Below are 123633 nucleotides of genomic sequence, written 5' to 3'. Positions count from 1 at the left end.
AATCAGTTTTAAAATATGCAACAAGAGACAAAACTATTTAGTATTTAATTTACAAAAAATATTCATTGTTTTAAGAGCCTATCTATAGACTTTTAAATTGAACCTTCGCGAATTTTACATCGATAATCATATAAGTTCCCCAGAAGTCACTGCTAACTGAATTAGGAATTGCTTGCAAAAAAAAAAAAAGACATTAAGTTTATTTGATATCTTGTTTGAATTACTTGTATTTTTGCCCTCTAAAACACTGAGCCTCTTCAACATCTGAGACGGTGTGGATGGGAGTTTACAGAATAGAGAATAAAGGGCAAAAAATAAAAAGAATAGAGAAAAATGGACCAAAAAAATAAAGAATAGAGAATAATGAGGTGCTAAAATATAAAGAATATAGAAAAATGGTCTACAAATTAAAGAATACAGAAAGGAAGAACCTCCCATCAAGACCCTCATTGGCACACTTGTACAAAAAATATTTTGCTGAGAATAAAGAGTACTGTTTTGACTGTTTATCGTTGGCGTATTTACACGTGTATGCAAATTTGTCCATCATTCCTTAAAGTCTAACAAGTTTCCCTAAAATTTTGCGTCATAACTAAAAAGAGACTGTTGCATTACTTCAGATGGTTATTCCGAAACAGGTCTAGGGTTATTCGGAGCAACTTCGCCTTTTAAAATACGTCTGTATACATACGTTTATATTGATAATTTCGCAAAAATAAAACAAAAGTTCGTAACAGCAATAATTTTTCTCGCAAACTTTTTTTTTTAAAACAAATACAAGTACATTTCATAACTTCTCGTTTATCGCAAATACAGTGCAATATATAACCATGCAATTACTGACTTCCATAACATTAATTATGATTATGTATTGGCTGCATTTCGCAGTTCGTAATTACGAATGCTATTATAAAGTAGGTTTTACTATATATTACGATTTTTAAGAGGGTAGGAATGCCCTTTATTGTCAGGCGTCAAACGTCCTGTTTTCGCTACCGTTAGTGTCAAATGAGCCTTAATTTTTTTATCGCCAATCGTCATATCTAATTTTGTAGCTATCATAAGCGTCAAATGAAGTAAAATATTTATCGTTAACGTTATTTAAACTAATATTTTACCGCCATCCGTCATGTGGGATACCCCATTACTACCCTCTTTAACATGATGCGATGCGTAAGAAGGTACAAAACAAATAATGAAAAATTGACGCTGAAGACTCAAGTGACCCTTTGTGAATTACACTTTGTAACACACAAAGGGGTAAAGATGTTGCTTATATCTGAATTTTAATGACAAGATTTCAAAACAAGGCTGTTTTTGCAGTTTGTGCTGTTTTGCACTAAATATATGAAGTTTGAAGCCATAATGCTAATATGTAAGACAGAATTCAAAAATATAAATACTGATGTCCAAATAGACTAATTATCATTTGATGTCTTATAATGAACATCTGAAGGATGTCATTTGGTAGATCAATAATACGTTTTTTGATTTTCGAATTCAAGGGGCCAAAAAAGTGGCCTTATCATATTTTCTCCTTTTTATTGCGATAAGATACTCGTTAATGTATTATTGTCATGGTACTACGTCGGACTCCGTAATCATGGCTCGGTTAAATATTGAGGAATATCTGTGTCCCAGATAAAGACAGACACAAGACAAATTGCCGTACTAATTTCACGATTTATCAACGAACATGACATGTTACTTGATATTTTTGCTTTAACGGAGCTTGTGTTGTCAACTTTTAAAATGTTTTAGTGGACTATAGCTTGTTTGTTTGTCTTGTTTTGCTTTTGTGATTGTGTTCTAAATTCCTTCGATTTATAAACTGATTGACGCTTTGGTATCTTACCATTGCGTGAATTTCAATTTTAAATGTGAAATTATTAATTCATCAAAAATGCACTTTCTGTTAATAGAAAACCTAAGGAAGATGTAGTTAGCAAAAGCTTACTACCAAACATTGTTGTTATAAAAATAAGAAGATGTGGTATGATTGCCAATGAGAAAAATTTCTACAAGAGACCAAATGACAAAGAAATGAACAAATATAGGTCACCGTACGGCCTTCAACAATGAGCAAAGCCCATACCGCATAGTCAGCTATAAAAGGCCCCGAAATGACATATGTAAAACATTTCAAACGAGAAAACTAACGGCCTAATTTATGTACAAAATAATGAACAAAAACAAATATGTTACATAGCAACAAACGAGAACTACTGAATTACAGGCTCCTGACTTGGGACAGGCACATACAGAATGTTGTTTGCTTAAAGCCAATGGAAAATATTTTATGTAATAGTACGAGACCAAATCAACAATAATATATAATATAGGTTCCGCAAAGTTCGTATTTGTTAAGGTAATTCAACAGGAGTACAAGAATAATCAATTTATCAAGAATTATCATAAAATAAACATTTTAGCTTATGGTTATAATTATACTTTATGTCTTTAATTGGTTAAGACCAGGGTAACATTCTGCTTTGTTATAATTCTTGTTAAAATTCCAGTTTTTGATTGGTTAATACGAGGATGACATTCTTCTCTAATCAGATGTCACCATTTCTAGCAGAACAATAAAAAATGTCACAATTTCTTGCAGAACAATCAAAAAGCAATAATCTAAAAGGCAATAATTTTCATTTTAAATCGATAATTTAACAGATAATAATAACAGAACATTCAGTATAATAGACTAATATCACATAACTTAAAGGGTGATAGAACAGAATGTAACAATAAAAAATATTTTCAACCTTGGCATGTCCTCGGTTTTCTCGGGGTTACATTCTCAGCTATTTGTAACTTAGTACTTCGGTACTGGCATGAAAATACGGATACTGTTTAATTAAAATTTGCTGTTTAAGATTTTTGAAATCATTTTAAATTCAAGGAATATGTCTCCCTCATGCAAAGCTCTGATTCTTTATCCGGATTTGGCTATACTTTAGATCCTTTTTAGTTTGATCCGCTCTTCAACATTTGTATTCGATTTTGAATATTCAAATATTTTGGCATTGAGCATCACTGAAGAGATATTAATTGTCGAAGTGCGCATCTGGTGCATTAAAATTGGTACCGTCTATGTTGTTATATATCATATTCGTGTAATAGAAACGAGTGCTGAACTCAGGGGCGGATCCAGTCATTTATAAAAGGGGGGTTCCTAACCCAGGATAAAAGGGGGGGGGGGGTTGTTCCCACTATATGTCCCCATTCAAATGCATTGATCATCAAAAAAGGGGGGTTCCAACCCCCGGAACCCCCCCCACCCCTTTGGATCCGCCACTAGAACTACTTCACTCTATAGTTTTGAGGCCTGCTGTCTATTTTCTATGGCAATGGTATTGTCTGGCTTTCTTTCGATTTTCTTTTCATTGTCCCTTGACCATTTTGTATCTTATAATAAAAAATAGAGGATAAGGCCTTTAAGCTAACTGCAGGCTACTTAGGCCAAAAATAAAATAAAAATTGTTTGACATTGCCTACCTACCCACCTAAAAGCTGCATACCCAAAACAATTTATCACACAAATCGTTTCAAATTATTTTTTAAAGTTTATTTTCGTGCTTTTACGTCGTTTTCTTGTCTAAAACATGTAACTTATGTTGTTGGCAAAACAAAAATATACAAAATTACAAATCATGGGTAGTCAACATCAAACAAAGATTTTGTTAAGGGTGGCCCTATGTTCAATTCGCAGTGGCTCTTTCAAAGTCGACTGCTTGATTGATTGTTTTTTGTTTAACGCCCAGTGGCAAATATTTCATTGATATTCAGAACGTGAACAAATTACACATTAAACCATATAGGTATGATATTCATATGTTATACGTGGGTCGATCGGCATGATGGGTTGTAAATTTGGATTGCCACTGAAATAAAAAAGGTCAGTACAGGGACAGAAATCAATACGCAATGAGATATTCGTAAATCAGAAATCCAAAGTCAGACACGAACATAGTCATGAGACTTTAATTCGGTGTCTGTTTATCGTTTATTGTTTGGACATATAGTTTTCCTTTTGAATCGTTTTACATTTATTATTTCGTGGCCTTTTATAGCTTGCTGTGCGGTACGGGTTTTGCCAATTGTTTTAAGCCGTATGGAGACCTATAGTTGCTTACTTTTACGATATTGGTCTCTGATGGAGAGTTGTCCTATTGGCAATCATAATATATCTTTTTATTTTTTATAAAACCATATAAGTAAAAAGATAAATAGGTAAACAAAACGTTAAATAAAAAAAGTATCCAGCAACACAACCCGCTTCTGAAAACAGATTTGAACAACGATTCTGCGGGAGGGTGGACAGTATTGGTCAACTAGTTGATCTATTATAAGTCAATGATTGCGAATATTGATACAGCCGATTTCATTGAGTGTGAAGGAATAGGTATTATCTTTGGTTAGCTTGCTTGCTAGCTGAAGCGTGCAGTCATTATTAGGTTAGGTAAACTACCCTCCTAATGAGTAGACTAGTCCCACAGATAACCAATTCTACCTGTCTGTCGGACTAGTCTACTGATAAAAGAGGGTAGTTTACCTAACCTAATAATGACTTCACGCTTCAGCTAGCAAGCAAGCTAACCAAAGATAATACCTTTAGCTACACACTCATTGAAATCGGCTGTAAGAGTTGACAGTAGTTTACAGATGTTTAAACTTGTAAAATCAGTTTAGATATAACAAACAAGAGACACGAAAAAAACCCTGAGACATTGCATGAAGTCCAAATGGATCACCCGCAGAGCAAATCCAGACTCCGACGAAATAGCATGGTGATAAACAGAACACAAAGGACTGTTCTGGGGTCTGAATATAAGTCTACGAAAACACGTTTCTTTTGAGTTGAGACACAGACCTATGGTGTCCGTCAACCAATTCGTGAATGTGACCGTAAAATCTCAATTCCAGCCGTTCCTCTTCATAACACTGTTGAAGTGTTTGTGTCAAAAACACTCACCTGTTTGTTAAATCAGTATGCGTAAGCGTAATTTATCAATTCAGATGTTTAAACGCCATACGATGGGCAGAGAGGTGTTTTTATCGAGAAACTTGAAGTTGTTGACAATAAGAAAACTGAAATCGTCACTTTTGTCATAGATCCTAGTTTGAAGTCGTCCATCTGTGTCAAATTCAAGCAAACTTTTACACTATCGAAGTGGTGATATTAAGTCGACCATTTGAAACGCTTTGGCTAGTAGCTTGCTTCTATCAGTTACTTATGAAGGAAAACACTACATCTGGATATTTTAACCAAAGGTACAAAAAAGACATATAAATACTCTGCCACGTCCGGTCTGTGTTTTTGTTAGATGTTTTACGGCTTTGTATCGATCTGGTGAGTTGAGCCATTTTCAACTGATTTTTATAGTTGTTCTTATGTTGTGCTGTAACACCACTGTCGCAGGTTAGGGGGCTGGTTGAGCGCTCACAAACATGTTTAACCCCCGCCACATTCTTTATATGCCTGTCCTAAGTCAGGAGCCCGTAGTTCAGTGGTTGTCGTTGGATCATGTCAGTCATATTTGTTTTTCGTAAATTGTTTTGTCATAAATTAAGCCGTTAGTTTTCTCAATTGATTTGTTTCATATTTTTCAGGTCGGGGCCTTTTATAGCCGACTATACGGTATGGAGTTTTCTCATTGTTGTAGGCCGTACGGTTACTTATAATTGCTTACATCCACTAAATTTGAACTTGGGTGTATAGTTGTCTCATTGGCAGTCATACCATATCTCTTTATTTTTATATATACATATCTGTGGTATCATTTATTAAAGTTCAGTGGGATATATGTGATCGACATATTCTAATCTGTTCATTTAAATAAAAATTATGTTCTTTACAGACGTAAAAACTAAATGGACCGGGCTGGCTTCTTTTTGTTTATCTTGTCAAGCCTTTACAAAGAGCACGTATCATACAAATAAAATAGAAGAAAAGCACAGTTAGTACCCATATGAAAACAGGCTTTTTTGTCTGAAAAAAAACAAACAAACACGCCCAACAATAACATTCGAAAAGGGATACTCGGCCAAATGCTGTATGTCAAATAATTTGTCATAACAGCAAAGAAAAGTGCAATAAAGATGTTTTAGATGAACAAATAAAATGGTCTGCTGGACACAGCTTGATACGACCGCAAAGGTCTAACCCTGAACTGTTGGTGCAAGTACGGATACTATATTCAAGCTCGATACAGCTCTGAATTTGGATTATGATTAAATATTTGACACATCACAGGTTTCTGACACAGAATGAATGTGGTCAAAGAACGGTAAAATTTGAGATAAACTTTTACCTTTTATGGTCCAATATCCAAAATTTAAATACACGGTTAGATTCAGCGTATACCAGTACACCAATAATTTAAATCGTTTATTTATTAAAGGACAACATTAGCTAAGTTTTTTAAAGGGTTCACTTCATAAAAAAAATATTTATGTAGCATTCTGAAAATTAATTTATACAGAAAAACAAACAAAACTTCCAGGAAGTTCTTCAAAAAATTTACAAAAAACATGAAAAAAACAATTTACAAAATATCAATCACCATTAATACAATGTCTTTAAAAAATCTAAAAACTTATCTTTAATTATTTTTAAAAATATCTAATAATGAACAGTAAATTTCAAACTATATTTATACATAATTTCTTCTCTAGAAGTAGAAATTGTGCAATACAGCTCTGATTTGGGATTAAATATTAAATACAGCTCTGAATTTGGATTGAATATTAAATATTTTACATAGCATAGGTTCCTGACACACAATGATTGTGGCCTAAGAACTTAAAAAATGAAATTGGACATTTATCTATTATGGTCCAATATCAAAAAATCTAAATACACGGTGAGAGTCAGCATATCAACGAACCCCATATATTGAATTTCTGTTGAAATCAAACAAAAGTTTAATTATGGACCATATTGAAACCTGGGCCCAAAATAAAAAATCGAAGTACAGCAAATCAAAGAACCCCTTGAATTCATTTTCTGTTGAAATCAAATCAATGAAAAGTTTAATTTTGGACTCTTTTGACCTTGATGTGGATCAATTTGAAAACAGGCCCCAAAATTAAAAATCTAAATAAATTGTTATATTCGACATATCAAAGAACCACATTAACTGAATTTTTGATGAAATCAAACAAAGTTCAATTTGGACCCTTTGTGGACCAATTTAAAAACGAGGTCCAAAATCTAAATTCTAAATACACGGTTAGATTCAGCATATTAAAGAACCCCAAGAATTCAAGACTTTGAATTAAACCCCATTGAAATTGGTCAAGAAATATGCAATTAACAAAGTATCAGAAAAGTATTATGTTGGCCCCTTTTCTCAAACGATCAGGGCCATAAACCTCCCCCTTCTTTTTTTGGTGTGGAACCTTGTGGTATATTTTCATAGAGATCCATACACTGATACACAAGTTATTGTCCTGAAACAAGAAAAATGCTTGTTTCTGTCCCCTTTTGACCACTTATTCCTAAACAGTAAGACATAACCCCCAAAAGCAATCCCAACCTTCTTTTTGTGGTATGGAATCTTGAAGTACACTTTCATAGAGATCCATATACTTATACTCAAGTTATTGCCTGGAAACCAAATGTCTTCGGACGACAACGACGCCGACAACGTCATAACATTATACATTTTTCGGTCGTATAAAAACATTCGAAAATCTGTGAAATTGCTAAATTAAATATTGTATGTGTATACATTCTACAGTCATAGAATGTTTATACGCCAATCTAAATATAGTCATTGCATTTACTTTAAAATCAAGGAACTACTATCGGAATGTCAAATGAACTTTTAAAAATAAACTTCTTGCATTCCGTATTTGCGATATCAGAAAATGCAAATCGGGTACCGCACATTATAGAATTTTGTTTGTTGCTTGTATCATCTCTTTAGATGAGATGAGAAGTGATGCATTACACTTAATGGCGTATGTCTGTAACTGTGTGTATAATGCCTGCATGATATATCATTCTCCTTTCTGAATATGAGGATCCGAAAATAATTATTGATAATCCTATGGAAACAACAAAATCAAATATTTCAGAAAATATAAAATTTGTCCTTGCTTTAAAAGAGAGGCTAAAGATACCAAAGGGACATTCAAACTCAAAAGTCGAAAACAAACGGACAAAGCCATGGAAAAAAAACGAAAAACGACCAAAAGACAACAACAGTACACAAAACACAACGTCGAAAACAGTAAAGACTGAGAAATGTTCGACTAGCCTTACTTTTTAGTCCTATTTCTGAACTCCATCAGACATAGTTGACCCTAGATGAATTTGTAATTTTTTTGTCCCATATATTTACAACGCAATATATTGTATTTGTATTAGTCCAACACGTGCAAGTATATACATTGTATGTAACTGTATAGTATTCTTACAAAACAATACTTTACGAGACATATTGTTAACAATTTACGCAATTTTACGATCACAGATAAGTGATTTACGACAATTTTATTACATAATCAATCAAATTTTAAGTATTTAAAACATTTACCAGTTTTTTGTTTTGGTCATTTTTTTTAAATTACTTTAATTAAGAATGATCTATTTGACATTGTATGTCATATCTAGAGAAAATCTACGTTTCTCTTTTAGATTTATCATACACGTGGAAAGAAAACCTTACTTCAAGGAAAAACCGAGATTCGTTTTTTAAAATTTATTTTCTTTTAATTGACTATGCGCAAGAATGCAAGTATTAAATTACTACAGTCATGCTTCATCATAATTTAATAGAACTTAAACAATACAAAAAAACTATGTTTTGACTACGAATGACTTCTAATTGGACATGCAAATGTCAATGACAAAATAAATCCAAAATAACCTTGCGATATGGGATTTTCTCATTGCTGAAGGCCGTACGGTGGCCTCTAAATGCTTATATACACGTCTTTGGAACTCTGGTGGAACTTGGCTCATTTGGCAATCACACCACATCTCCTTATTTTATATTTTCAGATTTATTAGATTTAAAAAAAAATATGAAATACAATGCGACTTGTCAAGGTCTAACTGTGGTATTTTTAATCTGATCTGACGTAACACATGTTGATGATATAACATAATTACAAATTTAAATGATATACATATTAAAAAAAATCAGAAATCTTTAAGTCAAAATGCAAAACGACAGTTAGTTTAAATCCTGCTAAATCTTGGGTAAGAAAGGTTTCCGCAAAACAAGAAATCATTCAGGTTTTATTCAGCACATTGTACACATTAATTTTCCCCCTAACAGACAGGTTGTATTTTAAATTGGTAAAGGTTCATTTTATAAAATAAATTTAACTATTGAAAAATGATAAATGATTTTTACCAACTCAAATCATAATTTTACACACGCTCTCACTTTACAGTGCAAAAAAAACAAACAATTTCAACAAATTTTACACTTGATGATCCTTGAAGCGACATTCCTTGATGCATGATATTAAAGTTGTCATTGGTACCGCGGTGAACAACATTCCTTGGTGCTTAATGATATTAAAGTTGTCATTGGTACCGCGATGCAGCATACGAAGAAATTAGACTGGGATTTTGGGCAAATCTCTGTTTAACGTCTACTGTCGATCATTGAGGCAGATTAACAGGCTACACCCGGATTATGCATACATGTACCTGATTTTTTCATGGAATAAGTTCCGTTATAAGATAAGTTCCAAGTTGAAGAAATATTACAACATGTATTCCTTTCGGAATAACCGAAGCAGATAAAATATTTGTTCCAACAGGAACATATATTATAGATATAGATATAGGAAGATGTGGTATGAGTGCCAATGAGACAACTCTCCATCCAAGTAACAATTTATAAAAGTAAACCATTATAGGTCAAGGTACGGCCTTCAACACGAAGCATTGGCTCACACCGAACAGCAAGCTATAAAGGGCCCCAAAAATTACTAGTGTAAAATCATTCAAACGGGAAAACCAACGGTCTAATCTATATAAAAACGAGAAACAAGAAACACGTATGAACTACATAAACAGACGACAACTACTGTACATCAGATTCCTGACTTAGGGCAGGTGCAAACATTTGCAGCGGGATTATATATATATATTACAGTTTCCAGAGATACTTTTGTAAGGTGGAACACAAATACGTTTTCTATATCACATCCGGTTTTTAAGGATCTTACAGTTCGTAAACGCAAAAGCTTTAGGTTTCAGTACAACATTTGTTATGGTCATTTAGTACAACCCAGAACGTATCCATATATAGATGTGTTCCTATTTATGCATGCAATATTTCCTGCTGTACGTTAGGTAAATATCAATCATACGTCATTTCATTATAAACAAACAGAAACACGAAGCCGAACGAGTTTCGTCTATTTGTACCCCTGTTTAGATGGACGAAGTATACTGGTTTAGCTCTATTCGTCTCATGAAAATGTCGTCACATTATTACTCTAAGAACTACAAACCAGAGCTTTATGAAATGTTGTACCAATCTTCGTGTGAGCATACTTTACCATGTGATGTGTTTACATTCTTCTCTCATGAACTGATTGTATAAGTTCGTTCGGGACCAGAATATAAAGAAAGCTGATACACAAAACGTTCAAAACTTTCAAAAACAGAGCAAGCAAACCCATTCAATTTCATAAAACTATTCAACTCACTGGAAACGGAAACACAGACTCTGTTTCCGAAATAACCGCATTATAGGAGACTGAAAGTGTAGAAAGCCAAATATTAATTATATTAAAGCAAAATTCCATATAAAAGCCAGGCCCGAACAAACAAAACCTTCTTAGGTCAATTTTGCCTTAGTTTTTTTATAAATACAAATACATAATTTATCTATTGCCAATCTATTGTCGAATTATCTATTATCTAAATCGTCCATGCACCTCATTACTGATAACGTGGAAAAGTGGTCTTGTTAACAAAAAGTAAAATCACAAAAATACTGAACTCCGAGGAAAATTCAAAAAGGAAAGTTCCTAATCAAATGGCAAAATCAAAAGCTCAAACACATCAAACGAATGGATAACAACTGTCATATTCCTGGCTTGGTACCGGCATTTTCTTATGTAGAAAATGGTGGATTGAACCTGGTTTTATAGCTAGCTAATAAAATGGGACCCTTTATAGCTTGCTGTTCGGTGTGAGCCAAGGCTCCGTGTTGAAGGCCGTACTTTGACCTATAATTGTTTACGTTTTACACATTGTGACTTGGATGGAGAGTTGTCTCATTGGCACTCATACCACAATTTCTTATTCATAAGTAGTTCAACTATTGTGTATTACTAGTTTGTCAACACTGATGTTGTGAGTTCGAAACCCGCACGTGGCAGGTGCGTTCGACTCCGATCTTAATTTACCAGGATTGTGATATAATTATAACAACTGATAATTGTTATATAATATGCCTGCACTTTTCGGTATCATTTTTCCTTGATTCCGTGATTATTCTATCCTTGAAAGTTTTGTGTTATGCACTTTTGCTTTAACGCTTTTTCTGTTTTCCGGTATTCGCTAAGCACGATTTACATATCTTGATTTTTTTTAAAATTTCGTTCAAATATTCAGCGTATGTTGAACTTCGTAATATAGCTTTAATGCAAATTAATCAAACTCGATTCTCCTTTTGTGCTTGGATATCGGATTAATACGATGAATGGGTTTTTGATAATTCTGCAGAAAGTGTTTATGTCTCAAGACGTGACAATTAATAATTATACTTTTATTGTGAAAATGTATAAAAAAGAAATAAATCTTTAAAATTTCAAAATTAGTCATTACATATTTTGCAGATTAGATTTCAAAGAAAAGTTTTCAACTTTAACAGAATATTAAGATATATCAAACAACAAAAGCGACAAAGGAGCATGTTACTCGAGACTAATAAAGCCGTGAATATACAAAAAGCGTTTTGTAAAAATATTTTTATTATTATTATTATGAATTTATAAGAAATTATAAATTAAGAATTTGATCAAAATTTCAATCAGTACCTAATGTTATATATTAAAGGATATTTAAAGAGGACAAATCCTTATGAAAAAATAAATCATCCACCGTAATCCATATCAAAGAAAGAATTTACATTGCACTGAAAAAGAAATTATATTACTCTTTCGATAGATATGCAAGTGAATACGTGTGTGAGTTATCGTATAATTCAAAATTGTGTCTGTTGTGGTTTCTTAATATAGTTGAATATATTTTTTTCTTTATTCATGCAGTCCGTATTGGACCCATTAGGCTAGCTCAGGTACAGGGTTCAACGCTAATCACTATCTTGATATTATATTAAGTGGTCCATAGCTAACCAATATTTCTACATGTTTCTTCGTTTTTAATCATTTATCATTTACCTTAAAAGTTGACATCATTATAGAAAAATGGTCACCTTCCCTTATCCCGTCCAGCAGTTTAACCTATCTAGAAATGTTTCATTCAAAGTCCTTATCAACATACCATTGCTAACAGTGACAGTTCAAATATCAACGAACATACCATCTGACTCTTATTTTACAGGATTAACTTAAAGGATTATGTTTTCGTCTTGAATGTGATTGAAATATTTGCAGCTGGACGAACGTTAATCAAACAAATATCAATTAATCAAATTTATTATAAACTGTATCTCTGACAATAGTTGATTATTTTAAATCTCTATCATACACATCAACGTAAACAGCAAGTTTAATGTGTTCGGAACGAGTTCATGTTCAGAATCATCTGATACACCGTGTATCATCGGTACAGCGGATATAGGTACTAACGAAGCGGGGCGCGATCGATTTTTACCTAAAAAAAAGCTATATACCGTACTTTCACTTAACTATGCTCCGTACAGAAGGATTTATGTGGTCAGCTATACATCGTACACAACGCTTCTTTTCGGAATAAAATATCGAAAAATAACAAATGTATGAAAGATTTCAATGCCAATTATTGAAACGGCTATACTTATTACGCACACACAGTGGCCTTCTATCAGAAAAAGAGTTGCAATGAATATAGAATCATATCGGATGAGACGAGCGCCAACTTCTTTGACAAGTATTTGCACATGTTTTGAGTAAGCGTTCTTGTTTTGGGAAAATAATGAGACTTCTCTAATCATCAACCTACGACCAATCATAATGAACAATTATATTTAGATTGAAGTACACATTGATATTATGTAAACAAAACAAAGATTGTCTTACCGTGTCAGGTCAAAATCGATCACGCCCGCTTGGTTAGTACCTATATCCGCTGTACCGATGATACACGGTGTGATATATCTCATCAAAGTATTACACAGAAGTAACACTGTGACGTCACTAGTGGACCTAGAACTTCCAACCGTTTTGCGCGATTTTACGCCAGTACTTAAAACCTTGCATCCTTTATGGGTGGATTTTACATGGATAAATAAAACCGTATAATATAAGCAAAATGAGGATGTTAAATTTGATGTATGCCCTTTTGTGCTTCTTCGTTACAGTTGTTTGTTTTTATAGTGATTAAGATGATAACACAATGTTGACTGCTGTACCCCTATTTTTGACATTTTTACCTATTGTGTCTGTTTGTTTTGTTCACGCATCGTTGTCAATATAATGGAATTTGATGCGACTGTCATACAAGTGAGAGGTTTAGCTAGCTATAAAACCAAGTTCAATCCACCATTTTCTACATAAGAAAATGCCTGTACCAAGTTAGGAATATGACAGTTGTTATCCATTCGTTTGATGTGTTTGAACTTTTGATTTTGCCATTTGATTGGGGACTTTCCTTTTTGAATTTTCCTCGGAGTTCAGTATTTTTGTGGTTTTACTTTTTGCACTACCTGAGTGAATATTTAATCTGGTGATGTTCGTGATGCTGAATTTTTAGTTTTATATGTTGTTTGGACTGTTATTCATCTTTCGATACTTTTTCCTTTTTTTTCTTTTTGGCATGAAGCTGAGCTTTGTATTCGACTTAACATATTTTATATTTTTCTAAAACTAAGATTGCACCTCCCGATGCGACATGTGTTAATCTATTACTAGTACTGTTTCGTTGTCAATTTATGCATGCTTTGTTTGTATAACTTTTGGTTTCGTTGTTTGATTGCTGCACTCAAAGACTTTTACTAAACATCTCAATTCAATCAAGTTTATTTCTGCGTTTGAACAAGTTTCTTCGCCTTTCTAGACATAATAGGAAAAAATAATTGCGATGAGTAATCATGCATGTACATTCTTAAATAACGAGCATCTAGAATATTTCATATTAGTCTAACACCATACATCAATCCTTATGGGTAAAAAGCATAAATTTATGATATTTTGAATAATTTGAACGTACTTTAAGGTTGATATGGCCGTATATAACATAAATGTGTGACTCATTCAGACATTTATCTTGGAATCTCTTTGTATACTTCAATAGTCTGACTTAATCACAACCAATTTGTATATAGTCTGTGCTTGTTTGAATTAATTTCAAATTCAGTTTGGACAATATATTGCAATGGCATGACATTTCGGTGCAAGAAGTAAAAGATTACAAATAATATTGGAGATATTGTTTTCTAAGTATAAGAATTGCTCATTTGCATCCCTTTTCCGAAGTTCATTTCAAAAACTGTATAGTTAACGTATGGTTGGAAGCAGTACTGGTTCGCTGCAATGCTAAATGACAATATTTTTTATGTCAATCTTATATAGCATACATTTCTGGCACATTTTACTGCTAAATCTAAATGATAAAAGAGAATAGTGGGCCCATAAAAAAGAATAGAGAATTATGCGATGTTAAAATATAATGAATAATGGGCAATATAAATAAAGAATACAAAAAATGGCATAAAAAAGTAAAGAATATTGAAATTAAGACCCCCTCTCCATCCAGACTTTCCTAAATACAATAAATGTTCAGCCAGAAAATCTTTTTTTTTTAAATAAAAGCACTTATCTTCAGTGCAAATAAATAGGGGTTAACAAACATTCCTTCCTTCACTTTTTTTTGTTTCGAACAGTTCTACACCAAAGAAAGACGATGATATATTTCGTAATCCGGAAATGGCAAGAGGGAAATCTACACTGATTTAAAAATAACTAAAAGTTTGGGAGGGGTAATCATGTAGTAAGTCGAATATAGCAAATGTTGCTTAGACCAAAACAAAGCTTAATGTTTAATATCACAACCGTTTAATAATAACTTTCTCCTCTACTAAAGATAATCAAAAATGTGTACGTCTGTTTGCAAAAATATCAAGCTTTTTCGTATTTTTGTTTATAATCAGAGCTGAAAGCAGTCAAATAAAAGCAGTCTATTTTTGAACAAACGCGCACATATTGATTCAAAGAAAACAATCATTTCTTGATAAGGGTGGTAAAGGGTTATTTTCGTGCAATGTGTTTTGCCATTTTTATTTCACGTGCAGCCGTGAAAAAGGTTCGTTATTCACCGTGTTTCGTGAAATCAGTAAAAAGATCAACGTGCAAGAAATTTTTAATTGTTCGTTCATCTTGAAATGGCAATTTTATTTCGCGTTCTTCCGTGCAGATACACCCCCCCCCCCCCTTTTGACGCCCCTCCTTGATATTTCCTATAATTGACTATTGGAAAGTTGAGGAAACGAAATAACAAAATCACTTATATAACTTACACCTACTCGCTACGCCGTCTACCATTTCCAAATTTGTCCACGCATTAAAAATAAAAAAATAAATAAAACTATAATCACTATACTATAATTTCACGTTCCGCTACATACACTGTCCATTCACATTATAATTCAAAGTTTGGTGACTATGTTGAACGCACCTATCCCATCATCTTGAAATAAATGATTCAACAGATACAGTTAAGTCTGCCTCATCACTGCCTGAATTACATCTAGAAATTGAGAATGAGGGTCGGTTGAGAATAAAACTGTACGACAAAAGAGATAATTTCAGCTTCCCATTGTGAATTTTACATTTCTTTGTAGCAACATTCCAGCAGCACCTGCATATAAAGTATACATCTTCAAGATGATACGATATTCAAGGGCTTGAATTCCTTGTCATAAAGGGTTGCTGCTCACAAGGAAGATTTTAAACCAAGAGTTCCAAGTGTCGAAGTTGATATCATTCCTTCAAAAATTTGACAGACGCCATCTCGAGTTGGTTGACCATTATGGAATATCTGTTTCACAGATGACGACGCATATGTTCCAATTATCGTAACCACAACCCCGTCATCTTTTCATAAAATGTGACTTACTGATTAAGACTAACCACTGAGTTAGTACTTACATGAGCAACGCGACGGGTAACACACGTGGAGCATGATCTGATCTGATCCTAAGCAACTGAGATCACCCCCAGTTTTTGATGGGGTTTCCAACTTATCATGAGTTCGATTTTCCCTTTGGTATCTTTCACCTGTCTTTTATCTGTTTTTTTTTCATATTCCAAGCCATTTGCTTCTGGACAAGACTTTGGAATCACATGGCGAATGAAGCATATCCTGTTGATGCAAATGGTTTTACATCATTTTAGAGATTACGTGATTCCAATCATTTTCTCTGCTAGGCAAATATGTTCCTGAACTTGTATTATTTAAAATGACATCGGTACACTCCCATGATACTTGACCTTCGACATTGTAACAAACATCAGTTGCGTAGCAGTAGTTGTTTTCACAAGTTTATTGTTCTTTTCCTCTCTTTTATTCAATTATTTTTATAAAATTCCAAAGACGACCACCTTTTGAATTTTCATTTTACTTTAAATTGATGTGATAGATAAACAGCGCTGAAAGAGAAAAAGATACCCAGAAATAAATCAAGACTTAAAATATTAAGAAAGACAAACAGTGAACAACCAAACGAAAGAAATTGAAACCATCCTAAAAACTTTACATGCACAAAAATAAAAGATTGAGCTACACAAATCCGAATACAAACAAGGTGCGAACCTGCAGGTAAGTAGTTCATGTTGACTAGTTGCTGACTATCATTCCCCGAGGTATCATCAGCTCACAAACCTTTCTTAAATTATTTGTTTATTAATTTAGAAATTATTAAGAAACTAAGGTTTCAACTCCCTCAGGCAAAGTTGACCATAGATAGATTTGGCTATCATTTTTATATCCATTCTAGTCATAATGCTCTTCAGTGGACTGATTTTGGTTCTAATACATCCTTGGCTTTCAAATATTCGGATTTGAGCGTTTCTTGTGAAGGTAAGTCCAGAAAAGCGCTTCGGACACATGAAATTATACAATTACTTGTTAGTTTTTATTTTTTTAGCACCTGTTTTTTTTCTTGATCGGTCGAAATGAAGTTTTATCAGAACCATGTTTTTGAACAGTACAACTCTGTGCGCGTTGATATAAAAAATGCATCTAATGTCAGAGGGGTTAACAAGTTGTCTTTTGCAAAGAGAAATTTCTGTTCTCTCCAAATTTGCCAGCTTCTTAGTAGTAATAGTCGAAATTTCTCGGTCATTGTACTAACCAGGAAATACTTATATCATATAATGTTGACTTTTTATCGTACGGATTATTGGTAAAATACTAGTGTTGAACGTTTAAGCAAAGGACAACATAGACAATTGATGCGAAGTTATTTAATAAAAAAATATTATACAACTAGAGCCTTTGTATGAGGTCAATACGAGGTTATATCGACCTTAGAGAAACATATGGACTGAGGACGAAGTCCGAGGTCGATATGCTTCTCTAGGTCGATATAACATCGTATTGACCTAAACCAAAGTCTACAATTGTTATATTATTAATCAACAACTATTGCATGAACAATGTGAAACTAGTAATTTCTAGAATGTATTTTCAGTAACATGCTGTATGCCCTGTGCAATATGCTGTTTTTGACCTACGAAAAGCTAAAAACAACAGTATTGACGTGCAAACTGAGTAAATACTAATGTACATGTGATCAAGTTTTAACGAATCACAAATCCTTAAAAATATTCGATTAATAATATAGAGGCATAACAGGCTTTAATCAACATCTGAAACCCATTGATATAAAAAAAAATATCTATATATACGTTTATTCTAAAAATAAGTGTTTTGGGTAATTAGAATAAAGTGACCTTGAAGTTTGAAAAATCTAAAAATGTGGTTGTAGCATAAGGTACAGATAAATTTTGACGACGATAAAATACCGACTGGCGAGTGAGATAATTTTTTGTACAAAACCTCAGATTAAAATGATATAGAAACCTTTACATACAGTTTATATCGTTCTGTATATGTATGCAATAGTCACCACCTGACGTAAAGCAACACATCAATCAATCAATCAATCAATCATGCAGTTTATACATTTCCTAACGGTGTTAATTTAATTTCGAAGAACTCTTTTGTAACAATCTTATCAAATAAAATACCACACTCATTTTTAAAAATGAACAATATGTACTTGAGGTTTGCTTATTCAAAGGAAAGTAGCGTCTGAAACATAGCGTTTAAATGTTTATTCTTTGGAAGTTTGTAGATTGGACACACTAAAAGAAAAATAAATATATTTGCACTTAGATGCATTTTAAAGTTTGTTTAATAGATAAATTTATCTTGTATTTTGTTGGTACTTCACATTGATCTATGTCACTGTTTCACGACATGAAGAGATGTTCGTTGTTCAGCAACATAAATTCGTAAGTCACTACGGAAAAACAGCCTAATTTGAAGTCAATTAAATACATACAATACGTCTTTGTACTATACTTTACGCACATTATGAAAGTACGTGCTAATCCTCGGTGTCTTTCTTGTTAATTAAATGGTATTTAATTATAAGAAAGTAGCTCCGTACAAAGTCCGAGTATTTCTTTATAATACCTAATTTGATAACAGTTTTGGGAATAAAATGAGGGCGGCTTTTTCAAATGCATGCATACCAGGAACGCGTTGTTGTCAATTCGGTCGCCTTTGAAAGTTTCGGGAGGGGTCGGAATTAAATTTAATTGATTAAATTATAATCATGATGGTTGTGATCGTATTACATTTGAAGGTAGTAACACAACTATTAACTCTGTTTGTTTACACCGATCAAAAGTTAAAATTACATACAGTAATAGGTAAGAATATCAAACATTCTAATATTTACTATCAAAATCTGGTCCTTTTATAGATGAATTGAACTAATGTGTTAAAAGGATTCGTTTTAGAATATTTGCTCTTATTAACTGAACTCATCTCCACCTATCTTTTCATAATAAATAACTTAACACTACAAATGGCATTTAAAAATTGTTTATAGAATTTATGATATTTCAAATATGAGTTCAAAATTATTTGCATGTAGATTTGCACCGTGACTAGAATTCAACTTTAAATAAGCGCCATAAACAGTGAAAGACTGGTACAATAGCATCAAAGGTACACATGTTACTGCAAAAGATGCGCATGTCTCTTCAGTGATGCTAGAAACCAAAATATTTGAAAATCCAAACCCTAATACAAAAGTTTCAGAGCTGATCAAAACTAAAATGACCAATAGTATAGCCAACCCAGGGCAACAAATCAGAGCTTTGCATGAGTGTGATAAATTCCTTAATTTTAATTGATTTCCAAAAGTTTAAAACTACTTTCAATGAAACAATATCCTTATTGTCATGCCTATACCGAGGTACAGGCTACTGAGGGGGTGGACAGGGGGGTACCCTTCTCCCACCTCCCGCCCCTATCTCCCACCTACCACTTTTAGAATCTTTTTTTTTCTCCCACCTACTATTTTTGTCTCCCACCTCCCGCCGCCCCCCCCCCCCCCCCCCCCCCCCCCCCGCCCACCTCCCTCAAAAGCTGTCCACCCCCTCGCTACTGGGTTGGTGATACTCCAGTTACAAGTACAAGACTGTGTCAATCTAAAAATTAATCACTGAATTTTATGTAAAAACAGTTTTTCGATACTGTTGTCAAGTCATTAAGGATTGCATATTTTGGTATTGATATTGATTCACTCATAGGGTCTTTGCATCGGAAATAAACACATTTATTCTAAAACCAGTTGTTGGCATGATACGGGTTAAGTTCTTCTCATATATTTTATGATGGTATGATACTAAACCCCTAACAGGAGGGATTGTACTTGATTTTCATATGATGAAGACATAATTTTTTAATCAGTTTAATTGAGGTCTGGAGCTGGCATGTCAGTAACTACTAGTAGTCCTTTGTTCATTTATGTATCATTGTCATTTTGCTTAGTTTCTTTTGTTACCTATTCTGACATCGGACTCGGACTTCTTTTAAACTGAGTTTTACTGTGCGTATTGCTATGTGTTTCTTTATTCAACATTGGCTAGAGGTATAGGGGGAGGATTGAGATCTCACAAAACATGTTTAACCCCGCCGCATTTTTGCGCCTGTCCCAAGTCAGGAGCCTCTGGCCTTTGTTAGTCTAGTATGTTTTTTAATTTTAGTTCATTTATATGTTTTGGAGTTTAGTGTTTCGTCCATTTTCACTGAACTAGCACACAATTTTATTTAGGGGCCAGCTGAGGACCACCTCCGGGTGCGGGATTTTCTCGCTGCATTGAAGACCCATTAGTGGCCTTCAGCTGTTTTTTGCTCTTTGGTCGGGTTGTTGTCTCTTTGACATATTCCCCATTTCCATTCTCAATTCTATTTCCTCTTATCATTGTTTTGTAGAAAGAAAAAAAGACGGCGACCATCTTAGTTGCATCTCGGGTTATCCTTGAATGCAAACTTGAAATTAAGGTACCATAAGATCCTTTTACTCATTATATTTGATCCCAGTGTGTGCTTCTGCTTCCGGGTCAAATGAGGTCGCCCATGAAGTGCTGATCTTGTTGCTCATTCTGTACTACAGATTACTGTGCAATGTTTCGCTGTGGTAAATCGTACGTTCCTATATTTAATTGGCAAAGGTCAACAAGTAAATTACTCAACTTTTGTTCTCTTATTTCCTTAGCCTTGGTCTACTCATTACACAAATATTACTACTACTGTATCAATTGTAGCCGTTTATGGACGTTTTTGTTTGTCACGCGACTGCGTTATACCGTATATATTGTTTTGGTGTCACGCACATGTAAACGTAATACTACCGGTATTCATCACGTCTTTTGTATAGTTTTATGTATAAGCTGACCAAAACATTGTAATGTGGTAAAACGAATATAATATAAACATGTTTTTTAAAGGCCAAAATTCAATAAATAATTTCAACCAAAAGATATATTTCCTATACGAATATTTTAACATAAACACTGCAAATAAATCTTTTTGTATTATTACAATGTTTGTCGAGCTGTTACGATATGGATATTATTGCGGCCGGTGGGGTGGTATATTTAAACCAATTTAAATGAGGTTATTTTGTTAAAAGTGTCAATAATTACAATGCGTTATCATAGTGTTTCAAAATCAATTTCATTGTTTCTGTTCAAGATTGTTTCCCGGGAATAAAACCTTATTTCTTTCATGGTTTGAAAAGAGTAAATCATTTATTATCATTTTTATTTATTTAATTTTTGAGAAATACAGAACATATCAGTTTGAAATAATTTTGTGAAGGGGAGCACTATTGCCTATTGATTGAGTGACTTGCTTAGTTTTAATTGCAGACTCAAAATGAACGGATGGTATGTAAGATTGGATTTTTATCGCTCTCGTTCGTCCTTTACTTTCAGTTGATTATATTTCTAATATCATAATAAACTGAGGTAACAATAAGAAAATATCCAAGTCATCGAGAACAGTTACGTGTGGTAAATCCCGATCATTTACTATATCACAAATACTATTGTTATTAAGTTTAAATGCAAACAATTTTAATTTAAATTGCAACATGTATAAATGTTCATCAATTAATTTACTTCATACATTGTACGACGGTCATGGCGGGAGGTCTCACGGGTTTAATATGCATGTTGACGCCTCGCTTTTGTTCTAGCAGATATCCCCTGCTGGAAAACCACGTTCTAGTAAGGTTTTGTGGCACTGCGGTCCTGATATATATAAATATTATGAGAAAATGATATATATATTGAGTCTAAATTAAAAAGTAATTGCTTGACAAAGTATAATCCAATCTGATTTTGTCATATACAATTCCTTATAATGCATTATTATAAGGTGAAAAAGATTAATTATAAATACCGTAAAGATTGTTATTTCGCCTAAAGTGGACCGTGCGAATATATTTGCATTTTTTAATTTCGTTTTCATTTGTACTTTTACACATTCAAGACCATAGTAGGGACTATTTCAACTAATTTGCTACAAATATACCTATAACCACCGGAGAGTATTCTTTTGAAATTTACTCATATGAAGATAAAGAAAAGACTGCTCGTAGCATTACACCTCTTGAGGGTACTTCCATGACACTTAAACAAAAGCCTTTTCCTAATATATATTTTGAAGTTTAAATATTTCTATATATTTATTACTTGAAAAATGCAAATAAACTTTTATCTTCAAGTGTAAAATTTAGTACCTTTTCAAATGATGATATTTTTGAGGACACATTGACATCATTACTCCCATAAAAGATAGATTTTAAAATACTTTTTACTTTGGAGGTTAATATTGAAACTCACACGATTTTTCATTGGCCATTCATTTAGAAAAGAACGCATATAGATATACCAGCATCGTTTGAAAAATTCTAAATCTGTCTACTACCAACTATTATATATATATATAAATATCAAATTTGCTGTTTAAAGGAAGGGTTTTAGTAGATAAATCTTTGACAATATGACAAGAATACTCCGAGTCAAAGTTTGGAAAAGCAAGAAAGAAAATTCCTATACAAGCAATGTAAAATAAGCCGCAAAAAACATGAACATACAAAAATAAGGAGATAGGGTATAGTTGCCGTCAAAACAATTATCCATATAGTATGATTTAGTATAAATATAAGGATATGCAATAGTATTGCTAATGAGACATCTTTCAATGAAAGTCAAAATGCCGTCTATATGTTATCGAACGGATTTCAAAAATTCCAAATACATTTGCAAAACGCTCTATCAGCTTTGCTTAGTTGGAATTGCAGCATTATATTTAGTATAATTACACGTAATACTGTATGTACTAAGCTGACTATTCACAGTTGACATGCGATTACCGAAATACTGACTGATGCGCGTGTAGGTTTTACCATAAAGATATATGACTTAGACTATCGGCAGAAATGCCGTCAAAATAAAAAGTATCATAACCAAAATTTATAGAACGCCATGACTGTCTTCTGATGTTGATTGTTAACTATGTTCGGTGCTTTATGCATTACGTTCAGTAGTATTTATATTTTGTTCAGTAGTTTTCATATTATGTTCAGTAGTTTTGACATTATGTTCAGTAGTTTTGACATTATGTTCGGTGCTTTGGTTATTATGTTCAGTAGTTTCATTATTATATGCAGTGGTATTTAAATTATGTTTGGTACTTCTGACGTTATATTCAGTGCATTTTGCATTATGTTCAGTACTTTCGACATTATGTTCAGTAGATTCAATATTATTTGCAGTACATTATGTATTACCTTCAGTGGTCCCGGTTTCTTTTTATTCGGTGGATTATTCATTATGTTCAGTAAAAGCATCAGTATTATACTCGGTTCAATGAACTATATGTTCAGTAGTTGTATCATGATGATGATGCAGTGAAAGTCGGGAAATCAATAACGGAAATTTTAAGAAAAAAACGAACGCGGATATTTTCGACGGACTTTTTCTTCATGGACACTTTAACGGGATCAGGAATGAAAATGGAAAAAATGGAAGCAGTATTAAATTGGTTTGGTTTACGTTGACACGTTGGCTATTTTAACAAGGAAAAAAATACTCCTGAATTAATTTGTAAGATGATTGATTGATTGTTTGTTGTTTTCTGAACGTACAGTGGCAAATATTTCACGTATATTTCAGACGGAGAGAAGAATTTTCAAACAAGAAATAAGAAGTTGCATGCGTTGTCGTTGATACACCATGACCTTAGAGAGACGACAAAAAGATAAACAGCAAAAAATAAAATATAAAAACTTATTCTATAGTTTTTGTATTCCTAGTAGGTAACCCTTTTTGTTGGTTGTTTGTAGCATATTAATCTCATGCAACGATTTTTAAGAGACCACGAAAAATCTCCTTGCAGATACTCCTATAGTATTCTGCATCCTACCCCGCTAATAGACGCTTAAATATCAGATATTTATTTGAAATAACCCAAGATAAATGAGGTTGTGGATGAGGTTTACAGAATATAGAAAATTGATTCATAAATATGACCATATCAATGATAATTCATGGTAACACGGATTAGCCTCGAACCTGTATCTGGATATTGTCAATCTATTCCTCTTCATTCTGGTTATCATTGGTGGATCTAGAGACTAAATCCAGAATTATGTTTTAAGCGCTCTGTTCAAGAACAGATATTAAGTTATTGGTTTGGGTAGTTTCTAGTCTCTTATTAAACAAAAGGGGTCATGTTTTATGCATTACTTTAAAATAATAAGAACCATAACTGTACAGAAATGGTGAAAATTTGCACATAATTAAAGTTTTGCACTTTGTATTTTGATATTCATTACCTGTCTAATAGACAGTCTATGGTAATCATATTTACACTTAGACCAGTTAGTTTTTGTGTATACAGCTTGGGTTTGGAAGATTAAAAATCTTAATAAATGATTTTAAAATGACAATCATACTGATACTCAATGTTCATTTTTTGTTGCACTTTGTACAATATTTCATTCTATACCCTTTGCATACCAGCATAAATTTCAATGTAGCTCTCTGAATGTATGAAATTTATGACTAGTTGTTTTCTGGTTTTTCTGCTATTGCAGAGCTTTTTGCTGTCATTTTTGTCTGAACTCTATCACGAACTGTTTTATCTTTGTTGTAATAATTTCTGACACAATGCAGGAGAAGAATGTAAGATTATCTTTGTCTGCAATAGTGGACGAAATAGTACGTCAAGATTTGTTAACTCGTGCAAGATCGTGATTTTCGAGGAAAATATCGACTGTACATAATTTGCATGGTAACATCAATTAACCAGTTCTGATTACGACCAGTTCAACATTTCATTCCGTATCAATAATAAATTCGGTATGCAGAAAAAGTTTAGTTATTCTGTTAATCATTTAATTCTGTAATTACTTTTTTTTTTTTTTACCTTTTTCCAAAGTTTTAAACATTTTTTTTAAAGCACCCCTTTATTCTCTATTCTTTATTTTTTGCCCACCTTCTCTTTTTTTTTGGGGTAGGGGCATTATTCTCTATTCTGTAAACCTCATCCACAACCTAATATATCTTGGGTTATTTCAAATAAATATCTGATATTTAAGCGCCTATTAGCGGGTTAGGATGCAGAATACAATAAGAATATCCAGAAGGAGATTTTTGGTGGTCTCTTAAAAGTCGGTAAGTCGGTGCATGAGATTAATATGCACAAACAACCAACAAAAAGGGTTACCTTCTAGGAATACAAAAGCTATAGAATATGTTTTTATATAACTTTTTTTTGCTGTTTGTCTTTTTGTCGTCTCTCTATAGTCATGGTGTATCAACGACAATGCATGCAACTTCTTATTTTTTGTTTAAAAATTCTTCTCTCCGTCATAAATATGCGTGAAATATTTGCCACTATACGTTCAGAAAACAACAATCAATCAATCATGACATCTTACAAATTAAAGTCAGGAGTAATTTTTTCATTGTGAAAATTGCCAACGTGGGAACGTAAAACAAACCAATTTAATCGTGTGACTGTTTCCATTTCTTCCATTTTCATTCCATCCCGTAAAAGTGTCCATGAAGAAAACGTCCGTCAAAAATGTCCGCGTTCGTTTTTTTTCCGACAATTTCCGTTATTGATTTCCCAATTTTTACTGCATCATCATCATGATACAACTACTGAACATATAGTTCATTGAACCGAGTATATAATACTGATGCTTTTACTGAACATAATGAATAATCCACCGAATAAAAAGAAACCGGGACCACTGAAGGTAATACATAATGTACTGTAAATAATATTGAATCTACTGAACATAATGTCGAAAGTACTGAACATAATGCAAAATGCACTGAATATAACGTCAGAAGTACCGAACATAATTTAAATACCACTGCATATAATAATGAAACTACTGAACATAATAACCAAAGCACCGAACATAATGTCAAAACTACTGAACAGAATATAAATACTACTGAACATAATGCATAAAGCACCGAACATATTAAACAATCAACATCAGAAGACAGTCATGGCGTTCCATAAAAATTGCAAGTTACCGACAATTCAGACCAGCTTTTTCAGAAGCCATTAAATACATAAAGTGTTTGATACTAGCATCAAAACCGCACAGATGCTACTTGTCAGAGCAGTCAATCCCGTCTGAGATCAACTTGAGACTCGTTAATTAAATTATCATTCTGAATGAAAGATTAACGAGGTTAACGTTAGCGTTAGAAAATTGTGTACTGTTAGTCGCAAAATTAACGGGTGCTGTTTGAAAGGGTTGTCATAATCTTTGTCGATGTTGAAGTCTATCACATTTCCGATAAGGATAACTATGACATCAGGTAAAATTGAATACAGGCCATTTACGTAATATTATTTACGCATCACAACTGATTTAAAACGTAACTCGGATGTCGAACAGCAGCCAACTGCAATACAAAGAGCTATATCTTACAAAAAGATCCCTATTACCACGTATAGTTACAAGGACTTTTAAACAGCAGGGTATAGAATTTGATTGCCTGATTGATGTTTGCTTTACGAAAATGAAATCTAGAACTAAACAGAATAATTTGTATTTGAAAATCACTTCAAAGGTACACTTTTTGGTAGCTATTTTACTTTTGGCTTGTAATTCCCAAAATTGTAAAAACATGACATAATATTATCAGAACCTTAAGCTACATAAATGATGCTTTGGAAAGTGCTCGATAGTCTATAAGATCCTATAACGCATAAGGTCAGTTTCATCAACGGATTTTACGATATACGACCTAATGTTGCTTGACAACAAGTGGCAAATGTTCCATGCATATTCTGAATAAGGACTTGGTGTTATACCACTGGGTAATACAGATATCTGATGGCAAAGAAATCACAAACGATCATCCAAGAGAAAACTACAAAACAGTTTTATCGAAACAATTAGAAAATGACAAAAAGCAAACAAAAAACACATGGTGCATTAGTATATCAACCTAGACAACATTTTTTTCTTTGGAACAAAACGAGACTTTAATTCGTTCTGTATATAAAACCTACTACTTCTTACGGGGACGACCATTTTGTTTTCTTGAAGGGGACAGGGAGTTTGTTTCGGAAGGAATATTCATTTTCAGCAGTTGCGCATGCTGGGTTCGATCTACACTTTTCCCTTGAACAAAGAGAGACTTAAATTCGTTTGTGTGCAAAACATAATACGGATACGACCATTTGTTTTTTTTTTCAGTGGTCGGGGATGGGGTATTTTTTTTTTTTTGGCTGACGGAATATTCATTTTCACCTGTTGCTAGGCCGTCTTATTTATTTCGCGCGGTAATTTATTTTCGAATTTGTACACAACTTTTTCCTGTATTTTGTGAGTCAGAATATTCATTTTCATACAATGTTGTGCATAATTATTAATTTTCAGTTCTTTCAAGTATATAAAGAATGGAAACTGGGAATGTGTCAAAGAGACAACGACCCGACAAAAGAACAGAAAACTACACAGTTCTTACCGTTTATTTCCACCATCACCATGTTTACCCCAGAAATTGTTTTTATTGTTCATCGTGAACTCACTTTAAATAATTTGTAACATTTGTTAATTTAGATACTGTGAACGCAATGCTTCTTTACCAGAAGAATTGTACTAATTATGAATGGTACAGTCGCTGATACATTATATTATCAGGGGGGGGGGGGGGATTTTTTTACTATGAATTTATCATGCTTCCATCGAATACTTCGCTCCCTACAAATCCGCTATAAGTTATAAGAAGTAAGTAGTAAGTGACTCAGATGTGAACACATATGCTATTCAATAACAGTGAATCAATTATGACGAACCCTATCTTCCAGAAACTACCTATTGTATAATTAATTTATTCTAACCTGTAAATGCCTGAAATATTCGCCACCGAAAATTAGGCAAACAATAGCCAGTCAATCTTTTCAGTGCTAATATAAGTGCTATTCACTAGTTACTTATAAAGCTTAAAATATGTCGTAATATAGGTTAATAGCCTAAACCTAAAAAAATGTAACCACTAGTGATAATAACCTATATAAAACGCAGTCTTTTCATGTGTTTTTCGTTATTTGTGTCGTTTGATTGGTTTGATATCTCTCTGAAATATTTCCCACATCTTTCATTGATGGTGCCTTTTTTTAACTGTTCATAAGTAACTAGCTGCTTATATATTAGTTTACGCTTCATGTTAAGATTTCACAAATCCTGTATAATCAGCATTATTTATTATTGATAGTTTTCAATGTGAAAAGTAAAATGGAACTTGGGCAATAATTAAAATACAATGTTAGGTTATGCTGACTTTATTTAATTATAATTTGTCTACAAAAAATAGTTGTTATCAAATGAAAGTTCAATGAACAGTTGCGGTTCGTTGACCTTTATAAGAATTAAGAGATTAGTATATGATTGCCAAAGACACAACTAATAACCAAGACCAAAAGACAAAGTTGTGAACAATGAAAGGTGACAAAAGTGACAAAACCCATACCGCATAGTAAGCTATAAATAAAAAGAAAGAAAGAAAAACAAATGTGTACAATATAGTGTTTGGATATGACAACGGTTCAGGAGCAGATGCGAATATAAACATGGGACGTAAGGACGGATGAGCGGAGTCCCCCGTATCTACATACCTCGAACTTCATAGAGCGGGTGTATAATAAGTCATATTCTCCAGACTAAAATCGATACACCTACATATAGGTGCACGTATTATTAACGACTTGGTGCTTCTATCATAAACTTTCCATATGTTCCATATGAATTCAAATTGAATACAATGTACGGTATTATAAACAAGACTTAATAAACTTGATAAAATCGGTTCACAAAATTGTGGTAATGTGCTAAGGCTTACGTTACAACTCGCTTTTTTCAATTTGATGATGATGGTGATGGATGGATGGTAGATTTCCAGTGGCAAATTAAATGCATTTAGGACTAGAAAATGTATATGTGATATGAATCTGAATCCTGCTTTGTACTAAACCGCCGCTGAGCCGTACACATTATTCTGATTCCGGAATGTCGAGAGCTAAGCAACAAAACACAATTTTCAAGTCTTTGGTTTGACCTGACCCGCCCGTTTGACGTTTTTGCCATTCTGTTCCGACACTTTTTGTTTTTGAACTCTCAAACTTTTAATTTGTTTTCTTGTTTTCCAATCTTTTGTTTTAAGCTTACCCAGGGAAAGTTATTCCAGAAGCTCGTGTTGAACTTGTACTGCTGTTGGTGGACTGGACTGTTGGTAGCGGGTGCCTTTACATTTCAATGATACATTGTGTCTCTAAATTTCCAGTTCGTAAAATTATATTGTTGTGCTAAATTGAGTGATTTTTTTTAAACTGCCTTGAGCATCACTGAGGAAGGTTTTTCCACCACACGCATTGTTCAACTTGGTCACTACCGCTTTTGTTAGGGATCAGTCTACGAGTTTGTCATTATCCAAGAATACTGAGCCAGTGAATGGCATTGGCAAGATTCAAATGATAAAGTTTATTCATAAATTTCCAGATTATAAAATCAAATTGTGCTAAACCGACCGTGCAAGACCGTCATGTGTAGTCAAGGTCGTTAAAAAACGCCCCTCGTCTCGTTATTGTGCTTAATTAGTTGAGTATGCAATGACTATTCAAGACTGGGACAACTGAACTTTAAATATAAAAGTTTGGTTCTGCAACGTTGGTCTTGCGGGGTGAAAGCCCGGAAAATTAAACCGCCACTAGAAAAAAGGTTTGTTTGACAGGGTAAAAATATTGCCTTGCAGCAGGATACCTACTTACCCATTAAATACTTGATGCAGGAGTTCTTAACGGGCAAAAAATAAACTAACAAAAATACTGAAGTCCAAGGAAAATTCAAAACAGAAAGTCCCTTATCAAATGGCAAAATCAAAAGCTCAAACTCATCAAACGAGGGGAAAACAACTGTCATATTCCTGACTTGGTATAGGCATTTCATTATGTAGAAAATGGTAGATTAAACCTGGTTTTATAGCTAGCTAAACCTCTCACTTGTATGAGTCGCATAAAATTCCATTATATTGACAACAACGTGTGAACAAAACAAACAGACATAATACTTTAGATAAAAGTAATTTTACTTAATCTAAAGTTTCCTCATGCTAAGTTTTGAAAGTTTTGGGTCGTTAAGCAATCTAATTAAAATACAAATCTCTGATTTTGTTATCCTCTTATACGAGCACGTGAGTTAATATAGATCTGTATTTTAATTAGATTGGTCGTTAAGGTTTTCGTGTTCTCCAGTATTTTACATTTTTGGCTTTCCCATAGTTATACGCCCGTCAATTTTTGACGGGACGTATTATGGTATACAAATGTCCGGTGTCCGTCCGTCTGTCCGTCCGTCTGTCTGTCCGACGTAAACATGTCGCACCGTAACTTGAGAATGACTTATCCAAATTTCATGAAGCTTAACATAGTTGTTTCTTATGATGGTCAAACGATCTGTATACTTTTTGGTGAAAATAAGATTTAAACTTTTTGAGTTACGGGACTTAGTAACTAAAACAGGTGTGTGTTTTTTTTTCACATGTCGCGCCGTATCTCAAAAACAATTTATGATTATTGCTTAAAACTTTACACACTTCTTAGTTATATTAATCTTAAGATCTGTATACTTTTTGGTGATGATTCAAAATTTTATTTTAGAGATATTGAGTATTTTGTTAAAAAAGGGGGAGGGGTTTTTCACATGTCGCGCCGTATCTCAAAAACAGTTTATGATTATTGCTTAAAACTTTACACACTTCTTAGTTATATTAACCTTAAGATCTGTATACTTTTTGGTGACGATTCAAAATTTTATTTTTGAGTTATTGAGTATTTTGTAAAAAAAAAGGGGGAGGGGTTTTTCACATGTCGCGCCGTATCTCAAAAACGATTTATGATTATTGCTTAAAATTTTACACACTTCTTAGTTATATTAATCTAAAGATCTGTATACTTTTTGTTTTGATTCAAAATTTTATTTTTGAGATATTGAGTTTTTTTTAAAGGGGGGTGTTCACATGTCGCGCCGTATCTCAAAAACGATTTGTGATTATTGCTTAAAATTTTACACACTTCTTAGTTATATTAATCTAAAGATCTGTATACTTTTTGGTTTTGATTCAAAATTTTATTTAAGAGATATTGAGTTTTTTGTAAAAAAAGGGGGTTTTCGCATGTCACGCCGTATGTCAAACTATTTATGTTTATTGCATAAAAATTCACACACAAGACGACAGGCGTATCATGCGCTCATGGCGCAGCTGTTTATTTTGTCTTGAGCTTACCTCATTAAACCCGTGATGTGTACGCGGAAATCGTAGGATACTGGTCACCAGTTTAACTGGTTAAATTGTAATACGCAAGTCCTGGCCTAGTCAGATGTTTTGTGGTAGCTTTATATTGATAACGAATATAAAAATAAATTGCTTCGCCGAGCGCAGCTGGATACGACCGCAGAGGTCCAACCCTGAACAGGTGGGGCAAAAATGGACACAATATTCGCGCTTGATACAGGTCTGAATTTGGATTGTAATTCAATATTTGACACATAATAGGTTTCTGACACAGAATAACTGTAGTCAAAGAACTTAGAATTGGTTATATGATTTGAATTTATATTAATTTTTTTTTTGCTTTTGTGCAATACACCATGCTGTTGCGAATTGACCCCCCCCCCCCCTTTTTGCCAAAAAAAAAAATAATATTTGAAGAAATTTTCTTCTTAATTTCTGAAATTTGAAATGAGAAAAAATTGTCCCCCCACAATTTCTTTTTTACCCCCCCCCCCCCTTTTAAAAAAAAATATGGTCATAATCTCAATTCACATTTCCAATGGAGTTTGCAACCATAATTACCCATTCAAATACATCATAAAAGTCTTAAAATAGAAAATGACATACATAATCATGGCTAAAATTAATATTCCTTAATCAGCATTTTTAAAAGTAACTTCTAAAAATAAATTGACAGCTAATCACCTCAAGACAATACAACATTTCTTTATACATAATTTAAAAGCAGTGTAAGGGAGGTAATCCAAACATACCATTGTACTTTTAAGTAATTGTCCATTAACCAGGAAACCCTTGTTTCCCCCTTTTTGCCCCTTATTTCTAAACGGTTTGAGCCATAACCCCCCAAAGCCAATCCTAACCTTCCCTTTGTGGTATGGAAACTTATGGTCTAATTTCAGAGAGATCCATACACCTTTCCACAAGTTATTGTCTGGAACCTAGAAAAATGCTTATTTGGGCCCCTTTTTAGCCCCTAATTCCTAAACTGTTAGGACCATAACCCCCAAAATCAATCCAAACCTTCCTTTTGGGGTTATAAAACTTGTGTTTAAATTTCATAGATTTCTATTTACATATACTAAAGTTATTGTCCGGAAACCAAATGTCTTCGGACGACGCAGACGACGACGACAACGTGATACCAATATACGACCGCAAAATTTTTTGCGGTCGTATAAAAAGAAACATGTGTGAAAATGGATTTGATTTTTGATTTTTTGGTGTTTAAACGCCACTTTTCAGCACCGCTTTTAGACTATTTCGTGGCGGCCAGTTTTTATTGGTAGAGGAAGCCGGAGTGCCCGGAGAAAACCACCGACCTTCGATAGGAAAACTGACAATCCTAGTCAATTAAGATTGGAGTCGAATGCATCCGCAACAGCGGGGTTCGAACTCACAACCTCAGTGTTGACTGGCTAGTGATTACAGTAGTAACTACTTAGACCACTCGGCCACCGAGACCCCTTGTGAAAATGGACAGGTATTATTTCAAAAATAATTTAAATATTTCAAACCAGATAATTTTTTGAATCTTGCAATAGTACCACAAAATGGTCTCCGTGCTTCGACAGAATATTTTTACTGATAGATATATGTTAATTGTTAAAATATTATTTATACTTTTCATATCAAATTCCACCAGGTTTCAACAACTTTACTGCGAATGAAACATATAGAAAATGATAGGCATTACATTATATAATAGTATGTCGCTCTGGCAAACATTTGTTTACATTATATAATAGTATGTCGCTCTGGCAAACATTTGTAGGTATAATATATTTAAAGCTAAAATCGCGAAGCAAGAAACTACTTAAGTATTAAAAGGAAAATAAACTAAGCTGTTGTCTGCTCTATGGTCGGGTTGTTGTCTCTTTGACACATTCCCCATTTCCATTCTCAATTTTATAACCATAGATACCAGGATTGAAGATTTTGTATTTACGCCAGACGCGCGTTTCGTCTACAAAAGACTCACCAGTGACGCTCGAATAAAAAAAATTTAAAAAGGCCAAATAAAGTACGAAGTTGAAGAGCATTGAGGACCAAAAATCTCTAAAAGTTTTGCCAAATACAGCTAAGGTAATCAAAGCGAGACAACTCTAATCGACCGATGATACAAGTGGTAACATGCAAAATTGGTACCGTTTTATGTTTAAAATGATCATTGAAATACATTGTAATAGATTAATTTTGAAAAAAAAACAGACAACTGAATAATTGGTCTTTTACTAAAATATCATAACCTTTATCGAAAAATATGAAATAATCAACAAAAATAAGTCATTGTAAAAAAGTTATAAATATATGTAGAAAATCATGATTCAGTTTGTTTACAAAAGTACAATATTATCGTATTGCACATACAATATATGGAAAAACCTAAATAACATTACTACTTAAATCGGTCAAATCTGAAATTACACTTAGGTTTCAGCGGTATGAATAAGGACAAAGTATTGCATGTTGTTTTGTATAAGATAAGATAAGATAAGATAAGAATTTTATTAATCTAATCAAGAACCCATAAAGGGCATCATTTACAACAATATTAAGCACTATATGATTATGTGTATGTATATGAAGTGAAATATAAAGCATGTGATGCGGTTGAATCCGGAGGCTTTCTTGTGTGAAAGAGAGGCGTAAGATATCAAACGGATATTCAAACTCCTAATTCGAAAACGAAACTGACAATTCCATGGTGAAAAAATGAAAAACGACGAAAAGACAAACAACAGTATACAAAACACAACATAGAAAACTAAAGACTGAGCAACACGAACCCCACCAAAAACCAACTGTAGTAATTACCTCTACTGGATCAACAGTATATACGCGTGTTCATTTAAAACATCGGACAGAAAGTCACAGGACAACAAATAACAAACCAAACTTAGAGAGATAAACCATAACAAGACAAAAAGTCACAATTCATATCATTATCAATCAGGTCAAGGTCTGATTAACCCTGCCAGACCCACATATACCATTATTCCATACACTAAAATTATTAAACTTATTCCTTAAAGAAAACAGACCCCTAAAGCTCGACATTGTTCAATGAACCGTAAAATGAGGTCAAGGTCATATAATACCTGCCAGCCAGAGATGTGGAACTTACAATTATTCCATACACCAAATATAGTTGGCTTATTGATTATAGTATCTGAGAAGGACCAAACGACGTAAACTTAACATTTACCAATGTGTAATGAAAACGAGGTCAAGGTCAGATGATACTTGCCAGACAGACATTTACACCTTACAATCATTCCAAACAAAAAAATATCGTTGGCCTATTGAATACAGTATCTGAGAAACCGACCAAAATACAAAAACTTAACATTAAACAAAATTAAAACCATGAATATGAGGTCACAGACAATTGTCATATGACATACGGAAACTTCGAAACTTCGTTACAAAATTAAGGCATCTATATACAAAGATCATACAAGATACGAAGGATACAGGTCTTCTATCGTCTGAAACATAAAGCTATAATAGTTTACGCAGCCACCAGATTGTCTCCCATCTCCGGAGTCAAGACAAACACTAGAAGGGTCTTATCCATGAAGTACTGATCTGCTTGATGATCATTTTTATTGATTACAGTGTCTTTCTATCATCTGTGTAATTTGCTCCAAAATGAAAAAGGGTAAAATCATCATTTAAGCGCAATAAATCCTTAAAGAAGTCACATAAAAATTTCGGCTATGTTGAACTATTTGTATGTCTTGTCTTGCTGATCTTTTTTGCTGTTGTCACTTTTTATTTATCCACCATCTTTTTTTTTGCAAAAATTTGTAACAAGAGTCAGTGCACACGCCGAAATGTCTCTCCTTCTTTTCTTACCATTGATTTTATGTTGATAGTCCTAAATATAAAGCTTTACTGCAACTGTCACATAAATTTAACATGATCCAAGAAAATGAGGTCAAGGTCAGAGAAACCAAACTGGAAATACATGTACACTTTACAATTATTCCATACACCAAATATGCTTTAAATATACTTGACCTATTGCACATCTAAGAAACAAACTTAACCAGGAAAACTTAACATGATCAATGAACCATGAAAATGAGGTCAAGGTCCGGTGAACCCTGCCAGACTGACATGTACACTTTACAATCATTACATGCTTTAAGTATAGTTGACCTATTGCATATAGTATCTAAGAAACAAACATAACCAGGAAAAATTAAGATTGACCAATGAGGTCATGGTCAGATGATAATTGCCAGACAGACATATACACTTGAGGAAGCTACTATTTGATTTTTAGGGGGGGGTTGCTGTGATGAAAAATTTTGTCCTGCATTTTTTTTTAGTTGTAATCTCTTGTCCTGTTTCTATTAGTTCCTGCCTTTTTTTTATTAGTTTATCCTGCCTTTTTTTTTGAGAAGTTGCTCATCCTGCCTTTTTTTTTGAGAAGTTGCTCATCCTGCCTTTTTTTTTTAACTCAAAACTACTGTCCTGCCTTTTTTTCTTCAAATTTCATCCTAGACCCCCATAAACATCAAATGGTAGCTCCCTTACAACCATTCCATACATCAAATATAGTTGACCTATTGCTTATAGTATTAGAAAAAAAGACCAAAAAACAAAAACTTAACTTTAACCACTGAACCATGAAAATGAGGTCAAGGTCAGATGACATCTACCGGTTGGACATGTACACCTTACAATCATTCCATACACCAAATATAGTAGACCTATTGCTTATAGTATCTGAGATTTGGACTTGACCACTGATCAATGAAATGAGGTTGAGGTCAAGTGAAAACTGTCTGACAGGCACAAGGACCTTGCAAGGTACGCACATACCAAATATAGTTATCATATTACTCATAATAAGAGAGAAATTAAGAATCCTAAAAATCTTAACTTTTTTTTCAAGTAGTCACTGAACCATGAAAATGAGGTCAAGGACAATGGACATATAACAGACGTAAACTTCATAACATAAGGTATCTATATACAAAGTATGAAGGATCCAGGTCTTCTACCTTCTGAAATTTTAAGCTTTTAAGATGTTTGTTAACGCTGCCGCCGGATCACTATCCCTATGATGAGCTTTCTGTGACAGAAGTCACAGGCTCGACAAAAATGATCATTACGGGGCAATACCTCAATTTTGCTTTTGACAGATTCTACCTATCTATAATAGTTTTTGAGTTAATAGATAAAATTGTCATTCAAGGGCTATAAGGGAGCTACCATTTGATTTTTATTGGGAGGGGCTAGGATGAAAAATTTGTCCTGCATTTTTTTGTTGTAATCTCTGTCCTGCCTTTTTATATTTCACTCTATTCGGTCCTGCCTTTTTTATTAGTTTATCCTGACTTTTTTTACATAAATTGTCATCCTGCCTTTTTTTTTGCCAAGTTACTCATCCTGCCTTTTTTCAAATTTCATCCTAGCCCCCCTCCAAAGTTTTATCTATTATTATAGTTTATGAGATAATAGGCAAAACCTCGAAAATTAGAATAGTCAAATATATATAAAAACAAGGATGTGTCCATAGTACATGGATGCCCCACTCGCACTATCATTTTCAGTGGACCGTGAAATTGGGGTCAAAACTCTTAATTTAACATTAAAATTAGAAAGATCACATCTTAGGGAACATGTGTACTAAGTTTCAAGTTGATTGGACTTCAACTTCATCAAAAACTACCTCGACCAAAAAGACGGACGAACGGACGCACAGACCGAAAAACATAATGCCCCTCTACTATTGTAGTTGGGGCATAAAAATAAATGGAGAATGTGCCCATGGGACACAGATGATGCCGGCCCCCTCTTGCATTTAATGTTATAAAGGGACAATTAACTAGAGCACTGTAAAAGTGACGCCATCCAAATTCGAACTTGATCTGTGTTTTATGGTAATTAGCATAGTGTATAAGTTTCATAACATTTGGTAGAAGCAAACTTGAGTTAGGGAATGGAAATTAATTTTTGAACGTACAGACGAATGGACGGACAAGGATAACACTTAATGCAACCTGGCGGGGGTATTAAAACAGGTGAGCATAAAAAAAGAAAAACAGACATGGAAAAAGTATATACAGTCAACACAAACAGTACACAGAAAACTAGCCAAAGCTGAAGATTGAGCAATCCAAACCAGACCAAATATTTAGGGTGAACTAATGGGATCTGAACAGAGAGCAGCTCCTGTTCCACTTGTTGCAACTGTTTTGTTAATGAATCTATAAACATAGCATCTGATCAAAGGCTACATCTTTTCCCAATTAGGTTGGAGAACAAACAAATAATGAAATATCACTCTTTTATTTTGTTTAAGAGATTTATACATTGTCATATGTTTTATATAGTATCATCATGAGAAAAAATATTTAGCAAAGAATTTGCCCTAGTATAGAACTTCAAATGCTACTAGTCCTTAATCAATATTAATTTCCCTAAATTAAAATCATACTTTAAAAAAATCATACAACTTTAATATAGGTTGCATCATTTGGAAATGTAAACAGTATCGGTAAGAACTACAAAATCAAAAGAAAACCAAATAAATGTATAATACAAATACTGTAAACCGACTGATTTTGGTTACTAGTACTTGAAAGATAACATGAATATAAATTGTAGCGAATTTGTTAAACTTTTATCTTCCCTTATATAAATACATCAAGAAAATTAATAAATCGTGAAAATGAATTGCAGCCAAGTCGGCTACGAATGGTTCAACGCAAAATAGAAATAAAAAAGTATCCCCGAAATAAGTTGGTCTACAGTAGTATAAGATAAAGTTGTATGTTAAAAAGTAGCAGTACTGCATTCATTTCTGAGGTTTCAGTATGGTAGATTTATTATTACTCGTTGGATACCAACTTCTATGGATTTCATTGGTAAAGGTTTTACCACAAATTTAAATGTTCACCTGAGTAACTGTTGGTTTATATACAGACTTTGGCAAAACCACAATATCAAATATTGATGATTGAAATAAAAATTTTCCTCAATTAACGCAAGTTGGCACCCACCAAATTAAATAAATCCACAGTATATACAAAGTATCAGTTCAATAATCTGATAAAAATGTCTGAGAGACTGAATTTTTATAAATTCTATGCGTCTTATTTGGTAAAAAATATAGTAGATCAACTTGAGTGTAAAATGTTCTTAAATACCTTCTTATTGCACAATCAGGTAAATATAAAAAAAAATTTAACTTTTTGGCTGTTTTACTTATATGTTCTAATAATAGTTAGTCATTATATGAGGGTCTGGATGGGGGTCCTTCATGTCTTTATTCTTTAATTCTTGTGGGCTTTATGTTTATCTATAAAAATAACACAGATGCTGTAAAATTCTCATGAAAATTATCTTACTATAAGATTTATCGGAACTTACATGATTTCTTTATTCTATACATAGTTCATTTCTGGAGGCAGTATTGTAAAACCTAATTCGTTAATTTTCCACAATTATTATATACTTTTGCCGCCCTTTATTCTCTTGATCTTTTTTTTTTTGCTCATTTTTCTATATTCGCTAATTTTTTTGGCCCTTATTCTCTTTTCTGTAAACCCCTTGCAGACTCTCTTATTTGTTTATGTTATATGGTATTTTTTTTGTGGTGAAATAGATTCAAAATTTTAAGTGACCATTGAGGACCAATGAAAAAGAAGATATATCCCAATTGATCCAATGGTTAAAAAGAGCAAAAGAATCTTTAACATGTTTAACCAAGAATGACTGGTAAGCTCTGATAAAAGCTCATATGGCCTTTGGAAAGGTGACCTAAAAACTAAATCTTGTGTTTTAAGTCAAATTCAGGAATTTTTGTCAGATATTCTGACTCCTTGGTTTTTTTCCTACGATACAGGGTAAAATATTTTGCCCCTTAACACCCATTTTTCTTTTCATAAAAGACTTCATTAGCTCATAAAAATTCATTTACCAAAATTTAAGAGATTATAGATTTCTTATCTTTCGCTTTGAGACCCAAATAATACCAATGCAAATATAAGGGTCAGCCTTTACCCACCATTCAAAATATCTTGAAAAGGAGCTCCATAACCTATCAACATCTTTAACTTATTTTGTTCCTTAAATAATGCTCTTCTCATTTACAGTGTCAATTTTAAATTCCTGATTTTTTTAATTATACCTAAGTACATCCTTAATGATACATAAGGGAGCTACCATTTGATTTTTATGGGAGGGGGGGGGGGCTAGGATGAAATTTGAAAAAAAAGGCAGGACATGAGTTTTGAGTAAAAAAAAATGTAAAAAAGTCAGGATAAACTAATAAAAAAAATGCAGGAATAGAGTAAAAAGTAAAAATGCAGGACAAAATTTTTCATCCTAGTTCCCCCCCCCCCAAAAAAAAAAAAATCAAACGGTAGCTCCCTAATATACGAATTATTCAGTAAAACCTTAGTGATTGTTTTTCATATGTGAAACAATGGCATTCTTCATATAGCATTTGTAGTCACAGATATCACAACTATAGGGTTTGTAATCCTCATGAATGAATTTGATATGCATTTGAAGCAAGTAATTAAAAGCATAAGTCCTCCAGCACTTCGGACATTTAAAATGTTTTTGAGAATGCTTCAGTTTATGGTGTCTTTCAAGATGTCTCACACTGCAAAAGACTTTGAGACATATCTTACACTCCCTTGAGTGATCGTTCTTACGATGAGAAGCAAACTCAGCCACCGATACAAAAACTTTCCCACAAAGAACACACTCATGTCGAGGTTTTTTGTCTTTATCACCTAAATGATAATTTTTAATATGGTAATTAAGAATACTCCATGAATAGAATGTCTCTCCACAGTATTCACACATATGTTCCTTTTCTTCCTGAGATTTTTTTTGTCTCAAATTGTTTTTTGTTTTTTCAACAACTTTTCTTATATAGTGTTTTGTTTTTTTAACATGTCTTCTTAACTTATCAATGGAACCAAACATCTTATGACAAATTTTACAGCGTTTTTTTTCATCAGGATGGTCTTTAGATACATGATTTATCATTTTTACAAAGCGACTGAACCCTTTATTGCAATATTTACACTTGTACATATTATTGTATTGTTCATCCTCAACTGTATGCTCTCCTTCTTTCTGTAAATGTACAGCATTACTGATTTCCTCTCCTTTCTTTGGTAGATGCACAGAACAAATCTTCTGTGCTTCTTTCTCCTCTGAAGGAGACTTTTTATATCTCAAATAGTGTTGTGTATTTCTAACATGTTTTCTTAACTGATCAGTGGATCGGAACATCTGTTGACAAATTTTACAGCGATTTTTTTCATCAGGATGTTCTTCAAATATATGATCTTTCATTTTTACATAGTGACTGAACCCCTTATCGCAGAATTTACACATGTACATATTACATGTATTGTAATATGCCAGAAAATCTTCATCGTAAATTGTAGGCTCTTTTTTCTTCTGTTTATGAACAGCATTAACATTATGCTTTCCTTTCTTCTGTTTATGAACAGTATCTACAGTATGCTTTCTTTTCTTCTGTAAAGGTAAAGCATCAACTGTATGCTCTCTTTCCTTTTGTAAAGATAAAGCATCAACTGTATGCTCTCTTTCCTTTTGTAAAGGTAAAGCATCAGCTGTTTGCTCTCCTTCCTTTTGTAAAGGTAAAGCATCAACTGTATGCTCTCTTTCCTTTTGTAAAGGTAAAGCATCAACTGTATGCTCTCTTTCCTTTTGTAAAGGTAAAGCATCAACTGTTTGCTCTCCTTCCTTCTGTAAAGGTAAAGCATCAACTGTATGCTCTCCTTCCTTCGGTAAAGGTAAAGCATCAACTGTATGCTTACCTTCCTTTTGTAAAGGTAAAGCATCGACTGTATGCTCACCTTCCTTCTGTACAGGTAAAGCAACAACTGTATGCTCTCCTTTCTTCTGGACTGCATTACTGATTTCCCCTCCTTTCTTCGGTAGATGTACAGAACAAATCTTCTGTAAATGTTTAGCATTAAATTTTTGCGTTCGTTTCTGCTTGATTCTAAAACTGTTCCTAGTACCTTTCGTTTCAACCTCAAAATTGGCCTTTTTCTCTAAAGTTTCTAACTGCTCTAAATGAAGTGCAATATCTATGTCTGTATAAAATACTATTATTCTAAGGATAGATTCGATTATGCGAAGATTTAATCCAGATATCTCCCAATTTTTTACATGCTGTACAAGGTCATCTTTTTCTTTATGTTGTTCGCTTCCCTGCAGAAGTTCAGTCTCAGTATTTTGATTTTCCCATGTATTCAATTTGCCGTGTCCTTGACTTTCTGTATTAATGGCAGCTGTGGGTGGTTCTTTGTGCCCTTGACTTTCTGTATTACTGACAGCTGTGGGTGGTTCATCATGTCCTTGACTTTTTGTATTAGTGGCAGCTCTCGGTGGTTCTTCGTGCCCTTGACTTTCTGCATTAATGACAGCTAAGGGTGGTTCTTTGTGGCCTTGACTTCCTGTATTACTGACAGCTGTGAGTTGTTCTTCATGGCCTTGACTTTCTACATTACTGACAGCTGTGGGTGGTTCTTCATGCCCTTGACTTCCTGCATTACTGACAGTTGTGGCTGGTTCTTCATGGCATTGACTTTCTGCATTACTGACAGCTGTGGGTAGTTCTTCATGACATTGACTTTCTGCATAACTGACAGCTGTGGGTTGTTCTTCGTGCCCTTGACTTTCTGCATTACTGACAGCTGTGGGTGGTTCTTCATGTCCTTGACTTTCTGCATTAATGGCAGCTATGGGTGGTATTTGTTGAAAAGATATATGATGCAAAACGTTTTTGTGCATGAAAAAATTGTGAGCTTTTAATTGCAAATGCGAACCTAAACCAATTTTGCAAATATTGCAATAACACAGAACAGTAGCTTGTGGCAAGCAGGAATGACTCTTAAAATCATCTAAGTTAATTTTTGCTTTACAATTAGGACAGCTAACTTCTTTGATTTTCTTGATATATTGTATTTCGTCTTTATATTTTGATGAGAACTCTTTTCTGAACTTTTTTACCATTCCCTCAACACTTTTTTCTTCTCCAAGACAATCTGTGCTATCATCATCCGTCATGGTGCCAGATGGAGTAGATTTAAAATGACATAGTTCTCTTTCTGACCAGTCCTTGATAACTGAGAAGAGAGATCTTGATAAAAAAGCCCTGGTTACTTTAGATGGACGTATATAAAGTATTGAAAATTTTTTACCACAAGCATGATGCTGAAGCTCATCAATCAAATTTTTACTTGAGAATTTTTTGTTGCATGCTTGACAAAACCAGTCATCAATGGTGTAAACATACATCAGTAACTCCAAGTCTGTACATTTTATATTACATAAAATCACCTTGATATTGGTGTTTTTCAAATTTCTGGACTGTGTAGCAGCAAGCATATTCTTATCTTCCAGGGCACGAGCAAGCTCTCTGAAAACTTTAGACAAATCTTCCGTTATCTCATGAAGATATTTGACAAACTCCCTTTCAGTAATCTTTTGGACACTTGTTCTTTCTTCAAGATGTGACAATTTTAGGTGCTGCTCAAGATACTTTTCATACCAAAATTCTTTTGTACAAAACCTACATGCCAACCTCCCAGTATGCTTGTTTACCATAGCTTGGAAGATAAGTAGCCCTAAAATGAAATGAGAACAAACTAAGACATAATTTTTTAATGCATGATAATTAATTCTATTTTTAGTTTTACTGATCCTCCTAATAATTATTGATTGACTGTTGGTGTTAAAAGCCACTTTCAGCACTGTTTGCTAATTTTTGGTAAGTTTTTATTGGTGGATGAAACCAGAGTGCCCGGAGAGAACCACAACCTTCGGTCGGAAAACTAGTCATTTAAAATTGTAGTTGAATCCACCTACCACATGCAGGGCTGGAACTCACAACCTCAGTGTTAACAGGCTTAAGTGATATAGAAGTTTAACTACATAAACTGCTCAGCCACCGAAGCCCCAATAATAACATTCTTTATTTATTTGTTTGTTAGTGTTTATCAGCATTTCAGAGCACTCATGGCTACATCATGTCAGTTTTATAGGTGTTGGAAGCCGGAGTTCACATATACCCATGAAATCCACACAAAAAATTGGTATTTCACAAAAAATTATGAATCAGGGGGTGGATCCAGCCATTTTAAAAAGGGGGGGTTCCCAACCCAGGATACAGGGGGGGTTCCAAATATAAGTCCCATTCAAATGCATTCATCGTCCAAAAAAAGGGGGGGTTCCAACCCCCCCCTCTGGATCCGCCACTGTGAATCAACAGTATGTATAGGACAAATCTTAGTAGAAAAGTTTCTTTACATATATTTACTTACTCATTATCTGCTCAGCTGGATCTTCTTTTTCCCATTTTTTACCTGAGTATCAATACAAATAATATGGCAAAATCAAATGAATAATTTCTTAATGTAACAAGAGGCTGTCAACATGACATTCATCAATGTCATAATTAAAGCCATCAAGGGCCATAACTCTTGAACCATGAAAGTTAAATTATCAAAAAAGAGTCTTTAACAATTTTGTTATAAGAAAACAACATATCAAAATTTGAAAACGATTCAATCAGGCGTTTAACAGTAATGGCTTAGAAATGAAATAAAGTGAAACTTTCAAACCAATGAAGGACCATTTTAATCCTGATAGGTAAAAGTAAAAATGGCAATATTGAACTTATTAAAATTTAAAAAGCATTTTCAATGGTTTTCAAGTTTTACATAGAAACAACATAAAGCATAATTTCATAAACTGTTAACACAGAGATATGTCTCGCCCATTTGTTATTTTGATAATGCAAATGTTGAAATTAAAATAGCAATACTTTAACATGTAAGTTATGCAAATATTCAGTCAATGAACCATGACTGATGGTACAGGGCTTAACAATCTCCATGGAAATGAGATGTGCCAATGCTAATACAACTGCAAACCAAATACCATTGACTTTTCATAAGTCGTTCCCTTTAAACAAACCTAAACACAAACATTAATTGGAAACTATGTAAAAGTTTCAAAGTCAGTGAACCATAATTAGGGGGTGGGGTTATATAATCTTCATGGAAATGAAGCTTGCAAATGCCAATACATTTGCATACCGAATATCATTGACTTAACATTAGTGGTTCATCTTAAACTGAACTAATCACAAACTAATACATGTAAACTAAGCAAAAGTTTCGAAGTCAATAGACCATGACTGAGGGGTAGGGACCAAATATTCTCCATGGAAATGAGATGTGCTAATGCTTATACAACTGCATACCAATTATCATTGACCTACCACTAACGGTTCCCCTTAAACTGACCCTCAAACTAAAACATGAAAACTAAGCAAAAGTTTCAAAGTCAATAGACCATGAATGAGGGGGTGGGGCCAAATAATCTCCATGGAAATGAGATATGCCAATGCTTATACAACTGCATACCATATATCATTGACCTACCACTAATGGTTCCCCATAAACTGACCCAATCACTAACTAATATATACATGTAAACTAAGCAAAGTTTCAAAGTCAATAGACCTTGACTGAGGGGGCGGGGCCAAATAATCTCCATGGTAATGAGATGTGCCAATGCTAATACAACTGCATACCAAATATCATTGACCTACCACTAGTGGTTCACCATGAACTAGACCTAATCACAAACTAATACATTGTTGACGCCGCCGCCGTTGTCGTCGCTGAAGCCGGATACAGCATACCTATGTCTCGCTTTTTGACTTCGTCAAGGCGAGACAAAAATCAATAAAAGAACAGAGTTACAATGGTCAGCATTGCACATATTTTGTAGGCTTGAGAGCACTTGCAATGCAATTTTCCATATTATTATTTCCAAGGCACAAAACTCTTTTAAAAAAAGTTGATTGGCACTAATTCTTTGTTTTTATGGTGAATGTGATTATAACACAATGTTGACTGCTGTACCCCGATTTTAGACATTTTTACCTATTGTGTCTTAATTTTGTTTACACATTGTTGTCAATATAATTGAATTTTATGCAACTGTCATACAAGTGAGAGGTTTAGCTAGCTTTAAAACCAGGTTTAATCCACCATTTCTACATAAGAAAATGCCTGTACCAAGTGAGGAATATGACAGTTGTTTTCTATTCGTTTGAATTGTTTGAGCTTTTGATTTTGCCATTTGATTAGGGACTTTCTGTTTTGGAGTTTGGTATTTTTGTAATTTTCCATTTTTTCTCAAACCGCCTAACACATAGCTCATATAAATCTTTGATATAAACTTGATAAAAATCTTGCAAAAATCGTACAGAGATGAGATTGCTTACAATGCAATTTTTCATTTCATAAAAATTTCCAAGGGGCATAACTCTTTGAAAAATAATTGAATGGTAATTGTTTCAGCATTCAAAGCACATGTATTTTGTTTTTGTTTTGATTGGGAGGCCATTACACTATTTATACTTACTCCATCAGGTAATCAACACTTCAAAAAACAAAATTAACATAGAGACCTAATGAGAAACTTTTTTAATTATAGACCAAAAATTATGAAATAAATAGTCAGAGTTCGTATATATCATATACTTGTATCAACATTCAAGGAAAAAAATATTAAATATGAAAAAATGGTTTTTTAAGAATTTTTTTCTGCAAATATATAGAAGTCAAATGGACAATACTATTTAATTGTGTTTTGCAAGTTTAATAGAAAGTGAAAGGATATGGAATAAATGTACATGGGACAAAATCGCACACAATACATAGAAAACATAGAAAATTATCAATGAACAGGGTTTTATTCCTGTTCTTCATCTTGACAGTTGATGTAGGGTCTTCAACAATGAACGAATCATTCATACCCTACAACAAGGTCAAGACGGCCCCTAGCGTCGCCTTAAGTAATACTACTTTTGTTAGATAAATTATACTGTACCATGAATTTTTTTATAAGCAGATTCAGTAATTTTAGCGTTCATTTTACTGAATTTCATAGAACCTTTCAAGGTGAGTATCTCCTCATTCATCGAACCTTTCAAGGTACTTTTTTTAAGTGTCCTTTCAGAATCTTTCAAGGGAGTTAACTTCTCATTACCTGTAAAAAGATTTTACAACTGTTACAACATTGCTACAGCTTAGCTTAAAGTCCCCTGCTGCTTTGTGAATGTGGTATACAAATATCTGAACAATAGAATGCTGCGTCAATATGGTATACAATTGTCTGAACTATAGAATACTGCGTCAATATGGTATACAATTGTCTGAACTATAGAATGCTGCGTCAATATGGTAAAAATTGGCTGAACTATAGAATGCTGCGTCAATATAGTATACAACTGTCTGAACTATAGAATGCTGCATCAATATGGTATACAATTGTCAATATGGTATACAATTGTCTAAACTATAGAATGCTGTGTCAATATGGTATACAATTGTCTGAACAATAGAATGTCGTATTAATGTGAAATACATTTTTCTGAACAATAGAATGTCGTATTAATGTGAAATACATTTTTCTGAGCAATAACATTCTGTACAGCAGCACACAGATTACTGTAAATTCATAAATTGTTGTGAGGTTTCTATTTATGCGAATAATGCGACTTCATGAGTATCGCAATAACAAGAACTTGCATTCTGATATCTGGTGCATATATCTGTATGTAGAATTTTCTGAAATCGCAATAATTAAACTTGCATTTTTGTTCAATATTCAATAAACTGTTATCACAGAGATATGTCTCGCCTTTTTGTAATTTTGATAATGCAAATGTTAAAATTAAAATAGCAATACTTTAACATGTTAGTTATGCAAATATTCAAAGTCGATGAACCATGACTGAAGGTACATGGCTAAACAATCTCCATGGAATGAGATGTGCCAATGCTAATACAACTGCATACCAAATACCATTGACTTATTATAAGTCGTTCCCTTTAAACAAACCTAAACACAAACATTAACTTGTAAACTATGTAAAAGTTTCAAAGTCAATGAACCATGATCAGGGGTGGGGCTATATAATCTCCATGGAAATGATATTTGCAAATGCCAATAAATTTGCATACCAAATATCATTGACTTAACATTAGCAGTTCATCTTAAACTGATCTAATCACAAACTAATACATGTAAACTAAGCAAAATTTTCAAAGTAAATAGACCATGACTGAGGGGGCGGGGCCAAATATTCTCCATGGAAATGAGATGCGCTAATGCTTATACAACTGAACACCAATTAACATTGGCCTATCACTAATGGTTCCCCTTGAACTGACCTAATCACAAATTAATACATGTTAACGTAGCAAAATTTTCAGTCTATAGACCATGACTAAAGGGGTGGAGCCAAATAATCTCCATGGAAATGAGATATGCCAATGCTTATACAACTGCATACTAAATATCATTGACCTACCACTAGTGGTTCCCCAAAAATTGACCTAATCACAAACTAATACATGTTAACTATGAAAAGTTTCATAGTCAATAGACCTTGACTGAGGGGGCGGGGACAAATAATCTCCATGGTAATGCGATATGCCAATGCTAATACAAGTGCATCCCAAATATCATTGACCTACTACTAGTGGTTCACCATGAACTAGACCTAATCACAAACTAATACATTGTTGACGCTGCCGATGCCGGAAACAGCATACCTATGTCTCGCTTTTTGACTCCGTCAAGGCGAGACAAAAACCACTATAATAAAAGAATGCAATAAATTCTGATTTTACAGTACATAACAAGTATGGTTGAAGCATTCCTAATTATCACTTCAATTTCTGCATTTACAGTGGATTCATTTATTTTTTGTGAAATGATGAAAATTGTATTTTATGCGTTTTTGATTTCATGGTTTTGGCAAAGGCTGCGCATACAAGCTTTAGAAAATTTGTACTGTGTTGAACATCTAATTTCGTGGTTCACCATTGTCCACGAAATCAATGAAGATTGGTATCCCACGAATAATTATGGAAATGCAGTCCTTCTGCAAGTTAAATTATAGGCATTCATGAATGATAACTAGAAATGGAGGAGAAAATAAAACACAATATCATCAATTATTTTGAAGTTTACTTATCATAAATAATTTCATCAGTATACCGTTATTGGAAGGATATGCTAAGTAAAAAGTATTGGGAATAAAGAACAAGAGGCTGCAAACGGCCCAAATTGCAAGCCTTTTTAAAAAATCCCATTTCGATTTTTGATTTTTAACTATATTGCATTCAGCTATATTAGCTTATTTGTAAATCTTATCTATCAGCATATTTGTAGTATGGTATTGATGACCATTTTTACTTGACTGGCTATAAAGGCGTCCACACAAGGTTGGATTGGTGCATTTGGTAAGGTTTGAATATTTTGTTGTTGTAGAAAAGTTGGTCAAGAAGGAGGCAGTCATTTTGGTTTTTGATGAATTGTTTTGTTTCTTTGCTGTTTTGTTTACTGCTCTTCACAACGGCAATTTTCAGAGCTGGGTTGATCAGCTGGGCAGCGAGCTAACCACATTGGTGTAGTACTGGTAGATGAGTTGCAGACGTAGTGCTTAATGATTACAAAAAGTCTGTTCAGGGTTGTTAAGTCCCATACCCAACACCCAAATACAGGGTCCTCAGATGTCAGTCTGAAAAATTCTCCTATATCTACAACAGCTGTATTGCAATGGGTTTTGGAGTGAATGCGGACGCGGACGTTTATTCTGACTGTACAGTTTTGAGTTAGTTTATGACTTCATGAAGTAAAATGTCGTTCAGCCAAACAATAAGTTGCTAAACATTGCAGTTTGTGGAAATTGATGAGATGACCAAGCATGTCCGTTCAACTGTAATGACGGAGATGTGATGAAGTATGTAATTATAGTTTATACCTATTAAAGTTTTTGAGATTATTGGCAAAATTATAACCATAGTGCACACACTGAAATGTCTGACTGCTTTACTGACCATTGATTTTATGTTTGATAGTTCTTAATATAAAGTTTTACTAAAAGTATCACATAAACATAAACATGATCCAAGAAATTGAGGTCAGGTCAGATAAACCAAGCCAGAAATATATGTACACCTTACAATCATTGCTTATAGTATACAAGAAACAGAACAAACCATGAAAACTTTATATAGACCAATGAACCATGAAAATCAAGTCAAGGTCAGATGAACCCTGCCAGATAGACATTTACCCGTTGGCCTAATGCTTATAGTATTTTAAGAAACAAACTTAACCAGCAAACATTGACCAATTAAACATGAAAATGGGGCCAAGTTCAGATCATACCTGCCAGACACATTTACACCTTACAATCATTCCATAAAAAAAATATAGTTGACTTATTTCATACAGTATAAGAAAAACAGACCAAAATACAAAAACTTTTACCACTGAACCATGAAAATGAGGTCATGGTCAGATGACACCTGCCAGTTGGACATGTACAATCCTACTTCCTGAAATATTAAGCTTTTAATATGTTAGTCAATGCCAATGCTGCCGCAGGATTGCTATCCCAATGTCTCACTTTCTACGACAGATTTTGCAGGCTCGACCATAATTAGTCAAAAATTATTATCCGGACAATAAATCATAAAAGCAATCTCAACTATTTGGCCATATTGTCTAACCTGTAGAACTTATTTTGCAGATTTTCAAGATTTTTTAAAAAGTTTCCCTCTATCCACTACAGTTTTTAACAAAAATGTAAAAGACTTGTAAACATCATCATTCTGGGGAAGTAACTCCTTTTAATAGTCGATAGATAATTTTAGTCATCTTATCACATTAATAGATTTAATTGTGCTGAACATATTTGCCTATTATTGTGTTTCTCTCTATCTGTTCTTGTTTCTTTTAAACAAGAGTGCACATACTGAAATGTCTCGCCTGTTCTACTTATCATTGAATTCCTGTTGAAAGTCTGTAATATGAAGGTTTTAATACAAGTATCACGTAAACAGAATATAATAAATGTTCTATGAAAATGAGGTCAAGGTCCTATAAATCAAGCCAGACAGACATGTACACCTTACAATCATTATATACACCAAATATCATTGACCTATTGCTATAAGAGAGGCGAAAGATACTAGAGGGACATTCAAACTCATAAGTGGAAAATAAACTATAAAGGAACATAAGCTTTCTTTGTAAAATGGATATTCAATAACGGTCAACCAACTCGTGATGGTGTCCGTAAAATTTACGAAGGAATGATTTTAACTTCACCATTTGGAACTCTTGGTTTAATAGCTTCCTTTGAGTAGCTACCCTCTGTCAAGGAAATTATGATAGGAAATACAAGCCAGGGAATATTGTATCAATTGGGAGATATATACTCCGTATGCAGGCGCTGCTGGAATGTTGCTACATAGAAATGAAAAGTTCACAATTGGGAAGCTAATATCATCTCTTTTGTCGTAAAGCTTTGTTTTCAGCTGACCCTCATTGTGTCATATGAGGCAGACTTAACTGTATCTGTTGTATCCTTTATCTCAAGTTCGATGACTTCACAGTCATCAAATTTTGAATTATTTAGTGAGAGAACATCCTCTATATAGCGGAAAGTAAAGTTAAAGGATACTGCTAACTTCTTTTCTTTCTTCCTTAGAAGTTCTTGTATACATGAAATCAGCCTCATATGAATAAGGGAACAAGTCCGCAAGAAGAGGGGCACAGTTGGTTCCCATGGGAATGCCAATTGTTTGTTGAAAAACATGTCCTCCAAACGTAACAAATATGTTGTCAATCAAGAAATCAAGCATCATGATAATGTCAGTTTCAGAGAATTTTTTGTTTGAATCAGAGTGATTTTTTAGGAAGTAGGATTTATCCCTCCCTAACACAAGATACTTGTATCTACGTTGGCCATTCTTTTTTATGAAACAAAGCAAGACCAACTATTTCAATTTGTTTTTTAATTTGAAATGGGGAATACTTGTGTAAAATATAGAAAAGTCAAATGTTTTAATACTATTGCAAGATGAAAGAGTGAATTGTCAATACCTAATTCATTTATCAAACAGTTTATGTAATGTGATTTATACACAAAAACGATGTTGTTTGGGGCTTTATCTGCTGGGACAACAACATATTTCTCATGGAGGTAGGACAAGTGTTTTGCAACATTTGGGTCTTTAAAGATTGGAGTAGCATGGGTATTAATAGACCTGTTCAGTTTCTTAATTCTGATTTGTATCAACGTCCTCACAGCCTTAATCCATTTGGTATCTACTTCTATAGATTTTACTGTCACAAATTGAGTTTACCTAGCCATGTGTATTGAAAAATACATCAGTAAGGAAGGAGAGTTAATGCATAATACATAAGATCACTTTAAGAAATATATGAATAAAAACATAATGAGACCTCATTTCCAATAAATCTTTCATGAAGGGGGAGTGGGGATAATTATAATAAATAATATACTCTGATCAATAATTTTTAAAAAAGAAATAATACTATAAGAAAGAGACTGTGCTTCACCAGATGACCTTCAACAATGAGGGAAAACTCATATCTATAGTAAGCTATAAAAGGACTGGACGTGACTAATCAAAACTAATTAAAATAAGAAAACCAATGACCTGATTTATGTAAAAACCACAAATGGAAAACAAATTTGACAGACAGCAACCATTGAATTGGGTCAGGCACTTATAGAACTTCTGTGGCTGATTCAGTTAAACATGATTGTGACCACATATCTCTCCCCTAACATGGGCCTGCAGCAGTGAAGCAACAGCACAACATAAGAACAAACTATTAGTTGAAAAGGGCTTCACTCATTAGATCATCATGGTAATGTCAGCGGCAAAAACTGAGCAGCCAAAAAAAAAAGACCTAACGGTAATAAACAAGTCAAGATCATACTTATCTCTCAGGTAATAATCCTTTTTAAGTGTAGGGAATGTACAAGACTTGTTCTGATAATTTTCTGACATTCTGAGATGATATTTCCCATATTCTGAGTATAAAAAGTACATGTTTTTTTTTCTGTAGTTAGGGTTTAGTCATAGTGCTCTTTAAGGATGAGTAATATAAACACAATATTTAGGAAAAGAATTTTATTGCCAGATGATCTCTATACTCGTGTCCATCTTCTTTCCCAACATAAGAAGGTATTCTAGGCTGGACATCTTCTTTCTGTTCCCCATCTATATCTGGCTCATTTCTAAGGATTGCAATGTTATGTAATATTGCACATGCTGTGATGATCTTGCAAGCCTTTGCCGGTTGTGTTCTTATCTGGAACAGACAGATTAAAATACAGATATTATGTCCAAACTTTGCTTACAAGGACCTGAAAAAGCTCTGTTCTACTTTCTGTTTTAAAGACCTTTCAGGATCCTCTGGTTTTGTCAGATTAATATATACTTTTTAAATTTGAAGGCTTAAATTTCATTGGCTGATGTAATATTTACCAGAACAGAAAGTAAAATGGAGTGTTGTCAGATCCTTGTAGGAAAATCTTAGACACAGTATCCATATTTTAATTAGATTGATAAAAAAAGTGAAGATTTCAAAAATAAATTTTCATCTCTACAAATTAAACAATTAAAAAAAAATTACAAACATAATTTGGCAGCTTATTATTCCTTTCAAACATCATAAATATTATAAAACAAGTTATGCATATGTAAGACAGGCAGAATACACAGACTGGGTTAAAAATTAACTCTCCCCCTCAATTTTACTAGTAGGAGCATAAAACATTTAAATTACTATTGTAATTTTGGGCAATTCAACTACCGGTGTATATTCTTGATCGGTGAACAAATTATTTCAATGCATATTCAAGAAGTAAATAAATCAATTACCTGTGACCCTAAAATCTGGAACCTTTTCTTCCAATTTCCAATTACTCTTTCTACCATAAACCTGGTAGAGCAATGAACTCCATTAAATTTTTGCTGCATTCTATCGGCTGGTTGTCTATATGGGGTTAACAGGAAGGGTCTACAAGGATATCCACTATCCCCCAACAACACTCCTTGTTCAATGCCATGATAGTTTTCCTCAAGGTGCTTTCCAATAGCTGAATCTCTGAACACATGAGCATTATGGTAAGACCCAGGCCATTTCGAACTAACATTTGTTATAATTCCTAAAAATATACATGCACTTGGTTAAAGGTGAAATATAACATAAAATGATGGTTTAAACAAGAATGTGTCCATAGTACACATATGCCCCACTCGCACTATCATTTTCTATGTTCAGTGGACCGTGAAATTGGGGTCAAAACACTAATTCGGCATTAAAATTAGAAAGATCATATCATAGGGAATATGTGTACTAAGTTTCAAGTTGATTGGACTTCAACTTCATCAAAAACTACCTTGACCAAAAACTTTAACCTGAAACTGGAAAAACATAATGCCCTCCTACTATCTTAGGTGGGGCATAAAAAAACTAGAGGCTCTAAAGAGCCTGTGTCGCTCACCTTGGTTTATGTGCATATCAAACAAAGGACACTCTCCTACATTGCAAACAAGAATTGACTTCATGACAAAAATCTCTATTTCGTTGATCTTGTATTACTGATCTTTTAGTCTGTATAGTTTCTCTCTATCTTCTTTAGTTTTTGCTCAAAACACAAAAGAGGGTAAAAAAAAAAATCCTCATTTAAGGGCAATCACTCCTATGAAGAGTGACAGTCTGCTAACTATATCAGCAAAATTTGACTTTTTAATAGATCCTGCCTTGCTGATCATTTTTGTGATTTAAGTGTTTATTTATCTATTATAATTTAAATCATATAAGGCAAATGGAAAAAAAATGTTTCTCTCTAAAGCCTAAATATAGTTTTCATGATAATAGGCAAAAATGAAAAAAATTGTAAAATTTGTCATTTTGGGCAATAACTCCTATAAGAATTTGTCTAACAATTTTAACGTATATGGACAATTGGTAGAGCTCATTATTCTGAACATTTTTGCTCCTTTCAGATTTTCTCTATTTATAACAGTTCAAAAAATAAGACAAAACTTGCATGTTACCCCTATGGTCTATTTTTAGCCATGTCGGACATGTTGGTTGGTAGGTGGGGTCATCGGACACATTTTTTAAACTAGATACGGTACCCTAATGATAATTGTGGCCAAGTTTGGTTAAATTTGTCTCAGTAGTTTTAGAGGAGAAGATATTTGTAAAAGATTACAAAAATTTACAAAAAATTGTAAAAAATTACTATAAAGGGCATTAACTCCTCAAGGGGTCAATAGACCATTTTGGTCATGTTGACTTATTTGTAGATCTTACTTTGTTGTACATTATTACTGTTGAAAGTTTATCTTTATCTATAACAATATTGAAGATAATAACCAAAACCTGCAAAATTTTCTTAAAATTACTAATTCATGGGCAGCAACCCAACAATGGCTTGTCTGATTTGTCTGAAAATTTCAGGGCAGATAGATCTTGACCTGATGAACAATTTTACACCTGTCAGATTTGCTCTAAATGCTTTGGTTTCAGAGATATAAGCCAAAATCTACATTTTACCCCAATTTTTTAATTTTAGCCATGGTGGCCATCATGGGACTCATTTTTTAAAAAAGATACCCAAATGATGATTGTGGCCAAGTTTGGTAAAATTTGGTCCAGTAGTTTCAGAGGAGAAGATTTATGTAAAAGTTAACGAGGATGGATGCCAAGTGATGAGAAAAGCTCACTTGGTCTTTTAGGCCAGGTGAGCTAAAAATTCGTAAGGGTTCCGCGGAACCCAGTGTCTCGCCTACTTTTTGCTGTTAATCACAGGCTCAGCAAAAATGAGGAAAAAAATTAATAAAAATATTCCTCTCTATACTATCTTTTGATTGTAAGTAGCTTCTGTCCAAGTTTGGTAAAAATCCAGGATAGTTTATGAATCTAATAAATGTTTTAAAAACTTAAACTGCAGACTGTATGTAATGTTAACTGGAAGAAAAACTAAGTCCATTTATAAGTAAAATACGGAAAAAATGGAACAAAATTTCCTTCTAGATACTAGCTTTTAATCATAAACAAGCTTCTGTCTAAGTTTGGTACAAATCCAGGATAGTTTAAGAAAGTTGTTCAAATTTTAAAAACTTTAACCACAGAGTGAATGTAATGTTAACTGGCAGAAAAACTAAGTCCATTTATAAGTAAAATACGGAAAAAATGGATTTTTTTTTTTACAAAATTTACTTCTGGATACTAGCTTTTAATCATAAACAAGCTTCTGTCCAAGGTTGGTACAAATCCAGGATAGTTTAAGAAAGTTGTTAAAATTTTAAAATCTTTTAACCACAGAGTGAATGTAATGTTAACTGGCAGAAAAACTAAGTCCATTTATAAGTAAAATACGGAAAAAATGGAATTTTTTTTTACAAAATTTACTTCTGGATACTATCTTATGATCATAAACAAGCTTCTTTCCAAGTTTGGTAGAAATCAAGGATAGTTTAAGAAAGTTATTAAAATTTCAAAAACTTTAACCACAGAGTGAATATTTGTGGACGCCGCCGACGCCGACGGAATGTAGGATCGCTATGTCTCGATTTTTCGACAAAAGTCGAAGGCTCGACAAAAATGAACTGTTTGATTTTTTTTATTGGGAATTGTACTAATTAGTTCTTTATTTTTTGTGGTACATGTAGTCAACATTTTTCTCTCTATAGTCTTGTCATGTATTGACATTAATACTTTTCTTTCACAAATTCCTGATGTTTTTTTCATTCCATCAACATATTCATTGCAGTGAATTTTAATTAAGGATGTTCGCTCCTCCTGTTTCTGATTTTTTGTCAGATTTTCAGAATTATCTAGTGTTATCCATGTAGTGCCATTAAAAATTTTGCCAGCTAACCCCCACTTTTCTTTTCATAATTTTATCCCATATAGTTGAAGAAGCCATTTTCCAAAATCTTATAAAATCCTTGTTATTTTTTCAATAGTTTTTGAAAGAAAAAAGGTTCCAATGTTAAATCTAGGAAAAATCTAGACAGAATCATTTCCCGGCAAATTTTCAATGGCTTATATCTAGAAAACAAGCACACGTCCCTTTCATTTTTTTCTACTTTTTTAATTCATTTATTCATAAACATTTTTTGTTGTACTATCAATTCATAACATTCTTTCAAATAGCTTGTTATTTTGAAACAGAGTAGTGAACATCCTTAAGTTTGAAAGAATCCAAAAGATCTAATAGATCATATTAATTATTATACATGGGACTAGTAATATAAAACATACCAGATGATTCCCAGATGTTTAATGTATTTTAAATAACAGGATGGGTCTGCATTTTTTCTTGTTGAGCATGTCATTTGGAAAATATGGGAAAGAAGTATAAAAAATGTAAGTTTGAATAAAAGGGGGGTTGAGTTTGCAGCTTTTTTAGTGGAGCTTGTTATTTTCTAAGTAGGGTTTAGAACATTGCTTTGAGTGTAATGTGTGAAAAGTTTGTAAAACGTGTATATTTTTCAGATAATATGAATAGGGCAAATATGCACCTGATTTATCAGTGGTGCAAGTCAGTAATAGTGAGGTTGAAATTGTGGCTTATGTATATTCTAAATCACATTATTTGTTGGGGTGAATTTGGTCTTGTTTAAAACGGATTAAACTCCTTTTTATCCATGAAGTTGGTTGGTTCAATTCATTTTCAAATTGTGCTGGTTTGGTTGTAGAGGTGGTGAGTTACAGTGAAGTAAACTAATTTGACGCATCTATGATAGAGGCTTATTTGACACATCTGTGACAGAGGCTAATTTGACACATCTGTGACAGAGGCTAACTTGACAAATCTGTGACATGGGCTAATTTGACACATCTGTGACAGAGGCTAATTTGACACATCTGTGACATGGGCTAATTTGACACATCTGTGACAGGGGCTAATTTGACACATCTGTGACAGGGGCTAATTTGACACATCTGTGACATGGGCTAATTTGACGACTATGTGACATGGGCTAATTTGACAAATCTGTGACAGGTATATTATATTCAAATGAAATGGTTGGCATGAGACAATTAAATCTGTCAGCGCTGTTTTCAATGCAAGAAATTTGTTTGTCGTGTCTATATTTATGGACAAGTTTTCATTTTAGCTTAAAGGTGCACTTAAAAATTTCCTCTCAAAAAAACCTTGATTTTGTGACTTAATAAGGTCTGTAATTTCTGTGCTTTTACACCATTTTTTAAATATATAAATAAATCTCATCCAGAACATTGGCAAATCCAGTGGGTGCTTCAAATTAACTTATTACTGACTTTGAAAGAAAAGGGAGAGGGACACCAAGTACATTATTTTTCAAAATTTTGGTCAATTATTTATACAAACATATTTGACCTGATTTGACCATGACAACATTATTAGTAGAGTTATTCTATTATCAAGTACAATATCTAAAAGTCAAGTAAGCTGCCAGCACTACAAGGGAAACCAGGGACAAGTTGGTCTTGCTTCTTACTGAGTTGTCTTTCTTACTACTCATTCTCTATACCTTGCTGAGCAAGGAAAAAAAATTGCTGAAGGAAACAGATTTTCTTTCAACCTTAAATTTGAATGGAAAAAACAAAATACACGTACCTTTATGGTCACAAACAACCTGCACATTGAGACTGTGGAAGCCCTTTCTGTTCAAATAAACATATTCATCTCCTTTTATATTTGCATGAATAGGAACATGAGTCCCGCCAATACAACCAATTACATTTGGAAATCCAGCTTTATCATAAACACATCTTTTGTTGACATTTTTCTGTTCATCTGTAGGCCATTTGACATATTGTTCTTTCCTTGCTATCAAGGCGTTAGTAACTTCGTTTACCACTTTTGACACAACTGGTTGGCAAAAACCCATGGTTTCACCAACACCTTGAAACGTACTTCCACTGCCATAATAACAAAGGGCAATCATGACTTTCCGTTCAACAGTCAAATTAGACTTTCTATTGGTACTTCCCTTCAAATCTTCTCTCAGCTCATTTGCAAGAAAATCAATGGTTTCCCTACCAAATCTGTACCTTTGTCGTAGCTGTTTCTCACTAAAATCTCCATCTAATGGATAAAAGTCTTGATAATTCCTTTTTTGTCTAACTCGGAGCATATAAAACATCGCGACTGCAGTCATATTGGATAATTTAATTGTATGATTAAAATATAGTACTACATATGTTCTATGTTTGTTGATGGATCAAATTCCACAAGGCAATAAATTTCCTAAGAAACATTTAGGCAAAGTTTGGTAACATTTGGCCCAGTGGTTTCAGTGGAGCATTTTTTAAAAAGTTTACGAGGGACAGATGAATAAGACTGACTCCAAGTGATTTGGCAAAGGTTTACTTTAGAACAGGTGAGCTTAAATTGGTGAACTAATGCAAGCAATTGTCTGATTAATTTGGCAAACAGTTTGGTCAACTCAAAGAAGTGTGAAAGACATGAAAAAAGTGTTTGTTTATTCTGATATGATTTGTTGTTTTCATTTGATTGTAAGTATTGCTCTCCACCAATTCCAGTCGATACAAAATTCTAAACTAACAACCACAGTGCTGTCAGGGTGGTAATACAGTAGATTGACTAATTAGTCCACTATGTTCAACCACCTAGGCCCTCTTGAAAATGTAGCCTAAAATTTCTATACATAATATAAGTCATTTGAAAGGTCAAGGATGTTTTTTTTTAATTGCTATAAAAAAAATCCACACTACATTTTCTTACTAATTTGAATTGAAACATTCAATATTCAATAAAAAATATGTCAATAATTTGCCAAGGGGAGATAATCTAATATCTTTTTGTAGGAAATATTGATTGGTCTGTCTTATTACCATGTTGCCTTACTTGTAGATCTTATTTTTTGCTTAGCATATTTACTATGTATCACATTATGGTTACTCTATCTTTGTTTCAGAAAATATTCATCAAATGGGTAAAAATGATCATTCTGGGATAATACCTCCTATAAGGAGTCAGTTGATAATTTTGCTAATGGTAATTTATATGTAGATCTTATTGTGCTTTACATCTTTGCTATCAACAATTTCTTTCTATCTATAATAGTCCTTTTAGGAAACTATAGTTAATAGAGAGAATCGTTTGATAGTAAAATGTTCAACAAATTATGATCTACAAATTAGGCAACCAGGACAAATTATCAATTGACCCTTTATAGGAGTTATTGCCTTGATAGACTTATTCTACTCATTTTTTGCATTGGAGAAATTGTAAATGCAACAGTGTTCCCCAAATACAAATTTGTCAATTGACATCTTTATGAGTGTTTGCCCTTGAAATATGGCTCTTATTTTTTTTCCCCCAATTTTTCCAGGAAATGCACATTCAAAATCTATAACTCCTGCAAATGATCATTTGACGATTTCCGTCCTTACTTGCAATCATAAGAACAAGTCATTGTTAATGTAAATATATTACAACTTGTATGTAATACTATACACTGAACCTAGATATAGGCTATGTAATATTTGCTACTGTACCTTCAATTTTCGATTTTTCGTTTTCAGTAATTTTCCAAGACTTATTTCTACATCTCCTGGAACGTTTCAACAGAATTGTCTTCTCGACAACTGTAAAAAGATTTCATGACTGTTACAAGATTGCTACAGCTAAGCTTAATATCCCCTCCTGCTGTCCAAAGAATATTCCCATGATAATCAAGGACATAAATTCAATATCTACAAAAATTATCGTTTTGACAGCTCACATTAGAACTGAATCAACTGATGGTAGAGCAATTTAAGTGCTGTTTGTTCTTGTAATAATTCAAGTAAAGGGATTATTGAAATGTTATAAAAGGAGTAGAGCTAGTATCCCCAATAAACAGCCTTGTAAAGGTTAATTTTTAAAACTTCAACTGTACCAGTAAATTTACTGTGTATGTATTTCTAAATATATTACTTTTTGAAAGTATAATAAGAGACATTGTATATCTGCTTCATATATTATAAATGTTTTAGCCTGAAAACGGTATAGATTTCATTTTAGTCCATTTTTCTAAAAGTTCATCATCTTTTTCGTCCTTATTTTATGATTTCATATGTGGCACCACCCCTTGCCCATTGAAGTTTTGGTTGAAAAGTAAAGACTATAGTATATTTAAAATATTGCGTGGGCAAGGAGTGACACCACTGTTATTTTTTCAGAAAACTGATATAAATTTCATCAAATTATGCCAAAAATCAGGCATTCACAAATTCACCTACATTTATGACATCAGAAATGCATCACTTATATATGTTGTAATTGGTTAAAAATCTTTTATAACTGAAACAATTGGTCATTTTAACATACATGACATATGTCTTCATATAATTTTCACAACATCATCGCAGTTAAAATAAAATGCTTCGCTGAGCGCAGCCTGATACGACAGCAGAGGTCGAACCCTGAACATTTGGGGCAAGTTTGGACACAATATTCAACATGTTCAAGCTTGATACGGTCTGAATTTGGATTGCGATCAAATTTTTGACATAATATAGGTTTCTGACACAAAATAAATGTAGTCAAACATCTTAAAACTTTGAAATGGGACATTTAATTTACCTAGTATGGTCTGATATCCAAAATCTTAAAACATGGTTAGATTCAGCATATAAAATACAAGTCTTAAAATAGACTTGCATACACAGTAATCACTAAATTTAATATGTCCACATCAGCATTTTAGTAAGATTTAAAAATAGAATAACAGGTAATCACCTCAAAATAAAACATCATTTATTATTTACAAAACAATTATAAGAGAGGTAACTCTTAATCTTAAATAGGACCCAATATCCAAATTGGTAATACAAGGTTAGAACCCCCAACAAATAAAGACTTTAAATTAATCCCATTGAAATTGGTTAAAAGATTTGTATGTATTTTCAATGGAAGATTTCGTGCTATTGCGCAATACTGTGCTGTTGCACAATACTTAGTAAATCTATTATATATAATAATTTACACACCCTGTTTGGTGTGTATCTCCTGATGGTCCAAGGATACAGTTATCGTCCTTAGATTTTCATTGTCTACAAATATAGTCCCTAGTGTGGACAGAGTATAACTTGCAAATTTTTTTCATACACTTTCCAAATTTATTTCTTTATATTTTATGCATGAAATATTAAGTAAGGGGAAGATGTTACATGTTAAAACTATTTGGGTGCTGAAACTTTATTTTAAGTAGTGATTTGGTCCAGTTAAAAAAGGGAAAAAACTGGAATGTCTGAAGCAGTCAAACTGAATTTTAGACCCCCTTAGCATAGAATTGTCAATATTTTGAGTAATAGCTGGTAGACTTTTCTATAATTTTGATATTATATATCCCAATAGTAGTACACTACACTGTAAAAATCTTTTTGAGATAGAGCAGGTGCGATTTTTTTAATTTGACTTTATTGTCTACAAGAAATGCACTACAAAATAACTGTGTTCTCGGGCCTGCTATATCAGTATTTGTTGCTTTAATATATAAATCAGAAATAATTTGTGTAAAAAAAAGAAGAAAAAACTCCCCTCCCCAAAATTTGTCCCCCCCCCAATTTTTATAAAAATTTAAAATTTTAAAAAATCTTGAAGAAAAAAGTATGGAACCCTCCCCAACAAAATTCAAAAATTTTGAAGAAAAAGAAATATGACCCCTTTTTTGCCCCTTATTCCTGAATGTTTGGGGAAATTACCCCCAAAATCAATCCCAACCTTCCTTTCGTGTTTAAATTTAATAGAATTCCATTCACTTATACTAAAGTTATTGTCCGGAGCAATTACCCCCAAACTCAATCCCAGCCTTCCCTTTGTGGTATGGAACCTTGTGGTATAATTTTAGAGAGATCCATACACATAAACATGATAAACTCAAGTTATCGTCTGGAAACTAAAAAAATGCTGGTTTTTGGCCCCTTTTTTGCCCCTTATTCCTGAATGTTTGGGGAAATGACCCCCAAAATCAATTCCAACCTTCCTTTTGTGTTTAAATTTCATAGAATTCCATTCATACTAAAGTTATTGTCCAGCAACCAAATGTCTTCAGACGACGACAACGACGACGTGATGGCAATATACGAACTCAAATTTTTTGCGGTCGTATAAAAATCAGGTTTTTAAGGCCAAAATTATGAGTTGATGAACCAACTCCTTTGATGTGTTGACCCTACATGTACTTACCAGGGATTCATAATTATTTGTGGGTTACTGATTTGTGTGGATTTATATGTTAACGGTGAACTATAAATTTAACTGTCCAACGAAGTACAAATTATCTAAAGGCTTGTATGCAGACTTAGGCAAAACCATGAAATCAAATATCCAGGAAAATACAATTTTTCCCCAATCCACAGAAATTGATAACAATGAAAATTAATGAATCCACAGTATTATGTAAGTATCAAGATATGGTAATTTGTTTTTTGCTTCTCATTTTGCGGTATGGGTTTTGCTCATTGTTGAAGGCTGTACGGTGGGTGACCTATAGTTGTTAACTTCTATGTCATTTGGTCTCTGGTGGAGATTTGTCTCATTGGCAATTATACCACTCTTTCTTACATTATAATTTTATTGTTTTGGCATTATCATTACTGATAATAATGATAATCTACTACTCACTCTTGATTTAAAAAAAACCTAGCATTTACCATGTTGATGAATGTTTTATTTTGGTGTGTTTGATTTTTTTTTTTTATTTCAGTAACCAAATAAAACACATTTAGACCTCAGAAAAAATTTACAGTATATGATGATTAAAGCACCGCTTCAGAATCTAATGCATTCCTGGTAATATTTTTAAAAGCGTACACCAAAGGGCTGTGATTGGCTAACAACTTCCTTAACAACAGAAAGCCAACCAATGAAGTGAAGTTGTTATCATTTTGAGTATGAATTTACATGTGATGTTAATGGATTATGTTCTTCCCTCTAAAGTTACTTCCCCTTTCCTTATGGATTTGGCTCATTGTTATAATTGTTTATCACTTTGTCATTTGGTTTTAAAATAGTTATCTCAAATGGCCATCATACCACAATACCTTATTTTCAATTTTTGTTTAGTAAGAAGATTATCATTGCCATTTAACAACTTGTGAATTCATTTATATTTGTAGGGTGCCAATTTTAGTAGGTAGATTTCATGGGTAGATATGTACCAGGACTTTCCAACAAAATACAAATTTCCTACAGACATTTATACAGAATTTGTTTAAACCAGGAAATCCAGTATCCATAATTTATATCAACTAAAATAAGGAATCCAGAGTACTACCTTCAGCTTGATTAGGACCTTCTTTTGAAGCTATTTTACTGTCTTCAGTTCCTGTTAGTTCATTATTAGATGTAGCAATAGTGTTGTCATTACAACTGAGATTGTCTTCTTTTGTATCTTCTTTTCTACAAAATGTAGGTTGAATTTCTTCTATATCAACAATGTCTGAATCTATCAATGATTTATCCTCCCTCTTATGTTGAACCTCTTCTGAATCAACAATGTCAGAATCCATCAAGGATGTATCCTCTCTTTTGTGTTGAACCTCTTCTGAATCAACAATGTCTGAATCCATCAATGATCTATCCGCTCTTTTATGTTGAACCTCTTCTGAATCAACAATGTCTGAATCCATCAAGGATGTATCCTCTCTTTTATGTTGAACCTCTTCTGTATCAATAATGTCTGAATCTATCAACGACCTATCCTCTCTTTTATGTTGAACCTCTTCTGTACCAATAATGTCTGAATCTATCAACGATCTATCCTCTCTTTTATGTCGAACCTTTTCTGAATCAATAATGTCTGAATCTATCAATGATCTATCCACTCTTTTATGTTGAACCTCTTCTGAATCAACAATGTCTGAATCTATCAACGATTTATCTTCTGCTCTAAGTTGAACATCTTCTGAATCAACAATGTCTGAATCCATCAATGATCTATCCTCTGTTTTATTTTGAACCTCTTCTGCATAAAAATTGTTTGAATCTGTCAACGATTTATCCTCTCTTCCAGGTTGAACCTCTTTTCTATCAACAACATCTGCATCTAACAGAGATCTATCTTTGCCTCTATCAAAAACATCTGAATCTACCAGTGAACTATCCTCTTCTCTAACAACAACATCAGAAACTTTCAGTGATCTATCCTTCACTCTTCTATGTTGAATTTCTTCTGAATCAACATCTGAATCTGTCAACATTTTATCCTCTCTTTTATGTTTAATCACGTCCATATCAATGTCTGAATTTATATGCAATGTATCCTCTCTTCTATCAAAAACATCTGAAATGTTCAGAGATATATCCTCCCTTCTATGTTGGAGCTCTTCTGAATCAACAACATCTGAATCTATCAATGATGTATCCTCTTTTCTATGATGAATCTCTTCTGAATCAACAACATCTGAAGCTATCAATGATGTATCCTCTACCATAGTTTGAAGCTCTTCTGAATCAACATCTGAATTTATTAGGGATCTATTCTCTTTTCTATGTTGAATCTCTCCTATATGAACAATGTTTGAATCTATAAGTGATGTATCTAGATCATCAGTTTCATTTTCATTGACCGCATCACAAACACTTTCCATTTCTAAAATTAATTGTGTAGAACATGAACAAAAGATATATATTTGTACAGTAAAATGAATATGGAAATGTTTTACCTTTCTACTTGAAAATAGATCTATTAAAATTTTGAGCCAGAAATTGTGACCCAAAGAGCAACCTTGGACAAGAGCCGGATCTGCTTACCTTTCTTCAGCATAGAAGATCAACCCAGTTTTTAAAAGTGGGTTTCATGTTGCTCCGTCTTTACTTTTCTATGCAGTTTTTGTAGACCACTTATCTACGTCATTTTTAGTTTTTTGCCATGGTATGGTTTTTCTTAGACTTATGAACTTTGATTGTCCCATTGGCAACTTTTGCCTCCTTTCTGCAAATATAACCCTTTCAGGAACTGAAGATACACAACACTTTTTCTAAGTAAACCATGTTAGCTAGTTGAACACCAATTTTGGGGTCAAACAATATCAATACAATACAATAACTATGTATTTGCAGACTATGCAGACACAATACTAATACAAATGTACTATGTACACCAATATAACAGAATTGTACTGACTTTGCCAGCATACAGTACTACTTCTATGTATACTAGGTTGACTGAAAACTGACTTCACAGACAAACAATACTATTACAAGTGTACTACAAGTTTGTTGATCACTGACTGTAAAAAACTAAACAAATCAAAATTACCCGGGAACATCCTTTGCAGAAACAATACTATAATAAATGTACTATCAGGCCGTTAGTTTTCTCGTTTGAATTGTTTTACATTGTTCATTTTGGGGCCTTTTATATCTTTCTATGAGGTATGCGTTTTGCTTTTTGTTGAAGGTTGTAATGTGACCTATAGTTGTTAATTTCTATGTCATTTGGTCTCTGGTGGAGAGTTGTCTTATGGCAATCATACCACATCTTCTTATTTTCATATTCCTATCTTGAGCTCTGTCAGATACGTATGGCTTGACATAACAGAAGCTAAGAAGTATTTTAGTGTATCATCACTTATAAAATTCTGACATTACCAATTTCTGGATCTTCATTTTGCGACTTCTTCCTGGTTAATTCACACCACTTTGCATATTGATTGTATTTACTGCCTTTCCCTTTTTCCTGGAATTAGAATAAAGAACCTTTGGTGAGCCTCGCATACCCATATAATTCAGAACCTTTAGTGAGCATCACATACCCCTATAATTCATCTAATTACTACAGGATATCTTTTTGAACACTCCCTCTCTGAAAATGTTTCCCCATTGCAAATTTTTATGATGATCCAACACATCTCAAGGTTTTAATGAGTGGTTACATACCTTCTCCTAAATATGAAGAGGATCTGATAAAAAAATGATGGCTCTATCCAGGGGACAAGAATTAAAACATGACTTTTTTACAAGTTCTCTACCTGAATAATTGTTTCCTAATTTCAGCAGTGTTCTCCATTTTTCACTACGGTAAGGTGGGTGTTTTGAAAAAATCACTTGCAACCGGGTGTTTTTTTTTTTGTCTTAACAGTTTTTTTACTGTTGGAGGGGGTCACAAAAAGAAGGATTAGTATGGTATTCACATTCAATAAAATTGATTTGTTCTTCTGCTATCACTGCTAGCCATTTATTTGACAAATTAGTTTTGCGGATCTCAGATAGCAGAAATGGCTTTGGTAGGACTCCCTCCTCCTGCATATGCATAGCTTATCGATCCAAGTTTCTGTCCTGTTCCTCGCTTTAGTGCTGTATTTTTGGAACACAGAGCAGTAATATCCTCCTTCTGTGATGATTAACCATTTAAAGTCCTGTTCATATTTATCAAATGAGGGGTAACCTCTCAATGTAATGACTATCTCTTTTATGAGGGGTACATTTAACAAGATACAAATGAGCACATATTTATTTTATTTACAGAAAATTTTCCCAAAGAACTATACATCTATTTGGAATTATATGGTCAAAACATGTCCAAGAATTTTGTAATATTCCTGGACTTATATCTTCTTTATCATTAAAAATAATGGGACCTTCTTTTAGAAAAGTTGGTCCGAATATAACCATTTTCCCCCCTTTTAAGTTAAAAAATCTAAGTTTTTCTCTTTTCTTTTTTTCAACAGAATTAACATAACCTCTTGCCAGAGAGACAGTCCCTCATTTCAGGGATATCCCTCATTTGGGGGATTGTTCCCAACCTGTTTATCTTCGCGATCACTTGTGTGCCTTTTCCGTTGATTTGATACTTTTTTTTTCTTCATTTCAACAATTTCAATACAACTATCCGTTTTAATTGACTTATTTGGCCTAGAATTTTCCTTATCACCATTGTCATCTGCCTTTCTCTTCCCCCGATTAATAACAGAAAACATTGAAATTTGACGATCCGCTATTTTTGTCAATGAAAACAATCAGCGAAGCGCGATTAGTATTTAAATTTTTGCGGTGCGGAACCAAAAAAAATTCGGAATTTGAAAAAAAAAGCCGACCACCTACTAAAATGGAAAGGTGGTAGGCTTTGAAAAGAAGGTGGTCGGCACACCCGGCTTAAATGCCGAATGGAAAACACTATTTCAGATTATTTTAAATATCAAATATGGCTTTTATGAGTGGAAACCTTAAAGGGACATTAGCTACGAGATATGTTAACAAAACAAATATGATTTAGTTTGGTTCAATCATTAATAAAAGTGAAATAATGAAATATTAATTCACTTTATCAGCCAATTTGGGTCAATTTTGTCAAAATAAGCAAAGAAACATTGCTGATGAATTATTCACTTGCAAGTGAATAATTCGACCTCATTGAATCCATATTCATGTGACCTTCAATTTAACCCATTAGATAGAGATTGGTTTCGCATGTATTTGTCATGTTCAGCCATTAAAAGGAAAAGAATGTCAACATTGAAAGTGAAACGAAGGTGAACCATTTCGTTGACTGTTTTGATCCACAAAAAAATCATTCTTAAACAGGTTAAAAAGATAATTAACTTATTTTTCAAACCTATGACATGAAATCAAACAGATATATAGAAAAATCCAATTGCACGAGGTCGCTATCTATTTATATTTATGTTTATAATTTTATCGGGTTATTGACCGTCGGCAGTCTTTGGAGGTCATCTCGATAGTTAATTAGATCGCTTCTAGACTAAAATACACACAAAATTCTGATATATATTATTGAGTACATACATTGTTAACTGTTTAGTTCAGACTAATTGTAATTTGGATATGTGTTTTAGTATGTTGTAAATCAAATATGAGAATTTGAGTCAAATTGGTGAGCATGATTTTGACAGCTAATGCACCTTTAATTAGAATTTGAAAATGATCGAATAACAAGAGGCTCTCAAGAGCCTGAATCGCTCACCTGTATTTCAGAGGAGAAGATTTTTAAATGTTAGCAAACTTGATGAACAAATTGTGTAAAGTTGTCTTCTTAAGGGGTCAATTGACAATTTTGGTCTTATTAACTTTTTTGTAGATCTTACTTTGCTGAACATTATTGCTGCTTACAGTTTATATATATCTATAATAATATTCAAAATAATAACAAAAAACTGCAAAATTTTGTTAAAACTACCAATTTGGTGGCAGCAACCCAACAATGGGTTGTTCGATTCATCTGATAATTTCAGGGCTGATAGATCTTTACCAATTAAACAATTTTACCCCATGTCACATTTGCTCTAAAAGATTTAGTTTTTGAGATATAAGCCAATAAAATGCTCCGCAGGGCGCAGCTTGATACGACCGCAGAGGTCGAACCCTGAACAGTTGGGGCAAGTATGGACACAACATTCAAGCTTGATACAGCTTTGCATTTGGATTGTGATTAAATATTTGACACAGCATAGGTTTCTGACACAGAATGAATGTGGTCTAAGAACTTAAAAATTTTAAATTGGACATTCACCTATTATGGTCCAATATCCAAAATCTAAATACATGGTTAGATTCAGCATATCAAAGAACCCCAAGAATTCAATTTTTGATGAAATCAAACAAAGTTTAATTTTGGACCCTTTTGACCTCAATGTGGACAAAGTTGATAACGGGGCCCAAAAATCAAAAATCTAAATACATGGTTAGATTCAGCATATCAAAGGACCCCAAGAATTCAATTTTTGATGAAATCAAACAAAGTTTAATTTTGGACCCCGATTTGGACCAACTTGAAAACTGGGCCCATAATCAAAAATCTAAATACATGTTTAGATTCAGCATATCAAAGAACCCTAAGAATTCAATTTTTGTTAAAATCAAACTAAGTTTAATTTTGGACCCTTTGGACCTTAATGTAGACCAATTTGAAAACGGAACCAAAAATTAAGAATCTTAATACACGGTTCGATTCGGCATATCAAAGAACCCCAATAATTCATTTTTTGATGAAATCAAACAAAGTTTAATTTTGGACCCTTTGGGCCTCAATGTGGACCAATTTAAAAAGGGGCCCAAAATCCAAAAACTAAATACACGGTTAGATTCAGCATATTAAAGAACCCCAAGAATTTAAGAATAAAACCCCATTGAAATTGGTCAAGAAATAAGCAATTTATACGAAGTATCTTCTTTTGCACAATACTGTGCAATTAAATATTTCTTGCTATTGCGCAATACTGTGCTATTGACAATTTCTTGCTATTGCGCAATATTGTGCTATTGGATATTTCTTGCTATTGTGCAATACTGTGCAATTGAGGATTTCTTGCTATTGCGCAATACTGTGCAATTGAAGATTTCTTGCTATTGTGCAATACTGTGCAATTGAAAATTTCTTGCTATTGCACAATACTTATTATATACCGGTAATAATTTACACATCCTGTTTGGTGTGTATCTCCTACCATATCATTATTATTTGCTTTTAAATATAAATCAGAAATAACCAACTTAAAATGGAAAATTTTAAAAGAAAAAAAAAAGGAAAAAAAGAAAAAAAAAAAAAAAAAAATCCCCCCCCCCCCCAAATTTTTTGAACCCCCTTATGATTCATCACCCCCAAACTCAATCCCAGCCTTCCCTTTGTGGTATGGTACCTTGCAGTACAATTTCAGAGAGATCCATACACTTGAACACAAGTTATTGTCTGGAAACTAGAAAAATGCTTATTTTTGGCCCCTTTTTGGCCCCCAATTCCTAAACGTTTCGGGCAATTACCCCCAAACTCAATTCCAGCTTTTCCTTTGTGATATGTAACCTTGTAGTACAATTTCAGAAATATCCAAACACTTACACACAAGTTATTGTCATGAAACTAGAAAAATGCTTGTTTTTTGCCCCTTTTTTGGCCCCTAATTCCTAAAATTTTGAGGCAATTACCCCCAAAATCAATTACAGCCTTCCCTTTGTGATATGGAACCTTGTGGTACAATGTCAGAGAGATCCATACACTTACACACAAGTTATTGTCTGAAAGTTACAAAAATGCTTATTTTTGGCCCCTTTTTGGCCCCTAATTCCTTAACTGTTGGTACCATAACCCCCAAAATCAATCCCAACCTTCCTTTTGTGGTATTGAACCTTATGGTGAAATTTCATGGAGATCCATTCACTTAAACTAAAGTTAGAGTGCGAAAACCAATGTGTCTTCGGACGACGCCGGACGACGACGACGACGACGACGACGACGACGACGACGACGACGACGCCAACGTCATACCAATATACGACCAAAAAATTTTTAATTTTTGCGGTCGTATAAAAACTGCATTTGACCCTTATGTTCTATTTTTAGCCATGGCGGCCATGTTTGTCGATGGATAAAAACTTTGGATACAATTTATAAACAAGATACTCTAAGGAACATTAAGTTAAAGTTTGAAGGTAATTAATTGGCCCAGTAGTTTCAGAGGAGAAGATTTTTAAATGTTAGCAAACTTGATGAACAAATTGTGTAAAATTGTTTTTAAAGGGCAATAACTCCTTAAGGGGTCAATTGACAATTATGGTCATATTAACTTTTTTGTAGATCTTACTTTGCTGAACATTATTGCTGCTTACAGTTTATATATATCAATAATAATATTCAAAATAATAAAAACTGCAAAATGTTGTTATAACTACAAATTCGGTGGCAGCAACCCAACAATGGGTTGTTCGATTCGTCTGAAAATTTCAGAGCTGATAGATCTTGACCAATTGAACAATTTTACCCTATGTCATATTTGCTCTAAAAGCTTTAGTTTTTGAGATATAAGCCAAAAACTGCATTTGACCCCTACTTTCTATTTTTAGCCATGGCGGCCATGTTTGTCGATGGATCAAAACTTCGGATACAATTTATAAACAATTTATAAACTAGATACCCTAAGGAACATTTAGTTAAAGTTTGAAGGTATTTGGCCCAGTAGTTTCAGAGGAGAAGATTTTTGAAATAGTTTATGACGACAGACAACGACAGACGACAACAGATGACGACGACGACAACAGACGACGGACGCCAAGTGATGGCATAAGCTCACATGGGGCCCTTTGGGCCCCGGTGAGCTAAAAACTAAAGGTTCTGGCAAGGTGACAACAAACAGATGAAGAATGAACAGATACATGGACGAGACTGATGGACGAGACAAAAACATTGTACCTATTACTTCAAACAACTATGTTGCAGGGGTATGATAACATTATCATCTGAAAGTGAGTTTCTAATAAAAAAACAAAAAAAATATTGCACCAGCCAAACATTTCTCTAAGATTCTTTTATCCCCATGGCAACCACTGAGAAAGCAAGGAATTTTGTCTAAGCATAATTTCTGAGATAAGTAAATATTTTTTGTAAAGTCACCAAACTCTTTGTGTTTTCACTTAACAATTTTAAATTTAAAGACTAACAGATTATTCTTATAGCTCAATATTAAATCTATAGTCTCGAATGGATCAGTCTCAAGAAACTTCTGGTGTAATGAAATTTCTGAAAGACTTCATTGTCGATCTATTTACGACTAGTTGTTACATATATTCAGAGATATAACACATATGTTTTTCTGTAACTTTAAATGTTTATACAGTACCTTTTTTTGAACCTTCGTATTAGAAGATAAAATATTAGGTAATCTTCTTCCGTGTTGTAATTTCTTATCTTGGTAGTTTTTTTCACTGTTTTTTTGTAAACCTGTGGAGAAAAATATAAACTGAAAATACATCATTAAGAAAGTGCAAGCCTATCATATAAATAATAGATATGCAAATCTTTACCATACATTGACCTTTATAGAATAAATCTTAACAATTTTCATTTTAAAGATATGACATCTATTCAATTTCAGACTAAATTCAATCTATTTATGAGAGTTAATACAGATTTCTCTTATTTTTTATTTTAAAAACTATTATTAATTAAGTAAAGTTATTATCTGAGGATTTTGTTAAATTAAAAGGGGTTGTTAGCGAAAAGTTTTATTAAGCATAAAAAATGGAGTATAAAACATACAAAATTACGTAGGACATAGAGACTACATACCTTGCTTATTACTACTGCTTTCTGTACCTTCTTTATCAGTTGTGGAAACTGGTACTAATGGGACTGATACAAAATTGTTCTGCTGATTTTCTTTCAGATTTACATCTTTTTCTAGCGGTCTAAAAGAAAATTATAAATAGTTATTGACAAAAAAATGCTATATACTGCAGTTAATGAGCTCTTGAAATAGAAATCATATAAACCCAAAATAATTTATACAGTACTATAACGGAAAAAAAACCAATCTGCATGAAAGGAGTAGGAACGGTAAAGGTTCTTATTGGCCAATTTAAAGTCTATCATTTCATGATAATAGTGTTATGAGCCAATGCAAAAACATGTGAGAAAATATAGAAACATGATTGTTTTTCATTTATTGTTGTAATGTAAACCAGGCCATTAGTTCTCTCTCTTAAATTGTTTCCCATGTTGTCATTCCAGAGCAATTTATACCTAACTATGTGTTTTACTCATTGTTGAAGTCCAAAAGGTGACCCTTAATTGTTCACATCTTTGTAATAAATCCAAAGTAATATGCATACATGTATCTTTTGAAATTGGCTATATAAAAACAATTATTTTTAATATATAATTGTAGCTGTTCACACAAAATTCATTATGTGGATCAATTAAAAGCCTTTGTCAATAACACATTTAAGATTTTTTTTCTTCAAAAATTTAGTTAATCTACAGAGCTATTGTATGCAGAATAAAATGAATAAATCAACTTACTTTAAACACAGTTTAATCTGTATCTTCCCATCTTTCAACTCATAGACAGGCGTAATAACTAATTGAGTTAGACCTGGTGTTGAAACTGAGGCAGCACCTTAAATCAAATAGAAAAAAATAAAACGCTGATTTGTCTTTATTAAAGACAAAGACAGCATGTCAATAAAAGAAATGTATATATCAAATATAGAGCTCAACTAACTCAAAAATAAAATGGAGAAAAAATACTGCAAAAAAATAACTAGAGACTCTCAAGAGCCTGTGTCGCTCACCTGACTCTACTTTGGTTTTAGAAATCATGTAAAGATAGATAAAAATCATAACAGATACCCAAATAATGATTGAGGCCAAATTTGGTTTAATATTGGTCCCGTTATTTAATAAAATATCCTGGTGGCCATCTTGAACAGTAAATTGGCAACAAAGTAGCAACACTTGGTCAGCACCTCATAAGGAACATTCATGCCATGTTTGGTTACACTCCATTCAGTGGTACTCTAAAAGAAGACATTTGTATGTATTTCCCATATGGTCCTATGTTAAACTAAGTCCCCCCGCTGGCGGCCATCTTGGATGATGGATTGACTGCAAAGTAACAACACTTGGTCAGCACCTCATAAGGAACATTCATGCCATGTTTTGTTTCATTCCATTCAGTGGTTCTCTAAAAGACGACATTTGTATGTATTTCCCATAGGGTCCTATGTTAAACTAAGTCCCCCGCTGTCGGCCATCTTGGATGATGGACTGACTGCAAAGTAACAACACTTGGTCAGCACCTCATAAGGAACATTCATTCCATGTTTGGTTTCATTCCATTCCATGGTTCTCTAAAAGAAGACACTTGTATGTATTTCCCATAAGGTCCTATGTTAAACTAAGTCCCCTGACAGCCATCTTGGATGATGGATCTACTGCAAAGAAACAACACTTGGTCAGCACATCATAAGGAACATTCATTCCATGTTTGGTTTCATTCCATTCAGTGGTTCTCTAAAAGAAGACATTTGTATGTATTTCCCATAAGGTCCTATGTTAAACTAAGTCCCCAGCTGACGGCCATCTTGGATGATGGATCTGCTGCAAAGAAACAACACTGGGTCAACACATCATAAGGAACATTCATGCCATGTTTTGTTTCATTCCATTCAGTGGTTCTCTAAAAGAAGACATCTGTATGTATTTACCATAGGGTCCTATGTTAAACTAAGTCCCCTGCAGGCGGCCATCTTGGATGATGGACCTACTGCAAAGTAACAACAATAGGTCAGCACCTAATAAGGAACATTCATGCCATGTTTGGTTTCATTCCATTCAGTGGTTCTCTAAAAGAAGACATTTGTATGTATTTCCCATAGGGTCCTATGTTAAACTAAGTCCCCGCTGTCGGCCATCTTGGATGATGGACCAACTGCAAAGTAACAACACTTGGTCAGCACCTCATAAGGAACATTCATTCCATGTTTTGTTTCATTCCATTCAGTGGTTCTCTATAAGAAGACATTATAAACATCCAAACAAACATAGCAAGCAAGTTGATCAAAGATTTGCTTTGCATGCTTTTATAGAAGAGCTGTTATTTCTAGTTCTTCAGACTTCTCTTATGTTTAAAGAGAGGATCAAGTGAGTAAAATTTTATTTTTCAGCAGCAAAATAATTGATGTGGACATAAGCACTAAGCAACTATAAGTTACCATATACTTCAACAATAAGCAAAACCCATACAAGAAAGTCAACTAAAAAAGACCCTAACATGACAAAATATGAAACAATTTGAACAAAAAAACCAACAGCCTGAATTATGACAAAACAATTAAGGAAAATCAAATACCTTTCCTAAGTCAGGAATCTGATATTCAGTAGTTGTCATTTGTTGATGTGGTTCATAAGTGTTTCTCGTTTCTCGTTTTTTATATAGATTAGACCATTGGTTTTCACGTTTGAATGGTTTTACACTAGTAAATTTTTGGGGCCCTTTATCGCTTGCTGTTCGGTGTGAGCCAAGGCTCCGTGTTGAAGACCGTACTTTGACCTATAATGGTTTACTTTTACAAATTGTGACTTGGATGGAGAGTTGTCTCATTGGCACTCATACCACATCTTCTTATATCTATATAACAGACAGTAACCAACAACAACCACTGAATTTGAGGCTCCTGACTTGGGACAGACACATTTCCTCAACACATTGATTTGAACATAAAAACAAAAGGCATAATGCATTGTTCTAAGAGTACTCAAGTTACTGAAAGCTAGTGTAAAGCAAATTACAAATTATGTTCTCTTAGACTAAAGTTCTTGAAAATTCTTGACTTATAATATGTCATGGATGCATTTTTCTTGAGAACTTTTTAAGAACCGTTCATCAATTCTAAATATTATTGAATATTCAAATAAAATGCTCCGCTGGGGCGCAGCTTGATACGACCGCAGAGGTCGAACCCTGAACAGTTGGGGCAAGTATGGACACAACATTCAAGCTTGATACAGCACTGAATTTGGATTATAATTAAATATTTGACACAGCATAGGTTTCTGACACAAAATGAATGTGGTCTAAGAACTTAAAATATTTTAATTAACCTATTCAAACCATATCATTATTATTTGCTTTTATATATAAATCAGAAATAACCAATTTAAAATGGAAAATTTTAAAGAAAAAAAAGGAAAAAAAAATCCCCCCCCCCCCCAAATTTTTTTAATCCCCTTATGATTCATCACCCCCAAACTCAATCCCAGCCTTCCCTTTGTGATATGGTACCTTGCAGTACAATTTCAGAGAGATCCATACACTTGAACACAAGTTATTGTCTGGTAACTAGAATAAACAGCTGCGCCATGAGCGCATGATACGCCCGTCGTCTTGTGTGTGAATTTTTATGCAATAAGCATAAATAGTTTCTGACATACGGCGTGACATGCGAAAACCCCCTATTTTTTTTTTACAAAAAACTCAATATCTATAAAATAAAATTTTGAATCAAAACCCCAAAAGTATACAGATCTTTAGATTTATATAACTAAGAAGTGTGTAAAATTTTAAGCAATAATCATAAATCGTTTTTGAGATACGGCGCGACATGTGAAAACACCCCTTTTAAAAAAAAAAATCAATATCTCAAAAATAAAATTTTGAATCAAAACCAAAAAGTATACAGATCTTTAGATTAATATAACTAAGAAGTGTGTAAAATTTTAAGCAATAATCATAAATCATTTTTGAGATATGGCGCGACATGTGAAAAACCCCTCCCCCTTTTTTTACAAAATACTCAATAACTCAAAAATAAAATTTTGAATCAAAACCAAAAAGTATACAGATCTTAAGGTTAATATAACTAAGAAGTGTGTAAAGTTTTAAGCAATTATCATAAACTGTTTTTGAGATACGGCGCGACATGTGAAAAACCCCTCCCCCTTTTTAACAAAATACTCAATAACTCAAAAATAAAATTTTGAATCATCACCAAAAAGTATACAGATCTTAAGATTAATATAACTAAGAAGTGTGTAAAGTTTTAAGCAATAATCATAAATTGTTTTTGAGATACAGCGCGACATGTGAAAAAAAACACACACCTGTTTTAGTTACTAAGTCCCGTAACTCAAAAAGTTTTAATCTTATTTTCACCAAAAAGTATACAAATCGTTTGACCATCATAAGAAACAACTATGTTAAGTTTCATGAAATTTGGATAAGTCATTCTCAAGTTACGGTGCGACATGTTTACGCCGGACAGACAGACAGACAGACAGAGGGACAGACGGACAGACAGACGGACAGACGGACAGACGGATGCCGGACATTTGTATAACATAATACGTCCCGTCAAAAATTTGACAGGCGTACAAAAATGCTTGTTTTTTGGCCCCTTTTTGGCCCCAAATTCCTTAACGCTTAGGGCAATTAACCCCAAACTCAAACCCAGCTTTCCCTTTGTGATATGGAACCTTGTAGTTCAATTACATAAAGATCCATACACTTACAAATTATTGTCCTGAAACTAGAAAAATGCTTGTTTTTTTGCAACTTTATGGCTCCCAATTCCTAAAATTTGAGGCAATTACCCCCAAAATCAATCTCAGCCTTCCCTTTGTGGTATGGTACCTTGCAGTACAACTTCAGAGAGATCCATACACTTGAACACAAGTTATTTTCTGGAAACTAGAAAAATGCTTATATTTGTCCCTTTTTGGCCCCTTATTCCTAAACATTTTGGGCAATTACCCCCAAACTCAATCCCAGCTTTCCCTTTGTGATATGGAACCTTGTAGTACAATTTCATAAAGATCCATACACTTACACACAAGTTATTGTCATGAAACTAGAAAAATGCTTGTTTTTTGCCCCTTTTTGGCCCCTAATTCCAAAAATTTGGAGGCAATTACCCCCAAAATCAATCCCAGCATTCCCTTTGTGATATGGAACCTTGTGGTACAATGTCAGAGAGATCCATACACTTACACACAAGTTATTGTCATGAAACTAGAAAAATGCTTTTTTTTGCCCCTTTTTGGCCCCTAATTCCTAAAACTTCGACGCAATTACCCCCAAAATCAATCCTAGCATTCCCTTTGTGATATGGAACCTTGTGGTACAATGTCAGAGAGATCCATACACTTACACACAAGTTATTTTCATGAAACTAGAAAAATGCTTGTTTTTTGCCCCTTTTTGGCCCCTAATTCGTAAAATTTGGAGGCAATTACCCCCAAAATCAATCCCAGCATTCCCTTTGTGATATTGAACCTTGTGGTACAATGTCAGAGAGATCCATACACTAACACACAAGTTATGTCTGGAAGTTACAAAAATGCTTATTTTTGGCCCCTTTTTGGCCCCTAATTCCTTAACTGTTGGTACCATAACCCCCAAAATCAATCCCAACCTTCCTTTTGTAGTATTGAACCTTATGGTAAAATTTCATAGAGATCAATTCACTTAAACTAAAGTTAGAGGGCGAAAACTAATGTGTCTCCGGACGATGACGACGACGACGATGACGACGCCAACGTCATACCAATATACGATGCGGTCGTATAAAAAGGGTTCTTTACAATTTTTGAATGAAACTATTTCATGAATGCTTATGACAATCCAAAATAAGTTTATCATATAAAACAACCAAGCATAGTAATTGAAATCATTTTCTATCATCTGTGATGCTGTTCATGAATTTGCAAGTGACAAATAATGTTCTATTTATTCAAGCTGAATCTTCATACCTGGTGACAAGTTTGTATTTAAAGGTTCTGGCATCTGTTGAACTGGTTTATCTGTCTCCATTGAAGGTTTCTCTTTTACTTGAACAACTGAAAATAGAAACAAAGTAATATATTAGCTGTATAAACAAAATAAGCCAAATCAACTTAATTTCTAGTTCTTCAGACTTCTATTATGTTTAAAGAGAGGAGTAAGTGAATAAAATTTAATTTTTTCAGAGGCAATATAACTGAAGCGGACATAAGCACTAAGCAAGTATAAGTTACTATAGACTTCAACAATAAGCAAAACCCATACAAGAAAGTCAACTAAAAAAGACCCTAACATGACAAAATATGAAACAATTTGAACAAAAAAACCAACAGCCTGATTTATGACAAAACAATTAAAGAAAATCAAATACATGTATACTGTAAATTCGGAAATTATTGCGAGGTTTTATTATTGCGAAAAATGCAACAGGGTTGTAATCGCAATAATTTAAACTCGCATTTTGTATTAATGAAGAGGGATTTTTCTCAATTTTGCAAAAATAATAATCGCATTTTGGTCTAAAATGACAAAATCGCTATAATAAATGCACACAAGAATATCTGAATTTACAGTAACAGACAGCAACCAACAACAACCACTGAATTAGAGGCTCCTGACTTGGGACAGACACATTTCCTCAACACATTGATTTGAACATAAAATCAAAAGGCATAATGCATTGTTCTAAGAGTACTCAAGTTACTGAAAGCTAGTGTAAAGCAAATTACAAATTATATTCTCTTAGACTAAAGTTCTTGAAAATTCTTGACTTAAAATATGTTGTGGACCCATTTTTCTTGAGAACTTTTTAAGAACCGTTCATCAATTCTAAATATCATTGAATATTTAAATAAAATGCTCCGCAGGGCGCAGCTTGATACGACCGCAGAGGTCGAACCCTGAACAGTTGGGGCTAGTATGGACACAACATTCAAGCTTGATACAGCTCTGAATTTGGATTGTGATTAAATATTTGACACAGCATAGGTTACTGACACAGAATGAATGTGGTCTAAGAACTTAAAAATTTTAAATTGGACATTCACCTATTATGGTCCAATATCCAAAATCTAAATACATGGTTAGATTCAGCATATCAATTGCAAAGAACCCCAAGAATTCAATTTTTGATGAAATCAAACAAAGTTTAATTTTGGACTCTTTTGACCTCAATGTGGACAAAGTTGATAGCGGGGCCCAAAAATCAAAAATCTAAATACATGGTTAGATTCAGCATATAAAGAACCCCATATATTCAATTTTTGTTGAAATCAAACAAAGTTAAATTTTGGACCCCGATTTGGACCAACTTGAAAACTGGGCCCATAATCAAAAATCTAAATACATGTTTAGATTCGGCATATCAAAGAACCCAAAGAATTCAATTTTTGTTAAAATCAAACTAAGTTTAATTTTGGACCCTTTGGACCTTAATGTATACCAATTTGAAAACGGAACCAAAAATTAAGAATCTAAATACACAGTTAGATTTGGCATATCAAAGAACCCCAATAATTCAATTTTAGATGAAATCAAACAAAGTTTAATTTGGACCCTTTGGACCTCAATGTGGACCAATTTAAAAACGGGGCCCAAAATCCAAAAACTTAATACACGGTTAGATTCAGCATATTAAAGAACCCCAAGAATTCAACAATAAAACCCCATTGAAATTGGTCAAGAAATAAGCAATTTATACGAAGTATCTTCTTTTGCACAATACTGTGCAATTGAAAATTTCTTGCTATTGCACAATACTTATTATATAATAATTTACACATCCTGTTTGGTGTGTATCTCCTACCATATCAGTATTATTTGCTTTTAAATATAAATCAGAAATAACCAACTTAAAATGGAAAATTTTACAAGAAAGAAAAAAGGAAAAAAAAAAAAATCCCCCCCCCCTCCAAATTTTTTGAACCCCCTTATGATTCATCACCCCTTGACTCAATCCCAGCCTTCCCTTTGTGGTATGGTACCTTGCAGTACAATTTCAGAGAGATCCATACACTTGAACACAAGTTATTGTCTGGAAACTAGAAAAATATGTTTTTTGGCCCCTTTTTGGCCCCAAATTCCTAAACGTTTAGGGCAATTACCCCCAAACTCAAACCCAGCTTTTCCTTTGTGATATGGAACCTTGTAGTACAATTTCATAAAGATCCATACATTTACACAGAAGTTATTGTCCTGAAACTAGAAAAATGCTTGTTTTTTGCCCCTTTTTGGCCCCTAATTCCTAAAATATTGAGGCAATTACCCCATTATCAATCCCAGCCTTCCCTTTGTGGTATGGTACCTTGCAGTACAATTTCAGAGAGATCCATACACTTGAACATAAGTTATTGACTGGAAACTAGAAAAATTTGTAAGGGTTCCGCGGAACCCAGTGTCTGGCCTACTTTTGCTGTTAATCGCAGGCTCAACAAAAATGAGGAAAAAAATTAATAAAAATATTCCTTTCTATACCATCGTTTGATTGAAAGTAGCTTCTGTCCAAGTTTGGTAAATCCAGGATAGTTTATGAATCTAATAAATGTTTTAAAAACTTAAACTGCAGACTGTATGTAATGTTAACTGGAAGAAAAACTAAGTCCATTTATAAGTAAAATACGGAAAAAATTGAACAAAATTTTAACAAAATTTCCTTCTAGATACTAGCTTTTAATCATAAACAAGCTTCTGTCCAAGTTTGGTACAAATCCAGGATAGTTATGAAAGTTGCTAAAATTTTAAAAACTTTAACCACAGAGTGAATGTAATGTTTCTTGGCAGAAAAACTAAGTCCATTTATAAGTAAAATACAGAAAAAATGGATTTTTTTTTTTACAAAATTTACTTTTGAATATTATCTTATGATCATAAACAAGCTTCTGTCCAAGTTTGGTAGAAATTCAGGATAGTTTAAGAAAGTTATTAAAATTTCAAAAACTTTAACCACAGAGTGAATATTTGTGGACGCCGCCGCCGACGGAATGTAGGATCGCTATGTCTCGCTTTTTCGACAAAAGTCGAAGGCTTAACAACAATTCTTATTTTTGGCCCCTTTTTGGCCCCCAATTCCTAAACGTTTCAGGCAATTACCCCCAAACTCAATTCCAGCTTTCCCTTTATGATATGGAACCTTGTAGTACAATTTCAGAAATATCCAAACACTAACACACAAGTTATTGTCATGAAACTAGAAAAATGCTGTTTTTTGGCCCTTTTTTGGCCCCTAATTCCTAATATTTTGAGGCAATTACCCCCAATATCAATTCCAGCCTTTCCTTTGTGATATGGAACCTTATGGTACAATGTCATAGAGTACATACACTTCCACACAAGTTATTGTCTGAAAGTTACAAAAATGCTTATTTTTGGCCCCTTTTTGGCCCCTAATTCCTAAACGTTTTGGGCAATTACCCCCAAACTTAATTCCAGCTTTCCCTTTGTGATATGGAACCTTGTAGTACAATTTCAGAAAGATCCATACACTTACACACAAGTTATTGTCATGAAACTAGAAAAATGCTTGTTTTTTGCCTCTTTTTTGGCCCCTAATTCCTAATATTTTGAGGCAATTACCCCCAAATAAATCCCAGCATTCCCTGTGTGATATGGAACCTTGTGGTACAATGTCAGAGAGATCCATACACTAACACACAAGTTATGTCTGGAAGTTACAAAAATGCTTATTTTTGGCCCCTTTTTGGCCCCTGATTCCTTAACTGTTGGTACCATAACCCCCAAAATCAATCCCAACCTTCCTTTTGTGGTATTGAACCTTATGGTAAAATTTCATAGAGATCCATTCACTTAAACTAAAGTTAGAGTGCGAAAACCAATGTGTCTTCGGACGATGCTGGACGACGACGCCAACGTCATACCAATATACGACCGCAAAATTTTTTGCGGTTGTATAAAAAGGCTTCATAAAAAGGCTTCTTTATAATTTTTGAATGAAACTATTTCATGAATGCTTATGACAATCCAAAATAAGAACTTGCAGGTGACAAATAATTTTACTTATATCAAAGCTAAATCTTCACACCTGGTGGTAAGTTAATCATATAAAACAACCAAGCATATTAATTGAAATCATTTTCTATCATCTGTGATGCTGTTCATGAATTTGCAAGTGACAAATAATGTTCTATTTATTCAAGCTGAATCTTCTAACCTGGTGATAAGTTTGTATTTAAAGGTTCTGGCATCTGTTGAACTGGTTTATCTGTCTCCATTGAAGGTTTCTCTTTTACTTGAACAACTGAAAATAGAAACAAAGTAATATATTAGCTGTATAAACAAAATAAGCCAAATCAACTTAATGTCTAGTTCTTTAGACTTCTATTATGTTTAAAGAGAGGAGTAAGTGAGTAAAATTTTATTTTTTAGAGGCAATATAATTGGTGTGGACATAAGCACTAAGCAACTATAAGTTACCATAGACTTCAACAATAAGCAAAACCCATACAAGAAAGTCAACTAAAAAAGACCCTTACATTACAAAATATGAAACAATTTGAACAAAAAAACCAACAGCCTGATTTATGACAAAACAATTAAGGAAAATCTAATATTACAGACAGCAACCAATAACAACCACTGAACTATAGGCTCCTGACTTAGGACAGGTACATTTACTTAAGTGCCAATCTGTCTAAGAATCAGGCAGTGGTGAAAACATGACAAACAAAAACCCACTCAAGTTTACATTAATTTATGTTCAAATTGTATAATGGTGCACGAATACAACATTTGTTTCCTTTGCCTGTTCTGGTAATTCAAGATATAATTTAGTTGAAATGCATTAGAAATTAAAAATTAACGGGAGCTAACTCCTTAATTTGCTATCATTCTGACCAAAAGTTATCTAGAGATTTTTCGAATTACCAGACACGCAGAAACAAAAGACCAACCAGTTCTAACTCAGGATGAGGGTAACTTCAAAATAGGATGGTTAGGTCAGTGGGTTTTTTTCTACCATGTTTTGATTTTTTTCTAAATTGCCTGATTCTTACAAAGACTGGCACTTAACACATTGGTATGAATGTGAAAGAGTACTCAAGTTACTGGAAGCTAGTTAAAAGCAAATTACAAATTATGTTGTCTTAGACAAAAGTTCTTTAAAATATTTGAATGAAAATATTTCATTAACCTTTTTTTCTTGAGAATTTTTTAAGAACCCTTCATAAATTCTAAACATTCTTGAAAATTCATAAAAAAGTTCCTGGAAATTATTGAATGTAACTTCTTCACGATGTCTATGATATTCCAAAACATGAATTTGCAAGTGAAAAATAATGTTAAATTGACTAAAACTGAATCTTCGAACCTTGTGATAAGTTCATATTTAAAGGCTCTGGCATCTGTTGACCATATTCATCTGTGTCCATTGGAATTTCTTGTTTGACTTGAACTCCTGAAAAAAGACAAAAAGTAACATATTAGTTTTTCTGCATAAAGAACATAAGTTATTTACAGTACGAGTGTTCCAAATGTTGACCTCTAGACTTCCTTTATTTGTGTGTTGTTGGATTGCTGTCTCATAAAAACTTCTTTTATTTTTACAAAACAACAAATTTTTGGTTAGAGCCGTCAGCCAATCGTTACAACATACAAGATTATTCAGATCTAGCCAATATTTTGATATGAATATCTGTTCAAAGCCAGTTACAAAATAACGTTATTCTATTTTGTCATGAAAGAAAAACTATGATGCATGCTGGTAATTTCTTTCTTTGGTAAGTAAGTTCATTTATTGTTAAGTTGACGAAATGAACAAGTTTACAGGTTGAAAGAAAATTATTGGACTTGACTTTGTGTCAATCAAATATATTAACAACCTAGGATGTCTTGTGGTTGCATGCTCACATGGAGTATGAGAGTATGTGGGTTTGCATGAGGCCAGCAATGTTGCATGTAGGATTTAAAAGCAGAATGGACAACTCAGTCATATTTATTTCTCAATGGCAAATCATTGATCTCTTTTTTAGTTCATATTTTCTCTTAACTTTTTTCACTTACATGTTCTTTGTGTCATGAAATAAAGAAGTATTTTAGTAGCAAAAGATTTCTGCTTGGATTTCAGTTCTTTATTGTTAAATCTTATTGGTTCTATGATGTTGTGTGATAATTATAGATTATTGATGGTTTTTCAAACGAGAGGGTATTTCTCAGCTACAATCTCATCGAAGGGCTGAGAAACATCCTCAAGTTTGAAAGACCATTGATAATCTGTTTATCTCTATTTTGCCTATGAGGTTATTCATGTTTGCATTAATTTGACAATCAGTGTACTCCCCAGGCCCTTAAAGGACCATGGGCCCTCGATGTATAATTTTCTACCGTGGTGGTATTGTTCTTGTCGTGATGTATAATTTTTCTCCGTGGTGCTAAAATTTTTGGTTAAAAAATCGTAAATCGGTTTTAAACGACTTGGTAAACCTTTTCCGTGGGGTATAATATTTCAGATGAAATTTGACCAGTTCAAACCAGTACAACGTAGATTTGTTTACACCACGTGATCGATTTACCTTTTGAGGTTAACCTTGTTGATTGGATTTAATTGATGTACATGATTCTTTTGTGTTTTAATTAATTAAGATCATAACTTAATGATCACAGACTTGTGAGAGACAAGCAGACAGTTGTTAATTGACACTATTACTCCAGCCTTTGGTCAAAAATAATTTTCGTATTTTAAACATGTTGGAAATTAATTTTTGAGTTACTTTCCCTGTTTTAGCTTATTACAAATGTGTGCTCCTAAAATATTATCTATCATTGAAAATAGAAATAAATTATAAATTGAATACAAAATTATATAAGAATGTTACCTTAAGGATCAAATCTTTCTTTGAACATACCAACAAAAATATATTGCAAATTATTTTTGATAATCATACTTGTATTAATGCAAAGACATATTATATTAAATAGGTAGTATTGTAAAAAAACACTGATTAGAACTTAACTCTACATGATATCTTTCAATGGGTGTGTAGATAGATTACTCTTCATGTCTGTCTATGAAGTAACACAATAACGATTCTAATAATAATTGTATTGTTGTATAAAAGAAGCAGGTCTACAGAAATGGAAAATAATTTTTAATTTAGTTCTGCATTAAAAAAATTTCTTGTTTAAAGTTAATTGTTATGGTGTAATCTAACAAAAATGGGGAATGTGTAGTGTAAGTTAACTACAAGTATCAGGACAATATTGACTTGATCAAGATATAAAAAGTGACTTTAGTTAAAGACTAGTAGTGCTTTCTTTTATCTATTCTTAAAAGATATTAAAGTATACAAACTGTTCATTCATACCTGTCAACCTATGACAATGAAAATGCATGTGATGACCTGCATAGAAGAATGAAATCTCAGGTCATAACGTGTACAAACTTTTTTAGAGCTGAATTTCAGTATTTAGGGGACATTTTTTTTATAATTTATATCAAAGTTTCCAAAACATGTCCACATGGTTAAGTAATTTAAAATTGTACATATTATTATTTCATTGCACCTGGAGGCCATTGATAGATTTGTGTTACATTGCTTTAATTCCTGTTCACATTCAGTCCATGACATACAATGTGCCAATTTGAGTTTTCTTTACATACATTTGTGCAGCTTTTAAACAGAAGAACATATTAGTTGTTGATATAAGAGTATAATAAAATAAAGTTAAACAATTAAATGAGGTATAGTTGAAAAAAGTAATTTTCAAAATTTTTATTTTTTAATTGTTCTAAGGTAGAACAATAAGTAAAAGTATTATTCTGATATGTTTGTGCATTCAATTCATTTTAGATTTAATCTTTTTACAAAAAAAAACATAAGTTTAAGGAGTATATTGTAAATTGACACAAAAGGGGAAGTAACTCAAACTGTTTTCAAAACAACTTTGAAATACACAAATTATTTACGACCTAAAGCTAAGGTAATTGGTGTTAGTTAACAGTGTGTTTGACACCAAAGCTGTCAAGTGAAGCCATGCACTGAAATGGGTCAATTGAGCTGAGTTTACACAGCTAGTTGAACTTCTTGTCCAGGAAGAATTACGAATTTGCCGGTATTTCATTGAAATCACTTTATATCTAATCAAGTCTGAAGGCTAAGGAATCCAGGTGAAAACGGGTTAGTTTTCGGAATTCTTGGGTTATTTGGTCACCTGACGGGTGTTCTGGGTGACCCCTCAGAATTGTGAAAAATCTTGGGTCACACCCGCAGGATCCGGTTCAGTTGACAGGTATGGTTTATTGATTAACTTCTCTTTTTACACATATTTTTTTGACCCAAAGTCTACATAACAGAGTACCACAGTAAACAAAACAAAAGACAAAAAGGTAATGACACAAAACTAAAAAGAAAAAAATAAGCAATGCAACGCGACATATTGTACAAATCATTTCGACACACGTTACCCTGGTGCTATCCAAAAATCCTGGGGAGAACACTGACAATGTCACGCATGCCCTTACTTTCTGAAGATAATTTTCCATCTCAAGCAAGTAACATGATATGAAAAATTATCACCAAAAAAGATCAAAGGAAAAATGCAATAAATAGCGATAACTTACCATTATCAAGCTGTTGTGTATTTTGTTCACTTTCTTCTAGAAATGTATTCTCATTGTGTCCACTATCTGCTGAAAAAGAAGGTAGATTCAAAATCAATCATACTTGGTCTTCTTCCATAGATAAGGTAATTCATATTACTTTTAAACCCTTCCTGAAGAACTGATACCAGTTTGATGGAAACTAATACTGCATAATGCCATATCTTATTGCTGCTTTAAACCTTCCCTACGCTAGTTATGTTCTAAATCACACCTGTGTGCAATTAAGTTGTGAATATAATTCAGAGATCATCAGGTATAATGTGAAATTTCTCCATACATTTTTTTATCCTTTAACTAGAGGCTCTAAAGAGCCTGTGTCGCTCACCTTGTTCTATGTGCAAATTTAACAAAGAACACTCTCCAATATTGTAGAGGAGAATAAAATTCATTACAAAAATCTGTTTTGTTGATCTTGTACTACTGATCATTTAGTCTGTTTAGTTTCTCTCTCTCATTTAAGGGCAATCACTCCTATAAAGAATGACAGTCTACGAACTATATTGGCAAAATTTTACTTATTAGTAGATCTTGTTTTGCTGATCATTTTTGTGATTTAAAGTGTCTATCTAACTATTATAATTTTTATCATATAAGGCAAAATGCAAAAAAAATTGGTAAAAATGGTCATTAATGGGCAACAACTCCAAATTGTCTTAATTGTAAATCTTGTTTTGCTGATCATTTTTTCTAATTGCAAGTTTCTATCTATCTATCATTATTTTGAAGATATAAGGCAAAAACGCAAAAAAATGGTAAAAATTGTAGTCAAAGAGCAATAACTCTAATAAGGAGTAGTCAGACGAATTCCTCCAAATTAATTTTAATTGTAGATCTTGTCTTGCTGATCATTTTTCCTTATTTAAGTTTCTATCTATCTTTCATTAATTTTAAGATATAAGGCAAAAACGCAAATAATTGGTAAAAATCATTGTCAAAGGGCAATAACTCTAATAAGGAGTCGAATAACGATTCCGATGATGCAGACTTATTTGTAGAACTTATCTTGCTGATCATTTTTGCAATTTAAAGTTTTTTTCTATCTATCATAATTTTCCAAGATAATATGCAATAAAATGCTTCGCTGGGCGCAGCTTGATACGACCGCAGAGGTCGAACCCTGAACAGTTGGGGCAAGTATGGACACAACATTCAAGCTTGATACAGCTCTGAATTTGGATTGTGATTAAATATTTGACACAGCATAGGTTTCTGACACAGAAAGAATGTGGTCTAAGAACTTCAATTTTTTTAATTTACCTATTATAGTCCAATGTCCAAAATCATAATACATGGTTAGATTCAGCATATCAAAGAACCCCATATATTCAATTTTTGTTGAAATCAAACAAAGTTTAATTTTGGACCCCAACTTGGACAAACGTGAAAACTGGTTCCATAATCAAAAATCTAAACACATGTTTAGATTCAGCATATCAAAGTATCTCAAGAATTCAATTTTTGTTAAAATCAAACTAAGTTGAATTTTGTACCCTTTGGACCTTAATGTAGACCAATTTAAAAAACGTGACCCAAAATTAAAAATCTAAAAACACGGTTAGATTTGGCATATAAAAAAACCCCAATAATTCAATTTTTGATGAAATCAAACAATGTTTAATTTTGGACCCTTTTGACCTCAATATGAACCAATTTGATAGCGGGCCCACAAATAAAAAATCTAAATACATGGTAAGATTCAGCATATCAAAGAACCCCATATATTCAATTTTTGTTGAAATCAAACAAAATTTAATTTTGGACCCCAATTTGGACCAACTTGAAAACTGGGCCAAAGATCTAAAATCTAAATACATGTTTAGATTCAGCATATCAAAGAACCCCATGTATTCAATTTTTGTTGAAATCAAACAAAGTTTAATTTTGGACCCCAACTTGGACAAACTTGAAAACTGGGCCCATAATCAATAAAATGCTTCGCTGGGGCGCAGCTTGATACGACCGCAGAGGTCGAACCCTGAACAGTTGGGGCAAGTATGGACACAACATTCAAGCTTGATACAGCTCTGAATTTGGATTGTTATTAAATATTTGACACAGCATAGGTTTCTGACACAGAAAGAATGTGGGCTAAGAACTTGAATTTTTGTAATTTACCTTTTATGGTCCAATGTCCAAAATCAAAATACATGGTTAGATTCAGCATATCAAAGAACCCCATATATTCAATTTTTGTTAAAATAAAAAAAAGTTTAATTTTGGACCCCAACTTGGACAAACTTGAAAACTGGGCCCATAATCAAAAATCTAAACACATGTTTAGATTCAGCATATCAAAGAACCCCAAGAAATCAATTTTTGCTTAAATCAAACTAAGTTTAATTTTGGACCCTTTGGACCTTAATGTAGACCAATTTAAAAAACGGGACTTAAAATTAAAAATCTAAATACACGGTTAGATTTGGAATATCAAAGAACCCCAATAATTCAATTTTTGATGAAATCAAACAAAGTTTAATTTGGACCCTTTTGACCTCAATATGAACCAATTTGATAGCGGGGCCTACAAATAAAAAATCTAAATACATGGTTAGATTCAGCATATCAAAGAACCTCATATATTCAATTTTTGTTGAAATCAAAAAAAGTTTGATTTTGGACCCCAATTTGGACCAACTTGAAAACTGGGCCCATAATCAAAAATCTAAATAAATGTTTAGATTCAGCATATCAAAGAACCCCATATATTCAATTTTTGTTGAAATCAAACAAAGTTTAAATACCGGACCCTATCTTGGACCAACTTGAAAACTGGGCCCATAATCAAAAATCTAAACACATGTTTAGATTCAGCATATCAAAGAACTCCAAGAATTCAGTTTTTGTTAAAATCAAACTAAGTTTAATTTTGGACCCTTTGGATATGAATGTAGACCAATTTAAAAAACAGGAACCAAAATTAAAAATCTAAATACACGGTTAGATTTGGAATATCAAAGAGCCCCAATAATTCAATTTTAGATGAAATCAAACAAAGTTTAATTTTGGACCCTTTTGACCTCAATATGAACCAATTTGATAACGGGGTCCACAAATAAAAAATCTAAATACATGGTTAGATTCAGCATATCAAAGAACCCCATATATTCAATTTTTGTTGAAATCAAACAAAGTTTAATTTTGGACCCCAATTTGGACCAACTTGAAAACTGGGCCAAAAATCAAAAATCTAAATACATGTTTAGATTCAGCATATCAAAGAACCTCATATATTCAATTTTTGCTAAAATCAAACAAAGCTTAATTTTGGACCCTTTGGACCTTAATGTAGACTATTTTGAAAACTGGACCCAAAATTAAAAATCTAAATACACTGTTAGATTCGGCATAACAAATAAATAAATGTGATCAAAGATTTTACAAATCTAATGCGCCATACTGTGCAATTAAAGATTACTTCTTGAAATTTTTCAATATTTGAAATTTGAAAAAAAAATAATATTTGAAGAATAATTCTTTTTAATTTCTGAAATCTGAAATGAGAAAAAATTGACCCCCCACAATTTCTTTTTATCCCCCCCCCCTTTTTTCCCCAAAAAAATTCTTTCCCTCAAGATATGGTCATAATCTCAATTCAAATTTCCAATGGAGTTGGCAACCATAATTACCCATTTAATTTTACCATAGTGTTAACTTAATCTATTTTATAATAGAATTAAAAATATAGTGTCAAATCTTTCATATGGATTTTATTGTAAAATAAAATGATGCAACATTTGCAGATATTTTTACTGGTCTTCCTTTATAAATATGCATTTCTTTAAACATAATTTAAAAGCAGTGTAAGGGAAGTAACCAAAACGTTGTATTTGGATTACCTCCCTTACACTGTTTTAAATTATCTTTATTGTTCATTAACCATTACTTTATACATAATTTAAAAGCAGTGTAAGGGAGATAATTTCAATGATGTATTTGATTTATCTCCCTTACACTGCTTTAAATTATGTTTTGTACTAAAGTATTTGTCCATTAACCAGGACAACCTTGTTTTCCCCCCTTTTTTGCCCCTAATTCCTAAACGGTTTGAGCCATAACCCCCCAAAGCAAATCCTAACCATCCCTTTGTGGTATGGAAACTTGTAGTATAATTTCAGAGAGATCCATACACTGTTCCACAGTTATTATCTGGAAACTAGAAAATGCTTATTTTTGGCCCCTTTTTGGCCCCTAATCCCTTAACTGTTGGTACCATAACCCCCAAAATCAATCCCAACCTTTCTTTTGTGGTATTTAACCTTATGGTAAAATTTCAAAAAGATCCATTCACTTAAACTAAAGTTAGAGTGCGAAAACCAATGTGTATTCGGACGACGACGACGACGACGCCAACGTCATACCAATATACGACCACAAAAATTTTTTTGCGGTCGTATAAAAATCTAAACACATGTTTAGATTCAGCATATCAAAGAACTCCAAGAATTCAGTTTTTGTTAAAATCAAACTAAGTTTAATTTTGGACCCTTTGGACCTGAATGTAGACCAATTTAAATAAAATGCTCCGCAGGGCGCAGCTTGATACGACCGCAGAGGTCGAACCCTGAACAGTTGGGGCAAGTATGGACACAACATTCAAGCTTGATACAGCTCTGAATTTGGATTGTGATTAAATATTTGACACAGCATAGGTTTCTGACACAGAATGAATGTGGTCTAAGAACTTAAAAATTTTAAATTGGACATTCACCTATTATGGTCCAATATCCAAAATCTAAATACATGGTTAGATTCAGCATATCAAAGAACCCGAAGAATTCAATTTTTGATGAAATCAAACAAAGTTTAATTTTGGACCCTTTTGATCTCAATGTGGACAAAGTTGATAACGGGGCCCAAAAATCAAAAATCTAAATACATGGTTAGATTCAGCATATCAAAGAACCCCATATATTCAATTTTTATTGAAATCAAACAAAGTTTAATTTTGGACCCCGATTTGGACCAACTTGAAAACTGGGCCCATAGTCAAAAATCTAAATACATGTTTAGATTCAGCATATCAAAGAACCCTAAAAATTCAATTTTTGTTAAAATCAAACTAAGTTTAATTTTGGACCCTTTGGACCTTAACGTAGACCAATTTGAAAACAGAACCAAAAATTAAGAATCTAAATACACGGTTAGATTCGGCATATCAAAGAACCCCAATAATTCAATTTTTGATGAAATCAAACAAAGTTAAATTTTGGACCCTTTGGACCTCAATGTGGACCAATTTAAAAACGGGGCCCAAAATCCAAAAACTTAATACACAGTTAGATTCAGCATATCAAAGAACCCGAAGAATTCAATTTTTGATGAAATCAAACAAAGTTTAATTTTGGACCCTTTTGATCTCAATGTGGACAAAGTTGATAACGGGGCCCAAAAATCAAAAATCTAAATACATGGTTAGATTCAGCATATCAAAGAACCCCATATATTCATTTTTTGTTGAAATCAAACAAAGTTTAATTTTGGACCCCGATTTGGACCAACTTGAAAACTGGGCCCATAATCAAAAATCTAAATACATGTTTAGATTCAGCATATCAAAGAACCCTAAAAATTCAATTTTTGTTAAAATCAAACTAAGTTTAATTTTGGACCCTTTGGACCTTAACGTAGACCAATTTGAAAATGGAACCAAAATTAAAAATCTAAATACACGGTTAGATTCGGCATATCAAAGAACCCCAATAATTCAATTTTTGATGAAATCAAACAAAGTTAAATTTTGGACCCTTTGGACCTCAATGTGGACCAATTTAAAAACGGGGCCCAAAATCCAAAAACTTAATACACGGTTAGATTCACCATATCAAAGAACCCGAAGAATTCAATTTTTGATGAAATCAAACAAAGTTTAATTTTGGACCCTTTTGATCTCAATGTGGACAAAGTTGATAACGGGGCCCAAAAATCAAAAATCTAAATACATGGTTAGATTCAGCATATCAAAGAACCCCATATATTCAATTTTTGTTGAAATCAAACAAAGTTTAATTTTGGACCCCGATTTGGACCAACTTGAAAACTGGGCCCATAATCAAAAATCTAAATACATGTTTAGATTCAGCATATCAAAGAACCCTAAAAATTCAATTTTTGTTAAAATCAAACTAAGTTTAATTTTGGACCTTTGGACCTTAATGTAGACCAATTTGAAAACGGAACCAAAAATTATGAATCTAAATACACGGTTAGATTCGGCATATCAAAGAACCCCAATAATTCAATTTTTGATGAAATCAAACAAAGTTAAATTTTGGACCCTTTGGACCTCAATGTGGACCAATTTAAAAACGGGGCCCAAAATCCAAAATCTTAATACACGGTTAGATTCAGCATATTAAAGAATCCCAAGAATTCAAGAATAAAACCCCATTGAAATTGATCAAGAAATAAGCAGTTTATATGAAGTATCTTCTTTTGCACAATACTGTGCAATTGAATATTTCTTGCTATTGCGCAATACTGTACAATTGACAATTTCTTGCTATTGCTCAATATTGTGCTATTGGATATTTCTTGCTATTGCGCAATTCTGTGCAATTGAAGATTTCTTGCTATTGCGCAATACTGTGCAATTGAAGATTTCTTGCTATTGTGCAATACTGTGCAATTGAAAATTTCTTGCTATCGCACAATACTTATTATATAATAATTTACACATCCTGTTTGGTGTGTATCTCCTACCATATCATTATTATTTGCTTTTAAATATAAATCAGAAATAACCAACTTAAAATGGAAAATTTTAAAAGAAAAAAAAAAAGGAAAAAAAGAAACCCCCCCCCCCCCCAAATTTTTTGAACCCCATTATGATTCATCACCCCCAAACTCAATCCCAGCCTTCCCTTTGTGGTATGGTACCTTGCAGTACAGTTTCAGAGAGATCCATACACTTGAACACAAGTTATTGTCTGGAAACTAGAAAAATGCTTATTTTTGGCCCCTTTTTGGCCCCCAATTCCTAAACGTTTCGGGCAATTACCCCCAAACTCAATTCCAGCTTTCCCTTTGTGATATGGAACCTTGTAGTACAATTTCAGAAATATCCAAACACTTACACACAAGTTATTGTAATGAAACTAGAAAAATGCTTGTTTTTTGCCCCTTTTTTGGCCCCTAATTCCTAAAATTTTGAGGCAATTACCCCCAAAATCAATTACAGCCTTCCCTTTGTGATATGGAACCTTGTGGTACAATGTCAGAGAGATCCATACACTTACACACAAGTTATTGTCTGGAAGTTACAAAAATGCTTATTTTTGGCCCCTAATTCATTAACTGTTGGTACCATAACCCCCAAAATCAATCCCAACCTTCCTTTCGTGGTATTGAACCTTATGGTAAAATTTCATGGAGATCCATTCACTTAAACTAAAGTTAGAGTGCGAAAACCAATGTGTCTTCGGACGACGCCGGACGACGCCAGACGACGACGACGACGACGACGACGACGACGACGCCAACGTCATACCAATATACGACCAAAAAATTTTTAATTTTTGCGGTCGTATAAAAACAGGAACCAAAATTAAAAATCTAAATACACGGTTAGATTTGGAATATCAAAGAGCCCCAATAATTCAATTTTAGATGAAATCAAACAAAGTTTAATTTTGGACCCTTTTGACCTCAATATGAACCAATTTGATAACGGGGTCCACAAATAAAAAATCTAAATACATGGTTAGATTCAGCATATCAAAGAACCCCATATATTCAATTTTTGTTGAAATCAAACAAAGTTTAATTTTGGACCCCAATTTGGACCAACTTGAAAACTGGGCCAAAAATCAAAAATCTAAATACATGTTTAGATTCAGCATATCAAAGAACCTCATATATTCAATTTTTGCTAAAATCAAACAAAGCTTAATTTTGGACCCTTTGGACCTTAATGTAGACTATTTTGAAAACTGGACCCAAAATTAAAAATCTAAATACACTGTTAGATTCGGCATAACAAATAAATAAATGTGATCAAAGATTTTACAAATCTAATGCGCCATACTGTGCAATTAAAGATTACTTCTTGAAATTTTTCAATATTTGAAATTTAAAAAAAAAATAATTTTATGAAGAATAATTCTTTTAATTTCTGAAATCTGAAATGAGAAAAAATTGACCCCCCACAATTTCTTTTTATCCCCCCCCCCTTTTTTCCCCAAAAAAATTCTTTCCCTCAAGATATGGTCATAATCTCAATTCAAATTTCCAATGGAGTTGGCAACCATAATTACCCATTTAATTTTACCATAGTGTTAACTTAATCTATTTTATAATAGAATTAAAAATATAGTGTCAAATCTTTCATATGGATTTTTTTGTAAAATAAAATGATGCAACATTTGCAGATATTTTTACTGGTCTTCCTTTATAAATATGCATTTCTTTAAACATAATTTAAAAGCAGTGTAAGGGAAGTAACCAAAACGTTGTATTTGGATTACCTCCCTTACACTGTTTTAAATTATCTTTATTGTTCATTAACCATTACTTTATACATAATTTAAAAGCAGTGTAAGGGAGATAATTTCAATGATGTATTTGATTTATCTCCCTTACACTGCTTTAAATTATGTTTTGTACTAAAGTATTTGTCCATTAACCAGGACAACCTTGTTTTTCCCCCTTTTTTGCCCCTAATTCCTAAACGGTTTGAGCCATAACCCCCCAAAGCAAATCCTAACCATCCCTTTGTGGTATGGAAACTTGTAGTATAATTTCAGAGAGATCCATACACTGTTCCACAGTTATTATCTGGAAACTAGAAAATGCTTATTTTTGGCCCCTTTTTGGCCCCTAATCCCTTAACTGTTGGTACCATAACCCCCAAAATCAATCCCAACCTTTCTTTTGTGGTATTTAACCTTATGGTAAAATTTCAAAAAGATCCATTCACTTAAACTAAAGTTAGAGTGCGAAAACCAATGTGTAGTGACCTTAATGTAGACCAATTTAAAAAACAGGACCCAAAATTAAAAATCTAAAAACACGGTTAGATTTGGCATATCAAAGAACCCCAATAATTCAATTTTTGATGAAATCAAACAAAGTTTAATTTTGGACCCTTTTGACCTCAATATGAACCAATTTGATAGCGGGCCCACAAATAAAAAATCTAAATACATGGTTAGATTCAGCATATCAAAAAACCCCATATATTCAATTTTTGTTGAAATCAAACAAAGTTTAATTTTGGACCCCAATTTGGACCAACTTGAAAACTGGGCCAAAAATCTAAAATCTAAATACACGTTTAGATTCAGCATATCAAAGAACCCCATATATTCAATTTTTGTTGAAATCAAACAAAGTTTAATTTTGGACCCCAACTTGGACAAACTTGAAAACTGGGCCCATAATCAAAAATCTAAAAACATGTTTAGATTCAGCATATCAAAGAACCCCAAACATTCAATTTTTGTTAAAATCAAACTAAGTTTAATTTTGTACCCTTTGGACCTTAATGTAGACCAATTTAAAAAACGGGACCCAAAATTAAAAATCTAAATACACGGTTAGATTTGGCATATCAAAGAACCCCAATAATTCAATTTTTGATGAAATCAAACAAAGTTTAATTTTGGACCCTTTTGACCTCAATATGAACCATTTGATAGTGGGGTCCACAAATAAAAAATCTAAATACATGGTTAGATCCAGCATATCAAAGAACCCCATATATTCAATTTTTGTTGAAATCAAACAAAGTTTAATTTTGGACCCCAATTTGGACCAACTTGAAAACTGGGCCAAAAATCAAAAATCTAAATACATGTTTAAATTCAGCATATCAAAGAACCCCATATATTCAATTTTTGTTAAAATCAAACAAAGTTTAATTTTGGACCCTTTGGACCTTAATGTAGACCAATTTGAAAACTGGACCCAAAATTAAAAATCTAAATACACGGTTAGATTTGGCATAACAAATAAATAAATGTGGTCAAAGATTTTTCTAATGCACCATACTGTGCAATTAAAGATTACTTCTTGAAATTTTTCAATATTTGAAATTTGAAAAAAAAATAATATTTGAAGAATAATTCTTTTTAATTTCTGAAATCTGAAATGAGAAAAAAATTGACCCCCAACAATTTCTTTTTACCCCCCCTTTTTTTCCCCAAAAAAATTCTTTCCTCAAGATATGGTCATAATCTCAATTCAAATTTCCAATGGAGTTTGCAACCATAATTACCCATTTAAATTTACCATAGTGCTAACTTAATCTATTTTATAATAGAATTTAAAATATAGTGTCAAATCTTTCATATGGATTTTTTTGTAAAAAAAAAAGATGCAACATTTGCAGATATTTTTACTGGTCTTCCTTTATAAATATGCATTTCTTTAAACATAATTTAAAAGCAGTGTAAGGGAAGTAACCAAAACGTTGTATTTGGATTACCTCCCTTACACTGTTTTAAATTATCTTAATTGTTCATTAACCATTACTTTATGCATAATTTAAAAGCAGTGTAAGGGAGATAATTTCAATGATGTATTTGATTTATCTCCCTTACACTGCTTTAAATTATGTTTTTTACTAAAGTATTTGTCCATTAACCAGGACAACCTTTTTTTTCCCCCTTTTTTGCCCCTAATTCTTAAACAGTTTGAGCCATAACCCCCCAAAGCAAATCCTAACCATCCCTTTGTGGTATGGAAACTTGTAGTATAATTTCAGAGAGATCCATACACCGTTCCACAGTTATTGTCTGGAAACTAGAAAATGCTTATTTTTGGCCCCTTTTTGGCCCCTAATTCCTTAACTGTTGATACCATAACCCCCAAAATCAATCCCCTCCTTCCTTTTGTGGTATTGAACCTTATGGTAAAATTTCACAGAGATCCATTCACTTAAACTAAAGTTAGAGTGCGAAAACTAATGCGTCTTCGGACGACGACGCCAACGTCATACCATTATACGACCACAAAAATTTTTTTGCGGTCGTATAAAAATGAATAAAAAATGGTAAAATAAGTAATTTTAGGGCAATAACTCCTATAAGAAGTTGTCTGACAGTTTTGACGTATATGGACAATTGGTAGAACTTAACATTCTGAACATTTTGGCCCAGTCAGATTTTCTTTATTTATAAGGGTTTTCAAAATAATAAACAAAACTTGAATTTTACCCCTGTGTTCTATATTTAGCCATATCGGCCATCTTGGTTGGCAGGAGGAGTCATCAGACACATTTTTTAAACTCGATACCCCAATGATGATTGTGGCCAAGTTTGGTTAAATTTAGCCCAGTATTTTTGGAGAAGATTTTTGTTAAAGTTAACAGACGATGACGGTGGGCCAGGTGAGCTAAAAAGGCAAACATTCTTCTTTTCATTTGTCAAACCCCTATGACATAAAAATCAAAGCATGATAAATCTGATTTTGTGCACTATTTGAGGTACATTCTCATGAAATAGGTGCAATCTATGGTGATATGTTTTATAGATTAACAGCCATATACTGTACTGAAAAAATATTAGAATATCAACTTTTTACATAAAGTCAAACTTGGATCTCCTCTTTCATATACATAAACATCAACAATTTTTTTTTTAAACTTGTAAAAATAATTTGCTGCAAAGTCAGTTAGAAATGGTTAAATCTGTGAAAAAAGGTTACCCAAAAATATGTTGGTTTACATTATATCCTATCAATATGTAGCTGTTCATGTCAAACACATCATGATTTGCAAATGACAATATATTTTTACTGGTACCTGTCGATACTGTATTATTCAATGGTTCTGGCTCCTGCTGTCCATCTTTTTCTGGCTCCTGCTGACCATCTTTTTCTGTCTCCTCTAAAGGTTCTTGTTTTACTTTACATACTACAATCATATTTAATAACCATAATAATTCAACATCAAAAATCAAATACTGTAAAATTGAAATTTTTCATGATAGATTAGTTTATTTTTACTAATTTCCTGGTAAAGATAAAATTACTAAAAATATTCCAATGAGCAAATTTGAGGTTAATTAAGAGAGATCATACTGCAGACAAAAAAAAAACAAATATGAAAATTAACCTCACTGAATTTTTTGGCACATTTAAATTTGGCTAGTAAATTCATCTTTTACATTTCACACATAAAATAGACATAAAAACAACTTGTAACCTTATTTGAATCAATTTTGATAATTCAGTTGTAATCCCCAACTGATATCTGTACATTACAAATAGAGCGCAAGTTATAACCAGACAGGAAAATGTGATAAATTGAGGACCAAACCTTTTTTAATTTTACCTTTTACTTTTTAGTGTACATAATGGTTAAGGCTGGGAAATTTGAGCACTTCCCATGAACATAAAGGTTACTGTAAAAAGTTATCAAAATGACTTCTCATCATGTTATCAAATATCATGAATTTTTATGCAAAATCTGTACATATGAAAATAAGAAGATGTGGTATAATATTGAGAATGGAAATGGGGAATATGTCAAACAAACAACAACCCGACCAAAGAGCAGAAAACGGCCCAAGTTCACCAATGGGTCTTCAACAAGGCAAGAAAATCCCACACCTGGAGGCGGGCTTTAGCTGGCCCCTAAACAAAAATATGTACTAGTTCAGTGAAAATTATGATTGCCAATGAGACAACTCTCGGGGTCCACAAGAGACCAAATGACACAGAAATAATCAACTATAAGTTACCGCACGATCTTCAACAATGAGAAAAACCCATTCGTATAGATGGATAGACAGATGTGCCTGCACACTTAAATTACTATTATTCACCTCCTTGTTATTAAATAATTAATTAATGAGATATTGGGAGCAAAGCTAACACAATTTTGACCTTTGTACCCATCTTAGTACAGAGAGTATTGATCTTGATCTTGCAAACAAAAATTCCTAATAAATATCCCTCAGAGCATTCAAAAGCTCTTGGTCAGACTTTGCTTATTTGAAACTATGTTTGTGGTCTTGATCTTGCAGACAGACATCATATAACAGCACCATATAACTTAATTTCGTGTGCGATTTATTTTTGGCGAGTAGAAAAATAGTGCCAATGCAAATTGACACAAATATGTAAAACGGATCTTTTCTCATACAAGTACAGCAAGACATAACATGAATAAGAAATCCTGAAAAATAACACTCAGCAAAGTTGTCCAAAAAGGGCTAAACATAAAATTACTTTGCCAAAAAGGGCTAAACATAAAATTACTTTGCCAAAAAGGGCTAAACATAAAATTACTTTGACAAAAAGGGCTAAACACAAAATTAAGTATTCACAAAAATAAGTTGGTTTACAGTACATATATGAATATCATCTGTTAATGGGTAACAATAAAACCCAGTACATGTATCATTTAAACCCTCCAAGGCATTCATAGACATTGCTGTGCAAGATAAAACCTGCAAAAACAGATTGTTTCCTTTATACTCCTAACTTCTTGAGGGGGGATACAAATAAAAAGTTATTCTTCACAAACCACAGAAGATTTTGAAATTAATAAAAAAAAAATTTTTTTTCAAAATTTTCAGCCTGGATATGTTTAAAAATAAAAAAAAATATCTGAAGGCAACATTTCCTGAAAACGCAATACCTCAATCTTTTAGTCCATTTTACAAAAATTGCAATAATTAATACATACTAAAATTTCTGAATATATAGGACGATATTTCTTTTTCTTACCATACATATCCTGGGTTGATTGCTGTTGTCTGTTGTCAGACAATTGAGCATTTGTTTCTCCACTACATGGAACCTGCATCTTGTACACTCCTTCAAAATCTTTCCTCTGTAATGATTGGTTCTTTATCCAACTCATCCTTCGTTCTGCAGATACTTTCACAACCTCCGTCCTACTTTTTCCTACTTCTTTGCAGTCCCTACCAAATGGAAAATTTCTCACAGACAAAGAACTGTCAGCAGTAGTTATAGTGACTGATGGGCAAATATCCTTAACTGATGGGCAAATATCCTTAACTGATGGGCAAATGTCCTTAACTGATGGGCAAATATCCTTAACTGATGGGCAAATAGCCTTAACTGATTGGCAAATGTCATCATCTGATGGGTAAAAACCATTATCTGATGGGCAAGATTCTGTTTCAGATGAATAAAATAATCCTGAATTAATGTTTAAGGGTTCACTTTCTATACTTTCCCTTGGAATATTTTCAAAAACCACTGAGCTGTTCTCCATTGGAACATATTCTTCTTTAATCCTCCTTTCTACTAACAGATGTTCCTCACTAGATGAACAAGATTTCGTATGTGGTATGGATTTCCCTTTATTATCATTATATAACTGGCAATAATCTGTGCCCTCAACATTCTCAATTACAACTTCTGGCTGACAAATTTCAGTCTGGAAATATTCTTTATCCAGTGGCTCAACTTTAACCTCAGTATTATGAGACCGGGACAGTTCTTTTTCTTTCATATTTGTTAAAGTTTTTGCACAATAATCTCCCTTGGAAATAAGATGAGCAGCAAGCACTGCTTGCATCTGGTCTATTGCAGAAACCTCCGTTCGCATCTGGTCTTTTGCAGGAGTCAATGTTTGTATCTGGTTGTTTGAGGAAACTACTGTTAGTGTCCTGTCTGCTGCAGCAACCACTGTCTGCATCTGGTCTTTTGCCAGAACCACTGTTTGCATCTGGTCTTTTGCAGAAAGCACTGTTTGCATCTTATCTTGTGCACACACAGATGTATTATCAGCCTCTAATTGATTACTAGTGCAATGAATAGAACCAGAAAAGGAATTGTCATTTAATACTTCTCTAGATATTTTTAAACATTTTTCCAATGCTTCTTTTCTCCTTTTATTACGTGTACAGAGTATTTCATTCAACTTAAAACCTTGCATAGTGAACTTCCGCTTTAGTTTTTTATTATTACCATCATCACCTGCAGCAAAGGCATCTAATCGGTTTACTTCAGCAGCATTTTTTCCAGTGATTTGCTGTTTAGCTTTTGATGTTCTTTCTTTTTGTCCTTGACTAACACTCTCACCTGTGTTAGAAGGAACCGTAGCGATGCTAAAAGGTGAATTCTTAGCAACAGTGACAGGATTTTGAGCAAAATTTGATGCAGAGTTTGAAGGTGGGACTCTATAATGTAAAGATTGGAGGATACGTTTTAGTGTTGACATCTGGTTCATTGAAGAGGATACTTGACTGACACCCAATTGCGATACATTATTGTGTGTAGATTCAACTGGCTGAAGTCCATTTCCTTTGTTCTGTAATGCAGCTACATTAGGAAATAATGCCAATGGAAATGGTTTACATATTGACGCTGTGCTCTCAGACCTTGTTGATGCAATGCTCTCAGACCTTGTTGATGCTATACTCTCAGAGCATGCTGATTCTGTGCTCTCAGACCTTGTTGATGTTATACTCTCAGACCTTGTTGATGCTGTGCTCTCTGTCCTTGTTGATGCTGTGCTCTCAGACCATGTTATTACTGTGCTCTCAGTCCTTGTTGATGCTGTGCTCTCAAACCTGGCTGATGCAGTGTTCTCAGACCTTGTTATTGCTGTGCTCTCAGACCTTGTTGATGCTATACTCTCAGACCTTGTCACTGCAGTGTTTTCAGACCTTCTTGATGCTATGATCTCAGACCATCTTGATGCTAAGCTCTCAGAACTTGTTGATGCAGTATCCTGAACTAATTCTTCTGATACTGGTGTTAAAATTGGTACTGTGTCCCAAGATATTGTATTTATCAAGTTCTGAGCTTCACTTAAAGGGATCATTACAGATACTCTTGAAGATGTTGATACTCTAGGAGTTAAATTCCAGGTATCAGTTTGAGCTGAATAAGGAATATCAGTTTGAATTGAATTTTGACCATCATATTGAGTTGAACTCTGAGTTTCAGCAGATAAACAGGCCGTTGATATAACTGATGCTGAATCGTGGGGTCTAGTTGGAGGATACACTGTATAAACAGATGGACCTGAATTTTGAAGTCTTGGTGGATACTTTTTAGATACAATTGGAGCTAAATTCACAAGTTTGGTAGATGGTCCCATTGTAGAAACTATTGAAGATAATTTTGTAACTGCAGATGAAGTCCTGAGAGATGGATGTGGAGTAAAATTTGATTTCTTTAACATTAAAACTGTCTGTTCAGATTTATCTGGTTCCCACTGTATTATTTTTTGTGCTTTTACGTCGTATGTGAAAGTTAAACTACTTCCAGAAGCTGTATTCTGAATTGTAGAAGTCGTTGTGTTCTGACCTGACTTAGGTGGAGCTGTCAGTACTGGTGATACATCATTAGTTGTGGTAGGTGTTGTCACAGTGGGAAAAAACAAGACATCTTTTTGACCAGCTTTACCTGGGAGTAGTAATACTACAGCTCTTGGAGCTGTATTAGACGAAGAAAGTGTCACATTTGCTGTCTTGTTCTGATTTTTATTTATCAAAGGAAGTGCTATGTTTCCTGCTGTTTTCAGATAAGTTGGAGAAATTGAAGTCTGACCTACTCCACTAGATATCAGCGTAAATTTTGGTGCTATGGTTTGAAATGTCTTTTGTGCAGCTTTCTGAGCAATTTGAGGTGTAACCGTTGAGAATCCCAATGAAGTGTTCGTCTTTGTGTCTGTTGCTACACTCCGAACTTTAGGAAAGTGGTTCATAAATGAATCTGTTTCAGACACCTGTGAAACTTTTTCTACATATTGGAATTCTGAATCATCCTGTACAGACCAGATGGATGGCAATTCAGAATTCTGAATTCTTTTGGAGGTATTATGATTATTCATAAAATTCCTTGTTTTACCACCTATGGCAGCAGGAGAAATTGAAACTGATATAGGTACACCAGAGAATTTAGAAGAAATTTGTCTTTCTAGTCTTTTTGCAACATTCAGACTGTATTGGTCTTTGCAATGTGGATCAAACCTGCAAAGCATAAGATATAAATAAACCAGAGAGGTGATAGTGATCGCATGATTTTGCTTAGTGGTACAAAACATTTCGCTAAATTTCAATTAATTTTACAAAGCAGTTATCTATTTATCATCTGGAAATGAAAGTGTGATTGACAGACGGACAGACAGACTCAGGAAAGGCATGGCAGTCCAATACATTTTGCAATAAGTAATGTTTTATGACAAACTTAACTAGAAAACTACCACTTTAGAGAAGAGCAAATTCTTTGAGTATGTTGGTAATCTGTTATATCTTTTATTTTCTTTCATTACATCTTCATCACACATTACTGCTGATGGAGAGCACATGAGCCCTTGTCTCATTATTTTCAGAACTCATAGTCAGATGTATTTAACCACCATCATTTCAATAAGAAGTTGAAGCACAATTGCCACAAGAAATAAAGCAGACAACAATTCTTAAGTATTAGGATTAGGAAGCACTCCAGATACACTTGCATATTAATTCTAATGTTCGATAGTTCACATTATAGATAACGTTGAGGCTAAATCAGGGTTAATACTACAGCAAGTCCATGAGTCCTGGACTCATTATTTTCAAAACTGGTGAGTCCAAAGATGAATCAAGATCTTAAAATATTGTAACAACTGAGCACATATATCATCATTTTAAGGCAAAAGTTAAAAAAAAAATTATAATTTGATGTTATTCCTTGCTCAATTTTGCCATAGAGGCTGAAATAATAAATTTAAGAGCAATAAAATTCCTTCTTTTCACTGTTGGACTTGCAACTTTGTTTCAAAATAACAAGCTTTTTAAAAGACTGTTATAAATTGATAGTATATAAATATAGGAACTAATAAAATGCTCCGCTGGGCGCAGCTTGATACGACCGCAGAGGTCGAACCCTGAACAGTTGGGGCAAGTGTGGACACAACATTCAAGTTTGATACAGCTCTGAATTTGGATTGTAATTAAATATTTGACACAGCATAGGTTTCTGACACAGAATGAATGTGGTCTAAGAACTTAAAATTTTTTAATTTACCTATTATGGTCCAATATCCAAAATCTAAATACATGGTTAGATTCAGCATATCAAAGAATCCAAAGAATTCAATTTTTGATGAAATCAAACAAAGTTTAATTTTGGACCCTTTTGACCTCAATGTGGACCAATTTGATAACGGGGCCCAAAAATCAAAATACATGGTTAGATTCAGCATACCAAAGAACCCCATATATTCAATTTTTGTTGAAATCAAACAAAGTTTAATTTTGGACCCTGATTTGGACCAACTTGAAAACTGGGCCCATAATCAAAAATCTAAACACATGTTTAGATTCAGCATATCAAAGAACCCCAAGAATTCAATTTTTGTTAAAATCAAACTAAGTTTCATTTTGGACCCTTTGGACCTTAATGTAGACCAATTTAAAAAACGGGACCCAAAATTAAAAATCTAAATACACGGTTAGATTTGGCATATCAAAGAATCCCAATAATTCAATTTTTGATGAAATAAAACAAAGTTTAATTTTGGACCCTTTTGACCTCAATATGAACCAATTTGATAGCAGGGCCAACAAATAAAACATCTAAATACATGGTTAGATTCAGCATATCAAAGAACCCCATATATTCAATTTTTGTTGAAATCAAAAAAAGTTTAATTTTGGACCCCAATTTGGACCAACTTGAAAACTGGGCCCGAAATCAAAAATCTAAATACATGTTTAGATTCAGCATACCAAAAAATCCCATATATTCAATTTTTGTTTAAATCAAACAAAGTTTGGACCCTTTGGACCTTAATGTAGACCAATTTGAAAACTGGACCCAAAATTAAAAATCTAAATACACGGTCAGATTTGGCATAACAAATAGATAAATGTGGTCAAAGATTTTACAAATCTAATGCGCCAGACTGTGCAATTAAAGATTACTTCTTGAAATTTTTCAATATTTGAAATTTGAAAAAAAAATAATATTTGAAGAATAATTCTTTTTAATTTCTGAAATCTGAAATGAGAAAAAATTGACCCCCCACAATTTCTTTTTACCCAAACCACACCCCCCCCCCCCCCCCCGCCCCTTTTCCCCCAAAAAATTCTTTCCCTCAAAATATGGTAATAATATCAATTCAAATTTCCAATGGAATTTGCAACCATAATTACCCATTTAAATTTACCATAGTGCTAACTTAATCTATTTTATAATAGAATTTAAAATATGGTGTCAAATCTTTCATATGGATTTTTTTGTAAAAAAAAAAAAAGATGCAACATTTGCAGATATTTTTACTGGTCTTCCTTTATAAATATGCATTTCTTTAAACATAATTTAAAAGCAGTGTAAGGGAAGTAATCAAAACGTTGTATGTGGATTACCTCCCTTACACTGTTTTAAATTGTCTTAATTGTTCATTAACCATTACTTTATACATAATTTAAAAGCAGTGTAAGGGAGATAATTCACATGATGTATTTGATTTATCTCCCTTACACTGCTTTAAATTATGTTTTGTACTAAAGTATTTGTCCATATAAAAAAATGCTTGTTTTTTGCCCCTTTTTTTGCCCCTAATTCCTAAAATTTTGAGGCAATTACCCCCAAAATCAATCCCAGCATTCCCTTTGTGATATGGAACCTTGAGGTACAATGTCAGAGAGATCCATACACTAACACACAAGTTATGTCTGGAAGTTACAAAAATGCTTATTTTTGGCCCCTAATTCCTTAACTGTTGGTACCATAACCCCCAAAATCAATCCCAACCTTCCTTTTGTGGTATTGAACCTTATGGTAAAATTTCATAGAGATCCATTCACTTAAACTAAAGTTAGAGTGCGAAAACCAATGTGTCTTCGGACGACGACGACGATGACGACGACGCCAACGTCATACCAATATACGATCGCAAAATTTTTTTACGGTCATATAAAAAGCAGAAAAAAATGAAGGGTCTGTGTGCTTGTTTTCTAGATATAAGCCATTGAAAATTTGGCCGGAAATAATTCTCTCTAGACTTTTCATACATTTTACATTGGCACCCTTTTTCTTTAAAAAATTATGAAAAAATAACAAGCATTTTATAGCATTTTCAAATATGGCTTTTTAAACTATATGTCATAAAACTATGAAAAGAAAAGTAGGGGTTAGCAAGTATATCTTTTAATGGCACTACATGGATAAAACCAAGAGTATTCTGAATATCTGGCAAAAATTAAAAAATAAGAGGAGCGAACATCCTTAAGCAAATGACAATCAATAACCATCTTTATTATTCAAAGACTGAAGTAATGAATTAATGTGATGAAATGTAAGTTTTCCCTGGACTCACTTTAACCATCTCTGAAAAGTAGAAGGAGTAGCAACAATGGCCAGATTATTGATAAAAATGTTTTTTACCTACACTAAACTTTGATCTTTTCAAAAAAACTTTTGAAGTTGAGAAATACAAACTAAGAACAGCTAGATCAAGAGCAAGAACGCTTTATCGTGAATTCATAAAGAGGCAATTTAAAGAATTTTTGTGAAAATACTAAATTTTTTACTTTATCTGAAGCACATGGAAGAACTAAATAAAAGAATTCCCTTGATGTTCTTAAGTAAAATCAACACTTTTCTTACAATTATTTAAGTGGTTCTAATATACTCTTGGAAGACCAAAAGAAACTATGAAGGGTAGAAATGCCCTTTACAGTTAGGCGTCAAAATATTCTTATTGTGATTTGTCAGAGGTCTCAAATAATTATCGATTATCGTTATTTTTGGAAAAAATTTAACGTGAATCGTCAAAATTAGTTTAATTTTGTATTGTCATAAACAACATTTTATTGTCATGCACCAAAAATTGCCTTTAACGTCATTTGACGGGATTTTTTATTGTTATTGGTCATTAAGGTACACCCATTACGACACCCAAACATGGTAACACACAATAGAAAGCAAACTGAGTAGCATAGGAATGACCTTGAGAGAAGCAGAAAGAGAGGCAAAAGATATGCAACAGTGGAGGATTTTAGTGATGGCCTCATGAGAAGTATGCAAGAAGAGGATTTAGTAAGTAAGTACATTCTCTAAATATTTGAGAAAATAGTTCCCTAAATACCTTTCTTGTGTCTGTACATCTTGAAAATCAGTTGTTATATTTCTTTGTACTGTTAACTCTTTTGGTGTCATTGAATTGAGTTCTTTTGTAAATTCACTCAAAGAAAAATTAAAAAAACTAGCCACAGAATTCATATCTGAAAAAGAAATGTTTATTTTTTTCATGTCAATGTGTGCAAAGGTGTGAACAGGTGAGCAAAGGTATGCAAAGGTGTATTTATTTTCAACTGAAACTATATAAATAAAATTAAAACAAGACAAATAGCTTGTCCTTATGGAACCTAACACTGAATTAATTATTTTTAGTTCAGGAAATTTATAAATTTTAGTCACTATCAAGCGAGTCACCATTCTGATGCACATACATGAAATCAACTGTAATCTATAACAGCACAATTCAAGTCAAGTTGTAAACAAAATCAAATGTATCTTGTCTATTTGAAACCTTAAATTAAGTAAATAATTTCTTGGACAGGTCAAAGCAAAACTGTTTTAAGGTGGTACATAACATTACAGGGAGATAACTATGTAAAAATCAGCTGAACGTTTTAATCACGTTCTATTGTTAAGGAAATATTAAGCTTCTCAATGATCAAAATTACTGTTTGTCAAACTGCTATATATCTAATAAAATTTTTCCAATAAAGTGTGTGGTTCAAGTTTTTTGAAATTTTAATATTTTTGTCAAAGGGTCAAAGTAATATTTTGTCAAAATTTCATGAAAATTAAACCAGCCAAATTAATTTTAGTCAAGGTGTTTGGTACCACCTTAATATGATAAGATGATGAACAAATAGAAAAATATTCAAAAGCAGTCTGAAAATCCTGTTGAGAGCAAAATTGTTAAACTCAGAGTGAAATCATGTGTTAATCAAAAATGGCACTTAAGGTCTTTAAAACTTTAATCTCATATTGGGAGAACTAACTGACAGACAGAAGGATGAATGGATAAAGACTAGGCTGAAACATAGATAAATAAAAGAATGGACACAGATGTCCCTGCTTGTAAATATATACGGCAAATTCAGAAAAATGTTCCATTTATAAAGGGACATAACACTAGAACGGTGAAAGTAATGCAACCCAAATTCGAACTTGATCTGTGTTTGGTGGTAGTTAGTATTGTGTATAAGTTTCATATCATTTGCTAGAGGCAAGTTAAAGTAAATTTAGATTGCGGAAACAGCAAATTTACCAATTTTTTCATTCATAAAAGGACTTACATGTAACTTGAGACGGGTGCAAATGATGCCACCCATATTCGAACTGGAACTGTGTTTGGTGACAATAAACATTGTGAGGGGGTTTCATAGCATTGGTTGAGGAGGTAAACTAAAGTTAGTGAAGAAATGTCTGTGGGCCCTGCTGTAAATAATGTGTGCTAAAAAATTTGTATCTTTACCATAGGACATGGGGTTGTTAACTGAAACCAAAGTTTTTTACCTTGATCTTAGACCTAGGAAATTGTACATACATTATGACTGGTTAATATACATGTCAAGCATAAACTTTGAAATCATAACGGTTCTCAAAATATGAGGCGGACACAATCTTTACCATAGGACATGGGGTTGTTAACTGAAACCAAAGTTTTTTACCTTGATCTTAGACCTAGGAAATTGTACATACATTATGACTGGTTAATATACATGTCAAGCATAAACTTTGAAATCATAACGGTTCTCAAAATATGAGGCGGACACAATCTTTACCATAGGACATGGGGTTGTTAACTGAAACCAAAGTTTTTTACCTTGACCTTTGACCTAGGAAGTTGTACATACATGATGACACACCCTCTGGTGTTGGTTAATATACATGTCAAGTATAAACTTTGAAATCATAACGGTTCTCAAGATATAGAGAGGACACGATCTTTACCATATGCAGATATGTAGCTGTGACAAGAGTCTATCCAAAAGCTATTCGAAAATCCAGGTACTCAAAATTATATGACAAAATACATGTATGTACAAAATCTTCAGCTTCTCAGAAGAAAATATTATGCAATTTTGAAGTTTGGTGAGAAAATCCTTCCTTGTTATTGTATAAGCTGAATAAATGCTCTGTGTAACCTAGCTGTCATTCAAAAATTCCAATAAATTCACCTTTATCATAAATACCTGTAAACAAAAAATAAACTTAACCTACCTCTTATAATTAAACATGTCTTATTTCCAACCTCACAACTAGCCAAATGATCAGCTGAAAAATAAAAAAATAATTTAAAATCTATCCAATAAAATTGAGAATGGAAATGGGGAATATGTCAGAGAGACAACAACCCAACCAAAGAGCAAACAACAGCCGAATGTATACTTCCAAAATTAACTGTGTGCATCTCTCACTATAGAATATCTTTACATACTTATATATATATATATATATATATGTTTGATCAACAAGATATTGATACTTTTTCTGAAGATTTGAATTGTATACTGGAGGGACGGAAGAGAGATTAAAAATCCAGAGTTTTTACCCCCCCCCCCAACTGTATCTAAAATGAATAGCATAAAAATAGGTGCAATGTTTAAACAGAAATAAGAGGATGACATATGAACAGATTTATATCTCCAATTTGACGGCCACAGAAGAAACAGAATAATGATTTATTAACAAAAAGATCATTTTGTCTTGGTATTAAGTATGTTCCTAATTGAAAGAATTTACTGAGCTTAAAACTAAATTTTTGATTATTTTTCTTTATTCTTATTAGCGAAAATTCAAGTCATACTATTGGGAGGTTTAACTTGCTATAAATCCATGTTTAACCCACCATTTTCTTCAGAAAATCAAAATGTCTGTACCAAGTCAGGAATATTAACAGTTCCATTTATTCTCTTGGTTGATATAGTCTAACACTTGTCAGTTATTATTGATTTCCCCTTTTTGAATTTACCTTAGAGTTTGGTATTTTTGTTATACTTTTTTCCCTAACTCATTTTAATTCAGGCAATAGTGATGAATAAGTAGAAGAGGAATGTAATGCATACAGCCTCTTAACAAAAGGTCTAACATGGTATTCCTGCCAATGAGATTCCTGTTAACTAGAAACAATGCAGATGTAAGCAACTACATGTATAATTCAAAGTAAGACCCTCAACAATGACGCATAAAAAGCTATAAAAAGTCGATGTGAATATAAATAAGATGTGGTATGAGTGCCAATGAGACAACTCTCCATCCAAGTCAACATGGAGCCTTGGCTCACACTGAACAGCAAGCTATAAAGGGCCCTTTTTTTTGCTGGACATTAACATCTATTGATAGAGTATCATACAACTTACCCATTTCTATTGGACTGTTAGTTAGAAACAATCTACATCTGCATCCCAATGTGAACTCTAGTTTTTTTTCTTTAATGCTTGGAAATCCAGGTTTCTTTTCAACATTCAATGGTTTATGATGGAATATAGAGTAATTGTAATGTGACATGAATGTATTCTTACATATGCTGCTAAAAGGACATTCTTTACACTGATACATTGGCAACCTACAATACATCAGAAGTCTATGATAACCCTCTACAATGCATGAGCTGACTATGATTACAACCTACAATACACAAGCTGCATATGATTACAATCTTCTTTGCATGAGAAGTCTATGATTACAATCTAAAATACATGAGAAGTCTATGATTACAACCTCAAACATGAACTGTCTATGATAACAACCTACAATACACAAGCTGCCTATGATTACAACCTACAATACATGAACTGTCTATGATAACAATTTACTATACATGAGGAGTCGATGATTACAACCTCAAACATGAACTGTCTATGATTACAACCTACAATATATGAGCTGTTTATGATTACAACCTACAATACATGAGCTGTCTATGATTACAACCTACAATACATGAGTTGTCTATGTTTACAACCTACAATACATGAGCTGTCTATGATTACAACCTACAATACATGAGCTGTCTATGATTACAACCTACAATACATGAGCTGTCTATGATAACAATTTACTATACATGAGAAGTCTATGATTACAACCTACAATACACAGGCTGTCTATGATTACAACATACAATACATGAGAAATATATGATAACAACCTACAATACATGAGAAGTCTATGATACCAACCTACAATACATGAACTGTCTATGATTACAACCAACAACACATGAGCTGTCTATGATAACAACCTACAATACATGAGCTGTCTATGATTACAACCTACAACACATGAGCTGTCTATGATAACAACCTACCAAACATGTACATGAGCTGTCTATGATTATAAACTACAATACATGAGCTTTCTATGATAACAACCTACAATACAAGAGAAGTCTATGATTACAACCTACAATACATGAGCTGTCTATGATTACAACCTACAACACATGAGCTGTCTATGATTATAACCTACAATACATGAGCTTTCTATGATAACAACCTACAATACAAGAGAAGTCTATGATTACAACCTACAATACATGAGCTGTCTATGATTACAACCTACCATACATGAGAAGTCAATGATTACAACCTGCAATACATGAGAAGCCTATGATTACAACCTACAACACATGAACTGTCTATGATAACAACCTACAATACATGAGCTGTCTATGATTACAACCTACAACACATGAGCTGTCTATGATTACAACCTACAACACATGAGCTGTCTATGATAACAACCTACAATACAAGAGAAGTCTATGATAATAACCTACAATACAAGAGAAGTCTATGATAACAACCTACAATACATGAACTGTCTATGATTACAACCAACAACACATGAGCTGTCTATGATAACAACCTACAATACATGAGCTGTCTTTGATTACAACCTACAATACATGAGCTGTCTATGATAACAACCTACAACACATGAGCTGTCTATGATTACAACCTACAACACATGAGCTGTCTATGATAACAACCTACAATACAAGAGAAGTCTATGATAACAACCTACAATACATGAGCTGTCTATGATTACAACCTACAATACATGAGCTGTCTATGATAACAACCTACAACACATGAGCTGTCTATGATTACAACCTACAACACATAAGCTGTCTATGATAACAACCTACAATACCAGTGTTCCAGCTAGATCGTTTTTACAGGGCGGTCTGCCCGCCCTTTCCCGAATGCTGCCCTGTGCCCTTTTTCTGAAGCCCTGTGCCCTTTTTAAGACGCCCTGCCCTTTTTCGTAAGTACATGCCTTTATTGCCGTAATATTTTGATGAAAATACAATTATTCTACCTGTCTTCATATTTATGACAAGTTTATGAGCCTCAGCTAATTAACATTTACAGCAGGTGTAATAAGTTGTGATTACAGATAATCTGCTTATCAACATCGGATGGGTCATTAATCGGTTAAATAAACTTCATAATTGACCATTGTAATAATTTTTCTCATTAAATTCGGTCAGTCAGCATTTCAATTTCAATATTTCTCAAAAGATGACAATTTGCGTTTGATGTATCCGTAGATCGTCTGTTGTTTATATGTCAAAGATTTTTTTTTTAAATTGATCTTTTAAACTAGTTTTAATCCAGAAGAAAGTAAAAACAATGCTTGACTGTACCTTTCATTGAATATCTATATCCAAATTAAATTAATTAAAGCTGTAATCCATGATCACAAATTGACTGCTTTGTTTACATTCAAGATGAAAGCCATGTGCTTTTTTGGCGGGAAAATTCAGAAAACCCCTTTAGCAAGAAACAGTTACATTTCATTGTTATTTATAGACAGTAAAATTTTCATTTTGATTAACTGCCATAGGCGGATCCAGGGGCGGGCCCTGGCCCCCCCTTTTGTGGGAAAAATTTGGTTGATTATATAGGGAATCACTGAAGCATGACTGGAGCGGCCCCCCCCTTAGGTCAGTCAGCGGGCCTCCCCTTATGAAAAGTTCTGGATCCGCCACTGACTGCTAAGATTATTTCATTTAAAATGAATATTGTCTTGGGGTGAAACTGATAACTTTAATTATCTCTACATCTAGGGGTGTGTAAAATGGAAAGGGGGGGGGGGGATTTTTTATATATAATATTACAAATATATATTTAACAATCTGAAAAGACATGGTTAAATGGATTTTAATTCTGAAAAACTCAATGTGGTTTATTATAATTCATTTATTATTTCTATCATAATCAGAAACACTGGGCTACATGTACTAGGCATTTCAAACATATATTATTGCCTTTATAAGAACATTCAAGACTATTAATAAGTATGTACCTGTAGTAAAAATACCCTGGTAGGGCCTTAAAATTTCTACTGGAAAAAAGTTTTGTGATCTAGGTTGGCCCCTGGAGAAAATGTAAGGTATTGTTCCTGACTGTATTGCAGATCTAGTGTAGTATTTTAACTGACAAGCACAATTCATTTCACTAATGAAATAAAAATGATTCTACAAAACGCCGCTGCACTCTGCATTGCAACTTAACCTTAGAGCTACCATGCATCAAAAATGTTCTAGGGAAGACTGAGCTAGTAATATAGTATACGTCCTTGCATGGTCCCTTTAATACTGTTACCCAAAATAAGGTTGATTTTCATCTAGCGAAAAAGTGACTAAACCCCCTCAAAACTCCTACTGAAACCCCTGCAGTTAACATAAGACAATGTTTGACATGCCCTTTTTGAAGTATCAATCATCATGCTAAAGTGCCCTTTTCATGATTGGCTCCCTGCCCTTTTGAAATCCTAGCTGGAACACTGAATACATAAGAAGTCTATGAAAACACCTATAATACATGTAAATGTACATGAGCTGTCTATGATAACAACCTACAATACATAAGAAGTCTATGAAAACACCTATAATACATGTAAATGTACATGAGCTGTCTATGATAACAACCTACAATACATAAGAAGTCTATGAAAACACCTATAATACATGTAAATGTACATGAGCTCTCTATGATAACAACCTACAATACATAAGCTACATGAAATTGTGGATTATTAGGCAACACTCAGTCTTCAGAAGAAATATATAGGTGAGAGGTTAATTAACATGATTAAAAATTGATTGATTGTTAGTTGCTTAATGTCCAGTGGCAATTCTTTCATATTAAGGAAGAGATAATAAAACAAGAACAATCTTTATTAACATTCCAATGCAACAATCACTAAAAAATTGGATAAACCTAGATGAGAGGAAAAAAGATCAGTCAAATCATTTCTAATTGAGATCAGTTTCATTCTCATATTTTTTGTATTGTCATAGGAGAGGCATTCTGGCCAGAAGGTCAGCATGGTCAAATAAAGTGTTTTCACCCAGTTTTATGATACAAAAATTGACCTAAACAAGTCTGTCATTTTCTGACTCAGACAAGTCTAAAACAACATTGCAATCAAATTTTTATCATCATATATATTTTTAGATTTGTAAGTCAGATAATAATCCTGTTTTTTTTGTTTGAGCTCTGACATGTCTGACTTATTGTATCACAATCCCACCGACCTTTGATAATTGTAAAAGACTATTGTCTTGTTACATTCTTTACAGTCATATCCAGTCTTTTTGGCATTACTTGGTAGCATTATGGTAATTGGACGAAAAGTATACCTCAATTTTTCACTCCTTGAAAGCACTGGAAAAAAAGAAACTGTATGTTATGATACAATACAAATATCCACACCTGCAGTTTCATTACATAAAGTTAACCATCTGTAAACTGAATAACGAAAATGACATAATCATTATGAAACATAACAAAAAACCAAAAGGAAGCATAAAATGTACCCAAAAATGTGACAAAAAAAGACCACACCAACAGAAGTAAATTGGCAAACAGGGAACCGGTACTGGACAGTCAGGACAGATCCATGAAGCAGTTACAACTAATCTCCGCCAAACTGGTCACCAAATACGAAGTCTGTCTGTTCCATGTGTACCTCACTTCTTTCGTTCTTTAGAAAAGTGTGCCCAAAATATTTGTTTTCATAAATCATGATAAAAATTTAAAGTACATGTGCAATATGTATCAGCAAACAGGAAGTAGATGTTCAACAGATCCAAAAAGCACTCAAATCTTAATTACAATACAAGTTATCATTGTCAACATGGTCAAGCTAATACCAAATATAAAGTCATATATATTCTGTTCATCAGTATTGGATAAATATATATATATATGTGACGAAAAATTTCACGCAATGTATTGATATATTAAAACTACATTGTATCCTCATACATTGTCATACAGGAAGCATGTGTCGAACAGATAAAAAATTCTCATACATTAAAACTTGAAACTGTCAAGCTGCTGAAGTTGTTCTGTTGAGTGGTTCCTGAGTAAATTCAGATGAAAATATTTGATGGACGAAACAGACGGACAGACACTAGGTTATTGCAATATAGCCCCATATTGAAAAGTTGGGGTTTAAAAAATATAAAAGGAATAACAAATAAATGGGGAATGTGTCCATGGGACACAGATAATGCCCCCCGCTTGCATATAACGTTATAAAGGGCCATAACTGAAGAACTGTAAAAGTGACACTACCCAAATTTGAACTTGATCTGAGTTTTATGGTAATAAGCATTGTTTATAAGTTTCATAACATTTAGTTGACGTACACATGTAAACCTAAATTAGAGAACAGAAACGAAAAATTCAGTAATTTTTCCATTTAAAGGGACATAACTCTAGAACAGTAGAAGTGACGCCACCAAAATTCAATCTTTATCTGTGTTTTGTGGTAATTATTATTGTGCATAAGTTTCATAACATTTGGTTGAGGCAACTAAAGTTAGAGAACAAAATTTAATATTTCAGCAATTTTTCCATTTGTAAAGGGGCATAACTTTAGAACAGTGAAAGTGACACCACCAAAATTCAAACTCGATCTGAGTTTTGTGATAATAAACATTGTGGATAAGTTTCATAACATTTGGTTGAGGCAAACTCAAGTTAAAAACGGAAAAAAAAAAAAAATCAGCATTTTTTTCATTTGTAAAGGAGCATAACTCTTGAACGGTAAAAGTGACGCCACCAAAATTCAAACTTGATATGTGTTTTGTGGTAATAAACATTGTAGATGAGTTTCATAACATTTGGTTGAGGCAAACTAAAGTTAGAGAACGGAAACGAAAAAAATTTAGCAATTTTTCCGTTTGTAAAGGGGCATAACTCTCGAACAGTAAAAGTGATGCCACCAAAATTCAACTCGATCTGTGTTTTGTGGTAATAAGCATTGTGGATAAGTTTTATAACATTTGGTTGAGGCAAACTAAAGATAGAGAACGGAAACCAATTTTGGGACGTACAGACAAAGGGTAAAACATAATGCCCCCTCCGCTACGGCGGGGGCATAAAAATATTGGATAGTTAACAGACATGACAGACAACACCAACCACCAACACCAGATTACTAAAAAATAAACTGTTGACACAGAGATATGTCTTGCCTATCGGCATAAAAATGTAAAATTCAGAAAAAGACAATCTGATAGACAGCAACATTGCTTATTAATTCAATCACTGGACCATGATCAAGTGGGCAGGGCCTGAAAATGGTCAACAAAATGAGAGGTACAGACAGTAATGTAACTATATAGAAAATATAGTTGTTTATAGTAAGTAGTTCCTATCAATATAAACTAATTAGCAGAAAAACGTAACAAATCTTAAATAATTTATTAAGTGGTTTTATGCATATCAGCCCAGGGCCTCAAAATAGTCGTCAAATTGATATGTACTGATAGTATTAAATGCAATTTTATACAAAATATCATTGATCTATCACAAGTAGATCCTATCAAACTAACTGGGATGAGAATAAGCAGAAAACTTAACATTGAAAATTGCTAATTAATTCAAAGTCACTGGACCTTGTCCTAGGGGGCAGAGCCACAACATAGTCATCACATTGATATGTAAGTACTGATAGTAATGCAACTTTATATTAAATATCAAGGCAACACTTGTAAATATTTAGATTTGCCCATACCCTAGCCAAAGGTGGAGACAGGGGGTAGGAAGGTAGGCATTTTCTTTTTTTTTTGGCAAAGAGAAATTGAAGTGTCAAATGTTTTTTAGTCTTCATGCCTCTCTGACATGTCTGATTAAAAAAAAAAAACTTTTTTACATCAGGACAATAAAAGATTTTGAGTAGGCAGCTATTTTCTGGGTAGGTAGAGTTAGGGTAAACAAACATATTCTTTTTTTATGGCCCAATGATCTATCACAAGTAGTTCCTATCAAACTAACTTAAGCAGAAATGACAGAAAAGCAATCCCTGGCTATGTCTCACGACTTTCATCGTGTCAATTTCAATTAGTAAATTTAATTTATAAAATGTATTTTGTGAACTACACTTACCCTCTTTTCTTCCCAACACTTCACACTTACGAGGTTCTTTCTTTTTCCCCCATTTACCTATACATTTTGTTTGAAGGCTGTTTACCATGTTTACTGTATCATGTGAATAGTTAATTTCTTGAATTTCTTTTGTTCTTTCATTTTTATTTTTTTCACAAGTAAAACCATCTGAAGATCGGTTGCAATCCCCGAGATTTACTGCTTGTAAGTTATGAGGTGCAGCAGTTACTGAAGAAATCACTATGTCAGACTGACCATGCTGATAACTGTAATTATGATCAATTTTATCTTTTTCTTCATTGTTGACACTGGAGTCAGATTTCCCAATAGAAATTGGTTTTATTCTTACAAAACGTTTAATTATATGTGGCCGAGGTTTTGAAGTATGAGGAAGCACTGACTGGTCTGAAGTACTGAGAGATTTATTGGAAACAGTACCGGTAACCTCTATGGAATGGCTTTTTACAAAATCTTGCCCACTATCTATTGGTTGGCTGTTTATAGCATTACTGTTAAGTGTATTCTCTGAAATATTTGATGGAAGAGATACATCTTTCACAGACAAGGCCCTTGTACTTAAAAGTTTTCTCATTTTCTCAAAAATGAGTTTGGACTGCACTGGTGGCACAACCATTTCCCGTTTTTCCACAGATGTCAGATTCTGTCCTGAAGAAAAATTGGATGGACACATAACTTTCTCATACATGAGTTCGGTCTGCACTGGTGGCACAACCATTGCCCCTTTTTCCACAGATGGAGTCTTCTTTCCCGAAGATAAATTGGATTGACTAATATTTTCATTATTAAGGGGCTGAGGAACTTCAATTGTATCTTCTTTTTCATCTTTAAATGTGATAACTGACCCTAATATTTCAAATTGTGAGTCAAAATCCGTGTTTACTTCAACCTTTTCATTTCCATCAAATATTGGCTCCTTTTTTACAACAATATCACACATATTTGTTGTCAAATTTCCAGCCCGTCCAGACAAGTTGTTACTTAATATGTTTGACTGTGACAGTCTGTTGTCATTTAAAACATCATTGTTAATGTTTGACGTTACTTTTTCATTTTCATCAATCAATGTTTCTGTTTTTACTACAATATCTTCCATTTTGTTTTCTTGATATCGATTATTATGCTACTTCCTCTTCTTCTTTCATTTAAGTATAATCAATGATAATCAAAAGATAACACTACTCCAATTTTAAACATGACGGAACAAAATTTTTTCATCATCTTTTTTTTTTTTTAAATCCGGTCATTTGACAATAAGCATGTTAAGTAAGTTCCAAATTTTCCTTACACTTTGACCAGATAATACAAAATATCTTTTCAAACAGGTCAAACTTATATTAACCTCTGTTTTTTCACTGTAGTATTCAGCATTCTTTACTGCTGTTTTCGGATATTTCAATATACACTCTGAGTTTTAATTTTCTCTTTTGAAAATTTAGCTGGGGACTCTATAATTTATCATGATTATCTTTCTGCTGCAAAGACCTACAAAAGAAAAGGCGTATAATCAGTCAAAATTTTGAATTTTCATTTAACATCACAGTTTAAGAAGTGTCTGAGACATGATCACAACATCCGAAAAACAAGCATGGCCTAACCTCAAAATCTTTAAATGAAACCGGCTTACATTAAAAAATTTGACTAGTAATATGTAGCCTAGTGCTCAAATACTTCTTATTTCTCAAACCATTTCATCATATGCTGCTTATTTAGGTATAAGAACTAGTCAAAGAAACCAGGCTTGTAATTTTGTATGACAGGAACACGTCTACATATATATAAGACTCATTAGTGGGGCTCAAATGAAGATCAGATATAAGATATTGTTTCCAACTGGAAGAAAGCATTGAACTTTTTTCCATTAATGGGGGGGGGGGGGGGGGGGCCATTAGCTATATAAATACAATTCAACAAAAAAGAAAAAAATATGACTTTTTTAATATAAACATTGATCATGTTGATGAAATGTGAATAGTGAAATAATATTTTGCTATTTAACTAAGCAGTCAGTTTGGTTTAAATTTGTCAGAATAATGTGTGCGTATTGCTGTGTGTTTGTTAAAATATTCTGCATTGGCTAGAGGTACAAAAAATGTATAGGGGGAGGGTTGAGATCTCACAAACATATTTAACCGTGCCGCATTTTTGGGCCTGTCCTAAGTCAGGAGCCTCTGGCCTTTGTTCATGTTGTTAGTCTTGTATGTTTTTTAATTTTAGTTCATTTATATGTTTCTAAGTCAGTGTGATGTCCATTTACACTGAACTAGTACACATTTTTGTTTAGGACAAGCTGATGCCCACCATCGGGTGCAGGATTTTCTCACTGTGTTGAAGATCCATTGGTGGCCTTGGGCTGTTTTCTGCTTTTCTGCTCTTTGGTTGGGTTGTTATCTCTTTGGCACATTTCCCCATTTCCATTCTCAATTTCATCATAAACATCTCAGGCTAATGAGTCAATATTGCCACCTCATTTGAATCTTACTTTAGGCAACCTTCAAATTGACTTATATTTATATTTATATTTAAAAGTCATATGACCATCTGCATTCTTCAGAAAGTCATTTTGATGGTAAATCAGAAGGTTTCTAGTATAAAATACACATGATATGCTGATCCATTATAATGAGCGAATGCATTGTTTCTTATGGAATTTTTGTAATTTGGATATATATGTTTCAGTATGTTTTTTGATCAAATATGAAAATTTTAGTCTAATGGATAACTCACAACTTTTTGAAGAGATGAGTCCCAGCTGATATTAATGAGTGAATATAGTACAGTTAACGGTACTCAATACATGTAGTTTTGTCAAATTGATCTGGACTGTCTTATTCTGCTTTAATTGGGCTTCTTCGAATAGAAAGATAATTTTTAACACACTGAATACTCAATTTGTCAGGTTCATAGTCCCTAAGTATACTATATAAACAAATATTTATACCTTTACAATCCAAACATGTTCTGTACAGGTTTTTCTCATTGTTGAAGGATATAGTTAAAAATAAAATTGAGAATGGAAATGGGGAATGTGTCAAAGAGACAACAACCCGACCAAAGAGCAGAAAACAGCCAAAGGCAACCAATGGGTCTTCAACATATCAAGAAAATCCCATACCCGGAGGTGGGCTTTAGCTGACCCCTAAACAAAAATGTGTACTAAGTTCAGTGAAAATGAATGAAAATACATGTGCTATCTATTGATAGTTTTTCAGTCAGACGCTATCAAAATCCATAAATCTCGCGAAGTCTCGTGGAGTCTGTGATTTTATCAATTTTATACTGAAAAGCCTATCAGATTCATTTCCCGTTAGATATACTGTTCCCAGGTTGCTGCCTGCTGTTTATTTTGTATATTTTTTTTTATCTAAAATAAAATTTATTTATGTTCTTCAGCAGGGATTATGAAGTGATATTCAAGCAGAATCATCCCACATGAAATCAATAGACCACTTTCAAGTTCATCCTACACTGGAAAAAACTCGTCAATTATGCACGCCTTTATGACGTCATTTACCAGATAGAGGAGATCGCCTGTATCCCTGCACTATTTACGTTCATCAAGCGTCTTAGTGATCGTCATTGTACAGGATAAACTAGAAATAATGTTTGTTTTGTTAGTACTTAATCACAATTCCCTAATGACAGTAGTGCTGATTGTCAATTATGAGAATTTAATTTGCCGAATAATTCGTGCAATATAGCATTATAGTTTTCCAACCACTTGCTCAACATTGGAACAGAAGTGACGATGCCCCTAAACGCACGAATGATGTTCACTAAAACCAAGAGTTTTTGACGGAAATGCATAGAACTTGAAAGTTGTCTATTGTATCATATATGTCTAACATAAAGGTGCATGCATTAACTTAAGTTAAGAATTTTCAATGTGGAGATTGAAAAAGTCATATCACATGACATTTTTCGTTGCACAATTTCTATTTTAACACTGTTTTAGTTTGACTCCCTCACCCTGAGGAAAACAAAACAATAGTTACACAAAAAATGTGTAAAATTTTAGTGTGGACTAATAAGTTGTGAAGCCAAAATGTTATTCTGGGGCTGCTTTTACCTAAATTGGAAAACATACGACAAATGAGGTGATTCACCTTGTAGTGGGTCTCATTGGGGTCTAAGCGTGACCTGGGATTGTCGATTTTTTATAAGCGTGACACGTGAAAGTCAAATTATTGTGCCGTGAAAACGGGAAATGAAGTCTAGCGGGACACGGGAAATTACAAAAAAATGAAAATTGCTTACTTACATAGCGTAAGCGGGATACGGGAATCTGACAAAACAGTAAGTGGGATCCGGGATCAGAACCCCCAATGAGACCCCCCTTGTAGCCAATAAAAAATCAGCATGCATGAGCATTCAGGTTATTACAAAGGACTTGACATGCATTTTTATCATGATATGTCAATTAGAGGAGAAATAAATTCTACCATTGAATGTAAGATTTTACAAAAAGGCTCTGTCTATCAACTAGAGTGGTTTTTGTATTGTATTTAGGTCACTTCTTTTGTTTTAAAAGGGAAGTAACTGTAAATTGATATTTTGAAAAATAAACAAATGTTTTACATGTAACTTTTTTTTTAGGTGGAAATGCTAATAAAGTGACATTATTCTATCCATTTCATACCAATCTCATTCTTTGTGTGTGAAGGTGAAGATAAACGAAGACCTGTTCTTATTTAAGTTATCAGCCGTCTAACCGTTGTCGATCATCGGGGCTGGTTTACTATTGCATAAATATCAATGCGCAGTACAATATGTGATGAATGAATTTTTTGAAATGCTGATTAAATCATTTATTTCTTATTTCATGAACATATATTGAAAATTTTATTTTGAAAAACTATATTGACTCTTTTATAGTAAACAAACTTAAGCTCAGTTTAACAGTTAATTCTTGCAACAACAAATGACAAAAAAAGAGCTTGGCGGTAAAGTCTTGTCAGAATGTATCCCACCCGAACTATTCGAAGTGTAACTAAATTACCAAAAAAACTTTGAAATTAAAGCGCACAACAACTTTATGGACGAATGACGGATTTTTATATGATGTGATTTTCACCAGCAAAGAGCAGAGACATATATACACAAGAAACTACAAATAATGACGGATTCATATTCAATATTTCA

At 33.2% G+C, this 123633-nt stretch overlaps 1 protein-coding gene across 12 annotated transcripts; it reads right to left on the bottom strand.

Annotated features, from left to right (window-relative positions):
- Positions 1-37850: 37850 nt before the first annotated feature.
- LOC127709456 (uncharacterized) lies at positions 37851-123305 on the bottom strand. Of its 12 annotated transcripts, none has more exons than XM_052215011.1 (22): positions 123131-123246; positions 118474-119976; positions 115611-115740; positions 111421-111626; positions 110282-110335; positions 108132-108267; positions 100802-104025; positions 98871-98981; positions 87089-87157; positions 83840-83926; positions 82685-82771; positions 78489-78575; positions 73260-73356; positions 72528-72646; positions 72079-72179; positions 66104-66191; positions 63786-65102; positions 60022-60111; positions 46483-46641; positions 43899-43940; positions 41424-43202; positions 37851-41384 (listed from the first exon to the last, which is right to left on the bottom strand). In XM_052215011.1, exons 2-22 carry the CDS (start codon positions 119585-119587, stop codon positions 39979-39981), a joined length of 10503 nt encoding a protein of 3500 aa, XP_052070971.1. In that variant the 5' UTR covers positions 119588-119976; positions 123131-123246; the 3' UTR covers positions 37851-39978. The 12 variants fall into 12 exon arrangements, with proteins under 12 accessions (XP_052070971.1, XP_052070972.1, XP_052070976.1 ...); XM_052215012.1 differs by having other exon boundaries at positions 37851-43202; positions 63786-64230; positions 64291-65102; XM_052215016.1 differs by having other exon boundaries at positions 37851-43202; positions 63786-64170; positions 64291-65102.
- Positions 123306-123633: the final 328 nt, after the last annotated feature.

Source organism: Mytilus californianus, unplaced genomic scaffold, assembly GCF_021869535.1.
Source record: "Mytilus californianus isolate M0D057914Y unplaced genomic scaffold, xbMytCali1.0.p SCAF_7, whole genome shotgun sequence".
NCBI classification, from domain to species: Eukaryota; Metazoa; Mollusca; class Bivalvia; order Mytilida; family Mytilidae; genus Mytilus; species Mytilus californianus.
This window is presented reverse-complemented; position numbering and strand designations above follow the sequence as displayed.

Coding starts and splice junctions, on each gene's coding strand:
- LOC127709456 (XM_052215008.1), bottom strand. CDS start 119,587: ATGGAAGATATTGTAGTAAAAACAGAAACATTGATTGATGAAAATGAA. Junction 108,268..110,281: donor GACATGTTTAATTATAAGAG/GTAGGTTAAGTT, acceptor TTTCTTTTTCAG/ATATGAATTCTGTGGCTAGT. Junction 60,112..63,785: donor AGGTCCTAATCAAGCTGAAG/GTAGTACTCTGG, acceptor ATCTTTTTACAG/TTGTCGAGAAGACAATTCTG.